Raw genomic sequence first — 119,946 nt, 5'->3', positions numbered from 1 at the left:
TAGATGCCTGGTACTGAGGTTGAAGGGACATTAGTGTAGCTGCCTGGTACTGAGGTTGAAGGAACATTAGTGTAGCTGCCTGGTACTGAGGTTGAAGGAACATTAGTGTAGCTGCCTGGTACTGAGGTTGAAGGAACGTTAGTGTAGCTGCCTGGTACTGAGGTTGAAGGAACGTTAGTGTAGCTGCCTGGTACTGATGTTGAAGGAACGTTAGTGTAGCTGCCTGGTACTGAGGTTGAAGGGACGTTAGTGTAGCTGCCTGGTACTGAGGTTGAAGGGGTTTAGTGTAGCTGCCTGGTACTGAGGTTGAAGGAACGTTAGTGTAGCTGCCTGGTACTGAGGTTGAAGGAACGTTAGTGTAGCTGCCTGGTACTGAGGTTGAAGGAACATTAGTGTAGCTGCCTGGTACTGAGGTTGAAGGAACATTAGTGTAGCTGCCTGGTACTGAGGTTGAAGGAACATTAGTGTAGCTGCCTGGTACTGAGGTTGAAGGAACATTAGTGTAGCTGCCTGGTACTGAGGTTGAAGGAACATTAGTGTAGCTGCCTGGTACTGAGGTTGAAGGGTTAGTGTAGCTGCCTGGTACTGAGGTTGAAGGTAGCTGCCTGGTACTGAGGTTGAAGGGACATTAGTGTAGATGCCTGGTACTGAGGTTGAAGGGACATTAGTGTAGCTGCCTGGTACTGAGGTTGAAGGGACATTAGTGTAGATGCCTGGTACTGAGGTTGAAGGGACATTAGTGTAGCTGCCTGGTACTGAGGTTGAAGGGACATTAGTGTAGATGCCTGGTACTGAGGTTGAAGGGACATTAGTGTAGCTGCCTGGTACTGAGGTTGAAGGGACATTAGTGTAGCTGCCTGGTACTGAGGTTGAAGGAACGTTAGTGTAGCTGCCTGGTACTGAGGTTGAAGGGACATTAGTGTAGCTGCCTGGTACTGAGGTTGAAGGAACGTTAGTGTAGCTGCCTGGTACTGAGGTTAGTGTAGCTGCCTGGTACTGAGGTTGAAGGAACGTTAGTGTAGCTGCCTGGTACTGAGGTTGAAGGAACATTAGTGTAGCTGCCTGGTACTGAGGTTGAAGGGACATTAGTGTAGCTGCCTGGTACTGAGGTTGAAGGACATTAGTGTAGCTGCCTGGTACTGAGGTTGAAGGGACATTAGTGGCTGCCTGGTACTGAGGTTGAAGGGACGTTAGTGTAGCTGCCTGGTACTGAGGTTGAAGGGACATTAGTGTAGCTGCCATTAGTGTAGCTGCCTGGTACTGAGGTTGAAGGGACATTAGTGTAGCTGCCTGGTACTGAGGTTGAAGGAACATTAGTGTAGCTGCCTGGTACTGAGGTTGAAGGGACTAGCTGCCTGGTACTGAGGTTGAAGGGAATTAGTGTAGCTGCCTGGTACTGAGGTTGAAGGAACGTTAGTGTAGCTGCCTGGTACTGAGGTTGAAGGGACATTAGTGTAGCTGCCTGGTACTGAGGTTGAAGGAACGTTAGTGTAGCTGCCTGGTACTGAGGTTGAAGGAACGTTAGTGTAGCTGCCTGGTACTGAGGTTGAAGGGACATTAGTGTAGCTGCCTGGTACTGAGGTTGAAGGAACGTTAGTGTAGCTGCCTGGTACTGAGGTTGAAGGAACATTAGTGTAGCTGCCTGGTACTGAGGTTGAAGGAACTGAGGTTGAAGTGTTAGCTGCCTGGTACTGAGGTTGAAGGAATGTTAGTGTAGCTGCCTGGTACTGAGGTTGAAGGAACATTAGTGTAGCTGCCTGGTACTGAGGTTGAAGGAACGTTAGTGTAGCTGCCTGGTACTGAGGTTGAAGGGACATTAGTGTAGCTGCCTGGTACTGAGGTTGAAGGGACATTAGTGTAGATGCCTGGTACTGAGGTTGAAGGGACATTAGTGTAGCTGCCTGGTACTGAGGTTGAAGGGACATTAGTGTAGCTGCCTGGTACTGAGGTTGAAGGGACATTAGTGTAGCTGCCTGGTACTGAGGTTGAAGGACATTAGTGTAGCTGCCTGGTACTGAGGTTGAAGGGACATTAGTGTAGCTGCCTGGTACTGAGGTTGAAGGAACGTTAGTGTAGCTGCCTGGTACTGAGGTTGAAGGACATTAGTGTAGCTGCCTGGTACTGAGGTTGAAGGAACATTAGTGTAGCTGCCTGGTACTGAGGTTGAAGGAACGTTAGTGCTAGTACTGAGGTTGCCTGGTACTGAGGTTGAAGGAACATTAGTGTAGCTGCCTGGTACTGAGGTTGAAGGAACATTAGTGTAGCTGCCTGGTACTGAGGTTGAAGGAACATTAGTGTAGCTGCCTGGTACTGAGGTTGAAGGGACTGGTACTGAGGTTAGTGTAGCTGCCTGGTACTGAGGTTGAAGGGACATTAGTGTAGCTGCCTGGTACTGAGGTTGAAGGGACATTAGTGTAGCTGCCTGGTACTGAGGTTGAAGGGACATTAGTGTAGCTGCCTGGTACTGAGGTTGAAGGGACATTAGTGTAGCTGCCTGGTACTGAGGTTGAAGGGACGTTAGTGTAGCTGCCTGGTACTGAGGTTGAAGGACATTAGTGAGCTGCCTGGTACTGAGGTTGAAGGAACATTAGTGTAGCTGCCTGGTACTGAGGTTGAAGGAACGTTAGTGTAGCTGCCTGGTACTGAGGTTGAAGGAACGTTAGTGTAGCTGCCTGGTACTGAGGTTGAAGGAACGTTAGTGTAGCTGCCTGGTACTGAGGTTGAAGGAACGTTAGTGTAGCTGCCTAGTACTGAGGTTGCATTAGTGTAGCTGCCTGGTACTGAGGTTGAAGGAACGTTAGTGTAGCTGCCTGGTACTGAGGTTGAAGGAACGTTAGTGTAGCTGCCTGGTACTGAGGTTGAAGGGACATTAGTGTAGCTGCCTGGTACTGAGGTTGAAGGAACATTAGTGTAGCTGCCTGGTACTGAGGTTGAAGGAACGTTAGTGTAGCTGCCTGGTACTGAGGTTGTTAAGCTGGTACATTAGTGTAGCTGCCTGGTACTGAGGTTGAAGGGACATTAGTGTAGCTGCCTGGTACTGAGGTTGAAGGGACATTAGTGTAGCTGCCTGGTACTGAGGTTGAAGGGACATTAGTGTAGCTGCCTGGTACTGAGGTTGAAGTGTAGCTGCCTGGACTGAGGTTGAAGGATTAGTGTAGCTGCCTGGTACTGAGGTTGAAGGGACATTAGTGTAGCTGCCTGGTACTGAGGTTGAAGGGACATTAGTGTAGCTGCCTGGTACTGAGGTTGAAGGGACATTAGTGTAGCTGCCTGGTACTGAGGTTGAAGGGACATTAGTGTAGCTGCCTGGTACTGAGGTTGAAGGGACATTAGTGTAGCTGCCTGGTACTGAGGTTGAAGGGACATTAGTGTAGCTGCCTGGTACTGAGGTTGAAGGAACATTAGTGTAGCTGCCTGGTACTGAGGTTGAAGGAACATTAGTGTAGCTGCCTGGTACTGAGGTTGAAGGGGTATTAATGTAGCTGCCTGGAACTGAGGATGATGAAGGTGGGGTGTTTGGGGTCTCATAGATGAAAATCACTGAGGAGGACCTGTGGATCCGCACCTATGGTCGACTCTACCAGAAACTGTGCTCCTCCACTGGTGACATCCCCATCGGCATCTACCGCACTGAAGCCCAAAAGTTACCAGTCTCTGAGGTACCTGTCTGGACAGAAAGGTCATCATTTACAGGAGTCAATGACACCAAGCTGTACATCATCATGATGTTTTAGTGATAAAACATCAACACCCAGAATAAAAACTCAACTCACAATAGAAACAGCTGCTGCTTGATATTGGTCTGAGCTGTGTGTGTGTGTGTGTCTCTCTCTCAGTCCCAGGTGTCCATCACAGTGGAGGACTACGAGGACACCAGAGAGCCCAGAGAGCCCCTGCTGTCCCGGAGGGGTCCCCACCGCAACTCCACCTCTTCCGAGCCCCCCTCCTCTTCCTCCCACTCCTCGGACCACCCCCTCCTCCGGCGGAAGAGCATGCAGTGGGCCAGAAGGCTGAGCAGGAAGGGGGGTCGGGGGCCCAGCGGGTCGAAGGGGGTCACAGGAAGCGCTGCAGAGAGGATCAGCCAGCAGAGACTGACCCTGTTCAGACGCTCTGAGAGACAGGAGCTCAACTCTCTGGTCCGCACACGCATGAAACACCTGGGCCTCTCAGCCACAGGATTCAGTGAGTACTGTTAGATATGTTCTGAGGGGTGGATGTGTGGTCATGTAGCACTGCACTGTGCCTGCCTAATGGAAAATAACTGTTTGTTCATAGCTTTGTGTTTTCCTCCGCTATTTTTTTGTCAACATTACTAAGGAACAACTTAATTGGTATCATTTGAGTTCCTGTGACATGTCATGTTTATTTCCTGTCTTGTGGTGTGTACTTCCTGTGTCAGATGGGATGACGGACCAGGGCAACAGGTTGTCTTACATCCTCATCAACCCCTCTCCTGACACCAGGCTGGAGCTGCACGATGTGGTGTGAGTACACAATATCCTGATGGCTCAGTCAAATCACACATCATCAGAAGGCAAATTCACACAATTTCACTCAATATACTGGTCCAACTTAAATTAAGTCTTGCACATTCACTCAGGAAGAAATCACTAAAGTTAAGTGGGTAACCCTTCATAACAAAAGCCTGCAGGCATAATGGTTTATAACTTGTTATAAGAACGTATAAGCATTTGTTAAATGTATTATTCATCTAAGTGTGTCTTGGTGTGTGTTTGTCCCATGTCCAGGTACTTGATCAGACCAGACCCTCTGTCTCTGTTGCCTAACCAGGGGGGCACTAGGAAGGTCAGCAACAGCCGCTCCGAGGGCCACAGGTTCGACACACAGAACAGCACCCATTTGTGAGCATAGACAACAGAACTCAGCAGCATAGGGGGAGTGGAGAGAGAAATGAGAGAGAGACAGAGAGAGAAACGAGAGAGAGAAAGAGAGACAGAGAGAGTACGCGAGAGAGACAGAGCGAGGGAGAGAAAGAGAGAGAGAAACAGAAAGAGAGCGGGGGGGATATACTATAGGGAAAGACACGTGTTCCACATCTACTCTGAACAGACAGTCACAGCTGTCACGTTGTTTTGTATTCTGAAACTCTCAAATGCATGGACCTTTTCTACAAGCTGGTTTGTTTCATTTATGCACCGTTTCATTTTTGAAGTGGAGAGCTGGGGACACAGAAGTGCATTCAATGACCTTGCTATTTGTATTTATGTATGTGCATGTACTGTATGTATGTTATGAGCCAGACACTGACATTTATATCTGGACAGCCAAAGGAACACATTTCCAAATGACTGTTATTTTTCTGTCTCTATGTGGTTGTGTGTGTCGAGGTGATTGCAGCCGAGCCAACAGTATGCTGATCTGGGGTTTCATGAATCTGTTCTGTACCTTTTTATCTGATCCTACTGGTACTTTAACTCTCCGTCAGTTCCCACATTCATCTTTTAGCTCACCAGCAGCAGAGGAAGCCAAAGAGCAGTGATCACCTGTCAATTTCCACAATTAGAGAGCTAGCAGGCAGACACTAATGCTGGATGATCTATAACACCATTTACTGTCTTCAGAAAGAAAGGGAAAAGCTTTGAAGGAGTGACCCAGTCGATGAGTATCTCTTGAACAAAGCCAGTATTCGTTTACTGATTCATGTAACTTTATGGATAGTTCTAAATGGCCAAGGCCAGCTTTTCTGTTTCTGTTAATTAGTTAGTTAGTTATTTAGTTAGTGTTTACCCTTCCCCACGTCTCCTCAACCAGCTCGCTATTCTATTATTGTCATGCATGTTGGAGAGTCATGCATGTGGAGACCAAGGTCTTGAAAGCCATGTGAATCTTTGTCTGAAACTCAGCAGAGGTTTATCAGAGATGGTGGCGCCACCGTGTGGTGAGAATGCTGCTCAGCATCCATGCACTACAGTGCCCTCATTCAGTGCTGTTTCAACAGATATGGAAATATGTATATATTAAAGTTGCTATACATCTACTCTTTCAATGGCTCAGTTTGATTTCCAATTCATTTTCAAAGCTGTCATTATACTCTCACACTGTAGCCAGGCTTGGCTGCCCTGCCATCTTGTTCCCCCAGTTATGGCTTGCTGTGATCATATGTTTGTATTGGTGCCAGTCTGCTCTGAAGGCTATGCATATCAATAGAGGTGTTTTCCTACCCTTATGAATCCCCTAATGGTCTGAATGCAGTCTCCGATAACGTGGGAACATTGCCTTTACATTTGAACCGTGCTGTAACGCTGAACTTCAGCGATACAGTTTTATAAACATACAGAACATATACATTGGGGAGAACAAGTATTTGATACACTGTCGATTTTGCAGGTTTTCCTACTTACAAAGTATGTAGAGGTCTGTAATTTTTATCATAGGTACACTTCAACTGTGAGAAACGGAATCTAAAACAAAAATCCAGAAAATCACATTGTATGATTTTTAAGTAATAATTTGCATTTTATTGCAGACCTCTACATGCTTTGTAAGAAGGAAAACCTGCAAAATCGGCAGTGTATCAAATACTTGTTCTCCCCACTGTATATAATTATAAACAGGGTGGCTCGGGCCCTGAATGCTGATTGGCTGACAGCCATGGTATATCAGACCGTATACCACGGATATGACAAAACATGTATTTTTACTGCTCTAATTACGTTGGTAACCAGTTTATAATAGCAATAAGGCACCTCGGAGGTTTGTGGTATATGGCCAATATGCTATGGCTAAGGACTGTGTCCAGGCACTCCGCTTTTCGTCGTGCTTAAGAACAGCCCTTAGCCGTGTTATATTGGCCATATACCACACCTCCTCGGGCCTTATTGCTTAAATAGACCACCATTATATGTATTAGGGTTCCTTCACTTTCCATTAATCACACTGGTTCACATTGTCCTACTCTCACAGAAACCCACTGCCTCTACTATTATACTCTAACCTACTCACACACAAATATACAGTTGTTATTAATGACTCAATAGATTAGATTACTCCTGCAAGGAAACACACACTACCCTCTAACACAATAAATCCCTGTCATTGTGTGTGTGGCAGTAGTAGGATGATTAAGGATGTCACTGAGAGGGAAATCAGCCATATCACCTCCCATGAGCAGCGTCATCATGAGTCGTTCACCTCCCTCTAAGAACCACACTGCTGGCCCAAGTGCTTTCCACTTCTTTTTATTTAACCTTTTCTCAACTAGGCAAGTCAGTTAAGAACACATTCTTATTTACAATGACAGCCTACCACGGCCAAACCCTCCCCTAACCCGGACGACGCTGGGCCAAACCCTCCCCTAACCCGGACGACGCTGGGCCAAACCCTCCCCTAACCCGGTACGCTGGGCCAAACCCTCCCCTAACCCGGACGGCGCTGGGCCAAACCCTCCCCTAACCTGGACGACGCTGGGCACGCACGCCCCTAACCCGGACGACGCTGGGCCAAACCCTCCCTAACCCGGACGACGCTGGGCCAAACCCTCCCTAACCCGGACGACGCTGGGCAAACCCTCCCTAACCCGGACGACGCTGGGCCAAACCCTCCCTAACCCGGACGACGCTGGGCCAAACCCTCCCTAACCCGGACGACGCTGGACCAAACCCTCCCCTAACCCGGACGACGCTGGGCCAAACCCTCCCCTAACCCGGACGACGCTGGGCCAAACCCTCCCCTAACCCGGACGACGCTGGGCCAAACCCTCCCTTAACCCGGACAACGCTGGGCCAATTGTGCGCTGCCCTTTGGGACTCCCGATCACTGCCGGTTGTGATACAGCCCTGGATCAAATCAGGGTCTGTAGTAACGCCTCTAGCACTGAGATGCAGTGCCTTAGACCGCTGTGCCACTCAGGTGACGGTTTGTCCAGGCCGTGGGAAGCATCCTCTCATCAGCTCCCTGAATCTGATCCACCTTCTGCTCCCAAAGCTGAGTTGTTTACATTACCTCATTCTATTGTTCGATGGACACACAGCTTTTAGCTGCAGTCCAGGCTGCGTCCCCATGCCTACTGTTGGCTTAGCCCTCATCACAGTTTATATGATGTAAATTCCCACTGGGCACAGACTCAATTCAACGTCTATTTCACGTTGGTTCAACGTCATTTCATTGAAATGACGTGGAAAGAATGTTGATTCAACCAGGGAGTGCCCAGTGGGTTCTATTTCATTTGCAACCATCAGGTATGGTATTAACGTCCTTAATTTCCCATACACAACCCCTTCTGCCCATGGGCACGCACACACAACTCAGCATACTACCTCATATACACAATCTAATGTGGACTGGGTGTGGTGAGGCTACCGAATAAACACTCAATGAAAATAATTGACGTTATAAATGGGGTGAGAAGGCCGAACAGTCACACACTCCAGGTCGAGGCAGAGACTGAAACGAGAAGAAATGGCAGCTGAAGCATGCAGCGTCCTGATCACGGGGGCCAACCGAGGCCTGGGTTTGGAGATGGTTAACAGATGGTGGAGTCTCCCTGGCCGGTCCGCCAGTTATTAGCCTGCTGCCGAGACCTAGACGGACTCAGAGCTGAGGTGAGAGCAGAGCTGCTGCTGCTGGAGCAGAGAGTGTTGGAGTGTTCCTTATTCCATATTGTTCTTGAGGGCAGAGCCATGTATTTAGAGAGTTGGGTCAACTTTTAGAATGTTGTATTTTGTTTTAATTCTAGACATTCAGTTACATAACATTTGATTTGATTGAAATAAGGCTATTGGTCACATACACACAGTATATTTAGCAGATGTTATTGCGGATGTAGCAAAATGCTCGTTTTTCTAGCTCCAACAGTGCAGTAATATCTAACAATTCACAACAATACACACAAATCTAAATGTAAAATAATCAAATTAAGAAATATATAAATATCAGGATGAGCAATGTTGTAGTGGCATTGACTAAAATACAGTAGAATAGAATACAGTATATATATGAGATAAGTAAAGCAGTATGTAAACATTATTAAAGTGACCAGTGATTCCATGTCTCTGTATATGGGGCAGCAGCCTCTAAGGTGCAGGGTTGAGTAACCGGGTGGTAGCCGGCTAGTGATGGCTATTTAACAGTCTGATGGCCTTGCGATAGAAGTCTCTCGGTCCCAGCTTTGATGCACCTGTACTGACCTCTCCTGCTGGATGATAGCGGGGTGAACAGACAGTGGCTCGGGTGGTTGTTGTCCTTGATGATCTTTTTGGCCTTCCTGTGACATGGGTGCCAAGATTAATTTCTTCAGCCTCCTTGAAGAGGTTCTGTTGCACTTTCTTCACCACACTGTCTGTGTGGGTGGACCATTTCAGATTGTCAGTGATGTGTATGGCGAGGATCTTGAAGCTTTTCACCTTCTCCACTGCGATCCCATCGATGTGGATAGGGGTGTGCTCCCTCTGCTGTTTCCTGAAGTCCACGATCAGCTCCTTCGTTTTGTTGACGTTGAGGGAGAGATTATTTTCCTGACACCACTCTGCCAGGGCCCTCACCTCCTCCATGTTGGTAATCAGACCTTCTAATGTTGTGTGGTCTGCAAACTTGAGTTGGAGGAGCTGACCACACACCCTTGTGGGGCCCCTGTGTTGAAGATCAGTTAAGTGAAGATTTCCTTACTTCCCCACCTGGGGGCGGCCCGTCAGGAAGTCCAGGACCCAGTTGCACAGGGTGGGGTTCAGACCAGGGCCCCAAGCTTAATGATGACCTTGGAGGGTATTATGGTATTGAAGGCTGAGCTATAGTCAATGAACAGCATTCTTAGGTAGGTATTCCTCTTGTCCAGATGGGATAGGGCAGTGTGCAGTGCATGGTGATTATTAAATATTCCCCATATTTTGTTAAAAGGGCGCTCACATGGCTGCCTTAGAATGTTGAAATAGTGTCATGTAAATGCATCATAATGCACAAACCTCAATGGCCCAACTCTCTAAATACATGGCTCTGCTTGAAGGCAAACTCCACTGAATAAGGAAAACTCTACTGAGCAAAGATAGAAAATAAAGCCTTCCTGGAGGTGTATTTTCTGTGTCTAACCAACAATGTGTCCTTTGTGTTTAAGGGTCTGCGAGACCTGGCAAAGAAGCACCCCAATGTCATCACTGTCGTCCGTCTTGGTGAGTACTCGCTCTGTTCCATTCTTCTGTTTCTTCACGCTCTAGCACTAGGATTATTGAGCCTATTAATGGCACTGTTGTCAATCTCACCAGTCACAGCATGCACTTGTATAGCCTGTACTGTATGAATCACATGGCAGAGTGCCAGGTTACTCTGAGCTGGCCAGCTGGGATGTTAGACTGGATACTGGGGTTGACTAGCCCCAGATCTGTTTGTGCTTTCAGGACAATTACAGTTAGGGGTGGCAAGACAACACAAACAGATCTGGGTTTAGTCTAGCGGTTGACTGACAGACTTTTTCTCCTCTGTGTCTGTCAGACGCCACAGACCCCTGCAGCATTAAGGAGTCAGCAGGTAGTCTGGTGGGGAAGGCTGGGCTCAACGTGCTAGTAAACAACACGTGGATGCTGACTCACAGCACCATGCAGACCACAAGTACCCAGGAAATACAGGCTGCATTCAACACCAACATCATGGGCCCTATGGACGTCCTTAAGTTAAGGGCAGAGAGCCAGAAAAACACATATACAAAGACGTTTTAGAGGACATTCAAAATGTATTTATTTTTCCTAATATCGGCAAACAAAAGGTGCAGAATACTGAAGAATGATTCATCATTTTTGTTTTCTCTGTCTCTCTCATAAGGAGTTTCTGCTCTATCTGCAGTCAGCAGCCAGTGGGAAACCAGGATTGTCCTGCAATAAGCCAGCTGTGGTCAGCATTTCCAGCATGGTGGCCTCCATGGCAACCGTCAAGGAGATGTGTTCTTTCTTCCCTTATGGCATCTCTCAAAGTGAACAGACCTCTGTTACCCTGCCTGTCATAACACAGCCTCTCACATCACATTATATTCCCTGTCGGGTTAGCCCAGCCATGTCAGTGGAGGTTGGTGTCAATTTCAATTGGCGGACGGGCTCTTTGTAATGGATGGAATGGAATACATGTCATGTGTCTAATGAGTTTGACCTTTTCATTCATTCCGTAGTCATGGCTCTACATCCAATCTATTGTCCTGTATCCTCTCCTCTTTAACAGCCTCCCTCCCTTCTCTCTTCCTGCTCCTCCTTTCCTCTCCTCTCAGGCTGGTCTGAACATGCTGACGCTCTGTGCTACAGAAGAGTTCAGGAAGGATTAGATCCTGTTTGCGGTCCTGCACCCGGGCTGGGTCCGCACTGACATGGGCGGAGAAGGGGTGAGTCTGACTGGCAGGGCGGAGAAGGGGTGAGTCTGACTGGCAGGGCGGAGAAGGGGTGAGTCTGACTGGCAGGGCGGACAAGGGGTGAGTCTGACTGGCAGGGCGGAGAAGGGGTGAGTCTGACTGGCAGGGCGGAGAAGGGGTGAGTCTGACTGGCAGGGCGGAGAAGGGTGGAGGGGTGAGTCTGACTGGCAGGGCGGAGAAGGGGTGAGTCTGACTGGCAGGGCGGAGAAGGGGTGAGTCTGACTGGCAGGGCGGAGAAGGGGTGAGTCTGACTGGCAGGGCGGAGAAGGGGTGAGTCTGACTGGCAGGGCGGAGAAGGGGTGAGTCTGACTGGCAGGGCGGAGAAGGGGTGAGTCTGACTGGCAGGGCGGAGAAGGGGTGATTCTGACTGGCAGGGCGGAGAAGGGGTGATTCTGACTGGCAGGGCGGAGAAGGGGTGAGTCTGACTGGCAGGGCGGAGAAGGGGTGATTCTGACTGGCAGGGTGCTTCTATTGAGTGCATTGACCTCAGGGTGGGAAAGGATGTAATGAACTATGTTTAAGCACCTTAGAGCAGCGTTGTCCCAGTAATCCATCAGGAGCAGGAGTCAGAACCCAATAGTGGGTCGTGGCATAAGCCTACAACTGGGCTTTGGTCTGATATTCTGTTTTGATTATCTGGTGGGGTCAAGACAAAATTTGAAAGGCTTTGATTAGTCATGGCCCACTAAAAGTCTAATACCACTACTGCCACAGAGGCTGACCATGTATGTGTTTACTATAACCACCAGGGGGCGATCGATGCTCCAGAGAGTGTGGAAGGACTCCCTTACTGAGAAACAGACTGGGGTCTTCCTGGACTATGAGGGAAAAGTCATGCCCTGGTAAACTCACTGGATTGCACTGAACACTGGAGAACTCTGAACACAATCTTTTATAATCGTTCTATAAATACGCATCAAATAAACATGAGTAAAATCAAGTGGTATCCCCCCCAAAGTTTATTCAATTGAGATGGGGGAAAAAAACAACCTTTTGGGGCTTTTATATACAGGAATTGTAATATTAATTGTGTCGTATTGAATATCTTCATTCATCTCACACTTTACTACACATTCCATAACATGGCAAAAAAGCCCTTGTCAAATGGAGTCTTTCGATAATAATCAGGATCTCATTTCTTCTATCGATAAAGTCAAAAGGCAATCAAAAAAATCTCTAAAAGATCTTACAAAATGTTTTCCACACACACCGTGCCAAACATTTCACTACGCCATTACTTATGTGTCTTGAGGCTGGATATGTGCCTTGGATGTACAGCTACTACTCTCTTTGAATGGTGCCGTCAGAACCCCTCCTCACCAGGTGGCGCTGTTCCACACAGCCACTTTGACCGGGCAGATCTTCAGCGGGCCGGGGTTGTTGCCGTTGATGTTGGCTCCAGGGCAGAAGAAGGGGAACATCCTCTCAGTGAAGAAATCATTGAAGGTGTAGATAGACGTCATATTAACAGGGTTGGAGAAGGTCACCTCCCCAGACTCGTAGTCCAGCTGCACCCTGACCCTCTTCAGCTCCCCTGTCAGTTTGAGAGGGGTGCGTGGCCGGGTCACGGCCATATACTCACCCTCGCAGTGGGAGATCATCCACAAGCCGCCCTCAGGGCAGCCTGAGATCCGGCCCTTCCTGTTAATGGACTCCTTGACCACACCCAGCATCCAGTCGTCCTTGTCCCCCACCTCTACCTCCCAGGCGTGGCAACCGGTGGTGAAGCCCTCAGAGCCCAGGACGAACACGAAGTGGTCAAAACGCTCTGGGTTGTCTGGGAGCACCTGCACATGACCACTGTTGGTCACACTGGTCAGGTCCTTGTTCAGAGAGAGCCAGGAGTAGGCCGTGTTAGGATCCAGAGTCACAGGAGCTGGGAGATGGAGAAAAGGGCTTTAGTGATGGAAACAGTTTTAGAAAATATTTACAAGTTATGGATCTAGTAATAAATTAATTAGCGTACATCTATACGTAGAAGTTCACTAGAACATTAGTTAATGCAGTTATAGCTATATCTAGACACCCAACAAGCCAAAGACTGGAGCATAAACAGACAACTGTAGTCTTGCTATACATACTGTACTCCACCAGCCCCACCATCTTCTCCCAGACCTTGTACTTGAGGGAGCTGACATGCTTCGCCACGTTGATCATAGCACCGGAGATCTCCTCTGGACCCTTCTGAGGTATCACAGCTCTACAACAATATAACAGCCACTTAGTTCTAGTTGGAGTTTGGTACATCACATTATAAGGGTATTAGGTACTCAAGTCAAAACACTTACCTCTTCTTTGTGTTTCTGTAGTTCTGAAAATGGAACAAGACACATGTTTTGTAATGGTTTGTACTGTTAATACTGCTGGTTTATAAAAGTTCCTATTCTTCTTACCTGGAGGAAAAGAGCATCACTGGAGGCTATGTCATTATCAATAGCGATGATGGCATGAGAGAGGGTGAGGATGTCTGCCGTGATGCCCTCTGTCTTCTTCCTCACCAGATGTCTCTTCTGCTCATCTTCCTCCTGTAGAATAGCAATCCTGGCTTCCTCCTCATTCTGAAGGAACTGCCTGAGCTGCTCAAACGCCTCTCTGATGTGATTCTCTGTCTGCTGGGTCTGGCTCTGGCCAAACGGGTCATAGGGTCATAGGAGAGATACAATCTTATATATAACTCTAGAACAGAGGCACACAAGTGCAGACATTTGTCAAAACACTGTTTTGGTAGGCAAGCCATTGACAACAAAGTCTCTTACAACCTAGACATGTCTGATTTCTGTGATAAATTCAATCAATTTAAAATAACTTTATTATCCCTCAAGGGGAAATTTCTTGGTCAAACACCAGGCACTTTTACTGCTTGCTCAAATACAAGGCACAAAGCATATGGACTGCTTTGAGGATATACTGTACACAAGTTATAAGACCATATTTTCAAGGGTTTGTTTTTTCAAAGGCATTCCTCCAACTGTTTACAGACTAACAGTGTGTGAGCTAAACATCAGTCAGTGTGTTGGGATCTGCTGATGTCCCACGGTTTCAGACACCCTGTTTGTTGATACCTTGATGTGCACAGTTGTGTCATCACACTCCTGCTTGGCTTCATAGAGGCCACGGAGGCTCTTCTTCAGAGGGATCAATTCTTTCTTCATTTCTTCCTGAGGGAGAGAGTGGGGGGGGGGGGGGGGGCGGGCGTGTGAAGTGTATAAGAGCGTCTGGAAGTTTAGCTCAAGCAAATCTAGCCATGTAAACACGAACGTCAACGGCAGAGCCAAAGCTCATCTGAGGTCATAGGCTGCTGTTTAACCGTAATCAGGATATTTGTGATATTTTTGTTGACACCATCTTCTATGGTTTTTGGAGTACCGTCTGCAACTGCACACAGACGTTTACAATAGAAAAGTTTATTCTGAATCGAGAATTAAAAGTATCACCACGTAAGGGTTAGGTGAAACATTGCTGCCAGTGCTTTGCACTAGCATACGGTGTAACTGTGTAAGGAAGCATTCACATATCACCTTACAACGTGTAGTTTTTAAAACGTTTTTTTTATCCAACTAGCAGAGACAGTATCAATGGCTCTGGCTCCCTTTCGAAATGTCACTGCTGTGAAATGTGGCACATCAATAACAATCATGTTTCACAATAGTTATGTTTGATTGCTGACTGTACTGCTTCAAGTTTTATACTGGTGCTAAAACAAGCTGGATTAAGAATACATTTTCAAGGTAGTATGGTCAATATAAAGTAGTAGATCTGAATAAAAACTGAAATTAAAAGATTGACAGAATACAATATTTGCAACACCATAAAAGAGAGGGTTACACAACCATCCAAAACTGAATGATACGAGACAAGCCAGTCTAACCTTGAGCTCCTGGGCCCCCTCCTCCAGTGGGATCACACAGTGGCCCTGGTGCCTCTTGGACGTGTGACACACACAGCAGAGAACCTCGGCATCGTCCTGGCAGAACAGCTTCAGCACCTCCCCGTGTGCGTGGCACTTTGCCTCAGACTTCACTGGGACGCCCCCTCTGTCTGGCCCCCCACCCGCCTCGCCCTGGCTCCTCTGCTCCCTGAAGAAGGTATCGGCCACGTTCTTCAGAGCCAGGCTCACTGTGGGCTCCGTCAGGGAACACTTCCTGCGGCACACTGGACACTCGCGCCTCGCCTTCTTCTGGTTCCAGAACTGCTGCAGGCAGGCCCGGCAGAAGCTGTGGGTGCACTTGAGCACCACAGGGTCCCTGAAGATCTCGCAGCACACAGAGCAGGTTAGCTCATCCTCCAGCATGGAGCCCGAGTGAGAGGACACGGCCCTGGGCCGCAGAGCCATGACCACCTTGGGGCTCTGTAAGAACGAAGGTTTCCCAGGCTGGGAGGAAGCCCGTGGGCGCAGCGCCATGACTGGCTCCTGCACTGTAGCTAGAGACTACTGTGGTGTATTCCCTTTTCAGTGGAGGAAATATCTTTCAGCAGTGCTGTAGCATCTACTCTTTCTTGAGGAAAACTCTGCCAGCTCTCTCACATCCAGGAACAGACACTGGACTGACAGCTAAGGACACACAACATAGTAAATGAGGGACATGAGATCACATCCTATGGGTGACCTGGACTTGTAGAACAGGTCCTGCTCCGCCCCCCAAGGGAAAAATGTCTTTAAAAGCCAAATCATGTCCCCTGGCCTCCTACATACTGTACCTGCCCACAACAGGATTCTAAGAAACTAGTCATTAGTTATTATGCCTAGCCCAACTGACCTCCCAGTCAGAGTCAGTCTGCCTGTTTCTGAGAAACGAGTGTCATGTGTGGGTAGAGCCTGGAGCAACAGGTGCTGCGGTGGGAGTAGGGTTAAGAGGCCTCCGGCTGGACACAAACTGGTTGAATCAACTTTGTTCCAACGTCATTTGTCAGTGTAATGTGACGTGGAATCTACATGGAAAATACATTGGATTTGAAAAAAAGTCAAAGTAAACTGTTGTTTTGAGGGTGAAATTTCAACCACAGGATTGTGTCAACATTGTAACAAATGTTTAACAGACAAATCTTCCCACTGGGCACAGATGTCAATTCAACATCTATTCCACGTTGGTTCACTGTAATTTCATTGAAATGACATTGAAACAACGTTGAGTCAACCAGTGTGTGCCCAGTGCGTTGTATAAAATATGTTGAATTTGTACCTTTGAAATGAAGTCAGATGCAGTGGCTGCCAATCCATTAGGGTGTTAGGGGTGGTGCCCCACTTGTGATAGTTCAACAACAAAAAACACACACACAGTACCAGTCAAAAGTTTGGACACACCTACTCATTCTAGGGTTTTTATTTATTTTACTATTTTCTACAACCTTTATTTAACTAGGCAAGTCAGTTAGGAACACATTCTTATTTACAATGACGACCTACCCCAGCCAAACCCAGAATATGCTGGGTCAATTGTGTGCCACCCTATGGGACTCCCAATCACAGCCGGATGAAATACAGCCTGGATTGAAACTAGGGACTATAGTGATGCCCTCTTGCACTGAGATGCACTCGGGAGCAGCAGTAATAATAGTGAGCAGAATAATAGTGAAGACATCAGAATTACAGTTGAAGTCGGAAGTTTACATACACTTAGGTTGGGGTCATTAAAACTAGTTTTTCAACCACTCCACAAATGTCTTGTTAACAAACTATAGTTTTGGCAAGTCCATTAGGACATCTACGTTGTACATGACACAAGTCATTTTTCCAACAATTGTTTACAGCCAGATTATTTCACTGTATCACAATTCCAGTGGGTCAGAAGTTTACATACACTAAAGTTGACTGTGCCTTTAAACAGCTTGGAAAATTCCAGAAAATGTCATGGCTTCAGAAGCTTCTGATTGACTCAAATGATGTCAATTAGCCTATTGGAGGTGTACCTGTGGATATATTTCAAGGCCTACCTTCAAACTCATTGCCTCTTTGCTTGACATCATGGGAAAAATCCAAATCAGCCAAGACCTCAGAAAACAAATTGTAGACCTGCACAAGTCCAGTTAATCCTTGGGAGAAATTTTCAAATGCTTGAAAGTACCACGTTCATCTGTACAAACAATAGTACGCAAGTATAAACACCATGGGACCACGCAGTCATCATACCGCTCAGGAAAGAGACGTGTTCTGTCTCTTAGAGATGAACGTACTTTGGTGCGAAAAGTACAAATCAATCCCAGAATAACAGCAAAGGACCTTGTGAAGATGCTGGAGGAAACAGGTACAAAGTATCTATATCCACAGTAAAACGAGTCCTATATCGACGTAACCTGAAAGGCCGCTCAGCAAGAAAGAAGCCACTGCTCCAAAACCGCCACAAAAAAGCCAGACTACTGCACATGGAGACAGAGATCATACTTTTGGAGAAATGTCCTCTGGTCTGATGAAACAAAAATAGAACTGTTTGGCCATAATGACCATCGTTATGTTTGGAGGAAAAGGGGAGGCTTGCAAGCCGAAGAACACCATCCCAACCGTGAAGCACGGGGGTGGCAGCATCATGTTGTGGGGGTGCTTTGCTGCAGGAGGACTGGTGCACTTCACAAAATAGTTGCATCATGAGGTAGGAAAATTATGTGGATATATTGAAGCAACATCTCAAGACATCAGCCATGAAGTTAAAGCTTGGTCGCAAATGGGTCTTCCAAATGGACAATGACCCCAAGCATACTTCCAAAGTTGTGGCAAAATGGCTTAAGGACAACAAAGTCAAGGTATTAGAATGGCCATCACAAAGCCCTGACCTCAATCCCATAGAAAATGTGTGGGCAGAACTGAAAAAAACGTGTGCGAGCAAGGAGGCCTACAAACCTGACTCAGTTACACCAGCTCTGTCAGAAGGAATGGGACAAAATTCACCCAACTTATGGGAAGTTTGCGGAAGGCTAATTGAAACGTTTGACCCTAGTTAAACAATTTAAAGGCAATGCTACCATAAACTAATTGAGTGTATGTAAACTTCTGACCCACTGGGAATGTGATGAAAGAAATAAAAGCTTAAATAAATCACTCTTCTATTATTCTGACATTTCACATTCTTACGGTAAAGTGGTGATCCCAACTGACCTAAGACAATTTCTACTAGGATTAAATGTCAGGAATTGTGAAAAACTGAGTTTAAATGTATTTGGCTAAGGTGTATGTAAACTATCAACTTCAGCTGTATGAAATAACACATATGGAATCATGAAGTAACCAAAAAAGTGTTCAATCAAAATGTTTTATATTTGGGACTCTTCAAAGTAGCCACCCTTTGCCTTGATGACAGCTTTGCAAGGTCTTGGCATTCGCTCTACCAGCTTCATGAGGTAGTCACCTGGAATGCATTTCAATTAACAGGTGTGTCTTTGTGGAATTTCTTTCCTTCTTAATGCATTTGAGCCAATCAGTTGTGTTGTGACAAGGTAGGGGTGGTATACAGAAGATTTGGTAAAAGACCAAGTCCATATTATGACAAGAACAGCTCAAAAAAGCTAAGAGAAATGACAGACCTTCATTACTTTAAGACATGAAGGTCAGTCAATCCTAAATAGTTCAAGATCTTTTAAAGTTTTTTTAAAGTGCAGTCACAAAAACCATAAAGCGCTGTGACGAAACTAGATCTCATGAGGACCGCCACAGGAAAGGAAGACCCAGAGTTAACTGCACCTCAGATTGCAGCCCAAATAAATGCTTCAGAGTTAAAGTAACAGTTACATCAACTGTTTTTTATTTCGCCTTTATTTAACAAGGCTAGTTGAGAACAAGTTCTCAATTACAACTGCGACAAACAGAGTTAGACATGGAATAAACAAACAGTCAATAATACAATAGAGAAAGTCTATATACAGTGTGTGCAAATGAGGTAGGATAAGGGGGTGAGGCAATAAATAGGCCAGAGTGGCGAAATTATTACAGTATGGCAAATTAAACACTGGGGTGATAGATGTGCAGAAGATGAGTGAGCAAGTAGCGGCACTGGGGTGCAAAGGAGGAATTGGCTTTGGGGGTGACCAGTGAAATATATCTGCTGGAGTGCGTGCTGCAGGTGGGTGCTGCTATGGTGACCAGTGAGCTGAGATAAGGTGGGGCTTTACCTAGCAAAGACTTAGATGACCTGGAGCCAGTGGGTTTGGCAACGGATATGAAGTGAGGGCCAGCCAAAGAGAGCATACAGGTCACAGTGGTGGGTAGTATATGGGGCCTTGGTGACAAAACAGATGGCACTGTGATAGCAAATTGGATGCAGTCTGAGTAGAGTGTTGGAGGCAATTTGGAAAATGACATCGCCGAAGTCAAGGATCGGTAGGATAGTCAGTTTTACTAGGGTATGTTTGGCAGCATGAGTGAAGGATACTTTTTTGCGAAATAGGAAGCCGATTCTAGATTTAATTTTGGATTGGAGATGCTTAATGTCTGGAAGGAGAATTTACAGTCTAAACAGACCCCTAGGTATTTGTAGTTGTCCACATATTATAAGTCAGAACCGTCCAGAGTAGCGATGCTGGACGGGTGAGTAGGTTTGGGCAGCGATCGGTTGAAGAGCATGCATTTAGTTTTGCTTGCATTTAAGAGCAGTTGGGGGCCACAGAAGGAGAGTTGTATGGCATTGAAGCTCGCCTGGAGGTTAGTTAACAGTGTCCAAAGGGCCAGAAGTATACAGAATGGTGTCGTCTGCGTAGAGGTGGATCAGAGAATCACCAGCCGCAAGAGCGGCATCATTGATGTATACAGAGAAAAGAGTCGGCCCGAGGGTTGAACCCTGTGGCACCCCATGGAGACTGCCGGAGGTCCGGACAACAGGCCCGCTGATTTGACACACTGAACTCTGTCAGAGAAGTAGTTGGTGAACCAGGCGAGGCAGTCATTGATGGCGGTTATGATATCGTTTAGGACCTTGAGCGTGGCTGAGGAGCACCCATGACCAGCTCGGAAACCAGATTGCATAGCGGAGAAGGTACGGTGGGATTCGACATGGTCGGTGATCTGTTTGTTAACTTGGCTTTGAAGACCTTAGAAAAGGCAGGGTAGGATAGATATATAGGTCTGTAGCAGTTTGGGTCTAGAGTGTCTTCCCCTTTGAAGAGGGGGATGACGCTGCAGCTTTCCAATCTTTGGGGATCTCAGACGATGCGAAAGAGAGGTTGAGCAAGCTAGTAATAGCTGTATGAATGGTCGAATTGCTGCAAAGAAACCACTATTAAAAGGACACTAATAAGAAGAGACTTGCTTGGGCCAAGAAACATGAGCAATGGTCATTACACCCTGGAAATCTGTGAGTCCAAATTTGAGATTTTTGGTTCCAACCTCTGTGTCTTTGTGAAACGCAGAGTACGTGAACGGGTGATCGCCGCATGTGTGGTTCCCACCATGAAGCATGGAGGAGGTGTGATGGTGCTTTGCTGTTGACACGGTCTGATTTATTTAGAATTCAAAGCACACTTAACCAGCATGGCTACCACAGCATTCTGCAGCAACACTCCATATCTGGTTTGCACTTAGTGGGATTATCATTTGTTTTTCAACAGGACAATGACCCAAAAAAACACACCTCCCAGCTGTATAAGGGCTATTTGACCAAGGAGAGTGATGGAGTGCTGCATCAGATGACCTGGCCTCCACAATCACCCGACTTCAAACCAATTGAGATGGTTTGGGATGAATTGGACCGCAGAGTGAAGAAAAAGCAGCCAACAAGTGCTCAGCATATGTGGGAACCCGTTCAAGACTATTGGAAAAGCATTCCTCGGGAAGCTGGTTGAGACAATACTAAGGCAAAGGGTGACTACTTTGAAGAATCTCAAATTAAAATATATTTTGATTTGTTTGACACTTTTTTGGTTACTACATGATTCTGTTTTATTTTGATGTCTCCACTATTATTCTACAATGTAGAAAATAAAGAAAACCCTTGAATGAGTAGGTATGTCCAAACTTTTGACTAGTACTGTAAATATATAAACTCAGATCAAAAAAAAAAAGAAACGTTCTCTCACTGTCAACTATGTTTATTTACAGCAAACTTAATGTGTGTAAATATTTGTATGAGAACATAACAAGATTCAACAACTGAGACATAAACTGAACCTGTTCCCCAGACATGTGACTAACAGAAATGGAATAATATGTCCCTGAACAAAGGGGATTCAAATCAAAAGTAACAGTCAGTATCGAATGTGGCCACCAGCTGCATTAAGTACTGCAGTGCATCTCCTCCTCATGGACTGCACCAGAATTGCCTGTTCTTGCTGTGAGATGTTACCCCACTTCTACCAAGGCACCTGCAAGTTCCCAGACATTTCTGGGGGGGCCCGAGCCTTCACCCTCCGATCCAACAGGTCCCAGACATGCTCAACGGGATTGAGATCCGGGCTCTTCGCTGGCCATGGCAGAACAGACATTCCGGTCTTGCAGGAAATCACACAGAACAAGCAATATGGCTGGTGTCATAGTCATGCTGGAGGGTCATATCAGCATGAGCCTGCAGGAAGGGTACCACATGAGGGAGGAGGATGTCTTCCCTGTAACGCACAGCGTTGATTGCCTGCAATGGCAAAAGCTCAGTCTGACGCCTCAGACCATGACGCCTCAGACCATGACAGACCCTCCACCTCCAAATCGATCCTGCGCCAGAGTACAGGCCTCGGTGTAACGCTCATTCCTTCGACATTAAACGGGAATCTGACCATCACCCCTGGTGAGACAAACCGCGACTCGTCAGTGAAGAGCACTTTTTTCCTGTCCTGTCTGGTCAAGCGACAGTGGGTTTGTGCCCATAGGCGACGTTGTTCCCGGTGATGTCTGGTGAGGACCTGCCTTACAACAGGCCTACAAGCCCTCAGTCCAGCCACTCTCAGCCTATTGCGGACAGTCTGAGCACTGATGGAGGGATTGTGCAACTCGAGCAGTTGTTCCCATCCTGTACCTGTCCCGCAGGTGTGATGTTTGGCTGTACCGGTCCTGTGCAGGTGTTGTTACACTATGAGGACGATCAGCTGTCTGTTCTGTCTCCCTGTAGCGCTGTGTTAGGCGTCTCACAGTACAGACATTGCAATTTATTGCCCTGGCCAAATCTGCAGTCCTCATGCCCCCTTGCAGCATGCCTAAGGCATGTTCACACAGATGAGCAGGGACCTTGGGCATCTTTCTTTTGGTGTTTTTCCCCAGAGTCAGTAGAAAGGCCTCTTTAGTGTCCTAAGTTTTCAAAACCGCGACCTTAATTGCCTACAGTCTGTAAGTTGTTAGTGTCTTAACGACCGTTCCAGAGGTGCATGTTCATTCATGGTTTATGGTTCATTGAACAAGCATGGGAAACAGTGTTCAAACACTTTACAATTAAGATCTGTGAAGTTCTTTGGCTTTTTACGAATTATCTCTGGGCTATTTGCCTGCCGCCCAGGGCTTGGATTGAATTGCCAGCTATTACATTGTTTGCTATTGTTGGGGGGTGGGGGGACTTCAGCAATGAGATAGCAAGATTTCATCACGATTTTCCCAGCACACAGTAAATGGACCTTCCTGGGGCTTTGAGGTATTGAACAGAGAGCAAATTGCAATTAAATAACCTGAACCGGACATGCATCATCAGTCGAAGGACAGATACACTTGCTATAACCTTGCAGATCTGGTAGGACAAAAAAAAACATGTCTCTGTGCCAGTGGCGATTTTAGAATGTACATCTTGGTGGGGCAAACAAAACAAAAATTGTAGATACAGTGGGACAAAAAAGTATTTAGTCAGCCACCAATTGTGCAAGTTCTCCCACTTAAAAAGATGAGGCCTGTAATTTTCATCATAGGTACACTTCAACTATGACAGACAAAATGAGAAAAAAATTCCAGAAAATCAAATTGTAGGATTTTTAATGTATTTATTTGCAAATTATGGTGGAAAATAAGTATTTGGTCACCTACAAACAAGCAAGACTTCTGGCTCTCACAGACCTGTAACTTCTTTAAGGGGCTCCTCTGTCCTCCACTCGTTACCTGTATTAATGGCTTAATGGCACCTGTTTGAACTTGTTATCAGTATAAAAGACACCTGTCCACAACCTCAAACAGTCTCACTCCAAACTACACTATGGCCAAGACCAAAGAGCTGTCAAAGGACACCAGAAACAAAATTGTAGACCTGCACCAGGCTGGGAAGACTGAATCTGCAATAGGTAAGCAGCTTGGTTTGAAGAAATCTACTGTGGGAGCAATTATTAGGAAATGGAAGACATACAAGACCACTGATAATCTCCCTCGATCTGGGGCTCCACGCAAGATCTCACCCCGTGGGGTCAAAATTATCACAAGAACGGTGAGCAAAAATCCCAGAACCACACGGGGGGACCTAGTGAATGACCTGCAGAGAGCTGGGACCAAAGTAATAAAGCCTACCATCAGTAACACAGTACGCCGCCAGGGACTCAAATCCTGCAGTGCCAGACGTGTCCCCCTGCTTAAGCCAGTACATGTCCAGGCCCGTCTGAAGTTTGCTAGAGAGCATTTGGATGATCCAGAAGATTGGGAGAATGTCATATGGTCAGATGAAACCAAAAATATAACTTTTTGGTAAAAACTCAACTCGTCGTGTTTGGAGGACAAACAATGCTGAGTTGCATCCAAAGAACACCATACCTATTGTGAAGCAAGGGGGTGGAAACATCATGCTTTGTGGCTGTTTTTCTGCAAAGGGACCAGGACCGTGTAAAGGAAAGAATGAATGGGGCCATGTATCGTGAGATTTTGAGTGAAAACCAAAATCATTGTTCCTGTTCCCAAGAAAGCTAAGGTAACTGAGCTAAACGACTACCGCCCCGTAGCACTCACTTCCGTCATCATGAAGTGCTTTGAGAGACTAGTCAAGGACCATATCACCTTCACCCTACCTGACACCCTAGACCCACTCCAATTTGCTTACCGCCCAAATAGGTCCACAGACGATGCAATCTCAACCACACTGCCCTAACCCATCTGGACAAGAGGAATACCTATGTGAGAATGCTGTTCATCGACTACAGCTCGGCATTTAACACCATAGTGCCCTCCAAGCTCGTCATCAAGCTCGAGACCATGGGTCTGCACAACGCATCACCGGGGGCAAACTACCTGCCCACCAGGACACCTACACCACCAGATGTCACAGGAAGGCCATAAAGATCATCAAGGACAACAACCACCGAGCCACTGCCTGTTCACCCCGCTATCATCCAGAAGGCGAGGTCAGTACAGGTGCATCAAAGCTGGGACCGAGAGACTGAAATACAGCTTCTATCTCAAGGCCATCAGACTGTTAAACAGCCACCACTAACATTGAGTGGCTGCTGCCAACACACTGACTCAACTCCAGCCACTTTAATAATGGGAATTGATGGGAAATTATGTCAAATAGATCACTAGCCACTTTAAACAATGCTACCTAATATAATGTTTACATACCCTACATTATTCATCTCATATGTATACGTATATACTGTACTCTATATCATCTACTGCATCCTTATGTAATACATGTATCACTAGCCACTAACTATGCCACTTTGTTTACATACTCATCTCATATGTATATACTGCACTCAATACCATCTACTGTATCTTGCCTATGCCGCTCTGTACCATCACTCATTCATATATCTTTATGTACATATTCTTTATCCCCTTACACTTGTGTCTATAAGGTAGTAGTTTTGGAATTGTTAGCTAGATTACTTGTTGGTTATTACTGCATTGTCGGAACTAGAAGCACAAGCATTTCGCTACACTCGCACTAACATCTGCTAACCATGTGTATGTGACAAATAAAATTTGATTTGACCTCCTTCCATCAGCAAGGGCATTGAATATGAAACGTGGCTGGGTCTTTCAGCATGACAATGATCCCAAACACACCGCCCGGACAACGAAGGAGTGGCTTCGTAAGAAGCATTTCAAGGTCCTGGAGTGGCCTAGCCAGTCTCCAGATATCAACCCCATAGAAAATCTTTGGAGGGATATGAAAGTCTGTGTTGCCCAGCAACAGCCCCAAAACATCACTGCTCTAGAGGAGATCTGTATGGAGGAATGGGCCAAAATACCAGTGTGTGAAAACCTTGTGAAGACTTACAGAAAACATTTGACCTCTGTCATTGCCAACAAAGGGTATATAACAAAGTATTGAGATAAACTTTTGTTATTGACCAAATACTTATTTTCCACCATAATTTGCAAATAAATTCATTAAAAATCCAATAATGTGGATTTTTTTTCCTCATTTTGTCTGTCATAGTTGAAGTGTACCTATGATGAAAATTACAGGCCTCTCTATTTTTAAGTGGGAGAACTTGCACAATTGGTGGCTGACTAACTACTTTTTTGCCCCACTGTACATGCCAGCAAAGCCACTCCACAACACTGAACAATACATGAATTGCACTGTAACGGTGACAAACAGTGCCCATAAACTGTTAGGGCCTACATAAAGCTGTCTCAACAGCAGAGCTTTCTTTTCAGCACCATGGAGTGAATCCTTACTACTGCTACACCTGGCTATCTGAGCTTTGTCTGGCAGTGAAACAGATAAATCAGCCTAATTTATTGCCTTTAAAAAAACATAGCGGTTATAGCGGACTTGCTTAAACAAATGTGGTTGCTACTGACAATTGAGATGTACAAACTATTGCATAAGGGGACGACAAGCGAATAAGAGGCAAGCCGTAATTTCAATTTAGACATTAATGAGCTAGGACGGACATAGTCCATATAACTATTTGTTCAGCACTTTTGAAATGTAAAGCGACAGAATTCAGGACATGGGCCATTTTTACAGTGTTCTCCCTGTACACCAAGTCAGAACCATAGGATAAATAAAGGGGGCATATAAACAGACAATGAAAGCTCTTACAATATTGGATGATACATTTCTCTAAAACAGGTTATATGCTACATGTGCACCACCAAGTCAGAACAGTAGGCTAAATCTTCAACATTATATCCACTATCAACAAAAAACACTATAGGCTGGGCAGCACCTCCTACTGGCGAGTTGATCTACAGCTATTAATTTGGTCTCCCATCCAGGGTTTTAACCAAACTCTGCTTTTCTATTTGCCACTGACTACTACCAATGTGCTATCATGAGAATGATTATTAAGAGACCTATTAATATCTACATATATGCACTGTTGCAACCTAAGTCATTCCAAAGGATAGGTTTAACAAAGCAAATTAAATGTAACCATACTTTATAAGTCATATATCATCAGTGATACTATTTAGACATGTATAGCATTTAAGTCAGCTATTGTTTCAATTCAACCCAGGGTTCAACTGAGCCCTGAATTCTGATTGACTGAAAGCCGTGGTATATCAGCCCGTATACCACGGGTTTGACAAAACATTTAGTTTTACTGCTCTAATTATGTTGGTAACCAGTTTATAATAGAAATAAGGATCCTCTGGGGTTTGTGATATATGGCCAATATACCACGGCTAAGGGCTGTGTCCAGGCACTTTGCGTTGCGTTGTGCATAAGAACAACCGTTAGCCGTGGTATAGTGGCCATATACGACACCCCCTCAGGCCTTATTTCTTAAATATAGTCCTCTACACCACACCTCCTCAGGGGTTATTGCTTAAATAGACAATACATTTTGGCCAAGGATTTTAAGCTGTGGTTGATTTCAAATGCAATCTTCAAAATAATCATTGATATTGGATTTAAGTCTCCATGTCAACCAAAAACCTAAGTTAAAAGATAGTATCAAATCAAACTGAATTCAAAATGCATTTAAAGTTTGATTAGATTTCCTCCTATTCTTTAACTTAGATTTGTGAATCCAACATATGCATTTTTTTTTTAAACAAACTGGAATTTGTTGACAACCAAACACAATTCAATATTCCTTTTGCAATAAAGTAAATAGCCTATTAACTTGTCAACAAGTTAAGAAAATGATTTGTTGATTCAAGTCTCTTGCATAGGCAAGATGCAAGAGATGGTATAAAATACAGTATATACACATATGAGATGAGTAATGTAAGATATGTAAACATTATTAAAGTGGCGCTATTTAAAGTGACTAGTGATCCATTTATTAAAGTGGCCAATGATTTTAGTCTGTATGTAGGCAGCAGCCTCTCTGTGTTAGTGATGGCTGTTTAACAGTCTGATGGCCTTGAGATTGAAAAACAGCTTATATCGGTCCCAGCTTTGATGCACCTGTACTGACCTCACCTTCTGGATGGTAATGGGGTAAACAGGCAGTGGCTCAGCTGGTTGTTGTCCTTGATGATCTTTTTGGCCTTCCTGTGACGTCGGGTGCTGTAGGTTTCCTGGAGGACAGGTAGTTTGCCCCCGGTGATGTGTTGTGTAGACCGCACCACCCTCTGGAGAGCCATGTGGTTGAGGGCGGTGTAGTTGCCGTACCAGGCTGTGATACAGTCCGACAAAATGCCCTTAATTGCGCATCTGTAAAAGTTTGTGAGGGTTTTAGGTGACAAGCCACATTTCTTCAGCCTCCTTCACCACGGTCTGTGTGGGTGGACCATTTCCGTGATGTGTACACTGACACCTTCTCCACTACTGTCCCGTCGATGTGGATAGGGGGGGGGGTGCTCCCTCTGCTGTTTCCTGAAGTCCACGATCATCTCCTTCGTTTTGTTGACGTTAAGTTGAATCTTGGTTTCATCAGACCAGATAATATTGTTTCTCATGGTCAGAGTCCATTAGGTGTCTTTTAGCAAACTCCAAGCTGGCTATCATGTGCCTTTTACTGAGGAGTAGCTTCTGTCTGGCCACTCTACCATAAAGACCTGATTGGTGTAGTGCTTCAGAGATGGTTGTCCTTCTGAAAGGTTCTCCCATCTCCACAGAAGAACACTGGAGCTCATTCATAGTGACCATCAGGTTCTTGGTCACCTCCCTGACCAAGGCTCTTCTCCCCCGATTGCTCAGTTTGGTTGGGTGGCCAGCTCTAGGAAGATTCTCGGTGGTTCCAAACTTAAGAATGATGGAGGCCACTGTATCTTACAGTGCACCTTCAATGCTGAAGAAATGTTTTGGTACCCTATCTGTGCCTCGACACAATCCTGTCTCAGCGTTCTACGGACAATTCCTTCAACCTCATATGGCTTGGTTTTTGCTCTGACATGCACTGTTAACTGTAGGACATTATATCAACAGGTGTGTGCCTTTCCAAATCATGTCCAATCAATTGAATTTACCACAGGTGGACTCCAATCAAGTTGTAGAAACTTCTAAAAGATGATCAATGGAAACAAGATGCACCTGACCTCAATTTCAGGTCTCATAGCAAGTGTATGAATACTTATGTAAATAGGGTATTTGTTTTGTATGTTTAATACATTTGCTAAAACCTGTGTTCGCTTTGTCATTATGGGGTATTGTGAGCAGATTGATGAGGAGAAAATATAATTTCATCCATTTTAGAAGATTTAGAGCATAGTGATAACACATTAGGAATTCAACAAACTTCTGGCTGTCTTTGAGTGGGTGAATAAAGGTTGAAATCACATTGATCAACATCTCAATAACATTTCAACATTGAAATGACGTGCTGTGTCCAGTGAACTGTATGCAGTAAACATGGTTGTTTTGGGGATTCAGACCGCTAAAGGTTGACCGTGGCAAAAACTTCCAGAACGTGGGATGCTGAGCCAAGCATTTAGAGGCTGTATATATTCCATCCCCGGACTAAGATTAGTATCAGTACAATTACAAATTAAATCATAGATGTGACTCTCAAACATTGATAAGCCATATCAAATTCCCATTGTGTATTGTATTCCCAAACTGTCCTACTATTGTGGGCTGAAGGGAGTGATTAGATGCATTGTCGGAACTAGAAGCACAAGCATTTTTGCATTAACATCTGGTGTACGTGAAAAATACATTTGATTTGAGATGCATGTATTTTTTGAGGTGAGAACAGGACCTGATTACACACCTATAAACACACAGCACTCCAGGGGGTGATTAGATGCATGTATTTTTTGAGGTGAGAACAGGACCTGATTACACACCTATAAACACACAGCACTCCAGGGGGTGATGTGTTTGTCTCTCTAAGAAGAACATGTTTCCATTCGCAGGTGAACACCAGCCTGTGCAAAATATCAGCTTGACTACGACCTGATGTTAGTTCATTTTCTTGCCCCACTAAGGAAAATTACAAAAAAAAAAAAAAGATTTGGCACTTTTTTCTGCTAAACAATCTGACATAATATAGTAATATGAATTACATCTAGGGAAATATTTCCTGTTGAAGAGTCCAAGGCAACATTTGTGTATTCAACTGAGGGAAAGACATGCAAGACATCTGATTTCATAATCTTCGTCATTATTATTGCCATTATAAATCAGACATTGTAAGAGAAAGACATACCAAAACAATGTATTCCAGTGCCTATTATCAGTATTTTATGACAGTAACCATCTAGATATACTTCAACAGCATTGATAGACAGAAAAACAACCAAACAATTTACTACAAAAATATGTTGTTCATTCAGAGATGGAATATGGAAAAGATCAAACCCTGAACAGTTATGAAAATAAATATTTTCTATGTTGAGTAATCTTTTCTATATCTTGGAACTTTGACCCATGTTGCATGTTTTTTATTCATCTATAAAGAAGTCACTAAAAGCCAGATGACTTAGCAGAAAGTAGTTTGGTTTATAATGACATCAGTCTGTTCCTGTGGTAGTGTCCAGTTTCTTTCCTAAAGTAACAGTGTTGGACATGGTCCTTCATTTCATTGCAGAATTGCATAATGGTGCATTTTCCTTTCATTACTTGACCGCTCCATGACTTATGTGCATAACTATTTGGCTCCTTCATATTGAGACTGTCTGGTCCCTAAAAAATGCAGTCTATTGGAAATGCCAATGCTTTTGGCATGGATATCAGTTTTCATTTTTACCACCAACTCAATTAAAACAAAGGAAATTCCTCATCAGTTACACAACTCTTTTTCATTTTAAAACACCACTCCTTTAAAAAAAATCCTGCAAAAACATTTCTTAAAAAATTAAAGGCTCACACAGTCTACCAATAAGTCAATAGCTTTTTTTTTAAACATGTATTTCAAATTCTTGAGTATTCTTGTAATACTGTAATATAACACTGTTTTTCTTAATACTGGAGTTTCCCTGGCAAAGGGGACCATTTAAATATTAACCAGACTATCTTTGTTAACAGACAGATGTGCTACAAGTAAAGTGCAGCTTGTTTCTATACCTTATTCACTTCAGAAAAACTGATAGTGATTGTAGTTTGAACCATAGAAAAAGCTGCAGCTAGTTTTGTAGTGACAGTCTACGCATTGTGAACCTTCAGCAGCCAAAACACTCCTTCAATAGTGACAATCAACAGCACATAAACCAAAAGAACTCACAACGAGGAGACAAACAATAATAGCACGGGCTAATAAGATGTTTTTTCTGACCATGCGATTTGACCAGGACATTCTGGGCCTGAGCATCTCAATACGCCTCTCTCTGAACAACACCGCACAGAACACAAATACTGTAGTCCAGTTCTATGCACCAGTGCAATGTAGTGAGTGACTGCTCCAGTGAAGTACAATGCACTTTTCTTATATTTTCTACAGCGCAAGACAGTGCAAAGTGGGGGGAAAATCACAGTTTGTTTGAACTCAAAACTTCAAAAAGGTAGGTGCATGTAAGCCGTGGTCCCTTCTCACACTTGTTGTTCTCGGGATTGTTCCTCAGAGGACTAGTGGAACAAAGACCTGGGCATTAACATGTGACGTGTTCAAGGTCAGGAGGTGTGTCCACAACCACAAGACCTGGAAGAAAATTGAAAAGCACTTGCAGTTTGAACACAATAACCTCCACGTATTGCATTCAATAGTCTGAGTCTGATGAGAGTATTTTCAGCCTGATCGAGTGATCAGAGCTAGTGATCAGAGTCCTCTATCCTCTCCCATACACTGTCTCTATCCTCCCAAAGAGTCTCCCCCAAAAGTATCCCAACAAGAGTAGTAAACTCCACGTAAAAAATAATAAGTACACAGAAAACAATAAGTAAATCACATGATGGTATTGTGGTGTTTCTTAGTAGTTCTGTTTGTTGCAGGTTGGTGCCTCAGCATTCAAAACCACAGGTTGTTCCCCTGCTCCCTCCGGTTACAGCCGGCCGACCTTGGCGTCCCCGATGGCACCCCAGACGTCAAAAACAAATTCATCCGGGAAGGCGAAGTCACCAAGAGTCTCGTCCAACGCCTCGGCAAACTCATCTGGGTTCTTTTTGTCCTTCCCCAGCTCCACCATTGTAGCAGCTGACAGTGAGGGGTCAACCACAGCACAACAAAGTAATAGGAAGTTAAATAGTTAACCAAATAGCTACCGAGACTATTTGCATTGACCCTTTTTGCCTCATCACATACGTTTATTATTTTGTCACTTTATTCCTAGTCAAATGTACACATCTACCTCGTACCCTGCACATCGACTCAGTACTGGTACCCTGTGTATGTTGCCAAGTTATCCTTACTCATTGTATCTATTATTACATGTTTTACTTTTCTATTATTTCTATCTCTGCATTGTTGGGAAGGGTCCGTGAGTAAGCATTTCACCATTAGTCTACACCTGTTGTTGGGAAGGGTCCGTGAGTAAGCATTTCACCATTAGTCTACACCTGTTGTTGGGAAGGGTCCGTGAGTAAGCATTTCACCATTAGTCTACACCTGTTGTTGGGAAGGGTCCGTGAGTAAGCATTTCACCATTAGTCTACACCTGTTGTTGGGAAGGGTCCGTGAGTAAGCATTTCACCATTAGTCTACACCTGTTGTTGGGAAGGGTCTGTGAGTAAGCATTTCACCATTAGTCTACACCTGTTGCTGGGAAGGGTCTGTGAGTAAGCATTTCACCATTAGTCTACACCTGTTGTTGGGAAGGGTCTGTGAGTAAGCATTTCACCATTAGTCTACACCTGTTGTTGGGAAGGGTCTGTGAGTAAGCATTTCACCATTAGTCTACACCTGTTGTTGGGAAGGGTCTGTGAGTAAGCATTTCACCATTAGTCTACACCTGTTGTTGGGAAGGGTCTGTGAGTAAGCATTTCACCATTAGTCTACACCTGTTGTTGGGAAGGGTCCGTGAGTAAGCATTTCACCATTAGTCTACACCTGTTGTTGGGAAGGGTCCGTGAGTAAGCATTTCACCATTAGTCTACACCTGTTGTTGGGAAGGGTCCGTGAGTAAGCATTTCACCATTAGTCTACACCTGTTGTTGGGAAGGGTCAGTGAGTAAGCATTTCACCATTAGTCTACACCTGTTGCTTACGAAGCATGGTAACAAATAACATTTGATTTGAAGTGGCAACACACAAGTCACCACTTTGCTAATAGGAGCTGCATGTGTGAATCACATTCACACGTATACACACACAGTCTCCCTTACCCAGCTCACTGTCTCTGATGCCCATGTAACTCTCCAGGAGGTCATCCACTTTCTCTATGGCCTTCTCCTCAAACGCAGAGGGCTGACAAACAAATACCACAAACATAGTCATGACCTGAAAGCATGTTAACCTTATTAATGGTAATAGAAGAGCCAACACACACTCACCAGCTCCTCCACCGTGGCTGGGCCTTTGGAGCGTAAACGCAGGGTGCCCTTCCCTGTCCCCAGCTGGGTCCCTGAGCCAGCCCGGGCCCCTCCTGACCTCTGGCTGATCATGTCTACAGGTAAGGGAGACAACATAACATGTCAAAGGAGCATCAGGTTTCCAACCTCCTAATTCTATATCTAGCCAGTCAATGATAATATAAGAGCAATTAGTAAAAGGCATTACAAAGTTTGATAACTGCTGACTCATTCCTAAATATAATCTGTCACACCATAATATGATTCATAATTACTGTGTCAGCACACAATCTCTCATACACACACAAACACAAACCCACCGAAGGCTTTCAAGGGCTCCACCATCTTGAGAACAAAGTCCTTCCCCTTGGGCAGCTCCTTGAGCATCTTGGCCACCTCGTAGTGTCGACAGCCAATGAGACTGTGGCCGTTGATGGACTCAATCATGTCTCCCACGTTGATGACCTGGATCTGATGGACCACGCTACCCTCCCTTATTCTCTGGAAGGGACAGGATGAGACAAAGGAAAAATCCACCATTTCACACAATCAGCCAATTTGGCAGTGGGCAACATAAAGAACTCTATAATGTGCATAGGCAACTAACTAACATCTTATATTCAGTCTACTGTACATTCCACACTGTCGCTGCAATTGAGGCTCTGCGTTTCAAACGCTCCCATTTTGTTCTATTTTTAGTCATCTGTGTGTGATGCTGATGCATTTCCTTCCACTGCCAGACCTATCAGAGGTGACAGACACAGACGACTGATTTCCTAGCCAGTAACCATGCCCACCTTGATGAAGGCGTATCCAGCTCCATTATCAGTGATGGTCAACCCCAGGGCGTCCTCCCCCTTGAACACCTCCACCTCCTTCCTCTGGCCTTTGATATGGGCGAAAATAAAGTCCTCCAGCCCAATCTGACCCCCCAGTAACTTGTCCATGTCCACCTTGTGAGTGTTCAGAGTGCAGAACATCACCTGAAAAGTTACAAAGTGAGTCAGTAAAGGGATAAACTGAAGCAGATCTCTCTCTCTCTCTCTCACACACACACACACGTCAGTCGTCATATTGTTCACCTCTGGTGGTGCGATCCCAAAGGCCTCTCCGATCTTGGTGTAGAGCTCTCGCACGTTGCTGAAGCCCTCGATGCGTCCCGTGGGGCTACCGTGTGCTAGCTGGGTGTGGAAGATCAGACGAGGTCTCAGGCTGGTGGGTGGGGGTGGCAGACCCTCCTGGGTAGTACCCTCCCCGAGCCCCACACCACCTCCATCCAGGCCGTCCATTCCTGGGACATTAAGACCCGCTCGGATTGGCTCGGCTTCCTCGTTCTCCACTAGTGGAGATGCTTTCTTCCTTCTACCCAATCCAAGAGGCATGTTTATCCTTCTGTCTGTCTGTGGAAGTGAACAGATGCTGCTTTGGTAGGTAGCCAAAAGGTCCTGTCCAGCATAGGACTCTCTCAAGTCTTCTTCCACCTGATGATTCACCAGTGAACCACAGCTATCTCTTGATGGTGGTCGTTGTAGCTAGCTACTGCTGTTGTTGGGACAACTTCAACTGTATGGCAACTAAACATTCAGAGTGCACCTGTGAACAGATTGTGACAGGTTAGTTAAACAGTACTACCAAACCCCATCGCTGGTGCATCACATCACAATACACTGGAAGATAGCTTTCAAAAACGAGTACCAAACCGCCCTAACTTGCCAGCTAGCTAGCTCACCCTTAAAACACTTCTTCTGCCTACTTGTCTTGCCATCAAGTTACATGGCATTAGATAAGATGATAAACATCTAGACTTGAATCAGAGATTTCACTTAATTTGACACACCTATTTTTTTAAACAGATTGTCAGCTAGGTATCTAACTTGTTCGCTAGTTAGCTTGTTGGCTAACACAATATTAGCTTCTAGCTAGCTGAGAATGAAGGAATATAGCAGTCAAGGTAAGCATCTTACAGAGCTTTGGCTAGCTAACTCGCTGTACGAGGTGATTGATTCAAGCCAGACGTGGAATGGAACATCAAAACACTAGGTTACTTCTTGATCCAAAGGTTGTGAAAGTAAAGTTACACCGCATTTGAATCGCTAGTCTTGTGAGATACGCTAACAAGAAAATGAGAGGAAAGGATGATCTGATGGGTATGTAATGTTGTTCAGCAGGGGTGTTTTCATTAGATAGCACAGCCACAAAGTCGAAATTGGCTATATCGAGAGAAATAAAAATGAAAACAAAAATGTGCTTTTTGGTTTTTATTTATGTTTGGGGTTAGGAATAAGGTTAGCAGTGACGTTAAGGTTAGGTTTAAAATCCGATTTTAAGAAGAGCAATAGTAGAAACAGGCGGGATTTATTACTTTGCAGCTGTGGTAACAATTGACGACTGCAGGGGTGGGACTTCAGCACTGTATAATGGCCTCCTCCACTATAGGATTCCTCTCCTCGTCTCTAGCTCTTCGATGCCCCCTACTGTAAGGCATGTTTTTTCAACCCTCTGTCCTAGGATTTCCATTAGTCATTTACATCATTACATTTAAGTCATTTAGCAGACGCTCTTATCCAGAGCGACTTACAAATTGGTCCTCCTGGCATGAATAATTCATCTACACTGCCTGTAATGCATTTTATTATCTATCTAGTATAGATGACAGACAGGCTTTTACTAAAAATCCTCAGCTTTTGATTCTAACTTGTAACAGATTCAGTTCCCATATGTCTCTCACTCCATTTAACCCCTGGATGTGGATGTGTGTTTTTCAGAAGATTGCTTGTTTGATCTGCTCCAGGTAGAACAAAATGCACTCTGTTACAGTGGTGCTTTGATCCCAATCCAGTTAGCTAGTCCCTAGTTGGCAAAATGTTTGCATGTGTAAAATAACTGCGTTGTTATATCAAATCAAACTTTGTTGCATGCGCCGAATAGCACAAGTGTGGACTTTACCGTGCTTACTTACAAACCCTTAACCAGCAGTGCAAATAAACTAAAGTAAAAAAAATAATAAAAAGTAACAATAACAAGGCTGAATACAGGGGGTGACCAATACAATTTGATACAGAGTCAGTGTGCAGGAAAGCAAAAGTAGCTGGCTCGCGCCCACGTGGGGCAGAACTAAATCCACTCAGTTACTTTAAAAGTTTGACATGGGGCTAAATAAGACAGAACATCATTTTGTACAATTTTATTTGATATTTACAAGTTTGCCTGTCTTTGCAACAATTAAAATACCACAAAATGCCAAGGGGACCTCATTTGTTCAAAGGATAGGACAAATAAAATAAAATGTTCAGTTTCATACAAATTAAAAGCAGATTGCTAACACCTATTTGTCAAATAAAATTCTGGGTGCCTAATAATAATAATAATAATAATAATACAGAATGTCTGCAAATTTTATAAAAACTATTTGAACTTTTCCATCAAAGGAAAACATTTGCAAATAAAGCAAATATTTTTTAACAAAAAAGTTAAACCGAGATTACACATCTCTACATTCATGTGAAACCACATTTATCTGTTAAAATTAAACAAGATTGGAACTCCACTTGGAGTGGAATGATAAATGGGTAAGTGTTGACTGATCATTACAACCTCAATGACAATAATCAAATTCATTACATCTCGCAACGGAAACCATTTAGCATTTGAGAACCAAACAGCAGGAAACGATGCAGGACCTACCTGAATTGTCCAATAAAAACAATTTGTTACAAAACATTTTCCATTTGGCGTAAAACTTTTGTGCAACAGAATCAGCGTAATGAATGCACCCCAGGTTAAAATATGTATTTCAAGTACTTGAAAATGTAACATTATTCAGTGGGTAAACTGCGGTTCAGGGGCAGAACGACAGATTTGTACCTTGGGCTCGGGGTTTAACTTTTCAAATAATTCAGACATATTTTAATAATACAACTGATGCACTACTTGGCTATTTTAGTTTATCAACTGTCATTTTTGGAATGATTTTCTTATTTACCACAGATGCTTAGGCTTGCTTTATCTCAAACAATTGCTTCAAAAATCAGTTCACTACATACTTTAGGCTGCGTTCACACAGGCAGCCCACCTCTGATCTTTTTTCACTCATTTGGTGTTTTGACCAATCACATCAATTTTTTCGCAGCAGATCTTTTTCAGAGCTGATCTGATTGGTCAAAATACAATTTAGTGGGGAAAAAAATCTCAGAATTGGGGCCCGACTAAACGCAGCCATATTAGACAAGTCATTGTTTGCTCTGCAGTGTGTAAGAAGTACAGGATATGACAAAATAAAAAGAATGAAGATTATCCTAACATAACTGGTTTGCATAGAGGTTCCGAAGTAGCAGTAGATATTAGTTTCACAGCTTTAACAGAGTTAAAGAGAGAATTTAAACAGCTAAAATGCACTGCTGTTTTGAATAGCTTCTAGACTCTAGAGTGTCACTGCAGAGTAAACACACCTACAAGTTTCACTGGAGAATGGGCATACAAGTTCATCATACTTACAACAATAGTGATCCTCAAGCTAAATGTAAGGGGTCCTACAGAGGTCAAAACACATCACACCATCTTCTTATAGTATTTCACAATAAGATGGTGCATGTTTGTCTATACACACACACACAAGGTCAATCTCGCATGCGTGACGTAACATTTGCACAAAATAGATAACGCGCCCTTGAATAACTAAAATCTATTCAACTGGAGAAGCTACACTGCATGGCCAAAAGTATATGGACAGCTGCTTGATAAACATCTTATTCCAAAATCATGGGCATTAAATATAGACTTGGTCCTCCCTTTGCTGCTATAACAGCCTCCACTCTTCTGGGAAGGCTTTCCACCAGATGTTGGAAGATTGGAAGCAAGTCCCCGCAGCATTCAGCCACAAGAGCATTAGTGAGGTCGGCCACCGGTGTTGGGCGATTAGACCTGGGTCGGCGTGCCAGTTCATACCAAAGGTGTTCAATAGAGTTGAGGACAGGGCTCTATGCAGGCCAGTCAAGTTCTTCCACACTGATCTCGACAAACCATTTCTGTATGGACCTTGCTTTATGCACGGTGGCATTGTCATGCTGGAACAGGAAAGGGCCTCCCCAAACTGTTGCCACAGAATAGGAAGCACAGAATCATCTAGAATGTCATGTTTGCTGTAGAGTTAAGATTTCCCTTCAATGGAACTAAGGGGCCTAGACTGAACCATGAAAAAAAGCCCAGACCATTATTCCTCCTCCACCAAACTTTACAGTTGGCACTATGCAGTCGGGCAGGTAGCGTTCTCTTGGCATTCTCCAAACCCAGATTGTCCATCGGACTGCCAGATGGTGAAGCATGTTTCATCACTCCAGAGAACGTGTTTCCACTGCTCCAGAGTCCAATGGCGGTGAGCTTTACACCACTCCAGCTGATGCTTGGCATTGCGCATAGTGATCTTGTGTGCAGCTGCTCGGCCATGGAAACCCATTTCATGAAGCTCTCGATGAACAGTTATTGTACTGACTTTGCTTCCAGAGGCCGTTTGAAACTCGGTAGTGAGTGAGTGCAAACCTGCTTCAGTGGCCCTGTTCTGTGAGCTTGTGTGGCCTACCACTTCGGGGATGAGCGGTTGTTGCTCCTAGATGTTTCCACTTTACAATAAAAGCACTTACAGTTGACTGGGGCAGCTCTAGCAGGGCAGAAATTTGATGAACTGACTTGTTGGAAAGTTGGAATACTATGACGATGCCACATTGAATATCACTGAGCTCTTCAGTATGGGCCATTCTACTGCCAATGTTTGTCTATTGAGACTGCATAGCTGTGTGCTTGAGTTTATACACCTGTCATCAATAAGTGTGCCTGAAATAGCCAAATCCACTCATTTGAAGGGTTGTCCACTCACTTTTGGCCATGTAGTGTATCAAGTATGTGGAATCTGTAGGGAGTTACCTGGAGTGAATTCCTAAAAACATTTATTCATACCTCATTCTCTGGGTTAGTTTGAACATGATTTGCAAGTTGTGCTCAAGAATCCCCAGTTTTGCCCCTCCCATTTCAGCTGAAAGAATTTTCTGAATTCTATTTGCTCTAGTTCCCCAACATAACTCAGTTTCAGAATCTCTCACATACTGCTATTATTTTGCACTGAGGTAACACCAAAGATATATTCAGAACCCTGGACATTTTCCAAATTTTGTTATGTTAGTCTTATTCTAAAATGGATTAAATAAAAAATCCTCAGCAATTTACACACAATACCCCATAATGACAATGCAAAAACAGTTATTTTATTTTTATGTTACCAAATGTTTTACCTAGAAAACAGAAATACCTTATTTACACAAGTATTCAGACCCTTTTATGAGACTCGAAATTGAGCTCAGGTGCATCTTGTTTCCATTTATCATCCTTGAGATATGTCTACAACTTGGGAGTCCACCTGTGGTAAATTCAATTGATTAGATTTGGAAAGGCACAACTGTCTATAAAAGGTTGCACAGTTTGCAGTGCATGTCACAGCAAAAACCAAGCCATGAGGTTGAAGAAATTGTCCATAGAGCTCCGAGACTGGATTGCGTCAAGGCACAGATCTGGGGAAGGGTACCAAAAAGGGTCCCCAAGAACACAGTGCCCTCCATCATTCTTAAATGGAAGAAGTTTGGAACCAGAGACTGTTCCTAGAGCTGGCCGCCCAGCCAAACTGAGCAATCGGGGGAAAGGGCCTTGGTCAGGGAGGTGACCAAGAACCCGATGGTCACCCTGACAGAGCTCTAGAGTTCCTAAGTGGAGATGGGAGAACCTTCCAGAAAGACAACCATCCCTGCAGCACTCCACCAAATCAGGCCTATATGGTAGAGTGGCCAGGCGGAAGCCACTCCTCAATAAAAGGCACATGACAGCCCGCTTGGAGTTTGCCAAAAGGCACCTAAAGACTGACCATGAAAAACAAGATTCTCTGGTCTGATGAAACCAAATTGAACTCTTCGGGCCTGAATGCCAAGAGTCACATCTGGAGGAAACCAGGCACCATCCCTTTGGTGAAGCATGGTGGTGACAGCATCATGCTGTGAGGATGTTTTTCAGTGGCAGGGACTGGGAGACTAGTCAGGATCGAGGCACAGATGAACAGAGCAAAGTACAGAGATCCTTGATGAAAACCTGCTCCAGAGCGCTCAGGACCTCAGACTGGGGCGAAGGGGTTGTCCTTCTTCCAACAGGACAACGACCCTAAGCACAAAGCCAAGACAACGTAGGAGTGGCTTTGGGACAAGTCTCTGAATGTCCTTGAGTGGCCCAGCCAGAGCCCAGATTTGAACCAGATCAAACATCTCTTGAGACCTGAAAATAGCTGTGCAGCAACGCTCCCCATCCAACCTGATAGAGCCTGAGAGGATCTGCAGAGAAGAATGGGAGAAACTGCCCAAATACAGGTGTGCCAAGCTTGTAGCATCATACCCAAGACTCGAGGCTGTAGTTGCTGCCAAATGTGCTTCAACAAAGTACTGAATCAAGGGTCACAACACTTATGTAACTGATGTTTTTTTAAATTCTAAAACATTTCTAAAACCCTGTTTTTGCTTTGTCATTATGGTGTATTGTGTGTAGATTGATAAGAGAAAAAAAAAAAACTTTAATCAATTTTAGAATTAGGCTGTAACGTAACAAAATGTGGAAAAAGTCAAGGGGTCTGAATATTTTCAGATGGCACTGTATGCATTGCATTTATAAGTATCTACATTCAGGTGTGTGTCACTGCTCCTGAGAGATATAGTTGATAAGTTGCCTGCAACAAATATTCTGGAAGCACTATCAAAACAACTGGATACCACACAAATTCCACATCAGTGCTCTGTTTGCCACAGGCATCTTCAACTCTACCTATCCCTCGGACCTTATAACAACCAGCACCAGTCATCTCTACAGGGCCAGACAAACCCCTGCCCTATGCTCAATCATTATTATCCAATATCTAGCACTGGGTCCCCCCAGAAATGTCTTTATTTTCCCTTCCAATGGGAAATGGAATACTGTCAATAGGACATGTTGGTAATAAAATCTAAATGTTTTAATAATAAACAGGAAAAAAATTATGAACCAAACAGAACAGCTAACATCAGAACAGAGACCAACATGTTTGTCTGTCAATATCTCATGGTGGTTAAATATATAACTGAATTATAATTTGGATCAAAGGTTGAATCAAAATAAACAAGTATAATTCCCAAACAACTTATGTTCTTTGGCCTAGGGTAAGGACAACTGTAATGGAGAAAGACGACTGTCTGTCTTCGTGTTTGTTAGGTGTCTTCAAAAGCCACTTTAGTTATTCAAGGAGGAAGAATCTGAGTCAGTGCATCGCGGACACTCTGCCCCAAATTCTCAGGGAATTTCACTACAAACTCAAGCACCATGTCCCCCCTCTTCTCTGGGCACTTGGACAGGGGTAGTCCCTCTCCCACGATACGCTTCTTCATCCCAGGTTTGACCACGTCTCTGGAGGTCACAGTCACAGTTCTGCCGTCCAGAGTGGGAGCGCTGACCGTGCATCCACACAGTGCCTGATGGGAGAGAGAAATACAGATTGTCACAATTAGGTGTGTTATATTTTTGTTAAAAAGAGTACAAGGCCTGGGAGTTATATCGAATTAATTTATTATGTTTTGCGATGTTCCAAATGCCTGTATCGTAATATTTGTTTTTATGAGCGTTTATGTCCGCTTGTTGTCATGACTTTGTCCAGCTTGTTCTCATGACTTTTGACAACAAGCAGTTTTCGATATTTGTATTTGAGGTTTGGTCTCAGAATGGGTGAGATGGACCTCATTGTGCTGTGATACCCTTTTTATGTCTCAACTCCCTAGCACAGAACAGACCCTTCTAAAACCTCAAAAGTTTGGGATCTCCTCTATTCAAACAGAAATGTAATATTGGAGATAACATAAACACAGGTTTTATATAGGAACCCCTCAGAACAACTAACCGATTTAACCTCAACAGGGGGAAAGATCACTTCATCCTCTGACAACAAGCAGTTTCTTCAGAAAATTTACCTACCTAGGAATTGTAGTTACCAAACAATACTCTCACTATTTAAAGATATTACACCCTACACTGATACAAAAAACTCAAAGCAAACATACTATTTTGAATTTCTCTCTGCTCGGAAGAATTACATAGAATGGTCTTCCTCCCACAACTGCTCTACCTATGGTATTCACTAAATCCCCACTGCTTTGCTTTCATCTGGGATTACTCGATATTTGCATTTGAGGTTTGGTCCATCAGAATGGGTGAGATGGACCCTGAAACACATTGGGACATTTTATTGAAAGAGAACTTAACCTTTCTAACGATACAAAAACTCAAAGCAAACATACTTTTATGTCTCAACTCCCAAAATTTAGAATGGCAGATCAGACCCTTCTAAAACCTTTCATAAACAACTTCAATTAAAAGTTTGGGGTCACTAAATCCAAGATGGAAAATGTCCTTGCATTTTTTGAAAGCATCCAAAAGCACATCTTATTGGCGCTGTGATTTTGTCGCCTGTCAATTATCCATTAAAATAACATCAAATTAAAATTGATCAGAAATCATTCAGTGTAGACATTGATAACACCTTTATGTTGTAAATGACTTTGATTGCTGAGGGAAACTTATAATCTTCCCAGAAGTAATTTTTTCAGATACCTACAAATTAGAGCGTTAGAAAACACCTCCCAACATTTGGGAATGCTAAACCTTCCATGTTTGACGGATGCATAAAGATATGCCCCACCTCAGATACTATATGATGCTTTTCAATCTGTTAGCACACCTTCTACTGATGCCATCAAGGCAAAATGGGAGAAGAACCCATCTCAGTGGCAGACTCAGTATATCCACACATGCTCCATTAATTCCAGACACTCCTGTGTTCCAATGGCATGTGATAAATTATGTTAGCTAATCCAAGTTCATAAGTTTTTTAAAAGGCTAAATTTAGCATTAGAAAAATTTTGCTGTGTGTACGCCTCTTACAAGTCCTCAACTGGCAGCAATAAATTTCATTAAATAGTATTATTTGTTCTGCACCCAGAACTCTCTTGTTGTTCCAATTAGATAATATTTTACCTGTCATGTATACCATTCTTGTACCATTAAATAGTACCAGATTTTTTTAAATGGAATATTAGGCGCACAGAGACCCATTATCAGCCACCATGAGTTCATAACTTTAAAACCAGAAACCCTTTTGCTGTGTGTACGCCACAACTGGCAGCTTCATTAAATAGTACCCACAACCAGTCTCAACGTCAACAGTGAAGAGGCGACTTGTGTGTGTTTAATAAAAATATTTGAAACAAAAGTTTGGGGATGCTGGCCTTCTAGGCAGAGTTTCTCTGTCCAGTGTGTGTTCTTTTGCCCATCTTAATATTTTAATTTTTTATTGGCCAGTCTGAAAATGGCCAAATCAGTGTGTGTTCTTTTCAAATTTATTTATAGGTCAGCATCCCAGAGTCGCCTCTTCACTGTTGATGTTGAAACTGGTGTTTTGTGGGTACTATTCAATGAAGCTGCCAGTTGAAGACTTGTGAGGCATCTGTTTCTCAAACTAAACACTAATTTACTTGCCCTCTTGCTCAGTTGTGCAACGGGGCCTCCCACTCCTATTCTGGTTAGAGCCAGTTTGACTGGTGTTCTGTGAAGGGAGTAGTACACACAGCGTTGTACAAGATATTCAATTTCTTGGCAATTTCTCACATGGAATAGCCTTCATTTCTCAGAACAAGAATAGACTAAAGAGTTTCAGAAGAAAGTTTGACCATGTTGAGCCTGTAATAGAACCCACAAATGCTGATGCTCTAGATATTCAACTAGGCTAAAGGACAGTTTTATTTCTTATTTAATCAGAACAACAGTTTTCAGCTGTGCTAACATAATTGCAAAAGGGTTTACTACTGATAAATTAGCCTTTTAAAATTATAAACTTGGGATTAGCTAACATGCCATTGGAACACAGGAGTGATGGTTGCTGATAATGGGCCTCTGTACATCTATGTCGATATTCCTTTTTTTATTTTAATCGGCCGTTTCCAGCTACAATAATCATTTACAACATTAACAATGTCTACACTATATTTCATCAATGATGTTATTTTAATGCACCAAATTATTTGCTTTTCTTTCAAAAACAAAGACATTTCTAAGTGACCCCAAACTTTTGAACGGTAGTGTATATTGTAAAAACAACTAGCTGGAGCCGTCGGCTATTAACGCCCTTACCCGCTAGTACGCGATGCTGATAATTGGTTCTGACTCGCTACAGGCTGTTCTGCAAGAACAGTACGAATGCTTCTTAGTCTAGGACTTATCTTCACCACCACACACTATAGTATTCACACAGAAATCTTCAGTTTACAGAGGATGGACTTGGATGCATTGTACCCACAATTTTACTAAAATAAACACACAACTTGGTCGGCAGCCAAACTTGCGTCTTCATCTGCGACAACGATAGCCACTCTGACCTGGAGTGGGTTGGGTCAGAGTCCAAATGTGCACTCTAATTGGTGTAAACCAAGAGGCTGTGACAGACAGCTGAGAAGGGGAGAAATCACCTTAATAGGACTGTGGAGAGTCAGACATGGCCTGTTTTTTTCTCACACACACACACACACACACCTTGTTTTCATAAATGTGATTATATAAGCTTGAAGCCCATTCAAAAACACAGTACGGGACTTGCAACAGGAGGTAGTAAATACTAGTACTTCCATACCGTATTGGCAACTTGTTCTCATTCTGAGAAATAAGCATCTTCTTATTCATGTAGGTAGGCCACAAAGTGGACATGCTAGCATTTTGTTCAAACAGTAGGCGACTGACAGGAGGGTGTGTTCATAACAGTTCAACTGTTCGAACTAGCAAGCAAATAGATCCAAGATGGCTAGACTTTAAATATAAAGATTAGCTAACTACTCATTATTAGTGGATGTGCAATGTGTATGGTTCTGGTTACATTTTTTTTTAAACAAAAGGGCATTTTCATACAGACAGACTTAAAAGCCAGATCAGTGATTATTGCAAAAAGCAAGTTAAACTGCTATAATATAATTATTAGTGAGTTGTGGAAGGCTTACATTTAGCCTAGGTATAATTTTACAAGCCATGAATTCGTTAGATTATTCCTGACTGTTTAAAATGTTTGAAATGCAGTGTACTGACATTTAAATGGCGCAACAAAGCTTATTTAGAGAAAAAATATATATATTTTTAAATATACATTGTGAATCGCCCATAAGTTACAAAACAAATTGACATATGAATATTAGGTCATTTCGCCCAACCCTGCCTGAGAGCAGCAGAGAAATATCATTACCATGATTACAGAGAATACAAGTGAAAGAGTTTAGTGGGTTACGTTTATGACTGACACAATGTTTAAGAAATCACAAAGACCAAGCACTCACATCTCTGAGGGACACTCTAGCAGGGTAGATGATATCGGAGCCATCCCGGCGGAACACAGGATGGGGTTTGTCTTTGACCACAAACACCACGTCAGCGGGAATGTTAGTGGGTGTCTCATCTCCCTCCCTGGGGAAGGTGATCTTGGTCCCTTCCTTCCAGCCTCGCTTGATGTCCACTGTCAGGATCTTGTCCTCGCTGCGCATGCTGCAGCCGTCCGGGTTCAGCCGCTTCCTGGAGATCTTCATCTTCTTGGTGCAGCCGGAGAACACCTCCTCCAGGCTCACCTTCAGCTCGTGTACCACCGGAGAATCTTTCTTCTTCTCACGGCTCCCGTGGGGACCCCCTGGTCGGGATTTGAAGGACCTCTGGTGTTGGTGGAACCCTCCCATTCCACCCGGCATACCCCCCATACCAAATGCAGCAAAGGGGTCATCAGTGTCCATGTCATCGTCCCCGTTGCGTGCGAAGAACTGGTCGAATGGGCTGCGGCCACCAAAAAACTCTGTAAACATGGCGTGAGGATCTCCATGAAAGGTGTAGTTGTAGTTGTTGGGGCCATTGGGACCACCACCCCCGCCGGCTGTGTGCCCCTTCAGGCCTGTAAGAGTGAACACAACATCAAAATTGCTATTTTAGAACACAAGAACAAACATCAAAATGTTTATTTTAAATCCCTTTGAATCACTTATTCATAACACACTTTCAACACTTCCAGACATACCAGCTCTCTGAATAAATAATGCTTTAGCATGTTACATTTCCACCTGTGTCTTCAGGGGTCACTGTGACAGAGCAGTGTTTCTGAAAAGGTGTTCTGCAAAGTGTCACAAACCATGAGCGGACGTGACAGAATGAAAGAATTAACGTTGTGATGTGAACAAACTAGCCCCACCGACAGTTTGAACTCAGAATAAGCAGGAAAGTTCCAGCAAGTTCTCGAGATAATTGTAGTGCCTCCGTTTCCGGCGCTCAGTTGCTTCCAATATAATAACACAATAGTTTCTAGGGCTACACTCAAAGAAAAACACAAACAGTAACATTTAAATAATAAGGTTAGCTAGAAGTTGTCAAAAACAACGGCCACGGCTGATACAGCTACCAACGTTACATAGTTGGCAAACCTGACAACGTCGATTGCGCAAGACAGTTTAGGTTACAATGGTGCACCACACTGTGTGGAACCAAAAGTTGATGCTTTACCTTCTTCTCCATATCGGTCATATATATCCTTTTTCTTTGCGTCGCTGAGGACATCATAGGCCTCGGCGATCTCTTTGAATTTATCCTCAGCTCCAGTGGACTTGTTTTTATCAGGGTGATATCGCAGGGCCTGCTTTCGATACGCCTTCTTTATCTCGTCCTCAGAGGCGCCTTTCTGTATACCCAACACTTTATAATAGTCTTTACCCATTACGAGTATCTGCCAAGTAACGCTTGATATTCAAAAAAACATCGTCAATTCACCAGTTAATCTCATATAAAAGTCCGTCAACCAAGCACACTGAAATTTAGTGTTTGAAGCTGGCTAGCTACTTAACCAGTTGACAGCTGCAAGCTAGCTAAAAATCCGACCCGCCACGATTTTTTTGACCTATTAAACTATGGAGTTAGATAAATATATCCCACTCTCTGCTGAATAAATCAATTTATGAGCCGAGATATCGTGGCTACTCAAAATACGCTTTTCACCATGTCGCTAGCTAGCCAACATGTAAGAAACTTCCAGAAGTACTGGTGCTGATACTGCTGTGACTATCGCATTTTCACATTGACTGACATCTCCGCCCCTTTCCACGTCATGCTTTCAAAATGGTCTGTGCTTTCAAGATCTCTGGGACGTCCCTACCCCATTGAAGTTGAACTGTATGAATGGTTAAAGTTCGGGTTATGGTAGCCTCGTCGAGAACCAGGCGTGACAATGGGTTATGCTTGGGTTTAGGGTAAGGACGTCCCAAGGAATCCGAATATCACTAACCTTGTCAAAATCAAGAACTACGATTTTCGCCCCACCACTCCCTGGCAGCAGTTGCTTACACATATAAGAAGGGATAAACTGCATGTTCAGGGATGGACAACTAGCGGCCCAACCAAATTGTGCTTAGTGCTCCCAAAAGGGTCACCCCATACAGAACCAATCAGTCGATATAATCGAGAACAATCATCAGAAATCACGCGATATGAATCGAACAGTAGGGCGCCGCCTGACCCACTGATTGCAATTGTGGAAGGGTAGGGCCGACTCTGACTGCATGTGTGGGTTACGATGTAGGTACACAGACCCGCGAGCCACTGCAGACCCTCATAATGAGTTAATATTTTTGTGGCCCCCATGCCAATTACAGTTGCCCATCACTGATGTAGATAATAATTTCATCACATTGTGGGTATCTGTGGCAAAGCTTATAAATTATTTAATTAGCTAAAATAATATGAATGCATATTGTGACAAGACTATTGATATGTTTCATATCAAATGGCCACACGGTAGAATAATATAATAGTGTTCCTCTTGCAATGCCTAATTACATATCTTACATATCCTACATATATTTCATGATATGGAAAGATATTGGCTTTAAAATGACTCCATGTCAGGGCTTCTGGAAAATAAAGAAGAGATAACTTGCAAAGTGAAGTGATAATAACGCTGACTACCACAGAGGGGCAGCATTGCAGCTTCTTAAATCACGGAAACTGTAACATTATTCTCAAGCTTCACTGGAGAGCCCCATAGCATGATAACCTGATATGCTCCAGTATCAGTTTGGATTCCAGGCTAATAATACGAGCCCACCGTACCATAACATCTGTTGCATATCACAACGTCCAAAAAAACAAACTTGAACATGATGTTAAATTGAGATTATGAGAGAGCCATTTGTTTAAATCAATTGAATTTGCTGGCTGCAACATGATAGGACAGCTTTTCCAACTCCTGTCCAGGTTTTCTAACTCCTGTCCAGGTTTTCCAACTCCTGTCCACTCCAACACAGAGACTGATTTTCTGCACATGATCAACAAATCCTTGTTAACATTACAGCATATTTTAAAATGTTTTTATTTAACCTTTATTTAACTAAGCAAGTCAGTTAAGAACAAATCTTATTTACAATGACAGCCTACCCCGGCCAAACCCTAACGACGCTGGGCCAATTGTGCGCAACCCTATGGGACTCCCAATCACAGCCGGTTGTGGTACAGCCTAGAATCGAACCAGGGTCTGTAGTGATGCCTCTAGCACTGAGATGCAGTGCCTTGACCGCTGAGCTACTCAGCTAATATGTCACAACATCTTAATCCATGCAGATCAGAAAAGCTTACTGTGTTCTTGTACCACTTTGTGCTCATGTCTGATGTATGTTGCTCAGTGGCCTAACCTGATTGTAAATATAGAATACAGATCTGCTGCCTGTGTGTGTTGAGATGCTTCTTTCTTGTCAAATCTGAAGGACCTGATCCCTGTCTGAAGGATATCTTGGGCAACATCTCCAAGCCCCCCAACTGACAGCCAGCACCCTCACAGCTCTGAGAGCACTACAGCTGACAGCTCTCACTCCATTGGAAAATGATAGGACAGTGTTAGGCCTTAATGTTTGTTCATGGTATTGGGAGAATACACACACTCTAAAATAAACATGTGTTTGTTTTGTTTTTTGTTCGTTCTCGAGGTCAGAGTGGTAGAAAAGAAATGGCACAGGTGGCCTGGGGGAGGGGTAAGTGTCAGTATGCAGAGGCCTGGCTGTCCACATGGATACGGCCTATAGGAGGGTCAGTGTGAGACAGTGTGACTGAGTGAGGAGCAGAGCTCAGCAGAGATGTGTCTAGGCTCTTCTGAGAGCAGAGAGGGATCTGTTTCTGAGTGGGGTTGTGTGTGGCTGACCAAGGTTGCTGAGCTACTGCAGAACAGTGCAGAGCAAATCGGGCTTCTTATATTTAGCCTTGCGACGTGCGCGCTACGGATTATGTCTTGGGCGTCTCGGGTTTCGCCTTCAGTACGTTTGTGGGTGTGGAGGGGGTCCGGTAACTAGTGGGAGGCCTCTCTTCAGGTGAGGAGGTGGTGGGTTACTGACGTTTAACCCCCTCTCATTCTATGAACATCTCACAGGCAACCTCTCTCTCTCTTTCTCACTTTCTCTCCCACCCTCTTGCTTTCTTTACCTCTTTCTCACACCCTCACACAGGAAAAGGCTGTTTACGGTGACATAGTCGTTTCCCATTCTGGAAGGCTATTTGGAGGGTACAGATAGTAAGAAAAACAGTCACAGAGGACATAGCAGTGTTAGACTATAGCTTCTAATCTGATACAAGTAGAGAACACTAACTAGGTTTTTGCAAGCCATTGGAGGGACCTCATTTTAGTGCGGAGGCACATTGAGGTCGTAGTTCAAAACGGGTCATGGATACACTGGCTTTAGAGGCGAAGGCAACTGGGCAAGAAAAGAAAAGTTCAGCCCCAAGACCAAGACCTAAACCACCCAAAAAGGCCAAAAGGATTGTTTACTTTGAGGTAGAAATCGTGGATGCAAAGACAAAGGAGAAGCTACTACTCTTGGACAAAGTGAGTGTGTGTGTGTGTGTGTGTGTGTGTGTGTGTGTGTGTGTGTGTGTGTGTGTGTGTGTGTGTGTGTGTGTGGCTGGCTGTGTCACTGTGTCTCATTAGTCACTGTGCACGTTCAATATTGTATTTGAATCTGTACACTGAGCAAAATTACATTTACAAGTTTGAAATCATCAGTTGAGGTCTAATTACAGTCCTAGTAAAAGCCATAATACTGTCTGAGGTCAGAAGACACTTGTTTGCTTTAGCTCAAGAAGTTACAGAGTCATCCCTTTGACCGTACAGCCGGCTAATTTACAGTTCACAGACTCTATGGCTGATTCTACAGAGGTTGTGTTGCAGTTAGGAGGTGAAAATTCCCCTGATCTTATAGGAATCTTCTGGGCGAGTTATGAGTTCTGTGTCAGCTCAGTGTCCTGAAGCCAGTGGGTGTCTTGAAGCCAACAGCAAGCACCATGTGTTGAGTGGCTTTTATGAATGTGAACATTTGTGTTGCAATGATAATTAATTACAGTTGAAATGCTGCATCATAGTCTCACAATTTCTTCAAGATATTTATTATGAAAACAGATAGAGTTTCCTGTAACTGTAGGCTTCTTTAATTTGCCTTGACTGTCTTCGCAGTGGGAATAAATATGTTTGTGTTATAACATATGTACAGTATGTGGTATGGTACTAATTTCACAACTTGAAAACAAATATCAAACTTTAGTCAATAAATCTATCTTGGATACATGTATTAGAGCCATGGCAGTAACACTAGCAGTATGTTTGCCTATGGATGATTGATTGTCTTTCTGAACAGGTTGAGCCAACTTCTACTATTTTGGATATTAAGGCTTTGTTCCACAAATCAAGTGAGTATGTGGCAAAGTCCAGTTAAAATATAGTCATTTAGCGGACGCTCTTATCCAGATCAACTTTCAGTCAGTGATGTAACAACATGAAATGTAAAACACTTTTGTAACGTGATCTACACACCAGGGATGGGCAACTTTGATGGGGGTGGGGCCCCAAAACATCTGAACTCATAAAGAGGGGCCACAGTTGCTCTTGACAGCGGAGAGAAAATATTTAAGTTTTAGAGTTCCTTTTTGCAATTCTACACATTTTGCCATGGGGCGTAACAGAAATGTTGCAGTTTTAAAGCAAGTTGCTGAAATTATACACATTTTGCCATGTGGCGGAGAGAAGATTTTGAAATTGTATAATTAATTTCATGCTCATTTTGTCATGGGGCGGAGAGGACAATTGTTCCGAGGGCCTTCAAAAGGCCAGTGGACAAAAAGTGCTTTCTGGAACCTTAAAGGTTCTTCGGCCGTACCCATAGGAGAACCCTTTGAAGAACCCCGGTTAGTTCCAGGTAGAACACTTTTGGTTCCAAGTAGAACCGTTTCGGTTCCATCTAGAACCCTTTCCACAGAGGGTTCTACATGGATGAAACCCAAAAGGTTTCTCCTATGAGGACAGCCGAAGAACCCTTCTGGAATGCTTTTTTCTAAGAGCATATACAATATGTCATGATAATTATGAGGTTAGTCTCGCAATGCCATCTTTCCAAGTCTAATTAATTAATTTCGGCTACTGGAAGGAAGCCTTGAAATGGAGGCTATTATAAGCTGAATTAACTTCTGTCTTCTTGTCAGATCCCCAGTGGTACCCAGCCAGACAGTCCTTACGCCTGGATCCTAGTAAGCCCCACACCTCCCATGCATGATGCCTCAACTACTTACACAGACTCAAATGAGTGCTAGACATTGCTATACCAAAACCGTATAAAGGTCTTATCTTCTGTGAAATGGTCCACAATGTCATGGCTGACTATAGCATTGTGCTCTGTCTTGCTCCACAGAGGGTAAGGGTCTGAAGGATGAGGACGTCTTGCAGACACTTCCTGTTGGAACCACAGCCAGCTTCTACTTCTTTGACCTGGGGGCCCAGATCGCCTGGGGCACTGTAAGCACATGCAACACACACACACACACGTGTTAATGCACGCACGCACGCACGCACATATGCCCACCCACAATCAATCACCCACAAGTGCACACACACACAAATGCACTCATGTGCACAATCAATCACACACAAACGCACACACACACACACACATTATACTGCATATCTTGACATGTCTATACTGCATTTAAATATACACAGCCACACTCCCTCAATTAATCAACTATAGCCTTGCATATAAATATACAGCCACACTGACAGATAGATTCACTGTCCTCTGGTTTGGTTTTCTATCACCTCCTAGCTCCTGTATCCTCTGTCCTAGGACACATAATCTCATGGCCCTATTTCCCCCACAGGTGTTTATCCCCCTGACCTCCTTTTCACCCTCCATTGCCACAGCCTCCTCAACCATTCTCCACAACCAACCACATGCTGAAACCATGCTCCATATCTTCAATCCTCTCACCCCTCATCCACCTGTGTCTGAACCCCCAGTGGAATAGGGTGATGCCAGTGTTGGGGGTACGGGGTCCAATGTACTTGCAGCCTGGCACCATAGCTGAGATCAACAGTAGCAATCAGTCACCCGTGCTGGGCCTGGACCCATGCCAGAGGTGTTGATTCAGAGATCTGTTTCATCACAAACTGACTGTCAGCTAAGCTGCCATATCTCAAGGGGAATGCTTGTGTTACATGCTCACTTGTTTTCTCTAATGCTCAATGACAAATCATCTACTTGCCCTCCTCCCTTGGCACTCCTGTAGATCTGAAATGATCGGATAGGTAAAAGCAATATAATAAAACTTCCATCCAGTCTATCAGAACGCAATAGGAAGCTAGTACCACCTACCGATCCAATCAGCACCTACTTATCTCACCTTTATGTCTTCCCCTGTCTCAGGTCTTCCTATCAGAGTGTTACGGACCACTGCTCATCTACTTGATGTTCTACTTCCGCCTGCCTTTCATCTATGCCCCAAAGTATGACTTTAGCAGCAGCAAGCATTGGGTTGTACAGTGAGTGTCAAATTACTGCATTTTCAAGGGTCTATTCTATCTCTGTCACTGTATCTCACACTCTCCAAGTGATGATTACAGTGGCATAATTAGGTCTGGTTGATCGGTGATGGTGTTGACAGTGAAGATAATGTGTGTGCTGCATCAGAGAAGCATGACAGCCATCTCGGACTGTCATAGAGACCAGTGAGTGAATGATGTAGTAATCAAAGCTAAATATGTGATGATAATAAGACGTAATCTATACTATGATCACTTTTCCCCTCCCGCTGCAGTTTGGCCTGCATGTGTCACTCCTTCCACTATGTGAAGAGAATCCTTGAGACGCTGTTCATCCACCGTATCTCCCATGGTACCATGCCACTGAGAAACATCTTCAAGGTGAGAAGATTGAATAAGGGAATCTCCAATCTGATTCTAAAGAGGATTTGTGATCCAGTTTGATCCAATGATATCTGATAATAGCAGTATTGTTTTTCCATTTATTTAATGGTTTACTTTCATGTGACATAGTTTCTAAACTTATTCTCAGGGGTAAACAGATTGTCTAATTAATGTATTATTATTCTGATGACTTGTACAAAAACTGGTCCTGCTTCTTTTCCAGAACTGCAGTTATTACTGGTGTTTTGCAGCATGGATGGCCTACTACATCAACCATCCCCTCTATACACCACCCTGTAAGTCCTGTCTACCCTGAGGTGATGTCACTCACATCTAACCCATCTAATGCACACTCATCTCTACTCTGTCTGCTGGTTGCCAGGATGTTACAGAATACAGATGGTCATCTCTACTCTGTCTGCTGGTTGCCAGGATGTTACAGAATACAGATGGTCATCTCTACTCTGTCTGCTGATGTTGTCATCCAGGATGTTACAGAATACAGATGGTCATCTCTACTCTGTCTGCTGGTTGCCAGGATGTTACAGAATACAGATGGTCATCTCTACTCTGTCTGCTGGTTGCCAGGATGTTACAGAATACAGATGGTCATCTCTACTCTGTCTGCTGGTTGCCAGGATGTTACAGAATACAGAATACTCTGTCTGCTGGATGGCCAGGATGTTACAGAATACAGATGGTCATCTCATCTCTACTCAGATGTCTGCTGGTTGCCAGGATGTCTACTCTGTCAGAATGTTACAGATGGTCATCTCTACTCTGTCTGCTGGTTGCCAGGATGTTACAGAATACAGATGGTCATCTCTACTCTGTCTGCTGGTTGCCAGGATGTTACAGAATACAGATGGTCATCTCTACTCTGTCTGCTGGTTGCCAGGATGTTACAGAATACAGATGGTCATCTCTACTCTGTCTGCTGGTTGCCAGGATGTTACAGAATACAGATGGTCATCTCTACTCTGTCTGCTGGTTGCCAGGATGTTACAGAATACAGATGGTCATCTCTACTCTGTCTGCTGGTTGCCAGGATGTTACAGAACACAGATGGTCATCTCTACTCTGTCTGCTGGTTGCCAGGATGTTACAGAATACAGATGGTCAGATGGTGGTTGCCAGGATGTTACAGAAAACAGATGGTCAACTCTGTCCAGATGGTTACAGAAAACAGATGGTCATCTCTACTCTGTCTGCTGGTTGCCAGGATGTTACAGAATACAGATGGTCATCTCTACTCTGTCTGATGGTTGCCAGAATGTTACAGACTACAGATGGATATTTCCATAATCCCTAATGACTTTCAATGTCCTTTCCCATGATACATCACACCTGCTTGTGTGTTTACAGACTATGGGCAACAGCAAGTGAAGACAGCACTCATTATATTCTTAGTAAGTATGCTTTAGTTAGTGTAATGAAGAATATATTTATTTTAATACCTAATGTAATATATTAATTTAGTTGTTTCTTTGTAGTGGAGTTGAGGCTACACAGTAGGCCCATTAGGCACAGATAATAGTCTCACCACCTGACACGTTCAGTCTGGGGACGAGGTTACACAATAATAACGTCATTAACATCAGTGCAATTTAGATCGTAATTCCCAGCAGAGTAACAGTAATATCTTAATGGCGTTACTAAAGTTATCACATTGTTATTAGGTAAGTATAAGAGCAACTTAATGTAAAGTTTCACCAGTAAATGTCACCAGGTTTTCTTTTGTTTTTGGTTAGAGTTGTGGCTGATTGAGCCCTTTGTCATGGGTTTGTGTTTTCCTCATCCTCACAGTTCTGTCAGGTCGGAAACTTCTCCATCAACATCACTCTACGCAACCTCAAATGTCCAGGTGAGCTCCCATAGGCTCTTGCTTATCTTATTCATGCAGTGCAGTCCATTAGATATGTACTTTGAAAGTTAGCACACAAGGTTCCTAGGTTCCTTCCTTTCTAGGGAGTTTTTCCTAGCCACTGTGCTTCTGCATTGCTTGCTCTTTGGGGTTTTAGGCTGGGTATTTGTATACTTTGTGACAACTGATGATGTGAAAAAGGACTTAATAAATACATTTGATTTACTGATTAATTGACGAGCACTGCTTTACAGGAGCCCCCATGTTACCCTCTTTTTCTCCATTCTTTCTCATATTATCCCAGGTTCGAAGGTCAAGAAGATCCCACATCCAACTAAGAATCCATTCACCTGGATCTTCGCATTGGTGTCTTGTCCCAACTATACATACGAGGTGAGGCTTTCTAGTAAAGAATGGTGAGTTGATTGAAATATTTGTATTTGCACGTTTTAGACTGGAAACACTTTGAAATCCCGTGTTTCACTTCCCCTCCTGGGGTTTGGAGATATAGTGATGCTGCCACCTTCTGGCCAATAGGTATCAAGCGATGTAACAGTACTACAGTGATGAGTTGGTGAGTACTGCACACAGGTGGCTGGTGCCACCTTAATTGGGGAGGACATGCTCATAGCAATGGCTGGAACGGAATAAATGGATTGTATCAAACACATGAACACATGGTTTCCTTGTGTTTGATACCATTGCAGCCATTATTGTAATCTGTCCTCCTCTCACCAGCCTCCTGTGGTCCTACATGTATAATATGTAGGAGTGTGTAACAGTGTATCTGGTCCTCTGCAGCTGGGGTCATGGATGGGTTTCACAGTGATGACCCAGTGCTTGCCGGTGGCTTTCTTCACCATCGTGGGCTTTGTCCTGATGACGGTGTGGGCCAGGGGAAAGCACCGAAACTACCACAAGGAGTTCCGTGACTACCCCACCCTGCGCTCCCCTATACTGCCCTTCATCCTTTAGTCAGAGAGGGGCTGGTCCCACACATAACTTCACCCCTTTCAGCCCCACTGCAGTATACAGCTGGTGCTTCTGACTGGGTAGGTTGGAAGGAGTTGTTGGAATAGTTTAACTACACTGTGACTGGTTTTGGGGAGTTGAAAACCCCCTTTTGATGACTTAAATGCAGATGAGTCTTAATCTGATGTAATGTGTACTACCGGTATCTACTGTACATGTCAATGTGTGGAGGCACAAATGAATGGAAAGAAATACACTTGTTTTACTAAAGTGGTGACGAAACTGTTCCGTTTGGTTTTGTATTATTTGTTGCTTGTCGTTTGAGGCCAGATTTAACATGTCATTGTTTCAAGTAAGTTGAATCTAGCAGCCTTACCGCTTATTATATACAAAGAGATAATAAATATCACACTACAAGAGTGGAAAAGACAATAACTTCATTCCCCCCCCCTGGAAACAGGGCCAACATAGCAATTAAAAGTGTAACATCAAACACATTAACAGATGGAAATATGGAATGTTGTTGTTTCAAAAGCAGAAGCAGGCAAAATTAAGAGACACTGTGTAATGGTTCAGGGTTTCAGCCAGTAACACTAACCCATTAACATATAGTAAGTTGAATCTAACAGCCTTCACACTGTGTAATGGTTGAGGTTTAAACAAAGAAAACCAGTAACACTAACCAGAATTCAGTTTAACATATAGTCAAGTTGAATCAGAAACATTGGGGCCTTGAGCACGTTGGTTCTGGTCTGCCAGCCCATTTCAACAGAATTCTGCTTCAAACTGTTTTAATTTTGAGATGAAATCTAGGTTCATCACAGTAGATTAAATTAATCTAAAATGTTTAGAGATAACACTAACAAATGAAGGGAAGAGTAATTAATATTATGTTGTAGTACCTGTAAACTATTTGGAAATGTTTCAAACAGATAACAACTAACCCATTAACATATAGTGAAGTTGAATCTAACAGCCTTCACACTGTATAATGGTTGTTTCAACATCACTGACCTTTAATGAATTAACATATAGTACATTCTCAAATCTAACAGTTCCATTTCACACTGTGAAAAATGGTTGAGTTTCAGCCATAAATAACCCATTAACATGTCTTTTACCGCTATTATATACAAAGAGATAATAAATATCACACTACAAGAGTGGAAAAGACAATAACATGTTTCATTTCCCCTGGAAACAGGGCCAGAAACCAGACTTTTAAAATTAACAGTGTGACATCAAACACGAACAGATGGAAATATTCATGTGACGTTGTTTCAAACTCAGAAGCCAAAGGCAAAATTAAGAGACCTCATTGTAATCCTCTCAGATAACAACAATGTTGATTTTGAGCAAGATGTCTACAGAATGTCTTGGGGAATTGTTTTGCTGTGTTGAGGCAGGTTGTAAGACAAAGAAAACAGACCTCCCCTTAGTGCAGGCAAGACACTTCCTAAAGTTAGGCAGAAGTTCATTTTTTGGTTGGATAATTTTCCTTACAGAAAAAGAAAGACCTCCCATTAAAGGCAGACAGACTCTCCCCTCAAACTGAAGCAGGCAGAAACATTGGGGCCTTAGAGAGCTACAGTTGGTTAGAGAACTGGTCTGCCAGCCCATTTCAACTAGAATTCTGCTTCAAACAGGCAGTTTTAACCTTTTGTAGATGAAAGGCAGGTTCATCCACAGTAGATTAAATTAGATTCAGAAAATGGCAGGCAGACCTGAACATAAATGAAGGACCTCCCCTTAGAGAAGAGGAATGCAGAAGGAAACCATACAAAGAACATTAGACCTCCCCTTTAGTTTAGAACAGGTACATATATTGCTATTTGAGAAATGTTAGTGAAACAGATAACAGTAATAAAACAGGCAGTACTGGAGAACAGACAACATCTGGAGACAGGCAGACCTCCCTTACAGAACAGGTATAAGAGCAGACCTTGACAACATCACTGACCTTTGATGAATCAACAAATTCATACTGTAGATTCTCAAATTAAAGGCAGTTCAGAACATTGTCATCATACAGAAAAGACAAACAGCGTTGATGTTGATAGATAAATGGAGGTACCATATGACATGTCTAAAAAAATACTGTCTGAGTAAACAATGAAGAAATGCTAGAACCATATTTGCTGGAACAGATATTCCTCCTCAGAGGACATGTTATTATTTTCTTGTCAGAACTGACTCCAGGGGACAGAAACTGCAGCATCTTTTTAAAGGAGGCTCCAGTGGTAGCCAAGTGTAGAGTCTGAGGAATCAGGTCTGCACTCACTGACCCGCCTCTTACAGAACAGGCAGACCTCCCCTTAGAGAACAGGCAGACCTCCCCTTAGAGAACAGGCAGACCTCCCCTTAGAGAACAGGCAGACCTCCCCTTAGAGAACAGGCAGACCTCCCTGTTAGAGAACAGGCAGACCTCCCATCTACAGAACAGGCAGACCAATTGTGCAAGTTCTCCCCTTAAAAACAGGCAGATAGGTACACTTCCTCCCCTATGACAGAAAAGGCAGATTTTTTCCCCTTACAGAAAACAGGCAGACCTTTATTTACAAATTATGGTGGAAAATAAGTATTTGGTCCCCTACAGAACAGGCAGACCTCCAGACCTGTAACTTCTTCAGAACAGGCTCCTCTGTCCTCCCCTTACCAGAACAGGCAGAACTTGTTATCAGAAAAAGACACCTCCACAACCTCAAACAGTCACACTCCAAACTCCCCTATGGCCAAGAACAGGCAGACCTCCCCAGAGAACAGGCAGACCTGCACCAGGTTAGGTAACAGCTTGGTTTGAAGAATCAACTGTGGGAGCAGGCAGACCTCCCCTTACAGAACAGGCAGACCTCCCCTAGTGAATGAGAACTGGGACCAAAGCAAAGCCTACCATCAGAACAGGCAGACCTCCCCAGGGACTCAAAACAGGCAGACGTGTCCCCCCTTAAGCCAGAACATGGCAGCCCTCTGAAGTTTAGAGAACATTTGGATGATCCAGAAGAACAGGCAGATGTCCTCCCCTTGGTCAGAGAACAAATATTACTTTTTGAGAACAGGCAGACCTCGTGTTTGGAGGAGAACAGGCAGACCTTGCATCCACAGAACAGGCAGACCTACTGTGAAGCAGAACAGGCAGATCATGCTTTGGGGCTGTTTTTCAGAACAGGCAGACCCACTTGACTGATCTATAGTGTAAAGGAAAGAATGAACATTCCTATGTGAGTTTAGAGAGGGGTCCTTCCATAAAAGCAATTGAAGATGGGTCAGGTGACAGCAGTCAAACAGAGAGGTGGAATGGAAGCCCAGTACACATGTTGATAATCACTGTCAAGGCCCAAGTCTCATGACCACTGTGTCCTTTTCCCCACACCTCCAAAATGAATGGTTACAGAAGGTTCATGGAGAATCCAGTGAACACAGTAGTGTGTGAAAACCCTGTATGAATACATCTGCTCCTCAGAAGTGCGTTTGACCTCTGTTCCCCCAACAAATGGTCAGAGATCATCAAACTATCCAGGACTTTTGTTATTGACCAGCATCTTATTTTCCACCATAATTTCAAATAAATTCATTAAAAGTCTACAATGGACAGGCCATTTTTTTTCTCATTTTGTCTGTCATCAGTTGAAGTGTACCTATTCCATCAATTTCCTATTTTTAAGTGGGAGAACAGATGGTGGCTGATAAAACTTTTTAACATCTAAATGTGGATTGGGGTGTGAACTAGTTACATCAAAGCAAATGCCTCCTAGTCTAGGGGGTACAGGATCTGTTGCTTTGGTTTATGGATGAGCACTTTCATATATTTTAATGAAAGCAATGCACATGTCATGTATATATTTCATGTATGCTTTCATATCATTTAACTTATTATTTGCCCAAGCCATTTACCCAGGTCAAGAAACAACCACCAGCCCAGGGATACTAAAATACATTTTACAAGATGGACACTTTTAGAAATCAACAGGAGGTCGGGGGCCACGAGTCTGTGTAGAATCCCGCAGGCTGCCATTAAAGTGTCACTGCACTAGCCCATAGGAACTTCACTTCAAACAGACCACAAAGAATTGGATAGGTGGTACTGTAATGCAATAAGGTCAAATCTTCACCTTGCCCACTGATAGGCTACGTGGAATGTTCACCATATTGATTATAATATACCCAAAACTTTCACATCTCCAGGAGTGCCTGGGGGCTGTCTCTGGCTAGGTAGAGGCTGTCTCTGGACAGGGACTCTGTGTGAGCGGTTTTCTGAGTGTACAGATACCACCCCCGTGTGGCAGTTTGAGGGACTGCACTGACCTGTGTTCTGAAAGCTACAGCCTGCTCTGGAAAGCCTGCAGCAGAGATGTAGGTGGCCACGTCCGCCACGCTCCACAGCAATAGGTTCTGCCTCAGCGTCTCCTTCTTCACAGAGCTATGGGGTAGAGGATGGGGAGATAGCGTGAGACACTGCAGACAAAATACAAGAAATGTGTCCTTTTGTTGACGCTGTTTCGTTTGAAGGTGCTATTTGAGGCAGTTTGTGTCCCTTGGAGATATGGATGCACATTGGTTATGTCTGTATGATGTCTACATTTTGAGTTGCGGAGGAGGGGAGGAAAATGTTGACTTAAGGTGTGGTGGTTGAGGGATAAGTATATGGGGCGGCAGCTAGCCTAGTGGTTAAGAGCATTGGGCCAGGAACCGAAAGGTTGCTAGATCGAATCTCCGAGCTGACAAGCTAAAAATCTGTCGTTCTGTCCCTGAACAAGGCATTTAACCCATTGTTCCTAGGCCGTCATTGTAAATAAGAATTTGTTCTTAACTGACTTGCCTAGTTAAACAAAAGTTACATTGAAAAGAAATGTATGTAGCTGGGTGGGAGGGTTAACAACAGTGGGTGGGAGGGTTAACAACCAACATGTAATAAGGTTAATAAGAGGCTCACATTTCTCTGTTTTTCACATCGTTCTTGACATCGTCTTGAGCCATCACGTAAGAGGCAACGTCCATCCCCTTCTTGTATTTAGCACCTGTAATAAGATACAGTGGCCGGTAATATCCTAACCATCCTCACTGGGAACACGATGAAAATAGAAATATGAGAAACTAATATGAGAGACGGACATAGAATAGAGGAGAAAACCCACAGTCGTCAGAGGGAAAAGACAACGTCTTGGGCTGTCTGTCAGAACCCTTCATGGTCTCATCCACACAGTCAGGAACCAGTTGGTCAGAAGTGAGGCCACTCTCCTCCATCCTCACCCCATCCTCTCTCTCTCTCTTCACCAAGCTCTTCTGAACCCAGGGACAGGTCCCCGATGGCTGTACTATCGTCTTTAAAGCCCCTGAAGGAGAGAAAGAGAGAGGGGGAGGGGAGAGAAAGAGGGGCCGAGAGAAAGAGGGGAGACAGAAAGAAAGAGGCGGGTGGAGAGGGGGGCGAGAGATGCCCAGTCATACATGGGCATAAACACACACATCAGCTTGAAACTGTCTCCTGGCATTGGATGCTTACTCACTCACTATACTGTAACTCATTGCTAGTCAATACAACGCAAACCTACTCCTAAAACACGGTCTCTACCCAACATTAAGATACTACGGCAAGCACAATTATATGTTAGTGTTTTCTCCAAAACATGTGTAACATGATAGTCTGTCCCTCACTGGGCTTGAACCAGCAATCTTCTGTTCCCAACACCACAACACACTCACAAAGCTGTTACCCATTGCTCCACAGACACCATGGCCAGTGCAGAGCAAGGGAAACAACTAGGCTACTTCTAGGTCTCAGAGCGGGTGATGTCACCACTGGGCTGTACAGCTAACTAACTAGCCATTCCACATCGGCTACACTTATACACATAGTATGATCTGTTAACACAGCATACTAACCAGTTCCTGTGTTTCTCTGCATCCCTGAGGGTCCATGATCAGCAGGGCAGAAGGCAGAGTCACACACACAGTCATTCTGCCTGAGGGCCAGGGGACTAGAGGGGGACAGAGGGCTGGACCTCTTACTGGTCGTGCAGGTAGAGGGGCGGTCAGACACAGGGCTGTGGCCAGGGCGAGAACCGCTGGGGGAGCAGGGGGCAGAGTAGGGGGGGGCAGCACCAGACCCCCCCTGCACAGCATCCTCACCCCCAGGAGAGGGAGAGGAGCCCTCATGGCCATCTTCATCAGCCCCCTCATGTTCTTCCTCCTCTTCCATGGTGCTGTCTGTCTCCATTGACACTGGCAGCTCATTCTGGAACACAACCATTGCAACATAACAATTTGAAAAGATTCACCATCCATTGAGCTTTTTTTTGAGTGTGAAAACATTCTAATCGTACTCCCCCAAAATGATCCACCCCACTTTATAGTGTGAAAAAGAAAGATCAGTTGGTTACTACATCAGTGACATTAATCAGGTGCCTAATTCACTAATGACATGCTTGAGAGTAACAGAAGGACAATTGATATTCTCAAAACCCACAGAGAATATTAATTCAGATTTTTCATAAATGAACAATACAGTGAGAGTGTCAATCTGATTGGCAGCACAATGGCTATAGGCTAGTCTACATCCTTAAGTATTGACCCGTTTAGATCAACTAGGACAACAACAGCTCTGCTGGTAGTGATAAGTACAGCAGGAGAAGCAACATAGCCTACTCAGGCAAGGGAGGGGGAAGGGACAGCAGGCTACTGGAGGGGGAGGGACTATTGGGGAGAGTGGCTCCCCTTTGTACTGTAAGTTAATGATTGGATAGAAGTGTATCAATGGCATTCTTTACATAACTTAAATAAACATTATTCAAATGATTTCATTTAAACTGAATATCAGGTAAAATGAGCCATCATACCTACACATTTTCTTCTGACCTTTCGCTAAAGCAGCAGTCAGACAAACATTCATTCATTGGCCGATTTTGAACACAACTAGGCCTACACCTGAAAGGAGAAACTCGCGAGCGTGCCATAAACTGTAATCAGCGGGTTGAAATGTGTTAGAGCGCACATAGTGTGCATTAGCGCGAGTCGACTCCTGATTATAGGAGACATGACATAAAGCCACGCTCATACAGATGTCGTAATAACCAGTCTTCATATGACCGCTGTCGACAATAATTGCCATTGGAGGCCTTGTCCCCGTAGAGCACACAGGATGTTCACTCTGTTCGGAACTACAGCTGCGCTATTCGCCACATTGTGTTCGGTATTCCAACCACAATTATTCATTCCAATATAGCTTAATATGGGCCACATATAAGTTTATAAGTGTTATTCACATATGCACACGGTTTATTGCACTCGCTTTGTCGTCGATGACTGTATATAAACGTAGAAATGAGCTTCTTCAGCCTGTGTGCGTGTCCAAAGCCACAACTAGCGGAGGCGCGAGTACGAGCGCTCAACTCAGCAGAGCCCGCCCCGCACCTCAGAGGCGCTTGAGTCAGACATTAAAGTTATTTTATTGAAGAATAGGCCAAACTACCATGCAAATATTTTGACAGTTAATCATGAGATCCATTATTGGGATATGCAGAATATGCTATTTGTATCTGTCAATAATAGTTTTAATTAGATATATTGGCACAAAGGATAATACTTGACGCAATCTGCTACTTTTTGTTGTGGATATATAATACGCTACAAGAACAGAGCGTGGACAACGTCACCATTTTCTCCAATTTTAATACAAAAGTGCGCAATGGAGGAGTCGCACGAAAGACTTCCCACTTCAGTCAGATAGAGCGCTCCCGAATCTGATGTGACCAATTGTAACCACGAAGCTCTCTCTATAGCAGCAATACCTTCAGTGGGTGCTACTTTGACTTTGGGTCATTTTTTCCTGCGACAGACGCTCGTGAAACCCATTAAATAACGTGGCTTCATATCTAGCGGCGTGTTACTTATGAATACATCGACCGTCACCCCCTTAGTGAAATAACCCGAGCACAATGTCCCCCAATCGGTCACGCACATCCGAGGTATGACTTTCGCTTCGGCCCCCCTCCCCTTCACTGAAAAGCTGAGTTTGGGCTTGAAAAGAGCCTTCGGCTTTAGGCTGTGGTTGTTGCCAATTCTGGCAATCGTGCGAGTTTTTTGTCGTTTAAAGCTGTAGAGCAAACAGCGCCCGGACAAACTCACTTCTACGCACAACCTCTTTTTTTTATATTATTGCAAGCGCAGCTTCCATTGTTATTGGTAGGCTATTTTTCACCTCGGTCGGTCGCTACAGCCGCTCCCCGTCTGCGGCAGTTTGTTTCGGTGCACTTGCATTCATCACGCCACCCCTCCCTGAATAGAGAATCCCGCTCTACAACACCATTTCCCCAGCTACACCATATGCCTGCCCACTCATTATAATAGTGAGGACCTGGGTCTGTTATCTTCTCTGGGGAAGATGGACGGTGTGTCACGGCACGGGGTCATTGAAACAGGCTGCCTTGCGTTACCTCCAAATGCTCCGTCTCATCCTGGTCAATGGGACCTAGCGCGCTGTCCCCGTTGCTCAAATCAGAGTGGTTAGCTTCTTCCACGGCAGTTCTTTTGGTCGTGTGGTCATCCTTTTTCCTGCTTCTTCTGACTACTTTGGCTGCATTTCGATAGGAAATCGAGCCCTTGTAGTTAACTTTCAAGACTGTTTGTTCTTGGATCAGTTTCTCGAGTTCCTCGCTGGTTTGTTCTGGCGCTGATCCATGTCGTCTCCGGACCATTCGACAAATTCTTTCAAGGTCTGGTCTGGCTTTTCGCGACCGCAGTGAGTCAATAGTGTCCAAAATCCAATCGCGGTACATGGGTTCAGACATTCTCCTGGTTGGGGTCGTTCGTTCGTTTTTGCCTCAGTGCGTCAACCTTGTTGCGATCCGCGGCCCGAGTCCGGCTTTAGAGAAAAAAATTGAAACCTCGCTGTACGCTTGCGTTGTTGTGCGCTTTTAAGGTGACCCACTGGAGATAGAATTGATTCTACAGGAGATATTTAAGGTGGTATTTCGAAGTTAGTCCTAACAAGGCGCCCAAGTGTTAATTTATCATCACTTTAAAAACAAAACATTTAATACATTTGGGTAAAAAATGTTTCATATAATATACAATGGGTGAGTCTAAGGATAAACTCACTTTTTCCCCAGGGTGTGATATTGTATGTGATAGCACTGTAGGCCTACACGATGCAGATGGATATGGGGGACCTGCTGTTATTACCATGGCGGTAGCTGGGCCAGTCCAGACACATAGCCAGGAGCCATCTTATCAGTGAAGCTATTCTCTTTCATCTTCATCCCATCTGGCATTTTCTGGATAGATGGCCAGAGGCTGAACACTCATCTGGAAAGCCCCTGAGGAATAGACAGATTGGCATACATATTTGTATAGGAGGTGTAGCCCCCCCCCACACACACAGGTTGAAATCAGCTCCTTGCATTATTTGTTCATCATAGCATCCCCTCCACCAAGATGTTCCTACAAACAACCAAATGTACTGTACAAACGGCAATACATTTTCTGCCAACACAAACACACATTCTGTTAACAAAACGGTCAGTATGATCTACAAAATGTACTCATACAATTTTAATTTTAACAAGTAAAACTTTATTGGAATGATACATGTTGCAAAATATGACTTTATTATTATTTTTAAACATATTCGTTGTGTCCTAAGGGTATCCGTCAAGTTCTCCAGAAGGTAAGATAAGACTGTCAAAGGCAGACATACAGTATTGTTTCCCAGGGGGTACAATAGACTACACCATCACCGTACCCAAATCGGGAAGGAAAAGGATTCAAATGTTTGTTGAAAATACACTTAGAAAATATGAAAGCAACGTTTTCTCCATGATGTTAAAAAAAAGAAAATGGAGAAGTTCAATATGAAGTATATGTAAAACTAGAATGCTAACAAAGGCAATCAAACAGAGTGAAAAGATGAACACAGAAAAGCTGATGATAGGGTTATAATGATGGGAGTGGGAGGCGGTCAGTAGAAACAGGAACAAACATTTCATAGACATGAGGTCATGGGTTAGGAAAGCCAAATTACATTTTTAAAAGCTGTCACATCAGTGGTTCATGGAGCTTATCCCGCCTCTAATCACTGAGTGACATTTCCAGCACAAAACCGTAAATGTTTGCAGGACCAAATGGTAAAAATATTTTTCTGAACACCAATTGACCAACTTTCTAGTCACAACTTAGGCTTACAGTATCACATTTCTTTAAAAAAAACATTTGAAATAGAGACATGATTGGAGAAGTGAGGTGTGCTTCAAAGGGTCCTAGCAAGGCAGTGGAGGTGACTGGATACCTGTAGCTGGTACTGATCCTCCCTACTACTAACGATGCTTAGAAAGACCAGAGGGATGCAAAACAATGAAACAAGCAAAAAAATCAGTTGGTTGTGGTATATGAATGTTTGCAAATCTGAAATAGTCATTCAAACATGTCATAGGTCTTGGACATCTTGCATTTGTTGTTTTTTGTCACATGCAAGAACTGTGATTTTTAAATACATAACATTTCTTCTTCAAAGAGCATAAGTTTGGAAGTCTGTATCTCCACTCGATACATTTATTTTCTTCTGTAAAGTAGCCTTCTTACCACACCGCTCCAGACATTCAGATGCAACCTCTACGACTGCCAAAGAATCATTTTCATCAATTTGATTGTGAACATTCGGTAGAAATAAGCCATACTACAATAGACTTAATGACAAAACTGATTGAAGGATAAATACTGTATATTATTAAACACAAGAAATGCATTTGCGAGAGGTGCACAAGGTGTGGTGCCTAATGAAGGCTGGTGGGGGTCCGAATCACTCAACATTTAGTGTTTACATAAGAAATTAATATAACCTTATTACCCCAAAATAAAAGCTTGTGGGAAAACAAAGCCTAGTTGAAAATCAACTAAACCATGTCAATGTGTTGCATCATCACACCTGTCTACAAACCAGCCATTGGTGAGATTTGGGATGCGATTGTCTTGCATCCAAAAATATGAAATAGCAAATAAAATAATCACAGGATAGCTTTTCAAAATCCATAAATCAGATTGTTATACATTTTATCTCATGAGGAAAAGTAATTTGACAAATTTACATCCTGACTTCCAACAGTCATACATTGTGAAAGTGTCCATTTGAAGATGAATTCAGGTGATGTATGAGTAAACAGGCCAGCAGCAGGTTGAACAGAGCTGGTGAATTAACATGATTAAATCAGCATTAACCGTTCACATCTAACTGAACACTGAATGAAATGACATGATTTCTGTCAGATAAAAAGCGGGGATCCATCATACAAAAGGGGCAGGTGAGAGTCAGTTTGAACATGTCAGATCCCTCACCACAACCACAGCTTTACTCCTTTCACATCTTCTTTTAAAAGTGATATTGTACAAAAATAACATGCATCATTTTGCTACTTTTTCCTGCGCATTAAAAACCACCACCTTCATAGTTAACTGACAAACATGTCTGCGTAAGCAATGTCATTACCTTTTGCGAATTTGGCAGAATTCATACTGGTTTGTTTATTTCTGAAATCTTCATTTCGGTTTCACAGCTAAGAGACAACTTTGAAAAAAAAAAAAGATGGATATTCACGTTTTTCTATAATATATCAACATGTATAAATGTGCTATGAATTAAATAAACACTAGTCAGAGAAGAGTGTGTGATCATTATGTTAGTCACTGCTTTTTAACCCACCCTTCAACACTAACACACAAGCACAGATTGACTTGAGGACACAATGATCCTCAAAGGGTTTTAAAATGCTCTAATAAATTCAGTTGAAGAGGAAAAGACAGACTTAATTAACATTAGAAATGCTCATGTACACAATTTCACAGGTCCCAAAAAAAGAAGGTAGTAAGACCTAAATGAAGAGATAAATCATTGTTTCTCTGATCAAAAAGTGGTCAGCACTGCTTGAACTGCAAGCGATGAGAGAATCCTCTGAAACCAATAATCATGCCACAACGAGCGGACAGAAGGCGTGTGCAGAGAGTGTCAAGCTTTCAACTAGAAAGGGCACAAGGGCTGATGCCACCAATAGCCAAAGCTCTGCACCAATGCTTTCGACACGGTTTTGCAACCAGTTGGCATTATGATAGGCACGTCTGTTGGACTTGGTATTGCTTGGACAGATTCAGGATGGAGAGACAGGGGGGGGGGGACAAGATAGGAGTGGGTGGACAATTACAAAACAAGAATGAGATGCCCTCATTCATTGAGAAGCTTGTAGAGAGGACCCACTCAGGAGGAGCCTCGATTCAGTACCAGAACATCAATGCCTCAACCTGCCTGCAATGACTCAAAATGTGTCGCTACACCTCTGCCAAGATACAAACCAACTGAAGAGAGAGGTGGTTAGCCCCTGCCTGACCCTTCTACCCTCGCCACAAACACAAGAGGGAAAACAGGACATGGATAAGTAACAAGGTGAGAAACAATCAGAAAAGGCAACACTGCTGGCTCTTTCAGGTCTTTTCTCTCGTTCTTTTTCACTCGCTCTTCATTTGGGGGGTGGGGTTGTTACATTGTTGATGTCGTAATTACAAAATGCAAGTTAGCAGTCCAGCTTATCACCTCTCCTCCCATTTCCTTCTGTTCCTGCCTTCTCTCTACATCCCTGGCTCTTTCCGCTACTCCTGGTTGGGCCTAGAACTCAGCAAACTCCTTGCCACATTTCTCTGTGAAGGAGACTCGGATTTCCTCTTCCTCATAGTCGTCAAAGTTGCTGGTGTCACCGGGGCCTTTGCACTTGGGAATAAACGGTGCCTCCACCTGAAACACAGAGAATACTCAGATTCTTGCTACTGTAGCTTTCACAGCATCATTCCTCCTCAGTTTCTGACATATGCGGTTTGACAGTCACTAGTCATTCACTGGTTACGGACAACATGTTATTAGTCAAGTGGACCCCATTCCAACTATGTAAGACTATGTGAGTAATGCATGTGTAACATGTCTCCAAACAAGACCAAGCCAAATGGCATTAGCTCTGAATCATACCCCTTAAATCATCTCTCCCTTTCCCCAACCCATTCTCTCTGCCCCAACCAAACCTGCCTCTCTCTCCAGTGGCTATACAGTGAACAATAGAAGAGCCATGGAAGCAGGCCTTCTCACCTTCCTCTGGTAAATGGCAATCCAGTCAGTGGTGGCGAACCACTTGTGTCCCTTGATGTCGTTGACTCCGTTGCGCAGGTTGCCGAAGCGCTTGGTCAGGTCCACCTGGAGCAGGTTCCTCAGCAGGTCCTTCAGGTCCGAGCTGAAGTGGGAGGGAAAGCGCACCTGGGGACAGAGACACGTCAAGGTTGTGTTCAGTAGAAAACCTTCCAAAACAGAAAAAAAGGAGGGAGGAACTGTCTAGTCATCCGTTACAGAAATGTAAATTTTCCCTAACAAATATGACTCAGTTACAGAAGACCAGAAATTACCCATAGACTCTGACAGGGTCTGTTTAGTCTTTCCCCCCTAATGATTAAGGTTAAGATTGGGGCTAGATAAGCTGTTCCTAGATCTGAGCCTATGATACATTTTTTAACAGGTATGTGGCTCACTGCTGAGAGGTCAGTGGGTCATGTGGACACCACAATACATTTACAGTGGGGCTGTGGAGTCATGATGATCTATGTAGAGGGGATTGGAAAACAGGTCAGGAGAAACTTCTTTAACAGGTATGTGGCTCACTGCTGAGAGGTCAGTGGGGCTGTGGAGTCATGATGATCTATGTAGAGGGGATTGGAAAACAGGTCAGGAGAAACTTCTTTAACAGGTATGTGGCTCACTGCTGAGAGGTCAGTGGGGCTGTGGAGTCATGATGATCTATGTAGAGGGGATTGGAAAACAGCTCAGGAGAAGTGAGCTACAACTCAGCCTAACAAAGTGCTGTGTATGTATGAAGACGCCAAGGTCAGGGGTCAGAAGAGAGTAATGCTAATGTGAATATAGCAACAAAAGCAGGAAAGGCACAGTAAGACAATAACAAGGTTTCCAACCATTTAATGCAGATTAATTACCAGACATGAAAAAAGTCACAACCGGGATGGAAACAGGAAATGCCAGTACAATTTTATAAATGCAAACAGACTATTTGTTTGTTAAACATGTTGGAATCTTTTCTTTTTTTTTACCCCTTTTTCTCCCCAATTTCGTGGTATCCAATTGTTTAGTAGCTACTATCTTGTCTCATCGCTACAACTCCCGTACGGGCTCGGGAGAGACGAAGGTTTAAAGTCATGTGTCCTCCGATACACAACCCAACCAGCCACACTGCTTCTTAACACAGCACCATCCAACCCGGAAGCCAGCCGCACCGTGCACCTGGCAACCTTGGTTAGCGCGCACTGCGCCCGGCCCGCCACAGGAGTCGCTAGTGCGCGATGAGACAAGGATTTCTCTACCGGCCAAACCCTCACGACCATAGGCCAACGCTAGACCAATTGACAGAGCCTGGATGCAAACCCAGAGTCTCTGGTGGCACAGCTGGTGCTGCAGTACAGCGCCCTTAACCACCGCGCCACCCGGGAGGCCCATGTTGGAATCTCTATTGTGTCTCTAAAATTAATGTGAGAAATGGCAGTGGAAACACCTTTATGAGTAAATATTGATATAATGACCATCATACCGAAGTAAACTTGGAGTCACGCAGTGTTATAAGTGTGATCCTCTCACTTCGACTCGGAAAAGCATGCAGTTTATAAGCTACAGATGAAATAAGTCCTGAACTTCACAGGGTGGTGAAAGTAGAAGTGATGAGCTTGATGCTCCTTTCCTATAAATATTGAGGGTCTTATTCTGGTGACATGATGATCGATGCTTGGCTGCCGTTTTACCCCCAAATAATATTGCTCTAATCCATATTAATCTCATAATGTAGGTAGCCTACCTGCACTGTATCTGCGAGATGTTGGCTAGAGCACACATGCCCAGACCAGAATGGACACATTCGCTATATAAACAACAGTTTGTGACGAAACCATCAGTAGAGTTGATCATTTCGATGGAAACCCATTTAACATGGATCTTTCCATTTCGGAACATGGAAATTGACCTCAAAAGTTACTATGTGCAGTACGTCATCACGCACAGCCTTTCATTCACCACAAGTCTATTTGATAGAACCATCTCTGGTGGGAAAATGTGCATATTGTTTTATGCATATATTAGAACACTCACATGAAAATCTGTTTCAAATTGGATGAAAACCTAGCTACAGACAGCTAATTAGTTTGGAGGTAAATGACAATGAACTGCCTTATCTGACTGGTACTGAAAGCAGGTCTTAAAGGAAGAGTGTAATCTGGGTTTCTGTCTGATGTACTCTGTACTCACCTTCCCTGATACAATCTTCTCATAGATCTGAATGGGCTGGTCAGCAAAGAAGGGAGGATAGCCAGCAGCCATCTCATAAATCAGCACGCCCAGAGCCCACCAGTCCACCGCCTTATTATAACCCTGTGGGGGGGGGTGTAGAGAGAAAGAGGAGTGTTACATTCCCAGGGAAAGAGGCAGAACTAAGCACAAAAAGAAAGAATGGAACGTGTCATACATAAGCTCTTCTCTAGTCAGCGGTTGTAATCATGAGCTGTTTGTGAGTGGCTGTAGTGACATGATCTTTGCTGTGTCATGGTAATGACCCCTATGTTATGGTAAAAACCCCAGTGTTGTTATGGATACGAGGTGTGACGGCAGGCCGGGGGTTTGGTGGTGACCGCTCACTTTGCTAAGGATGATTTCAGGGGCCAGGTACTCCGGAGTGCCACACAGCGTCCAGGTCCGGCCCTTCACGCGCTTTGCAAAACCAAAATCTGTTACCTGGGAGGAACACAGATGTCTCAATGACAATCAACAGTTCAGTTCTGACATTCGCTTAAAGTTATACTTCCAGGACTTTGGCAATGATGCCCTTTATCTACTTCCCCAGAGTCAGATGAACTTGTGGATACCATTTTTATGTTTCTGTGTCCAGTATGAAGGAAGTTAGAGGTAGTTTTGCGAGCCAATGTTTTTTATTTTAAATTTTACCCCTTTTTCGTGGTATCCAATTGTTGTAGTAGCTACTATCTTGTCTCATCGCTACAACTCCCGTACGGGCTCGGGAGAGAAAGTCATGCGTCCTCCGATACACAACCCAACCAGCCGTACTGCTTCTTAACACAGCGCGCATCCAACCCGGAAGCCAGCCGCACCAATGTGTCGGAGGGTACACTGTGCACCTGGCAACCTTGGTTAGCGTGCACTGTGCCCGGCCCGCCACAGGAGTCGCTGGTGCGCGATGAGACAAGGACATCCCCACCGACCAAGCCCTCCCTAACCCAGACGACGCTAGGCCAATTGTGCGTCGCCCCACGGACCTCCCGGTCGCGGCCGGTTACGACAGAGCCTGGGCGCAAACCCAGGGACTCTGATGGCACAGCTGGCGCTGCAGTACAGCGCCCTTAACCACTGCGCCACCCGGGAGGCCTGCGAGCCAATGTTAACTAGCTTTAGCATAATCACTGGAAGTCTATGGTATCAGCTAGCATGTGATCCCTCTAACACTTGAATCGCCTGGCCTTTCAGCCTACCAGCAGCCGATAGAGACAGTTGCCGTGCATTCCCCTCAGCATATGTATCAGACGCAGATCAACCCCCAAGGTGTAGCAAACATAAGCACAAAGTAAAACGTAAAAGAGAATTGTAGCAATCTGCAAGGCACTCAAATTATTAACATGGGGCGATGCTGATAAATAAGCATAAAACTCAATACACCATTGTTGTTCTAGATGAAATTAACTTCTTCCCCGTATCATTCAGTTAGGCCTAATTTCAATTAGATTGTGAAGTAACTTGCACAATTCTCACCCATTCCATCCATTTAGTGGATTGGCATCGTTTGCTTCCTTGGATAGAGTCAAGGATATGTTTGGCATTTTTCTAAAGACCTACTGCAACACATAGCATGTTTTCCTTTCCCTTACAATACATTGGTAATAGTTATAGTAAATAAATCAGTTCCATAACGGCATCTTTTACAAAGTAAAACATAAAAGAGAATGGTATCAACCAGCAAGGAGCGCAGTTAAATGACATAAAACTCATCATTACACTATTGTCTTTTTAAATTAAAATCAACCTCTTCACCCTCCTTATCATTCAGTTTGGACGAATTTTTAAATTGTGTACGAAGGTTTATTTATTTAAGAGCATCTACAAAATCAGGGCACGTATAATGCATTTCATGTGTCGTATGTACAGCACACCCATGCTTGTTCTCCATTAGTCCTACCTGTATAGCTAGCTAGCCATTTGACTATGTGTGTGTTCTCACCTGTATGTATCCCTGGTTGTCAATGAGCAGGTTCTCTGGTTTCAGATCTCGGTAGATGAGGTCCAGTGAGTGAAGGTATTCAAAGGTCAGAACAATTTGGGCGGCGTAGAAGCGGGCGTGGGGCTCACTGCAGGCAGAGAGAGAGAGAGAGGTCAGAGGGTAACGTGGACACCACAATATATTTACTAGGAGGATGTTGTGGAGTCATGGTCTATGGAAAATGGGGAGGGTTAACTACTGTAGGTAGTTGGTTATATTTCCAACAGTAGGAGACCAGTTAACAGACTCACCTGAACCTGCCAATTCTCCTTAAATGTGAGAACATCTCACCGCCAGGGACATACTCCATCACCATATACAGGTTAGTGTTGTCCTACAGAGAGAAATATTTCACACAGTTGAGTTGTGAACCCCACCTTCACACACAAACGTGGAAGTATGTTCCATTAGGAAAATGTGGCACCGGACATTTGACCACATTTAAAATTGACCAGACACATTCGCATTGGGAGCGTAACCTGATTAGGTGGTCCATCCACGGTGCTCAGAATGACAGGAATCATATTTAGATTATGGTAATTAATCATAACAGAGCATGCAAGCCCAGGATGCAATGACGTGTCCCCTTACTGCACACTTTGAAGATGTTAGAATAACTGTCCACATGTACTTTCCCTCAGCCAACAAGACCAGTAACAAGAAGTAAAACCACTAGCCTATGCACAGGCGGAGCGTGAGTTTAAACTTTGGGGAAGCACATATTCACCATAACAAATTGCACCTTTATAATAAAACATTCCATGCATCATCCCATTTGCAGACTTATGTAAGATAGTAGGCTATTTGTAATGTGATGAGCATATCGGATAGTCATAATTTAGACTAATAATACCACTCAATCAACTGTTTGTATAAAGAGTTGTATGAATGGCTGTGTGCATATAGCGTAGATGCCTGGGCTACAGCAGACACCCTTCTTTCCTTGCATGGGAAAAACACATCTCATTCAATTCTACTACACCTTGTGTGACTGGAGACATTAGCAGAATCTTTAACACCACAAATGACAGGGTAGCCTACTCTGCTGCCATTGACAAACAGATCAATAAAAACAACGTTGTCCATAGAATAGGCCTATGAGAAGGGGAGACAAATAGGAGGGCAATCTAAACTGGAGGAGGAAATGATTGTCCAAAAAAAAAAAAAACTTAAGTGGCACTGACCCAACAATGATCGAGTGAATATGAGCAGTGCACAGTCACCAGTGATCTGGCCGATGCTCTCCGCTGTTGCCAATAAGATAAACTGTAAACCTAAGTTGAATTTGGATAACTAAAAGACAGTTGAGTCTTTTCATTGTATTCTCTTTACAGAAATAGCCATATGCTTCCCAAACTGTGTTTTCCCCAACAATTGAGTTTGGAAATATTGTAATATGCCTAGATGTGCCTCTACTTTTCAATGACAGTGGCAACCCAAATTGCGCACGCTGCCTTTCCTTCCGACTGCAGGCAATGCAATTTAACACAATCCACAACTTAAAAAAATTTTTTTTTTAAGGCTAGGGGAAGCTAATGTTCCTCTGTGGCCAATTCATGCTTTAATAGCCTCATTTGAATGACTGTATTTATTTATTTCTGTATAGACAGGAGTAGGCCAATTAGGCTATAATCATTTTGGCAATTGAACTCAATTTACTTTGGGAGAGCTTAGCTTCCCCTAGCCTTTTGGACACACCCCTATGAGCCCATGTCAATCTACTATCCCCTATTGTAGAAACGTTGGCCTACTCTATTGGTCAGCTTGTCGAGAAAGAAAAAGCCCAAATAGACTCTGCGACAGTTGTGGGACGATAGAGCCCAAATTCATATAACCAGTAGGCCTGTCTACATAAAAACAGAAATGAATGTGACGCAACAGATCAGAACTTCAGCTTAAAATGTTGATCAACTATTAACATTATTAGCGCAGCAATGCACCAAGGCGACATGAGAACGGGCATTTGGCTACCGGACAATAAAAAACTAGTTGAAAACCAATAGATCATGAGAGAAATAGTATACTGGTTTCAATGCTATATGGAAGTCTTTATTAAATAACTGCCTCCACGGATATGGTTGGATTTTGCCTAGGCTACTTTGAAGCAAGGTAAAACATGCCTCATAATATGTACTAAAACATTTCAAATAATAAAGTAGCTATAGGTTCTCAAAATGCAAACTACAATTTAAACGCACTGCTGAAGCCTGCCTTTGTTGCCTATGTATTTGAATGGTGAACAGGAAGCACACTTCAATTACCAGTTAACAAAAATATGAGTTATTTCTAATCATGGCCCATTAACTATTTTTAACACACAATTTAGAATTATTGCACAATGATTGGGCTTATAAAAGCGCTGTTTGACAGGTTTTCCTCTCAAAGGTTCTGTATGCTGTGCACTTGTGATAAGAGACATAATGAATACACACACGTGCCAATTTAATTCCACAAAACGATGCAAATTAACACGTACCGATAATCGGTCAAACGTATTTACATCAACTGGCACGTCCATCAATGAATAGGCAAAAAATATATATATTTGCAAATGGTATTTTTTCCCCTTCTCCCGGACCATTGGCCAGTGCCAATTTTAGTTCGCACCTTAAAAAAGAAAATACAAAAGAAAATAACGCAGCCAAAAGTTGGCTATTACCAGCTAATGGTAACCATGACACACACGAACGCATGCACCCACACGCGTCCAGCAGTACCTTGAAAGAGTGCTCCAAACGCACCAGGAAGGGGAAGCTGACGGCCTGCAGGATGCGTTTCTCATTCAGCGTGTGTTCTATCTGCTTCAGCTTCACCACCTGAGGGGAACAAAGCAGGACACCTTGTTAAGCAAGGAGAGCCCCCTACATCTGACTAATGGGCTGAGAGACAGTAACAGTACCAGGGTTGAGGGGGTCAACTCCATTTCACATAAATCAACTCATGAGATTAATACAAATGTGTATTCATTAGTATAAAAATATCTACATGTACTGTAAAAGAGGACTTGGAGTCAATTCACTAACTGAATTTGAATGAAATCACATTACCATACCTTCTGTTTGTCAAGTATCTTCATGGCAAAATGCTGGCCCGACTCTTTGTGCTTGACCAGCATGACTCGACCAAACGAGCCCGTGCCCAGGGTCTTCAGACGGTCAAAGCCATCCAAGGCCGCGGTGTTCTGGAGAGGAGAGCATGTCAGTTAGAACAGGGAAACAAGCCCAACACCGGCCAGAGTGCCTATCAGGGTGCCAGAGTGCCTATCAGGGTGCCAGAGTGCCTATCAGGGTGCCAGAGTGCCTATCAGGGTGCCATAGTCAGGTTGAGTAGCAACACTGGACTCAAACTACCCATCAAACTTCACACTGTTCTGTAAAAAAAAAAAAACTGGCAAAAGCAGGATATGATACCCTTCTCCCTGAGACATTCAAAAAGTGCAATGCGTCAGGCAACTGTTAGTCCTGCCAGTGCACACATATTGCAGCAAAGGTATGAGTCATTCTTACATTACTACAATAGCAAATTAAATGTGTGAAGCTAAAAGAAAAAGGAGGGAAAGTGTTATGCTAAATGCTGCACATAATCACTAAAGATATCATTCTATGCCCCAAAGCATAAAAAATGAAGTTCCAACAAATGTGATTGTAGTTAGATCCAGCAGAGGGCCCACTTCCCTTCTCACCCAGGCGTGACTGACACTGGGCTGGGCTGGTATGCTGGGGTCTTTGAGCGTGTGCAGGCCTGTCATTCATTCCCACACTTCCCTCTTTCCTAACTCACCTGTGCTGGATTCTCCCATTTCTTGAGGAAATCCTCTTTGGCTTTGGCAAGAAACTCCTTCACTGTAACAGAGCAAACAGATGGTTTAGCACCTACCCTACTTCACGACACACTGATTCCATCAGACACATTTAGATGAGAACGAGGATGTTGTGATACAGTTCAGCAGAGGTTCATGTCTATAACCACTGACCAGAGCTATAATATAAAGACTTCTCCGTAAGGCTAAATAGTGATATTTTGGAGATGAACTTGAGCGTGTGTTAGAATGAGTCGTGTGTACCTTACCGGTGGCACATCCTATGTGTTGCCTAGCCCAAGGCTGTCCATCTCCCTCACTCTGGCCACACAGACAGGGCTCATTCCCACTGATGTTGAAGCCAAATCAACTGAGCTCATGTTATCTAATACTTACTCCTCCAGCCATGTCAGAACGAGAGCAGAGAGCCAATCGATACAGGCAGTCTATGTGAATGTATTGTGTGTGAACGCATTATGGTCTCTGTGCCAGTGAATGTGTGAGAGATTTTATCCACTCCAAAGTGACTTATCATAACCTTTATACAGTCACACACTCTAGCTCTAATGCACACAGACACGGCATCACATGCAGAAGTGCAGCACATCTCTTCCTCTTATCTTTATTGGGCTGATCACTATGCTTTGTGGGAACATGTAGATACCAGCCCTTCCTCATTAATCCCTGCTCATATCTATCTATGCCTCAACACTGAGGACAGTGGCTGGCTGCTACTTGTATGAGTACCAGTACCACTCAACACTGGCTGGCTGGCTGTCTGCTACTAGTAAGTTTACATCACTACCACTCAACACTGGGGACAGTGGCTGGCAGGCTGCTACTAGTAAGCAGTACTATTAATACTACTATAGGATACAGAGGGCTGAGGGGAGAATACGTACACTACAGTAAATCGATGGGTTTGTCAGAGGAAAGCTGAACATTTAAAATCGGTCACCCTCTTAAACCAGTATGCAATTCTCTTTAAATTAAGAGATTAAACAGACCTCGAAAATCTTGTGTGTAAATTTATGGCTCACACATGGATAGCCTAATACACCATCTGTAATCTGGAGAACGCCACGCAATCCTTACATTCCAGAAACATTTCTGTTCTGGCAAGCTGCGTGCTTGTCCCTTTCATAGTATAAACACTTCATTCGTAATATATTGTAAGAATTGGAATTCGTAACACATCATACAAAATGGATGACGTTGTACACAATTGTTGGGGAACCATTTTGGCTCGTGAAAACAACTGGATGAAATTATACAAAACCTCTGGAGCATCACTAACAGTCAAAACCTCAAAGCCATACAGACCCTTGTGATCAGCACTAATATCTCCTCAGTGGTTCTGCTTTTCTCCATTCACAAAGGGGCTATAAACACACACTTACCCACCCCTCTAGCAACTCTCTCTGGAGAACTCCAACAGAAGAGGAAGACCAGAGAGCAGCACTGACCAAAGTTCATATAAACATCACTACAACCATGTTGCTCCCATGCCAGAGCCATTGAGAAGAAAAGCAGACTAGTCTCCTGGGAGAGTACATTTCTCAGTCAGTTTGTTCCTTTATTCCCAGCTAAGTAAACCCCAACATAGTCTCCCTTAGAGGACACTCCTTCCATACTGTAGGCCTACAGCCACAACTAAGGAGGAAGTTACGTCTAGCTATCAAACAGCTCAACAGTTAAACCAACAATGGCCCAAGTGGAATTGACTTGATTTAGTGCAGACTTTGTTAGATTTGCGAGGCTTGGCTGCCACGAATACCATCTGACGGGTGGAAGATGATTCCTAGCCTTCCTCTCCACTGCCACCCTCCCTTACCGTCAGGGATCACCATGGGCATCTCTGGTGCTGCAACCGCAGCCTCTGCAGCCCCGGAGCCAGAGGTGGACCCAGACTCCCTCTTCCTGCTACCATGCCTCCTGGAGCTCTTCCTGTGGCTGTCTGAGCCTGACATCAGCTCTGCCCTTCTACGTTGCGACCTGCCTCTTCTTCCTCACAGTGGTTGGCTCATCGCCCCTTCTCCCATTACGTCCAGAAACACAGACAACCTTCAACTTCCTTGGTTTCTTCTCTCACCTTCTACATTCACTTGCCAGTTTCATCTGTCTGTCTTGTGTCCTGGCAAAGAGCAGAGCTCATTCAGCAGCCAGAGCCCCTGGTAGTCCAGAGCCAAATAAAGCCCACAGTGCTCTGCTCTCGTTACAACAACTCACATAGATCAATTGGACCTGTGCGCCGTTTGTATCTATATTTATTCTGCACACAGTTCTACCTCCTGCTCCCTATCCTTTAAACACACAACAGCAGGGGCCTGGTCACCAGGGGGAGGGGCGTCACCACAGCCAGGGGTTATATTTATGAAGCCCAGAGAGGATCTCTCCTATGGAAAAAGTCATGACAGTCCTCTGCTCTGTCAAACCAGGAAATCAACCTGAATTCCTGGCACCATCAATATTACTCTCATCAACACAACCAATCAGTAAACCAAGGGGTTTTTCTGCTCAGATCATGTGATCAGGAAAACCTCCTGGTCTATGTAAGTACCCATGTGAGATGCCACAGCAGGACGGTGTGAAACCATTTCAGATGTTTTCGAAAGAGCTTTTCTAAAGAAAAACCACAGCAGTCACAAACCAACCACAGCTAAAACACATCCCCTCTAGTGCCCAATGCAACACACCACTGTGCTCCTGCGTCCAGGATCGATGTCCGATCAATCCCATCTCTCCCCTGGGACCCTGTGACGCAGGCACAGGGGGTTAGATTGGGGCGCGCTGACCGAGATTTCACTCTGGAGCCCGCCAAACCACATCAGACCTAATTTATAGAGCACACAGCCCGCAGGCAACGCATTACACAGTGGACGAGTGGAGCTGGACATAGAGACGTGGGGGGATACAGAATGCCACACTGTTGTGGGGGGAATATATATAGTGAAGTGCGAGGGGGAGATGGTGAGAGAGGAAGCGAAAGAGAATGAGGATGCAGAGAGACATCCGTTGGGTGTGTGAGAGAGTCCAGAGGAAATGAGCGATAAGTCCACAACCCAGCCACTTCACAGACCTCAGTCCTTGTGGTTTGCTTCTCTGGCCACTGTACTGTCAGGTACTTAGGTTCAGTCAGCACTTGGAGTTACAAGAGGTAAGAGTGACTGGGCATTCTTACAAGAGTATCTGAGCATGCCCAGAAGAACAAAGTGCCTTTAAAAAGAGTCAAGAAGTGCTGTGCTATACAAATACCAGCCTGGCCCTGTTATGCAAGCCAGTGTAAACCACCCCGCCAGCCACCCACATATTTATAGCCACAGTGAAAGCTCCACCTTGACAGTGTAGCGTCACAGGGCCAAATGCATGTCATTTCATATAGAGGGACTGACTACTGAGCAGTACCCACACAGAGGGACTGTAGACAACACTGGAATGACATGTTCAGATATGCAAACCCAGATTGAAGGAAGCTAGGGTGAGTCAGACATCTTGTCCCCGAGACAGACACATGTGGCCTGGAGCACATAGAGGGAACCCCGCTGGACAGACACACCGACAGGTTTCCCGGGAGACAGAAAAACGGCTTCCCTGGAACTTTGTGACGCAGCCGACACCAGGCAACAGAACAAAACACGAGGTGTTGAATCAAAAAGAGCTGTGTGTGTGTGTGTTGGCCACACAACATCAGTACAAAAACAACCTAGCCAAAAACCAAAGCTAATCAAATAGAGTCTACTTCCGTAAAACCCGGACCAAAGCATAGTCATCCTGCCCAACACACACAGCTATGTCTTACTATACGTGATGACTTTTTGGGGACAATTTTTTATTCACATTCTAAATCCTATTTTCCCTAAACCTAACTAACCCCAACATTGCCTTTTTACAAGTGAGAATCAGCAAAATGTCCACACTTCAGAATTTTAGTTGGTTTAGCATTTGTGAGAACTTTTGGTACTCACAAGTATAGTAAAACGCACACAGAGCACAGAATCGACAAGAGAACTGGAAAACAGTGCGATTGTGTGTACGGACGGCTGACACACCCAGTCACATCCCCCTGCCCCCCTCAAGCCACTCCAACCAATCACTCCCCTCCCTCGTGAGTGTCGTGGGAACAGGCTCCGCCCCCTTGCTCCAGTCAAGTCAGTTCAGTCAGTCACTCACTCCAGCAGTGGGCTTCTGGCTCCTCCTGTGGCTGGCAGTGTCTGCCCTCCCCACCGCTGGTGTTTCCCAGACAGGGCCCAGCGTGCTGGAACAGCCTCCCCGCCAGCCTGTGCAGCATCGACATGGCACCAGCCTAGGACCTGTAGCAACTAGCAAGGAAAAAGTGTCCTTCAGAGAGGAGCCCTGAACTTCGAGACAAGTGGAGCACCACAGACCCTTAGAGGATTCTGTATAGGAGGTTGGATATCTGACTAGACTTGAAGCTGTCCTGCCATGTTATGTAGGTAGAGACAAAGCCTGACACTCTGCAGCAAGGAATCCAGAGGCTCCTCCACTTCCTGCCTGAGCTCATACACAGTCCACCCTACTCCTTCCTGTGGGCCCTGGCTCAGCTCTCCACAGCAACACCTCCGCTATGTCTGTCTGTATCAGGGAAGAGAAGGCAGGCCGGGCTGAGAGACAGGGTCCACCTGAACCGGACCTTAAGCCTCACCGTCCTATATAGTCTCGTCTCTCAGAGCGGGCTGCATGTTGTCCTTTTCCTCTGGTTGTCCAGTTGAAAATAGCTGCCCTGCCGTGGTGGGCGTAAGCATCTGAACCCCCGGTCTGCACCTGTCTCTGGGGATCAGGGCGGGCACATAGCGAGGCCATCCAGGCCGATAAGGATGTCAAGCATGGCATGTGGACAAACCTCTGACGGCCCTGGGACCTCCTCTGCCCCCGCCCAGGGGTCGGATCTTAGCAGTGTGCAGCTCTCCGCTAATCCCTCCATTAATACAACATCAATACCATTAAAAACAAAGCTGTGTGCTTAAGACAACTGAGAGGCGGTGGAGCAGTGATCTCTGGGCGGCCTCGTTTCAGTGGGACACAGACCCAAAGACAAGGGTTAATGCTACCAGGCTGGTCCGCTCTTGACATGTATGCTCTACAAGCAGCCGAGGCTCATTTCACAGACACCCGTTCCAACCAAGCGCACACCAATGTAACAGCTAGTGTTATGGATGCATAGCCTACACAACACTGTTTTTCCAAACCTGCTCCGGGACTGCCACTCCGGGACTTCAGTTACAGAGGGTTAAAAAGACCAGGATATCAATGAGGGAGAGACAGTCACCACTTATAGGGAAGCAGAGAGACAGTGGAGGAAAAGGGAAGCAGCAGGGAAACAAATGGATGGCACCGGCTAAAAGCTGTGCAGAGCAGCTTGAGAGGGAGCCGCGACCCAGAGATGGGCAGGAGGGCACACAGAGTGTTCTTGTTCTAAATGCTGTTCATCACATGATGTTCAAGACACTCCTCAGCATCACGGTTTAGCCTGGAGAGGATCACACCACCCGCATCATATGACCCCGCCCCTGTGCCTTCAGTGTCCCACCACACCCTCTTCTCTCCTTCAGTCAAGTACAGTGTGGGATTCAAGGCTGATGACCACTACTGTGTTTACATTGGGGTTCCCCCGAGTAACATCCATTGTATAAATAAACAGTCAGACATCTGGCAAAGTTCGGCTTCATAAAGTTGTATAGGCTGGGGCAGGGATAAACACTGAAGTCCCAAAAAAGAGGAACATAACAAGGACCAGTCTATCCTCTATTCCAAACTAGGCTGACTATTTCTCCTGAAATCCTTTTTGGATGCAGGTTATCTGCAGTGTGTTTAAGTCCTATACATAGCGATTTACACTGAAAGTAGAGGATCTTCCCCCTGCTACCGGACAGGTGTGCCTCTGTAGTGGCACCGATTGGCCTAGACCAGGGAAGGGCAACTGGCAGCCTGTGGCCACCCCCTGGATCAATTTCCACCAAACAATTTTTTTATAATATTTTGGGGAGGAGGGACTCAGAGAGAGTCTGAACTTACATTTGAGCATTATAACATTTGATTCTGTCACATGCTTCATAAACAAACGGTGTAGACTAAAGGGGTCTGCATGCTTCCCAGCCGAAACAGTTTGGAAGAGTTTGTCCATAATTGACGACGACATTGTGACGTTGTCTTTGGAGTTCAGAGCCCCGTCGGTGATTGGTCAACAGTAGGGACTCTTCAATAAAGTATTTTTCATTCAATGAACAATGCACATTTTTTTAATTACAAATCACTGCACCACATCTTAAATGTAAAATTGCGTGACTAAAAACTCTGCAAAAACGTCAACATTTGACAGAATTCTCGAGTTAGATTAATTATAATTGAGGAAGTGTATACTCAAAAAGGACAAATAGTACAATTGCCACATTTCTCATTATTCAAGCGAAGGTCTTAAGGGAATATGCAAGCATCCTCGTTCGGCTAGGCGCCAGCCGAACAGAAGCATGCTGGCGCCTTAACAGTGAAATGCTTACTTACAGGCCCTTTCCAACAATGCAGTGAGAAATAGACAAACATAGACAAAAATAACAAGGAATAAATACACAATGAGTTAGGATAACTTGGCTATATACACGGGGTACCAATACCGAGACAATGTGCTGGGGCACAAGGTAATTGAGATATATGTATACATATAGGCAGGGGTAAAGTAGCCAGGTAGCCTAGTGGTTAAGAGTGCTGGGCCAGTAACTGAAAGGTTGCTAGATCGAATCCCCGAGCTGACAAGGTAAAAATGTGTCATTCTGCCCCTGAACAAGGCATTTAACCCACTGTTCCTAGGCTGTCATAGTAAATGATATTTTTCTAAACGGACTTGCCTAGTTAAAAGGTAAAATAAAAAGTGACTAGGCAACAGGATAGATAAACAGTAGCAGCATGTGAGATGAGGCAAAAGAGTTAGTGCAAAGAGGGTCAATGCAGATAAGCAAATAGCTACCTGGACTAACTATTTAGTAGTGTTATGGCTTAGGGGGGGGGGGGGGTAGAAGCTGTTCAGGGTCCGGTTGGTTCCAGACTTTGTGCATCGGTACCGCTTGCCGTGCAGTAGCAGAGAGAACAGTCTGACTTGGGTGGCTGGAGTCTGACCATTTACGGCCTCCTTCTGACAGCAACTGGTATAGCGGGCCTTGATGTCAGAAGCTCGGCCCCAGTGATGTACTGGGCCATACGCACTACCCTCTGTAGCGCCTTGCGGTTGGATGCCAAGGGGTTAACATACTAAGCAGGGATGCAGTCAGTCAAGATGCTCTCAATGGTGCAGCTGTAGAACTTTTTTAGGATCTGAGGGCGCATGCCAAACCTTTTCTGCCTCCTGTAGGGGGAAGAGGCTTTGTTGTGATTCTCAACAACGTGTTGGTGTGTGTGGACTAGAGGTCGGCCGATTATTGGAGGACCAAAAAAGCCGATACCGGTTAAATCGACCGATTTTTAAAATTTGTAATAATGGCAATTACAACAATACTGAATGAACACTTATTTTAACTTAATATAATACATCAATAAAATCAATTTAGCCTCAAATAAATAAAAACATGTTCAATTTGGTTTAAATAACGCAAAAAAAAAAAAGTGTTGGAAAAGAAAGTAAAAGTGCAATATGTGCTATGTAAGAAAGCTAATGTTTCAGTTCCTTGCTCAGAACATGAGAACATATGAAAGCTGGTGGTTCCTTTTAACACGAGTCTTCAATATTCCCAGGTAAGAAGTTTTAGGTTGTAGTTATTATAGGAATTATAGGACCCTCTATACCATTTGTATTTCATATACCTTTGACTATTGGATGTTCTTATAGGCACTAGAGTATTGCCAGTGTAACAGTATAGCTTCCGTCCCTCTCCTCGCTCCTCCCTGGGCTCGAACCAGGGACACAATGACAACAGCCACCCTCGAAGCAGCGTTACCCATGCAGAGCAAGGTAAACAACCACTGCAAGGCTCAGAGCGAGTGACGTTCGAAACGCTATTAGCGCGTGCTAACTAGCCAGCCATTTCACTTCGGATACACCAGCCTCATCTCGGGAGTTGATAGGCTTGAAGTCATAAACAGCGCAATGCTTGACGCACAACGACGAGCTGCTGGCAAAACGCATGAAAGTGCTGTTTGAATGAATGTTTATGCGCCTGCTTCTGCCTACCACCGCTCAGTCAGATACTTGTATGCTTAGTCAGATTATATGCAACGCAGGACACGCTAGATAATATCTAGTAATATCATCAACAATGTGTAGTTAACTAGTGATTATGATTGATTGCTTTTTATAAGATAAGTTTAATGCTAGCTAGCAACTTACCTTGGCTTACTTGAATCGCCTAACAGGCAGTCTCCTTGTGGAGTGCAACAAGAGAGAGGCAGGTCGTTATTGCGTTGGACTAGTAAACTGTAAGGTGGCAAGATTAGATCCCCTGAGCTGACAAGGTGAAAAATCTGTCATTCTGCCCCTGAACGAGGCAGTTAACCCACTGGTCCTAGGCAGTCATTGAAAATAAGAATGTGTTCTTAACTGACTTGCCTAGTTAAATAAAAAGGTATAAAAATAAAAGCAAATAGGCGCCCAAAAATACAGATTTCCGATTGTTATGAAAACTTGAAATCAACCCTAATTAAATCGGCCATTCCGATTAATCGGTCTACCTCTAGTGTGGACCATGTTAATTCCTTAGTGATGTGGACACCAGGAACTTGAAGTGCTTGACCTGCTCCACTACAGATGTGGATGGGGGAGTGTTCGGCCCTTCGTTTCCTGTGGTCCACAATCAGCTCCTTTGTCTTTCTGGCGCTACGGGAGAAGTTGTTGTCCTGGAACCACACTGCCAGGCCACTGACCTCTCTAACGGCGGTCTCATCGTTGACTGCGATCAGGTCTACTACCACCATTATCTCATCAGAAAACGTAATGAAGATGTTGGGAGTCATGCACGGCCACGCAGTCGTGGGTCAACAGGGAGTACGGGATGGGAGTAAGCACGCAACACTGAGGGGCCCCCGTGTAGAGGGTTTGTGTGGTGGGTTTGTGTGGTGTTGTCTAACCTCACCATCTGGGGGGGGGGGTCTATCAGGAAGTCCAGGATCCAGTTGACGATGGAGTTGTTCAGTCCCAGGTTCCTGCGCTTAGTGATGAGCTTGGAGGGCACTCTGATGTTCAACAATGAGCTGTAGTCAATGAAAAGCATTCTCACATAGGTGTTCCTCTTGTCCAGGTGGGAAAGGGCAGTGTGAAGTGCAATAGAGATTGCGTTATCTGTGGATCTGTTGGGGAAGTATGCGAACTGAAGTGGGTCCAGGGTGTCTGGGATGGTGTTGCTGTGCGCCAAGCCATTCAAAGCATTGCATGGCTACAGATGTGAGTGCTGCGGGGCGATAGATTACCTTGGCGTTCTCGGGTACAGAGACTATGGTGGTCTGTTTGAAACGTCGGTATTACAGAGAGCGAGATCACACAGTCATCCAGAACTGCTGGTGCTCTCATGCATGCTTCAATGGTGTTTGCCTCAAAGCAAGCATAGAAGGCATTTAGCTGGTCTGGTAGACTCGTGACACTGGGCAACTTGTGGCTAAATTACCCTTTGTAATCTGTGATAGTTTGCAAGCTCTGCCACATCCGACGAGCATCAGAGCCGGCGTAGTACGATTTGATTTTAGTCCTGTATTGACGCTTTGCCTGTTTGATGCCTCGTCAGAGGTCATAGCGGAATATCTCATAAGCGGCCGGATTAGTGTCCCGCTCCTTGAAAGCCGCAACTGTAGCCTTTAGCACAATAGTAGAATACACAAGGTGCAATTGCAAAATGTGGTTGGTCATCAGCAGTTTCTCTTATGCAAGTTAACATTTTTTAGGTTGTAAGTTAGCCTAGCGGTAAACTATCTAAACTGGTTGTAATCATGGTTGAAATACCGACCCATCGATTTTGTTAGTCACTCTCAGTCATATATTAAAAACATTTCTCTCGACCGTAAACCTGCAACAGTTTCTGAACGTGCCATAACAAAATGTGTAGAACTACAGTAAATTAACTCTTATAACTTAAATTTAGGGCCCCCAAAAAGGCTTTAGCACTTAGGGCCCCCAAAAACTTTAGCACTTAGGGCCCCCAAAGGCTTTAGCACTTAGGGCCCCCAAAAGGTTTAGCATTTAGGGCCCCCAAAAGGCTCCACTTAGGGCCCCCAAAGGCTTTAGCCAGATAAAGGGCAGTACCCCAAACATACTTTAGCAAAAGGCTTTTGACTAGTAGTCAATTCAGTTGGAGTTTCACATCAAACTCAGTTTTGACAGTCCTGCAGAGAACTATTAACTGTTGTACATGACCCCTAGGTATGACAGGTGGTAGCCTAGACCTAGCATTTGTTGTGAAAATTGGATGCAGTAGGTAGATATGTGTAGTGGTAATTGGCTGACATGGGCTTGTGTCAAGTTGCCCGTCTGGTTTTGGGGGGTTTCCTGGCTACAACCAGACTAACCTTTTGGAAATTCAAGATAAAAGCTTTACCTTTGTCAATATTCAATAGCTATATAATAATATATAAGCGCACAATCTTATCAACAAGAGTCCAAAGTGAAAAGGGGGGTCTGGGGCGCGTACAATTGACCATACAAGCTTACAAGGCTGGAGATGGGAGAGAATACATACATGTAATGACTAGGCCACAAGAGGATATTGAATGCACATTGGATATTACTTTCATCCCTCCCGTGTAGCAATGCAGACATGTAACAAACCTTAGTTACTGTTAGTTGTCAAGCAGCTAGTACTACTAAGTTACTAGTAGGAAGCAAAGTAAACTCACCACTTTCCATCTCGTTGCCCTTCTTGGCGGTGGGCGCGTTGCCCATGATTGCAGGCCGATAGGGATCCCTTGGATCTGGGTTACTTTTGAGTTTTCAGGAGCCTTTTGAGTTCTTTATTTGAGGAAGCTGGTTACTAGCTGGCTGTTATCATGGCTAACTAGGCAACAGTCAATTGTACTCCGCTACTACTTTTCCTTTATCCGGGGTTGGGGGGGTAAACTAGCTAGCTGCACAGGCTAGCTAGCTGGCCAGCCAATGGCTAGCCAACAACCTAGCTAGCTAGCCGGTTTTCCCTCTAATTCTGTTGCGAATGTTGCTTAGCTCTCTACCTGGTACAATCAAGAACGTCGAACCGGTTCGGCGCGCCTGGCTGGCTCGCTAGCTAGCTATCGTCGCCTTCCTAGCTAGCTAGCTAACTATCAGTCAGTCACTTACAGACCCCACTAAAGGCCCTTTACTTTCCAATGTATTCCGACACAAAAACCTTATATATCCACTTTTCCAAGTAATTATTATTGCAAATCGATAGCAGCCCCTCCCTTTCCTGGAGCTCAGGTCCGATGATTTCTCAGGTTTCAGATCCGATCAGCTGTGGTTTACTTGCCAAAATCAACAGCCCTCCATTAATCCTCAGACTACAGAGAGACGAACTCTTGCTTCAGAGATCCACCCCTGAAAATACCTCATTGGCCAATACTTATGTGACAGACAGTACGAGACAACTGTTGATTGGATATGCATCAGTAAATCAATCGTTGTGATGTTGTGATTTGTCTATTGGTATCTGTCAAATTGTCTTTTTAGCCCGCCTTCTCAGACCAGCTAATAACGTCATCTATTATTTTCTTCTTGTTTGCCAAATGGTTGGTTTTTCCTTGCTGATTTTGGTAAACTCAATGGTCTAGAAATTCAGGTGTGACTCACCGCTTCCAAAAGTTCGTCTTATTCGTGCATAATAAAGTATTATCGAAATGCAAGGCCTGTAGCAAACTGGCCCTATACCGACCCCTCCCGCCCGACTAATCCGTGATTGGTTGTGTGACGTCAAAACGGGCTATTTTTAGAAAGTTGGTTAGAATTTAACGCACGCGGAGACTACATTTTCAGAATATCTAAAATAAATATGGATTATCTCGGAGTAAACCACTTGATACATTCCAAGTTATATCGGTAAATGTACATTTATATCGAGTAATTTAGCAGTTCGACGCTTTTATCCAGAGCGAATTACATGCATCTTAAAACAGCTCAATTGGACAAAATGTAAATGTTAGTATGACTGGTAAGGAAACCAGTGTCATTTAGTTATATTTCATATTGCATGAATCGTCCTAGATATCAGATTTTACCGCCAGACAGCCCACATTCACATACCACTTTTGCCATTTTCTCCTATGCAGAAAATGACAGCCATACATTTCATAGCTGATCATAATTGCAAACGTCCATACATGCATGTTTTTTCAGCCAACCGTTCACTAAAGGATTACAATTACATTCAATGAACTCTGAAGTCAATGACAAGAAAACATGATTCAGTGAAAAGGGGAGATTTGAATGTTAACATTTTCACAATTTTGTCTTGAACACAGCTGTAATTCAAATTGTATGGCAACAAGCAAGCCAGGCTACCAATTTCAACATGTGCACTACAGATATTTATGAATGTAACAAAAAGTCGAGGAAGACCCACTCATTATTTTCAAAGTTGAAAAAAGGTGATTCTCCTAGAGTTCCAACATCTGTCATTTTCATTAAGTCTCAAAGCTTGTCAGGGACAATCACACATCACATAACAAAAAGATATTTATTTCAAAAACAAAATGGCACACAGGAAAATAAACATATGTACATACCATTATTAGCACCACCCCCCCCCCCCCCACCCATCCAAAAGTCTCCCAAAACACCAACAAGGAAAGTGTAACTCAAATGCTATAAGGACCATTACCACTGAAACAATGGCTCAGAAAGTACAAAACAAATACCACCATTATTTTCCTTCCTGCAACTTGAGTCATTTCTTCCTCCATTTTGCTTCACTAGTGTCATAATCCTCTGTTGGTATTTACATCACATAATTAACAGCTGACTAGTTGGTGTGAATCAGTATTTCTGCCAATTAGCTGCTAACCATCTATGGAAACTTGGGATACTTCAGCTGTTGCCCTGTTGATAGTATTAAAAATGAAGGGATGAATTAGTTTTACAACTTTTTTCACCATGTTATAGACATGAAAGTGAAAAACTTCCAATAGATAATAAAGATTACTCCAGAAAGATTGTCTTGGTTGCAAGACACTGTAGTCCAAGGTGGGAGTGTGTTGTTGACAGTTTCTGGGAAATAAGGGCAGCTGTAAGGCAAAGCTGGCTGTACATCCAAGTCAGAATGTCCATGTCCATTCTTCTGCTTATAGTGCTTGGGTTGATCGAAGATTATGTGTATATGTATTTTTCCCTCTACAAGCAGTCCATAGAGTTGTCAGGTAGCAACCCTATGGGTGGGGCCTTGCCCGGGAGGCAAGATGGGGGCAGCATAGAGTTGGGGGCAGGATCCACATTCTCTGAGTCTTCCATCCTTTCTGCACACCCTTCCCAGTTGATATGGAATCTTGTTACACGTGGGTTTGAAGCCAAAATATTTCTCTGGAGCTGGAAAACAAACAGCATCAAGAGGGAAATTATTCAGTAGATGTACTTATATTTGCCAGAAGACATGTTCCATTTTTACATTATACTAAAGCCTGAGCAGTACTGTGGCACACGTGCCCCTGATGAGTGAGTGGAGTTTGCACTTTAAGACCAATGTATTAATGGATATTTCGCCCTTCCACAACGCAAAGGTTTAATTTTGTTCCAAAAAGTTGTCCCCTCTCCTCTGCCATCATTCATTGCCTTCATAGATCTGATAGAAATTGGTAGGTGTAAGCAATAGCTCCACCTAGTTTACTCAATATTAATGTAATAGTCCTGTCAGATCTGTGAATGGTAGTGAACAAGGGCAGACGGGAGAGAACAAGTAAAGTGCAAGTAAGCATTTCGTTGGACAGTGTATACCTTATGTATCCTATACATACGACTAATAAAACTTGAACATCTTCCTGGAAGGAAACACAGTTAAGCACACCCATTGCGTTTCCTCCTTTACCTGTCCATAGTCAGGTTTTATGGGTGGGTTTTCCCGCAGCTCTGGGTCGGTGTACTCGTTGTTGACGTAGTACCCGATACGAATGAACTCCTGTCCGCGGTATGTACAGGTGATTAGCGCCACAGTTACGCCAACAGCATCACTTTCTGGAATCAGACCCGTGTTTGGGGCATCCGCCTGTTGAAGAATAACATACAGTAGATGAGGTGCAAGGAGGATGGCAGGAGAAGAGAGGGGTAAAGGGGGAGGGTGTAGTTTCTATATCTGATTTCTCCAATACAGCACCAGTGTGTCGCTAGTGATTATGTTATAAGCTCAGTGTTATTGTTTGGGAAAGGTTTCCATCGCTAGCGCTGTCACTAAGGACAGAATCAACAACCTCTGCATCATCAAATCCATTGCTTTGTGAAGGTGTTAACCCATGTTCACAGTTGGCCATTGTTATGTAAATGTATCTTAAAAGTACCAGTGGCCTGGCTTTGGCCCCAAGTCAGAGCAGGCCCACTGGGAGAGAGAGAAATAAAGAGGGGCAAGGAAAGCTGCAGCCAGACTACTGCTGTAATAACATTGTTAGTTACTGCCATCTATAAAAAAAATTAACTCACCTGGAACACAAACATGTGCCTCCCGGCTGGTACTGGGCCAACCAAAACAGAGTCAAGGGTCTGGTCATACTCTTCACTCTCTGCTGAACCCACATATATGATCTTCCACTCAAGATCTGAAACACAAAAAAGTATCAAATCACTGTCTTCCGGACCCACAAACTCGGTTCGAAATTTGGAGAAAGCAAGGAAATTGCTGGACTGTGAAGACTGCTCTGGTCAGAATGATGTTATCAATGACACCTGTGAATTTATTTGATTGTTTGAGTAGATAACGCGAAAGGCAAGTGGACATGTCAATGCATGTTCTAAAAGTTAACGTTAGTTACCTCCGTCAGAATTCCCCGCCGCAGCCAACAAAATACAAACAAAAGTTGGACACCATTCTGGCTAAACTAGCCAGCTATAGGCAAAGTAGCCAACTAACTAACGCCATCGTGTAGTTAAGCAATATCACAAGGTACAATGCGATTTACATATATATAAATCGCATTGTACTTTGTGATATTATATACACTTTTTTTTAAAACGAGACACCTCTTTGTTCAGTAGACATAAGTGATTAATTAACCATTGTTTGCCACATGTCGAATAATTACTTTGTTAATTCTCATCTGACGATTTATGGCAAGTTTGCTAACGTTAGCTCGCTAACTAAATTGCCAGTTTGAACATGAAGTAGCTAGCCTAGTTGATAATCTCAGAGCTAACTAACTAGCGAGATTGTCAACTAGGCTAGCTACTTAATGTTCAAACGGACAATTTAGCTAGCGAGGTAACGTTAGCAAACTAGCCCCAAATCGTCAGATTTAGCAAACTAGACCCGCGTCGTCTTGAGATTTAGCTAGCGAGCTAACGTTAGCAAGCTAGCCATAAATCGTTAGATGAGAATAAACAAAGTAATTATTCGACAGGTGAGCACAACACTTACCTTCTGGCAGGTCTTCCATGCACTCAAATGTTATTTCGAATTGAAATGGGTTTCCGAATCGACTCGGGTTATCGAGGACAGCGACATTTAGTACTTGAACCTTCGCCATTATTGCGGCTCCTGCTGCGAGTGACAGACACTCTGGCTGAGAGTGGCTAGCAAATTTTCCCGGGGAAGGTTTCAGGCCTCAACAATGTAGCAAATAGCAAGCAATGTTCTCACGCAGCGTACACAAAGATATATATTTCACTGAAGAAATTCGTTTTTTGCATTTAAAAATGCATCTGATTTTGCAGGTTGACAGCTACGCTTTAGTGTGATTTTGAAATGACTAGGTAGATATCTTATTGTTATGATAGCCTGCTATATGAGCCAATCATTTCAACAGAAATTGTATTTTTTAAAGAAAGTGCCATTAATTTTTTAGTATTTACTGTTATCTGGAATATTCCTCTGACTAGTTTTGTTCAAAACAACTATTTCAAAAACCACCCGCCAGTAAATTTCACAAAGCCACCAAAATGTCGGAAGGAAATGGGGCGGGTGGTTTTTCTGTTCTAAACGATGATTCGCTGGGTAGAACAACAGTAAAGCTAGGATTGGCAAGCAACAAGTACGTAGTGCTCGAACAACGCTACAAGACGCGTGCACTTACAAAACGTTTCAGGTAGAAATTCAATTGACACGACCCTACTCCCCCATGTACCCAAAATCAAATGTATTTATATAGCCCTTCTTACATCAGCTGATATCTCAAAGTGCTGTATGGTGGCTAGGAAAAACTCCCCAGAAAGGCCAAAACCTAGGAAGAAACCTAGAGAGGAACCAGGCTATACGGGGTGGCCAGTCCTCTTCTGGCTGTGCCGGGTGGAGATTATAATAGAACATGGCCAAGATGTTCAAATGTTCATAAATGACCAGCATGGTCAAATTATAATAATCACAGTAGTTGTCGATGGTGCAGCAAGTCAGCACCTCAGGAGTAAATGTCAGTTGGCTTTTCATAGCCGATCATTAAGAGTATCTCTACCGCTCCTGCTGTCTCTAGAGAGTTGAAAAAAGCAGGTCTGGGACAGGTAGTACGTCCGGTGAACAGGTCAGGGTTCCATAGCAGCATGGCCAGGTGGACTGGGGACATTCAAGGAGTCATCATGCCAGGTCCTAGGGCTCAGGTCCTCCGAGAAAGAGAAAGAGAGAATTAGAGAGAGCATACTTAAATTCACACAGGACACCGGATAAGACAGGAGAAGTACTCCAGAGATAACAAACTGACCCTAGCCCCCCGACACCAAAGCAGTGCTACCCCACTGCTTTGGCCAAAGCAAACAAACACAACCAGTGTACCAAATTCAGCCACTCTTTTAGATGGAAACATGTCTACATTCCAGTCTGGAGTGAAGAGGAAAGTCCCAAGACTATTTCATTTTTGGTCCCGTAATGTCTACACCACATTTGTGTGTGTTTCAGTGGATTTGTGTATATGTGTAGGGCTCTAGCAATTGATGATGCATACTTCAAGTTTATGTTGTGTGTGTCGATACATGGGAGACCATTAACCGAAGGACCTATGTGGCAGGGATACTTTCTGCACACATAATGATGTGACTAATCAGTGCTTTTTGCAGACTGCAGAATGTAGGCCTACATAACATACAATATTGGGGTGGTTATGGGTTGACAATCAACCACACCAAATACAAACATGGAAATAGAATCATACATTGATCAGATTGTGTTTTCCATGCCAGTCTTCAGTCACATTATGGCATAGGCCTAGATGAAACTGCGATTAGGCAAGAATTAAGGGACCATGATTAGCTGTGCTTGTGGTATTTCATGGTTTCTTTTTATCTTGCTTTGAGGATAGGGTCAGCTAGAAAAATATAATTGCTCTCCACTAGAGGTCCTAAACGGAAAACAAATTCTCACCATGCACTCACATGAAACATGTGTCCCTTAAAATATAGGACTTTAAAAATGCAGCCCAAAGTTTCTCAAAATGTTCAGTGTTTAGTCATTGGGCCTGAACATATTCCACAGCCTTTTATCTTTCTTTTGCAGATGGAAAAAAAGGTAGATGAACACTTTCAAGGCTTCAGACATACATCAATAGAACAGTGTGAACTTGAGAAAGGGTCCCATAGAACTCTAATAGTAAAGGATCCATAATGAGTGAGAGAGCAGAGCAATGGGAGGAAGTAGGCTCCATTGAGCAGGTGGATTTTGTCCACTAGTCAGTCTGGTGCCTCATCATACAAAGGGTATCTGTCTCCTGTGCCACAGGTTGATACTAGGCTCAGGTACTGTAACATGAGACTGAAGTGAACCATGTGACCATAGGGGCGACGTGAAGAGGGAATTTAAAAAACTGTTTTACATAGTTAAATCTATACAGGTAGTCTAATATGATATATATCAAAATAAACCCATTCAGCCAGTAAAACGGCTTTGCGATCTGATTTAGTTTACAGATTATTTTTCAGACGTTGTTGGGAGAGGTTTAATCATAAACACGTCCTGACATATGATCCAGTTTCGGTTCACCAACTCACTCGTTTAGGTGAGGCGGCGGAAGCGAGACGTTTTTTTCGCAAGGAGTTGGATTGATCCCGGTTGCCTAAAACAGATATCAACATTTTTCGGTGAAAAGGTGTGTATAATGATATGTACAGGTCTGTCTATAAAAAATTATATACTTCTTGTATTATTAGATCGACTAATTTGTTGTGGAGCAGGAGTGCAGTTTCTCTTTACATAAAATGGCTTGGAAGTATTGGAAATGAATTATGGGGCACTATAAATCCTATACTTTACAATACTTTAATAAGGCTTTACTTTTATTTCGATAGGATGCTACTTTCACAACATTTACTAAGAATATGATTTATGAATTGTCATTTGTTATCTCAATGCCCTCCCTCACTCCCTCCCCACCTCCCTGAACAGGTGCAATTGTTCACGTTTTGACATGGTGCTGAATTAATCACAATTGTAATTTTGCCTCTATGGTCAAATGTACATTTGAGTCATTTAGCAGATGCTCTTATCCAGAGCGACTTCCAGGAGCCATTAGGGTTAAGTGCCTTGCTCAATGGAACATCGTCATATTTTTTTATCTAGTCGGCTCAGAGATTCTAACCAGCGACCTTTCAGTTACTGGCACAACACTCTTAACCCCTAGACTACCTGCAGCCCTATCAATTTCCGGTTGGACAGTTTCTGACAGTCTGAAATGTTTATAATAACTTGATTCATTATGTTCATTGTATTGTCATGGTATGGGATAAATGTTTTCCTGGGACTTACAATGATTCTATGCAGAATGAAATATAGAAATCTGTTATGATTTCATCTTTTCTTACATTTTATGTCACATTATGAACCAGACTCAATAACATTGGGGTTTCAATAGAGACTCGGGCTCAGTGTGGCTCCTATGAACGGTTCTTTTGTTCTTTAACACCATCACCTTCATCTCTCTAGAGCGGCCCTGGAGACTGACACCGGTGTGCTTGTCTGCTGAGCACTACTCCTGATAAAATGGCCCCTTGCTGATGTCAGGCAGGCGTGCCCTTGCTGATGGTCTACCCTCTTTAGAACCCATTGGTTTGAATGGAGATGGCACTGCTCCCAGACATCGCGGCCTGGCCTGGTCTCCTGGCTGGGAGTGTCCTACTCCTGGTTTGGGAGTAATCCTTCCTGGGTTGTGGGTGAGTCATGCCACCACCTCTACAACCCCCCCCATCCTTCTTGTGAAATAACCCCATCACCACCACACTGGATTGTCTCTGACCACAGACAAACAATCTACTGTACGACTGCTTGGAAAAATATGCACAAAAACACAAAAGCAAGTTGCACACAATTCTAGCCATTTCTCAATTAAAACTAAAGCATGTAGTAACTTGCCAACAGGTTGTACAAATATTTCGTAATGCGTGAGAGCTTTGGGTAGGAACCATTGGTATGAAAAGCTCTGGTACATCCACTTTTCTTAATGCGGACATGTGATTTCTCTGCTTGTATTTGTAATGATTTATTACTTGTTATAAAGTACGTATAAGCCCTTCTATGTTATATTTTACACTGCTATTTGTCAGTCCACTGAACTGTTAGTCAGGATCATTATCAGATGATAGCAAGACGTTATAAGAGGGTTGTATGTGCTTATAGAACGTTTTCACAATGCATTATAGCTGTATATTACCCAGCAAGAAACAATAGATAAAGCAGCCCTTAGTGGCCGTTCTGAGTGCTCTTCTGATTTTCTGGTAATGGGACAACACTGAACAATGGCTGCACTCCAATGCAGACACCTCCAAGCTGTAATGTTAACTGTAGTTAGTTTGCTACAATAAACGTATCAGGCTGTCACTGCTACAGGAAGTTTTCCTGTGTCTCATTTTGAGCAAAAGTTGTGCCCCTCCCCCAAACAACCTACACTTGTTTTTAGTTATCAAGGTGTACTTTTGCCCCTGGGGGAGTTTACTATTTCACTATTTGCATTAGCCAATCATTAACTTAGTTTGACATCCCTAAATGGGCGTTGAAGTTTTCTAAGCAAGACATCTACTGTGAATTAATAGTCAATAATCACTTTGACACCGCACTGACATGGTAACCAAAATATAATAGTGCTTTTCCGGATACTTCAACTAGTAAAACTGTTCAGGGGCTGAGCTTCACTGACCACGGGCAAAGGCCGCATTCCAAGTCCTCTCCTCCCCCTCTCCTACATTCAAGTAGTTACTGTGCGGGATGTCACAGAGTAATCACATGGCTTGTCATGGAGAAAGTGTCACGGCTGACTAGGAGGGGAAGGTAGGAATCAGGTGCAGAGAGCAGACGGTTCACGGAAAATTGCACTTTAATCCGGCACAAAATGATCATGCTCAAAACACAGGGCGGAAACCACAGACCAACCCAAAACACAGGTTAGCAACGGTCCGGAGCACAATAACGCCTCCGAACCGAGACGTGAATGTAATACAATCCCGCACAAACAACGGCGGGCTACACAAGCTTAAATAGGAAAGCAAATCAAGAAAACACAAATAGGAACAGGTGCAACTCATAAGACTAAACTAATAGAAAAGGGAATAAGGGATCGGTGGCGGCTAGTAGGCCGGTGACGAAGACCTCCGAGCACCGCCCGAACAGGCAGGGGAGCCAATTTCGGCGGGAGTCGCGACAGAAAGTGCCTGAAAAAAGCACTGGACTTGAGGAACTCAGTGATCCCATCGCATTGCAATAGGCTATTATGTTGTCAATCTATCAATCTAATAATGACATCAACTTCCACCTTTCTGTTTTGTTTCCCTCTCCCCCTAGGCTGTAATTAAATTACTCTTAACTGTATTTAAGTAACTTGATGTGTTAAAACGTTTGCTCATTTGTTTATTATGATCCCCATTAGCTTTTGCAGAAGCTGCAGCTACTCTTCCTGGGGTCCACAAAAAACACAAAACATGAAATGTAACAAAACACAGAAACAGTCACAAATTTAAAATACAACGATATACAAACAATACAACTAAAAAATAATACAAACAATACTCATATACATGCTTTTACATTTGCATGTTGTTCTGGTATGTGGTCATGTGTGGACATGTAGGTTGTTGCCTCAGAGCACCACATGTGTCATTTCTATTACCTGCACTTGGTATACAGTGTGTCATTTTAAAATGACCTGTTTTTCCACATTTTCAATCCTAGTATGTTATGCTACATTGATCAAAGAGAGGGTCTATTTGTATTCTTGTAGCAAACTATTACAATGACCTGAGTGGTAATCTTGAATGTTTTCTACAGGGGACAACACAACTAATAGTCTACCCTCTAACACAACTGCCCCAGTGAGTAAACAGCTGCTATCTTAATCTCTGTTTTTGTTAGAGGAACTTAAACCAGAAGTATCCAGAGCTTTATTTCTGAGAATGACTACTACCCCTGTGTTGTTCTGCATCTAGGGACCCAACATTGCAGCTATTGTGGCCCCGACTGTTATACTGGGGCTGCTGGCCATAGCATCTGCTGTGCTAGTGTGGCTTTTCTGCGTGGTGAGGAAGAAGAGGCAGATGGAGGGGACGTACCGGCCCAGTGCTGAGGAGCAGACGGGGGCCAGCAGTGTTGAGACACCAGACGCACTCAAACTGCCCAAGGAGGAGAGACTCATCTGAGCCTAGTCTCTCAGAAGTCTCTCAACACCTGTCCTGTACATCCAAGCAACATCTAAATCCTGATGACTGTAGAAGCTCCACCTAAAGAGCTGATAATTACCTAGATATTAGAGGGTCATGACACAATGTTGACAGACACAGGATGAGATGAGAGGTACACAGCACCTAGCCCTGGAAGAGGAGGGCCCAGGCACTGTGTACTGTATGTACTGCAAGCACATGGACTAGTGCTAGTACAGGACCTGGACACAGACGTTGGGATAGCTACAGCAAATACCACAGCCTGTAACTAGAACAACTAGAACTAAGGTTCATGGGGCTCTGACTGCTTTCTCTATGGTGTGTTATTTAATAGCACTGGCATATTTGAATGGGATACACATGTACAAAATCATTCAAATGGTCATACTGGAAGAGGAAACAAACCATCACCTGCACTAGATGGAAGAGGACCAGTATTCAGTCCCTGCTCATACTCGTCTTTGGTAAATACATTTCAGTCTGAGTATTTCAGTCCTCTGTCTAGGCAATTTGGCTCTCTCAACAGCTACAAAAAGACTGGATACAGTCTTAACTGCTATAATCGTAAGCAGACTGCTGTTACCTGTGCTACCATGATACATGTAAAAATTATATTGGAATGTAATGTAAATGTTTGTATAAATTCCTTATAGATTACTTAAATGTATAGTGTGCAATAATATTTGTTTAACCACTATTGATTGTCAGAAAAGCATTTCATTGTCTAGATTTTTACACTGATTACTTACCTCAATACATGTCTCACTACTGAATCAGTCCTGTATCAGTCCTGTATACAGCTTTACAGATAATGACACTGAAAGATAATATTATCTGGAAAACATTTCTCCCAGTGGGATATTCTGTTTGCGGATACTGTGTGCAGAACAAATAATTATGTCATTATTAATCATATTTAAGCACAAAATGAATGATTGTTTACATTTGAATAATTGTATTGTAGTATTTTAGAATTGTTACATTAATTTAACATTGGCTGAAATGTGATACTACATTAGATCATATCTTCTATGTGTGTTCTTACCAGTACGCTGTTTGTATTTTGAAAAGCCTATGATGGGATTCAATTCTCATCATGTAGAGTTGTTACACAATGTCATGACATATTTATCTTTTGTAGCCTACATTTTAAATAAAACCAATAGTCATTTTTAGAATTGCCCACCTCAGTAGATTTTCTTTGCATAATCAGTGCTGGACTTTGATCAGATGATGTGAAGACTTGCTTCTCTCTCTCTCTTGTGAAAACACAACCAGACTTCTATGAGGAATTAACGAGAGGGCAAAAGCAGAAGACAGAGCATCGTATAAGCTGACATCATGTATCAGACATCCCTAAAATGGTGAGTGTGAAGTATATGAGAAATAACGCACTTGCTCAGCATGCAGACCTTACTAGTCAGCTTTCGGTGAAGCTGTGATTGACAAAATAGCTTCAGTCAGAATTATTAGCCAGCGGCAACTGACTGCAGGAGCTGGGAAGTGATGACTGCTGAAAACAATGAATCCAAGTCTTTCTGTCTTTAACAGTCACTATACGTCAGTCTCATTTCACCTGTTGTTACATTATAGGAATGCATTCCAATGCAGTTTATTGCTACTAACTCATTGGCATGCACCCATAGTGGGCAGTGCAGTTTGTCTTCAGCCTATAGTTAATGTTCCCTTACAAACCCAGTTTCCAACTCTGGTTGGCCTTTTCTAGTTTGTAAATCTGCTTTTACCTTTGACATTTTGGGCTCATAGCTTCAAAATCATATAATTTACAGTATGTGAACATACTGTGATTGTACATGCTAACTTTAACCTAGTGTGTCATTTCAATTTCATGTTGTACAGTAATCAAGTCTATATAAGACCATATTCATTATTTATAACACCCATCAAATAAAAACAATAAAACATAGAGTAAGTACCAATTTAATTTGAACTTTAAAATCACTTGCTTTTAATTCCGCAAAGCAATGATGAGATGAATGTAGGAAAATGGAAACAATTCAGTGGATTTCCAACATACAACAACAAAATAACAACAACAAAAGTTTACTACGATCTGGTAAGATCACTGTTTAATGTGGAAAAACATTCAATTCATTTAGGAACATCTGCCTTCTTGAGAGAAAGCAGATGGTAAGGATGAAGGGATGGAGTTGGGGTCAGGACGGAGGGGAGTGATAGACTGTTTGGCAGTTGAGTGACGGGATGGTTTAGGCGGCTTCCTCTTCTCCCTCCTCTTCAAACTCGCCCTCCTCAGCGGTGGCATCTTGGTACTGCTGGTACTCAGACACCAGGTCATTCATGTTGCTCTCAGCCTCAGTGAACTCCATCTCGTCCATACCTTCTCCGGTGTACCAGTGAAGGAAGGCCTTACGGCGGAACATGGCAGTGAACTGCTCAGAGATACGCTTGAACAGCTCCTGGATGGCTGTGCTGTTGCCGATGAAGGTGGCAGACATCTTGAGGCCGCGGGGTGGGATGTCGCAGACAGCGGTCTTCACGTTGTTGGGGATCCATTCCACAAAGTAGCTGCTGTTCTTGTTCTGGACGTTGAGCATCTGCTCGTCCACCTCCTTCATGGACATGCGGCCACGGAAGATGGCGGCCACAGTGAGGTAACGGCCGTGACGAGGGTCGCAGGCCGCCATCATGTTCTTGGAGTCGAACATCTGCTGGGTGAGCTCAGGCACGGACAGGGCGCGGTACTGCTGGCTCCCCCTGCTGGTGAGGGGGGCGAAGCCGGGCATGAAGAAGTGCAGGCGGGGGAAGGGCACCATGTTGACAGCCAGTTTGCGGAGGTCGGCGTTGAGCTGGCCAGGGAAACGAAGGCAGGTGGTCACTCCACTCATGGTGGCTGACACCAGGTGGTTGAGGTCTCCATAGGTGGGTGTGGTGAGCTTGAGAGTGCGGAAGCAGATGTCGTAGAGGGCTTCGTTGTCGATGCAGAAGGTCTCATCTGTGTTCTCCACCAGCTGATGCACAGAGAGGGTGGCGTTGTAGGGCTCCACCACTGTGTCGGACACTTTGGGAGAGGGCACCACGCTGAAGGTGTTCATGATGCGGTCAGGGTACTCCTCACGGATCTTGCTAATGAGCAGGGTGCCCATGCCAGAGCCAGTACCCCCACCCAGGGAGTGGGTGAGCTGGAAGCCCTGGAGACAGTCACAGCTCTCTGCCTCCTTCCTCACTACATCCATGACAGAGTCTACCAGCTCTGCTCCCTCGGTGTAGTGGCCCTTGGCCCAGTTGTTTCCAGCTCCACTCTGACCTGCATACAAGTGTCATTAACCACAACTTCACTGAAGGAACAAGATTACATTAGTAGTCTACCACCAAATATCATATTTCCACTGACTACCAAACCAATCACTCACCGAAGACAAAGTTGTCTGGCCTGAAGATCTGTCCGAAGGGGCCAGACCTGACAGAGTCCATGGTGCCCGGCTCCAGATCCACCAGGATGGCACGGGGGACATACTTCCCACCTGAAAAAGACAATAAATATTGGGCGTACTGAACCAATTATTACTGTGCATATTTGCACTGTATTTGTGATAATAGGGTACCTCTGAATGCCAGTCTTTTTTTTGATTGTTAATACAAGATTCTATTTAATCAATTGTGTATGTTTCTGTTTGTTTCAATAATTGGAGACATTGTGGTTTATGTATGAAATGCTATATAATGTGCATACTGTACCTGAGGCCTCATTGTAGTACACATTGATCCTGTCTAGCTGCAGGTCGCTGTCTCCATGGTAGGTTCCAGTCGGGTCGATGCCATGCTCATCACTGATCACCTCCCAGAACTGAGACAGTGAGAGAGAGAGGAGTTGAGATGCAAGTCAATAGCAATACAGAGAATCATCCATTTAAAATGCAAGTTAGAATATAAAATATAAATAAATAGATATAATGCAATGTCTTTTCTGTTACATGGACATTTACCTTTTTGTGAGAAACACAAATAGCATAAATTGCCCTAAATATTCCCTTTACGTAATTATGTAAGCCTCTAAATGATTTAAATTATGTATTAAAATTCCATATTGATCTAAATATTTATCAGGTTAAATATGTTGTGTCATAAAAGAGAGAAGAGGATGGTATTCTAGTACCGTTATCTCTCCCTTCCACCGCACGTCCATTTGGGGACCCAAATAACTATTGGGAATGAGTCAGCAGCAACAATAACAAATCTGCCTATTTCATATGCAACAGTGATTCAAACTGATAGTAATCGGATATAGCTATTGTTTAGCCTATTTCTCTTATACACATATTTATTTTGTGCACGGAATGACCATGCATTTTCCATGCATGTTATATTATAGCCGATCGATAATGCAGTTCTGCACCAGCTTCCTCTACAAGTCTTATGGGTGGATTAACAGCAGTCTTTCTTCATTTTTCTACGCAGAGGTTAAAAAAAAAAAAAGTGGCTTATCTAGCTCGCCTGCTATAATTCACATGAAGCAATTTATTTTCTTAGTAAAATACAAAGGAGTCAACAATGATACCTTGGCTCCGATCTGGTTACCGCACTGGCCGGCTTGCAGATGCACTATTTCTCGCATTATGGCTGGATGGACGGGCGTTGGCAGTGAGGAGACTGCAGTCGAGATTTGGCCCGGAGAACGCTTCTTCTCTTCTTCCCCAGCTGACTGTCTGATGGGCCCGCCTCTCCTTCAACTACTGGGCCGAATCGGTGGGCGTCATCCTCATGGTAACCAAAGACCAGAGGAGAGAAGGGATCCTAAACTCGTGGAGAGAGTGGATAGGATGCTGTTATTTGGAAGTCTTCATCAATGAGTGTTCCAGAGATGGGCAGTCACCCGAACCTACTGACTGAGTGGTGTAGTGATGCGCAGTGACCCGAACCTACTGACTGAGTGGTGTAGTGATGCGCAGTGACCCGACCCTACTGACTGAGTGGTGTAGTGATGCGCAGTGACCCGACCCTACTGACTGAGTGGTGTAGTGATGCGCAGTCACCCGACCCTACTGACTGAGTGGTGTAGTGATGCGCAGTCACCCGACCCTACTGACTGAGTGGTGTAGTGATGCGCAGTGACCCGACCCTACTGACTGAGTGGTGTAGTGATGCGCAGTGACCCGACCCTACTGACTGAGTGGTGTAGTGATGCGCAGTCACCCGACCCTACTGACTGAGTGGTGTAGTGATGCGCAGTCACCCGACCCTACTGACTGAGTGGTGTAGTGATGCGCAGTCACCCGACCCTACTGACTGAGTGGTGTAGTGATGCGCAGTCACCCGACCCTACTGACTGAGTGATGAAGTGATAACTGCATGCATCTTACAATAAAATAGACTATCGTAAGTGAGCTGAAGGTATCATTGTCATCAACCCACTAATGATGTTCATGAGAGATTTTCCCCAGTAACACAAAGTAGTCACAATCACGAGTGGTGAAGCACAAGATACAAACCACACACTGTGGACTGATGATATATTGGCACCAACCAAAAAAATACATATTTAAAATACCATACTGTAGATTGAGGCGGATGGTAGTAGGCTATTATTAAATCAATATTCTGAAACCGACTGTGGTCAAGATAAAAACCCTGCAAGTGTGATCAAACAGGTAGTCCCTCCTGTGAAGCCCCCTCCCATTATGTAAATCCAACAATTTACACAGGCTTCACAGGAAGAAACTTGGTTTGGCATTGATGTTGTGTACACTGTAAAGGTGTTGCTGTGACATTAACAGTCATTTACAGGCAGCTAGGGGTAAGTAAGTCAATGTATTTCATATTGCAGTAGAACTACTGCAATTTAAATACAGTGTCAAAATAAGTACTGTGTAATGACACATGGTACAATACCATAGAATTTAGGTATATTTCACTGGTCACCCCCACGCATATCTCCTTCACCAACTTTAAGCATCAGCTGTCAGAGCAGCTTACAGATCATTGCACCTGTACATAGCCCATCTGTAAATAGCCCATCCAACTACCTCATCCCCATATATATATTTTTCTTCTCCTTTGCACCCGTATTTCTACTTGCACATTCATCTTCTGCACATCTATCACTCCAGTGTATATTTGCTAAATTGTCATTATTTCACCACTAAGGCCTATTTATTGCCTTATCTCCTTAATCTTACCTCATTTTCACACACTGTATTTAGACTTTTTCTATTGTATTATTGACTGTACGTTTGTTTATTCCGTGTGTAACTGTGTTGTTCGTGTCACACAGCTTTGATTTATCTTGGCCAGGTCGCAGTTGTAAATGAGAACTTGTTCTCAACTGGCCAACCTGGTTAAATAAAGGTACAAATACATATAATATAAAAATACATTACAGCATATCAATGAATATTTGGTGTTTTGTATCACTTGCACTTGTAGAGGCCTTAACAAAGGCTTCCAAACCGGCAGCGACTACAGGGCAAAACAGGCCAAAGGAACATGGCAAAATGCTCAAACAAAGACTTGCTACCACTCTTATCCATCCCCTATACATTTTAAATTGATGGGGCACTGTAACCACATAGGAGTTAGATTGGTACAGCATTCTCACTAACAGGTGAAAAGAATAGTCTCTTACAAGGTACGCCTCAAAATATATTAATGAGCCATAAACAAAAAGGTTCTGGCGCACCAAAAATACAGTACGGTACTGTATTCTGTGGAAAGGAATTACACTACCATTCGAAATACAGCAGCTCTTTGCCGGCACACATTTTCCCAATGCACCATAATTTACCTACCATGGTCCAAAGTGTGTAAAGTATTCTATCTGACCTGCTGGTTGTACGTCAGTGCCACTTACTGGCATACAACCAGCAGGTCAAATGATGGACTGATGTTTTTACAGGTATCGAAAAGGTTATTTAAGTAAAGCAACACACCAAGCATTGGAACACATTGTTAATTTATTCACATAATTCAATTTAGACATCGAGTTACAGCTTGCTGCTTTCATAAGAAACCTCATGTTAGAATACCCTCTGACTTCTAGGATGAGACCTGAAAACCTTACAGGATACTAATTAGACTGAAGGGAACCTCTGAAGAGATGCTTGAGCACATTCATTTAATTATCACAAATCGGAGTTTCCTTTTCTTTAACATTAACTTAACAAGTTGTGCTTTGGGGTCAGGACGGAGGGGAGTGATAGACTGTTTGGCAGTTGAGTGACGGGATGGTTTAGGCGGCTTCCTCTTCTCCCTCCTCTTCAAACTCGCCCTCCTCAGCGGTGGCATCTTGGTACTGCTGGTACTCAGACACCAGGTCATTCATGTTGCTCTCAGCCTCAGTGAACTCCATCTCGTCCATACCTTCTCCGGTGTACCAGTGAAGGAAGGCCTTACGGCGGAACATGGCAGTGAACTGCTCAGAGATACGCTTGAACAGCTCCTGGATAGCTGTGCTGTTGCCGATGAAGGTGGCAGACATCTTGAGGCCGCGGGGTGGGATGTCGCAGACAGCGGTCTTCACGTTGTTGGGGATCCATTCCACAAAGTAGCTGCTGTTCTTGTTCTGGACGTTGAGCATCTGCTCGTCCACCTCTTTCATGGACATGCGACCACGGAAGATGGCGGCCACAGTGAGGTAACGGCCGTGACGAGGGTCACAGGCCGCCATCATGTTCTTGGAGTCGAACATCTGCTGGGTGAGCTCAGGCACGGACAGGGCGCGGTACTGCTGACTCCCCCTGCTGGTGAGGGGGGCGAAGCCGGGCATGAAGAAGTGCAGGCGGGGGAAGGGCACCATGTTGACAGCCAGTTTGCGGAGGTCGGCGTTGAGCTGGCCAGGGAAACGAAGGCAGGTGGTCACTCCACTCATGGTGGCTGACACCAGGTGGTTGAGGTCTCCATAGGTGGGTGTGGTGAGCTTGAGAGTGCGGAAGCAGATGTCGTAGAGTGCTTCGTTGTCGATGCAGAAGGTCTCATCTGTGTTCTCCACCAGCTGATGCACAGAGAGGGTGGCGTTGTAGGGCTCCACCACTGTGTCGGACACTTTGGGAGAGGGCACCACGCTGAAGGTGTTCATGATGCGGTCAGGGTACTCCTCACGGATCTTGCTAATGAGCAGGGTGCCCATGCCAGAGCCAGTACCCCCACCCAGGGAGTGGGTGAGCTGGAAACCCTGGAGGCAGTCACAGCTCTCTGCCTCCTTCCTCACTACATCCATGACAGAGTCTACCAGCTCTGCTCCCTCTGTGTAGTGGCCCTTGGCCCAGTTGTTTCCAGCTCCACTCTGGCCTGCAGACAGAAGTGTCATAAACCATTATTTCCTGGACAAGATTTTAGAAGTAGCCTACCAACAAATCTCATGTCTGCACTGAACATACCAACCACTCACCGAAGACAAAGTTGTCTGGCCTGAAGATCTGTCCGAAGGGGCCAGACCTGACAGAGTCCATGGTGCCCGGCTCCAGATCCACCAGGATGGCACGGGGACATACTTCCCACCTGAAAAATCAAATCAAAATCAAATACATTTTTATTTGTCACATACACATGGTTAGCAGATGTTAATGTGAGTGTAGCGAAATGCTTGTGCTTCTAGTTCCGACCATACAGTAATATCTAACAAGTAATCTAACAATTTCACAACAACTACCTTATACACAAGTGTAAAGGAATGAATAAGAATATGTACATAAAATAAGAAGAGGGAAATGTTGGGTATACTGAAACTATTGTTGCTGTACATGTTTTATATATGTATTATTTGTTTGTATAAGTGTAATCAGTTAATTTTTCCTAATTAAAACAGCAGTTGATTTAATTGCGCATGTTTCAATAATTGGAGACATTGTGGTTTATGTATGAAATGCTATATAATGTGCATACTGTACCTGAGGCCTCATTGTAGTACACATTGATCCTGTCTAGCTGCAGGTCGCTGTCTCCATGGTAGGTTCCAGTCGGGTCGATGCCATGCTCATCACTGATCACCTCCCAGAACTGAGACGAGAGAGAATGAGTGAGAGAGAGTGAGGAGAGTACAGGGGGAGGAGATGCAAGTCAATAGCAATACACAGAAGCATCCATTTAAAACGCAAATTAGAATATAAATAAATAGATAATGCAATGTGTATTTTCTGTTGCATGGACATTTACCTTTTCAGAAGCAACACAAATAGCATGACTTGCATTAAATAATCCCTTTACATAATTTTGGAATCGTCTAAATGCTTCAAATTAAGCATTAAAATGCCATTTAGACCGAAATATTAATCGGATTGAATATGTAATGACCTAAGAGGGAAGACCGAGGTATTCTAGTAGGCTACCATATCTTTCCCTTCAACGCCCATATTACATGGACCCCAAATAACCACTGGGAATGAATCAGCGGAAACAATAAAAATTTTAAAAAATTTTTAAATCAGGGCATGCCATATCGTATGCAACATCGATTAAAAATTAGTTTATCTTGTTCACGGAATGATCATGCATTTTTCGTCCATGGTAGCCTATAGGCCTATTATAGCCCATCGAGGATGCAGTCTTATGGGTGGATTACAAGCGGCCATTCTTAATTTAGCTACGCACTACGCAGAGAGAACGAGGTTTATCTAGGTCGCATGCAATCCCCAAATGAAGCAATCTATTTTATTGATATACAAACAAGAGAAGAGTAATACCTTGGCTCCAATCTGGTTTCCGCACTGTCCGGCTTGCAGATGCACTATTTCGCGCATTTTGGATGGAAGGAAGGGCGTTAGCTGTGAAGATTCGACGGTGGAACGAGAAGGTACTGGGCTTGGAGGACTCTCTTTGTCTTCTTACCCAGCTGACTATCTGATGGACCCGCCTCTCCTGCTACTACTGGGCCGAATCGGTGGTGCAACCTGACGTCATCCCCATGGTAACGAAAGACTGGAGGAAAAGTGGGATACGTCGTCCTAGGCTCGTGGAGAGAGCGGATAGGATGCTGTGATTTGGAACTCGCCATTTTATTTATTTTATTTTATTTAACATTTATTTAACTAGGCAAGTCAGTTAAGAACACATTCTTATTTACAATGACGGTCTACCAAAAGGCAAAAGGTCTCCTGCGAGAATGATAAATAAATAATAATAGTAATAATAATAAATACAATATAAATACAGTGCAAAAACACATCACAACAAGAGAGTCAACACAACACTACATAAAGTGAGACCTAAGACAACAACAGAGCAAGGCAGCAACTCATGACAAAATAGCATGGTAGCAACATAACATAACAACAACATGGTACAAACATTGGGCACAGACAACAGCACAAAGAGTCATGAAGGTAGAGACAACAATACATCACACAAAGCAGCCACAACTGTCAGTATGAGTGTCCATGATTGAGTCTTTGAATGAAGAGATTGTTCCAGAGATGCGTAGTTACACGACTATAGTCACTGAGTGGTGTAGTGATAGCTGCATGCATCCTACAATAACATCTCTTGTGAGTAGCCTGAAATTATCATCGTCATCAAGCCACTAATGAATGTTCATAGATTTTCCCCAATAATATAAAGTGGTCACAATCACATGTAGTGATTGCTACAAACCACACACTGTGGACTAATGTTGAGAGTTTCAATTTCCTTGGTGTCCACATCACCAACAAACTATCATGGTCCAAACATACCAAGACGGTCGTGAAGAGGGCACAACAAAACCTTTCCCCCCTCAGGAGACTGAAAAGATTTGGCACGTGTCCCCATATCCTCAAAAGGTTCTACAGCTGCACCATCAAGAGCATCCTGACCGGTTGCATCACCGCCTGGTATGTCAACTGCTCGGCATCTGACCGTAAGGCGCTACAGAGGGTAGTGCGAACGGCCCAGTACATCAATGGGGCCAAACTTCCTGCCATCCAGGACCTATTTAATAGGCAGTGTCAGAGGAAAGCCCATAAAATTGTCAGAGACTCCAGTCACCCAAGTTATAGACTGTTTTCTCTGATACTGCACAGAAAATGTTCCTGGAGTGCCAAGTATAGGACCAAAAGGCTCCGCAACAGCTTCTACCCCCAAGCCATAAGACTGCTGAACAATTAATAAAATTGCCACCGGACAATTTACATTGACTCCCTCCCTTTTTTACACTGCTGCTACTCGCTGTTTATTATCTATGCATAGTCACTTGTGTTACTTTTTATTATTACTTTTTATTTTAGTCTACTTGGTAAACATTTTCTTAACTCTTCTTGAACTGCAATGTTGGAGGGCTTGTAAGTAAGCATTTCACAGTTGTATTCGGTGCATCTGACAAATCAAGTTGGATTTGATCTGATATTGACACCAAGCAACAATAACAAATATTTAAAATACCACACTGGAGCTGGAGGCAGATGGTTGATTTGTTTTTAACCAATATCCTGAAACGTTGAGTTTTCAAGGGAAACACAGGCTAGCCCCTCCAAACCCCTTTCTCCCCCTGTGAACCCCTCTTCATCCCCTTTCCTAATGTAAATGCAATGAAACTGCACAGGCTTTTGGGGAAGAAACTTGGTTTGCCATTGAGGTTGTGGAAGGGGAAGATTAGGCCTACAGAATACCTTTTGAAGCTTTGCTCTATATGAGCATTCATTGGTGTCAAAAGCACTGGCATATAATTATTGCTTTAGATTACACAGTTATCCCCATTGTAAGTTTTATTTGCAAATAATGAATTTAGTGCAAGGTACAAACAGGTATAACAGTTGTATACAATAGGTAATGATGTGTATGGTGTTTACGTTAGGCCTACATTGTACCTGCCTTTGTTATAAACATGTAAATTCATATGTTTTAGGAACACAATGTAATGTGAGGCCAATTTTATTTATGATGATTTTACCAATAATTTTGGTTGATCATATTTTCATCCTGCTTCATGAGATATATCTTGACAGTCGTCTTTCACTTTTCAGTCTTTTAAAGGCTTTTAAAGTTATTGATTGTGTATCTCTATCCACAACCTTTAACAATGTTGCAATTTAAAACATGTAACAGGTTCTAGGCTAAACCAGTTTGCAGCTATTCCACATGTGACCAATAGGGCTCGACTTCCTGTTTCACGTTGCTGTCTGTCACGCAGTACTGTGTGTCTCTGGAGTCACACACAAACACAACTCAACAGACAGGAAAACAGCCTGCACTTTTAAGGTCTGGCATTACAACAAGAACAATGGAAGAATAGGCACTTTGAGTATCTGTTTTGAAAATCAAAAGGGAGGTGATTTCTGAAAGACAACGTAAATAATCTCCACGTTTATATGCTTGACATGGGAATGTAGTATTGTTTAAGCCAGAGGATATCTTCTTCACAGACTCCTGGTACCTGATCAGGTGAAGACATACATGTCATCCAGTGTGTGTCTCCCAGAGGAGGATCTCTCCTGTCCTGTGTGCTGTGACATCTTCAGAGACCCTGTCCTCCTACCATGTAGCCACAGCTTTTGTAAGACCTGCCTACAATGCTACTGGAACACCTCAGCCCTCAGACAGTGCCCTGTCTGCAGGAGAAGAGCTTCCAAGCGCACCCCTCCCTCCAACCTGGCTCTGAAGAACCTCTGTGAAGCTTTGCAACAGAGGAGGATTCAGAGCTCAGTCGAGGGGAACCGTGTACTTTGTAGTCTACATGGAGAGAGACTCAGATTCTTCTGTCTGGTGGACAAGCAGCCTGTCTGTGTAGTGTGCCAAGCCTCGAAAATACACAAGAACCATGACTGCATACCCACAGAGAAGGCAGCACAGGATTGCAAGGTGAGAGACTGAATAATAATTGAAATGATAATTGAAATGACTCTAGTATGTATATGCATGAAATAATTTGGCAATGTCTGTTTTCATAGTTAACGTTGCCATTTTCTCATGTAAGGAGCCTGTGGCCCCTGGCAGTAGAATGCTGTTAATCAGGTCTATCCTGACAGTATATGTGAGTGTACAGTATTAGCAGAGAAATATAGCAGAGAAATGTAAAAGTGTGTAAAGTATTATATCTGATCTGATCTGGTTGTACGTCAGTGAGTGGTGTTGATGGACATACAGTGTGTTTGCAGAGTAAAACATCTTTAAACATAATAAATTATCTCAGGTATTGAAAGGGTTATTTTAGTCAAGCGACACACCTGGCATTGAACCTATTGTTAATTTATTTCACATAATTAAATCTAGACGTTTAATCGAGTTACAGCTTGCTGCTTTCATAAGAAGCCTCATGTTAGAATACCCTCTGACTTCTAGGATGAGCTCAACGTAGCACTGAAAACCTTACAGCATACTCTGGACTCCCTCATTAGACTGAAGGGAACCTCTGAAGAGATGCTCGAGTCCATTAAGGTAATCTCCACAGATGTCATCTCAGTTTCCTTTTCATTAAAATATAACTCAAATCCATCAAGTTGTGCTCTAACTGCCCCTCAGAATCAGGCCCTGGAGACAGAGAGGCAGATAAAGGATCTGTTTGTGGAACTCCACCAGTTCCTGTATGAGGAAGAGGCAGCGAGGCTAGCTGCTCTGAAGGAGGAGGAAGAGGAGAAGATAGGGCTGATGAAGAGTATGGTGACAAAGGCTGCAGCAGGGATGTTAAACCTCAAAGAGACTATAACAGTCTTAACACAGGAGATGACTGATGCTGAAGACATGGCAATGCTCCAGGTTTGTACTGGCACAATTTACACTTTACACACAAATTTTAAAAAGCCAGAATAATTGTTTTTGAGGAGGATGGGATTTATTTTTTTTATTCAGCCACAATATTACACTTTCTTTTTTTCAGAATTGTAAAGCCACTATAGAGAGGTATGTTGAAATCCCCCACCTCTCTCTGTCAATCATTCTATTTTTCCTCCCTCTCTCTGCTTTGGAATATTGAACAGGACAATTGTATTATTTTGTCATTTCAGAGCCCAGTGCACAGGGCAGGGCCCGGAGAGGATTTCAGGGGCGCTGATTGATGTGGCCAAGCACCTCTGTAACCTCAAGTACAGAGTCTGTAAGAAAATGCTTCTGCATGTTGAATATAGTAAGTCAATTTCAATGGTTAACAGAGATGAGGAGATAAGGAGGTTAACTCCCACAGCATTTTAACCTGGCGGAGAGAAGCTAAAACAGTGGTGAGTGACCCAAACCCTTTTCCTGTCTCTAACCCAGTCTCTGGCCCATTTCCTCCTCTTCAGCTCCTGTGACCTTGGACCCAAACACAGCCACCCCTGCCTCTTCCTGTCACATGACCTCACGTCCCTTCAGTACACCAGCCAGCCCCACCGTCTCCCTGACAACCCTGAGCGCTTCCACATGAGTGCAGAGGTCCTGGGCATGACCGGGCTTTGCTCAGGAAGCCACTGCTGGGTTGTGGATACAGGATGTAACAACGACTGGATTCTGGGCGTGGCCTGTACGTCTGTCACCAGGAATGCGGAGGTCCAGGCCCGGCCGGAGAACGGGTTTTGGACCATGTGTCTGCGAGACAGGGAGTACAGAGCGATGACCTCACCCCCAACAGCCATGACAGTCACAGAGAAACTCAAGAGGGTCAGAGTGCAGCTGGACTGGGACAAGGGCCAAGTGTCTTTCTTTGACCCTGCTGATGACGATACACCCCTTTACTCTTTCTCACACACGTTCACAGAGAAAGTGTTTCCGTATTTTTATACGCAAAGCAAACACCCTCTGAGAATCCTACCTGAGAGGATGTGTGTTACAGTGCAACAGAGTGGGACAGGACATCCCTGTACAGTTCCCGACTGATCATTTTTTACAATATATTAATTTGTCAACCCACAAATAGTTTGACTTTTATTTACAGTTAGTGCATGTCTACTATATATTTGATACAAGCACAAGTTTACAGAAATATGTTTCCTTTTTCATCTACTGCAGGTGACCTTTCTTACAAGTATCTGTTCTGGTTAAGAATTTCAATAAGGGAACAAACAATCTGTAAAATTATATAAATCATTAAAATGTGTTGTTCAGAACTTGACACAAATTGTAGATCAGACAACCAAAATCAGTGAACCATTGAAAGTGTCAGATATTTTGTATTTGTAAATACAATTACCTTCGCTGAGAACACAAAATCTTACGATTTTCCCATCCTAGATAAAACAAATACATTTTCTTTCCATAGTTGAGTTAAATGAACTTATTCACTATTAACCAGTTATAACATGTTAACTGCTATAACATAGAACAATTATTATAAAATGAATAGCTCTAGCCACGCATTGTACACTTTGTGTTCATCTTTTAATCTTGATGGGGTGGTGATTTTGGCGTACCTTGGATGATAGGGGTTCATTTTAAACTGGGTGGTAAGATCATTTTATTCCATTTGATGTGTTATGAAGGCGCTCAGGGTTGTGGAATAGTTCATTTTTCAGGGGGTTGTGGATGAGTCCATGTTAAATACAGGGGTGTCAGAAGGGTCTCTGTAGGAAGGAGATGGGCGGCGAGCCCACACTGCTGGGGCTGTGGAGGTGTGACTCATACGAGCCAGGGGTCATACCCATCACCCCCTTTGTCTCCGGCGTCTCCCCTCGCAGGAAGTCATCCTCATCTGCATCCGAACACTGAGACAGAGAGAAAACAGCCAATCAAACCACAAAAACAACCAATAGGGAGACACACAGCATCCAATCATGTGTGTCCCTGAGAGAATACAAGACTGTCTGTGTTTTACCGGTCTGACTCTCTTGGTGGTGACTGTGTCCACCTCAGTGTCTGCTGGCTCCTCCCACACCTGGTAAAGGGGCTCGATGAGTTTACTTGACCTGGAGAGGAGAGAAGAAAAACATGATCAGAAATGGAAAATTAACTCTCTTCTTAGAGTTCAGGTTGTACTACTGCCATTTCCAATTTCTCCTGTTTTGTGCCTACTGATATGTGGTCCCTGAGAAGGGTTCATGGGTTACCTCTTGAGCACGTAGGGGTCAAAGGGGAAGAAACTGTCCAGGGGGTTGGTGTTGGTGGACACACAGTCACCCCCACGGAGCTGCGGACCACGGGGAGAACATGGCGGTTGTTCCTCTCGATGATGGTGTAACAGAACACCAACTGGTACTTTCTGTGGATGGATGGATACACGTCTGGGTCAAACAACCACTTCACATTTTTAGAAGCAGACAGAAACTAACACAGTGCTGTGGCAGAGTGTAATTGATGTGCGACTGGCTTAAAGGGTGGTTGGTCGGTGTACCACTGTACCTGGTGATGGCAGCAAACATGTTGGTGACGGCAGGCAGGCAGACCTTCAGAGGGTTGAGCTGACACATCACTATCCTCTCTAGGTTCAGACTCTGCAGGTACGCCAGCCCTGGGAGGGAAACAGACATACAGTTATATAATACTGGAAACTGGTAGAAAGCCCCCCCTTACAGACACACAGTTATATAATACTGGAAACTGGTAGAGAGCCCCCCCTTACAGACACACAGTTATATAATACTGGAAACTGGTAGAGAGCCCCCCCTTACAGACACACAGTTATATAATACTGGAAACTGGTAGAGAGCACCCCCTTACAGACACACAGTTATATAATACTGGAAACTGGTAGAGAGCCCCCCCTTACAGACACAGTTATATAATACTGGAAACTGGTAGAGAGCCCCCCCTTACAGACACACAGTTATATAATACTGGAAACTGGTAGAGAGCCCCCCCTTACAGACACACAGTTATATAATACTGGAAACTGGTAGAGAGCCCCCCCTTACAGACACACAGTTATATAATACTGGAAACTGGTAGAGAGCCCCCCTTACAGACACACAGTTATATAATACTGGAAACTGGTTGAGAGCCCCCTTACAGACACACAGTTATATAATACTGGAAACTGGTAGAGAGCCCCCTTACAGACACACAGTTATATAATACTGGAAACTGGTAGAGAGCCCCCCCTTACAGACACACAGTTATATAATACTGGAAACTGGTAGAGAGCCCCCCCTTACAGACACACAGTTATATAATACTGGAAACTGGTAGAGAGCCCTCCCACAGAGATTGACAGGCCAGTGAGATATATCAACTGATACAATAAAAAACTAAATTATTGTATCTGTGCAAGTATGTGTTTTACACGCATGTGTAATCCCCTACCTTTCTTCATGTTGCCCTCCAGGATGCTCCTGTGTCTGAAGATGAGTGTGTAGAAGACAGCCTGGCAGGCGTTGTAGAAGGGCCCGTGTAGCGTGATGTCACAGTAGGCCCGGGAGCCAGAGTCCTGGCTGTCTATGTATAGGTGGAGCCAGGGACCAGCAGGTCCAGACACGCATGTACCGTACTGCAGGACAGGCAGAGAATCTTAGTTAGGGAGTTAGGAGGGACCAGAGAGTATGCTGCATAGAACCAACCACACCCCAACATGCTCTAAGGAGCCCTTTCTGATCAGCAAAAGTAGGGTGTGACTCACGCAACGGGCAAGGAAGTTGGCACGGGCCAGGAAGCTACCCATGTAGCCAGCGGCAGATTGGCGCAGTACTGCCGGGTGAGACGTGCTCTGCAGTAACCTCCACAGGTGTTCCAGAAACGCCTCTGCCAGAGCCTGAGAGAGCGGTCAAACACACAGCCAATCAATCGAGTTACCCACTCAACCGTTCTATAAAATGCCACTACTATAAAGCCGCACGGATGCACACTGTTGCGAGTACTGACCAGTCTGAAGCTGCAGAGGTAGAAGAGGGCGTATTGGACGTGACAGGAGGCGTGTGTAGGTAGGATAAGTTTATCAAACACACACACCAGGTCCTTGTACAGATCCTTAGTCCGCTCCACATCCAGACAACCTGCCAGAGAGAGTAGAGGGGGAGAGAGATGGAAGGGGGGAGAGAGAAAGGAAGCAGAGTAAGCACTGTCTTGTCATATGTCTAGTGAGTGTGTGTGAAGACCCTGTGCTCACTGTTGACATGGCACATGTCCTTGATGAAGGCCAGCAGCACAACCATGAGAGTGTCCAGTCTCTCAGCGACAGGGTGGACCATCACATTGGTCCCTGCTGGACTGGACTTCACTGAACAGACATCCTCATCCTGTGTGAGAGAGAGAGAGGAGGGAAACGTCACACCACATCAGTCGCAAAATGGAGAACTAATCACACCAGTGACTGTTGTATGTAAAACATAGCAGATATAGTCAATCACCATGTCAAAGAGGCCCTCCTCCTCCTGCTCTCCTTTCAACTCCTGCTGCACAGCATTCTCCTCCACCTCCTCTATCTCTCCCCGGGGAGCACTCACCTGGAACACAACACACCATGTTAGCACACAAAAAACACCTATTTCTCAGTGAAGAACTGGAAAGCCAAAACACTAACACACACTTACGTCCAGTTTGAGCATCCTACTGATGATGAGTTCCAGGATGTCTCGTCGTAGAGAGGGGATGTAAACCGCCACCCGCAGAAGGTTATGGACATAACACTCCTGGGGAGAGTGAAAGACAACCATACTGTACAACAATCTGACAATAAAAAAAAAACATGAGGCTACCAACCGCAGCCACTGCTTACCAGGGTTCTGGAAGATTTCTGCACAAAAGGAAAGTTGTCAATCAGAATGGGCATCAGGAAACAGCTGGTGCTGAAATGAGAAGGACAAAAACATATGTTTGTTACCAGTTTGCATTGGGGGTCAACAATTCCCAAGGTCAGACCTGGGTTTGAAAATGATCCAGCAACATGTTGTAGGATTGTCTTATGGCTACTTACGATGGGACATATCTGCCAATCAGCTGCAGGGCCTGGTGACACTGGTCAAAACTTCTTGGAAGGTCTTCAAATCAAGAAAGAAGAGAAAGGGTTAAAACTGTGCAGAAATGAAAAGTATTTGCCGTTTTGAACGAACATCCAACGTTGAACAAGTTGGATCTGTGAACTGGGTGTCATTATAACCTTTATATTGGAATGGAACCTTTATATTGGAATGGAACGTTGATTCTGTAACGTTTGAAGTAAAAACAAAATTGTAACATTGAAGTAAAACTAAGATTTATGAGGAAGTCTGTCAGCCTGACAAAATCATAAGTGGTGGGACTCCTGCAGTGAAAGTCCCCAGTGCTAGAGCCTCCGTGCATTATCTTATCTACACCTCACCTCCCCTCTTATCATCCTCACTCTTCAAGGACTTTAGAGGTGTGCCTAGTTTCCCTAAAAGGACGAGTGGAGTAGCCTTTTACCAACTGCAGTCTCAGGTCACTATGAATTTACTGCAGTGTGTATTTCAATGAAACATTTCAGGGACTGTCTGTTGAACAACCTTGGTTTCCCATCACAAACAGTAATGAAACAGTAACACCTACTTTCATCGTCATCATCCGAGTCAGAGATGTCCACTCCTCCCTCACAGATCTTCACTCTCTCTGGAAAGGAAGGAAAAACAACACGTCTTCAAAGTAGCCATGTTGAGTTATCAGAATGTCCACGCAGACAGACAGGAACTCACTGGGTTTGAAGTTGGAGACCACCATCTTGAGGCAGGCCCGGAGGTAGACCGTCTGGGCAGATACCAGGTTACCGAGGAAAGACAGATACTCCTCCACTACGGCAGGGCTTCGGCCCAGCCACGGCAGCCTCTGGTTCACAGAGACACAAGGGGTAGATACAGCATTAGAAAACTGTTCCTGGACTGGGCAGTACTGTCCATCTCTTGATTCAAGTGTTCCATCCTCACCAGAGCCACATAGATCAGCTGCTCATGGTCTTTGCTGAGTTGTGTCACACAATTCCGGAACTCCTGCAGCCAGTTGATGATTTGGGCATCCTGTCAAAAAAGGAAGACATTCTATTATCATTAAGACCTCTGGAAACATCCTTGTTACACTGTACATGTAGCAGAACTGCTAGTCGTGCTCATTTACCTTGATATCTGGATCTGCCAGCTGATGTTTCAACAACTCATAGTCACTGGTGTCTCCCTTGAAAAACAACCAACCAGCAGCAAATACTGTCATATGTATACCAGGTTATAACTACATTCCAGAGTGAATCACATCAGTGTATAAGGCATCCAAGTTTGGTGTCACTGGATTGGAAATCTCACCTGTTTGAATTTCGCTAACGTGGCAACAACATTTCCCCCAAACCGCACCGTCTTCAAGGGGGGAGTGTTCATGAAATCTCTCCCCTCAATCTCCATACTTTACACACACGCGCTGGGGAGGGAATGAAGGCAACAATAGCGCGCGAGTAAATTGACTGAGCTACAGAGTGGTAAGCAAGTATTGTGAAACATAAAGCATGACACAATTCAGTTAGCACAGCTTGCTATAAATGTGCTAGTTACTATTAGTTTGATGGTAATTCGTTTACAGAAACGTATTTGAAAGGCTTCAGTCTTACAAATGAAATTAAATAGTGTTCAGATAGCTACAATTCTATTTGCAACACAAAATGCTGTTTCGATCCTGATACAATTAAACGTGCCTTCTCCATGCCGCTAACTTCACAACAGGAAGAGAGAATGGTGACCGATTTTATTTACGGAAATGAATGGTAGATTCTTCTTTCTGTACTAGCGCCGTGGTCTTCTATGGTGCATTACTGCTACCTACCGTGGCGGAGCAATAGGCATATTTGATTGAACAGTTCCGTCAGAAAATGTCACCTTTGCCATCGCGGCCTATCTGGATTGAGCGTTATCAATCCGAATCTAATATTGCACTCTAAAGTTTTGGGGAGGGATTAGAACATTGGACACGGCATTTGGGCTCCCGAGTGGCGCAGCTGTCTAAGGAGTCACTACAGTCCCTGGTTCGAATCCAGGCTGAATCACATCCGGTCGTGATTGGGAGTCCCATAGGGCGGCGCACAATTGGCCCAGCATAGTCTGGGGTAGGCCGTCATTGTAAATAAGAATTTGTTTAAACTGACTTGCCTAGTTAAATAAATGTTACATAAAATTGTAGGGAATGTTTTTTCAAACAGTAGTGAATAATTGACAGCGCGTACCTCAATTCAAGACGTGGTGAAATCATGAACATTCATGATGTACTTGTCCTGCT

General features: G+C 43.9%; 12 protein-coding genes and 2 pseudogenes across 14 annotated transcripts; 5 read left to right on the top strand and 9 right to left on the bottom strand.

The window, feature by feature from the left end:
- Positions 1-3,530: 3,530 nt before the first annotated feature.
- On the top strand, positions 3,531-6,220 carry LOC135564865 (potassium channel subfamily T member 2-like). The gene is made up of 4 exons (XM_065010941.1): positions 3,531-3,659; positions 3,837-4,182; positions 4,400-4,484; positions 4,749-6,220. The coding sequence occupies exons 1-4, from the start codon at positions 3,531-3,533 to the stop codon at positions 4,864-4,866; spliced, it is 678 nt and encodes a 225-aa protein (XP_064867013.1). The 3' UTR covers positions 4,867-6,220.
- A 1,956-nt stretch (positions 6,221-8,176) lies between these two features.
- LOC115124664 (uncharacterized) lies at positions 8,177-12,416 on the top strand (annotated as a pseudogene).
- Positions 12,278-15,947, bottom strand: trim35-12 (tripartite motif containing 35-12). The gene is made up of 6 exons (XM_029654099.2): positions 15,210-15,947; positions 14,404-14,499; positions 13,735-13,965; positions 13,630-13,652; positions 13,423-13,541; positions 12,278-13,217 (listed from the first exon to the last, which is right to left on the bottom strand). Exons 1-6 carry the CDS (start codon positions 15,741-15,743, stop codon positions 12,658-12,660), a joined length of 1,563 nt encoding a protein of 520 aa, XP_029509959.1. The 5' UTR covers positions 15,744-15,947; the 3' UTR covers positions 12,278-12,657.
- A 13,701-nt stretch (positions 15,948-29,648) lies between these two features.
- gipc1 (GIPC PDZ domain containing family, member 1) lies at positions 29,649-34,556 on the bottom strand. Its single transcript, XM_065010277.1, has 6 exons — positions 34,026-34,556; positions 33,741-33,926; positions 33,264-33,444; positions 32,926-33,038; positions 32,758-32,839; positions 29,649-31,630 (listed from the first exon to the last, which is right to left on the bottom strand). Exons 1-6 carry the CDS (start codon positions 34,323-34,325, stop codon positions 31,479-31,481), a joined length of 1,014 nt encoding a protein of 337 aa, XP_064866349.1. The 5' UTR covers positions 34,326-34,556; the 3' UTR covers positions 29,649-31,478.
- A 6,322-nt stretch (positions 34,557-40,878) lies between these two features.
- Positions 40,879-47,241, bottom strand: dnajb1a (DnaJ heat shock protein family (Hsp40) member B1a). The gene is made up of 3 exons (XM_029625767.2): positions 46,564-47,241; positions 45,363-45,961; positions 40,879-41,468 (listed from the first exon to the last, which is right to left on the bottom strand). Exons 1-3 carry the CDS (start codon positions 46,772-46,774, stop codon positions 41,238-41,240), a joined length of 1,041 nt encoding a protein of 346 aa, XP_029481627.2. The 5' UTR covers positions 46,775-47,241; the 3' UTR covers positions 40,879-41,237.
- Positions 47,242-49,170: 1,929 nt separating this feature from the next.
- Positions 49,171-56,407, top strand: tecra (trans-2,3-enoyl-CoA reductase a). The gene is made up of 11 exons (XM_029625766.2): positions 49,171-49,921; positions 50,727-50,778; positions 51,568-51,612; positions 51,774-51,877; positions 52,785-52,900; positions 53,176-53,281; positions 53,508-53,580; positions 54,650-54,693; positions 55,091-55,148; positions 55,453-55,541; positions 55,950-56,407. Exons 1-11 carry the CDS (start codon positions 49,760-49,762, stop codon positions 56,121-56,123), a joined length of 1,023 nt encoding a protein of 340 aa, XP_029481626.2. The 5' UTR covers positions 49,171-49,759; the 3' UTR covers positions 56,124-56,407.
- Positions 56,408-59,988: 3,581 nt separating this feature from the next.
- On the bottom strand, positions 59,989-65,002 carry samd1a (sterile alpha motif domain containing 1a). Its single transcript, XM_065011018.1, has 5 exons — positions 64,547-65,002; positions 61,998-62,349; positions 61,253-61,450; positions 61,051-61,135; positions 59,989-60,537 (listed from the first exon to the last, which is right to left on the bottom strand). The coding sequence occupies exons 1-5, from the start codon at positions 64,898-64,900 to the stop codon at positions 60,291-60,293; spliced, it is 1,236 nt and encodes a 411-aa protein (XP_064867090.1). The 5' UTR covers positions 64,901-65,002; the 3' UTR covers positions 59,989-60,290.
- Positions 65,003-65,661: 659 nt separating this feature from the next.
- On the bottom strand, positions 65,662-88,729 carry prkacaa (protein kinase, cAMP-dependent, catalytic, alpha, genome duplicate a). 3 transcript variants are annotated; one of them, XM_029625765.2, is made up of 10 exons: positions 88,077-88,729; positions 77,234-77,295; positions 76,506-76,634; positions 76,171-76,269; positions 73,705-73,787; positions 73,415-73,541; positions 71,824-71,919; positions 71,437-71,559; positions 69,229-69,393; positions 65,662-68,883 (listed from the first exon to the last, which is right to left on the bottom strand). In XM_029625765.2, exons 1-10 carry the CDS (start codon positions 88,120-88,122, stop codon positions 68,758-68,760), a joined length of 1,056 nt encoding a protein of 351 aa, XP_029481625.1. In that variant the 5' UTR covers positions 88,123-88,729; the 3' UTR covers positions 65,662-68,757. The 3 variants fall into 3 exon arrangements, with proteins under 3 accessions (XP_029481625.1, XP_029481624.1, XP_029481623.1); XM_029625764.2 differs by lacking the exon at positions 88,077-88,729 and adding an exon at positions 81,423-81,561; XM_029625763.2 differs by lacking the exon at positions 88,077-88,729 and adding an exon at positions 79,087-79,480.
- A 1,141-nt stretch (positions 88,730-89,870) lies between these two features.
- Positions 89,871-93,289, bottom strand: LOC115104340 (histone chaperone asf1b-B). The gene is made up of 4 exons (XM_029625762.2): positions 92,762-93,289; positions 91,831-91,946; positions 91,226-91,402; positions 89,871-90,729 (listed from the first exon to the last, which is right to left on the bottom strand). Exons 1-4 carry the CDS (start codon positions 92,868-92,870, stop codon positions 90,538-90,540), a joined length of 594 nt encoding a protein of 197 aa, XP_029481622.1. The 5' UTR covers positions 92,871-93,289; the 3' UTR covers positions 89,871-90,537.
- A 1,740-nt stretch (positions 93,290-95,029) lies between these two features.
- On the top strand, positions 95,030-100,142 carry crb3a (crumbs homolog 3a). Its single transcript, XM_029625759.2, is given in 5 exon segments — positions 95,030-95,411; positions 96,245-96,444; positions 96,446-96,471; positions 98,576-98,619; positions 98,734-100,142. Coding segments are annotated over 4 exon segments (351 nt in total). The 5' UTR covers positions 95,030-95,411; positions 96,245-96,373; the 3' UTR covers positions 98,944-100,142.
- Positions 100,143-100,889: 747 nt separating this feature from the next.
- LOC115104338 (tubulin beta-4B chain-like) lies at positions 100,890-103,605 on the bottom strand. Its single transcript, XM_029625758.2, has 4 exons — positions 103,502-103,605; positions 102,682-102,790; positions 102,357-102,467; positions 100,890-102,250 (listed from the first exon to the last, which is right to left on the bottom strand). The coding sequence occupies exons 1-4, from the start codon at positions 103,556-103,558 to the stop codon at positions 101,193-101,195; spliced, it is 1,335 nt and encodes a 444-aa protein (XP_029481618.1). The 5' UTR covers positions 103,559-103,605; the 3' UTR covers positions 100,890-101,192.
- Positions 103,606-105,875: 2,270 nt separating this feature from the next.
- Positions 105,876-108,780, bottom strand: LOC115104337 (tubulin beta-4B chain-like; annotated as a pseudogene).
- Positions 108,781-111,013: 2,233 nt separating this feature from the next.
- Positions 111,014-114,162, top strand: LOC115110821 (zinc-binding protein A33). The gene is given in 7 exon segments (XM_029636742.2): positions 111,014-111,705; positions 112,186-112,281; positions 112,366-112,599; positions 112,721-112,743; positions 112,848-112,966; positions 113,121-113,153; positions 113,156-114,162. Coding segments are annotated over 7 exon segments (1,446 nt in total). The 5' UTR covers positions 111,014-111,300; the 3' UTR covers positions 113,692-114,162.
- Positions 114,163-114,292: 130 nt separating this feature from the next.
- On the bottom strand, positions 114,293-119,362 carry rrn3 (RRN3 homolog, RNA polymerase I transcription factor). Its single transcript, XM_065010276.1, is given in 19 exon segments — positions 114,293-114,515; positions 114,626-114,716; positions 114,858-114,933; positions 114,936-115,009; positions 115,150-115,258; positions 116,050-116,205; positions 116,208-116,253; positions 116,363-116,494; positions 116,605-116,735; positions 116,849-116,978; positions 117,090-117,185; positions 117,273-117,371; positions 117,458-117,527; positions 117,656-117,719; positions 118,246-118,305; positions 118,389-118,518; positions 118,617-118,706; positions 118,804-118,860; positions 118,986-119,362. Coding segments are annotated over 19 exon segments (1,860 nt in total). The 5' UTR covers positions 119,082-119,362; the 3' UTR covers positions 114,293-114,362.
- Between the last annotated feature and the right edge of the window lie 584 nt (positions 119,363-119,946).

The sequence above is a fragment of the Oncorhynchus nerka genome, linkage group LG26 (assembly GCF_034236695.1).
Source record: "Oncorhynchus nerka isolate Pitt River linkage group LG26, Oner_Uvic_2.0, whole genome shotgun sequence".
Taxonomy (NCBI): domain Eukaryota; kingdom Metazoa; phylum Chordata; class Actinopteri; order Salmoniformes; family Salmonidae; genus Oncorhynchus; species Oncorhynchus nerka.
This window is presented reverse-complemented; position numbering and strand designations above follow the sequence as displayed.

Bases quoted from the DNA above. Each gene is read 5' to 3' on its own strand.
- LOC135564865 (XM_065010941.1), top strand. From the start codon at position 3,531: ATGAAAATCACTGAGGAGGACCTGTGGATCCGCACCTATGGTCGACTC. The intron at 3,660-3,836 runs GTACCTGTCTGG...TCTCTCTCTCAG, and splicing joins AAAAGTTACCAGTCTCTGAG to TCCCAGGTGTCCATCACAGT. The intron at 4,485-4,748 runs GTGAGTACACAA...TCCCATGTCCAG, and splicing joins CTGGAGCTGCACGATGTGGT to GTACTTGATCAGACCAGACC.
- trim35-12 (XM_029654099.2), bottom strand. From the start codon at position 15,743: ATGGCGCTGCGCCCACGGGCTTCCTCCCAGCCTGGGAAACCTTCGTTC. The intron at 13,966-14,403 runs GTATCAACAAAC...CCGTTTGGCCAG, and splicing joins ACACAACTGTGCACATCAAG to AGCCAGACCCAGCAGACAGA. The intron at 13,542-13,629 runs GTAAGTGTTTTG...ATATTGTTGTAG, and splicing joins TACAGAAACACAAAGAAGAG to AGCTGTGATACCTCAGAAGG.
- gipc1 (XM_065010277.1), bottom strand. From the start codon at position 34,325: ATGCCTCTTGGATTGGGTAGAAGGAAGAAAGCATCTCCACTAGTGGAG. The intron at 33,445-33,740 runs GTGGGCATGGTT...TGTCCCTTCCAG, and splicing joins CTGGATACGCCTTCATCAAG to AGAATAAGGGAGGGTAGCGT. The intron at 33,039-33,263 runs GTGGGTTTGTGT...CCTTACCTGTAG, and splicing joins GGAGCCCTTGAAAGCCTTCG to ACATGATCAGCCAGAGGTCA.
- dnajb1a (XM_029625767.2), bottom strand. From the start codon at position 46,774: ATGGGTAAAGACTATTATAAAGTGTTGGGTATACAGAAAGGCGCCTCT. The intron at 45,962-46,563 runs GTAAAGCATCAA...TCACTCTTACAG, and splicing joins TGACCGATATGGAGAAGAAG to GCCTGAAGGGGCACACAGCC. The intron at 41,469-45,362 runs GTGAGTGCTTGG...CTCTCCCATCAG, and splicing joins CTAGAGTGTCCCTCAGAGAT to GCACTGTGTGGATGCACGGT.
- tecra (XM_029625766.2), top strand. From the start codon at position 49,760: ATGGATACACTGGCTTTAGAGGCGAAGGCAACTGGGCAAGAAAAGAAA. The intron at 50,779-51,567 runs GTGAGTATGTGG...TCTTCTTGTCAG, and splicing joins GGCTTTGTTCCACAAATCAA to ATCCCCAGTGGTACCCAGCC. The intron at 52,901-53,175 runs GTGAGTGTCAAA...CTCCCGCTGCAG, and splicing joins AGCAAGCATTGGGTTGTACA to TTTGGCCTGCATGTGTCACT.
- samd1a (XM_065011018.1), bottom strand. From the start codon at position 64,900: ATGTCTGAACCCATGTACCGCGATTGGATTTTGGACACTATTGACTCA. The intron at 61,136-61,252 runs GTGGGTTTTCTC...ATCTTATTACAG, and splicing joins GTCTTTTCCCTCTGACGACT to GTGCTAAATACAAGAAGGGG. The intron at 60,538-61,050 runs GTGAGCCTCTTA...TCTACCCCATAG, and splicing joins GATGTGAAAAACAGAGAAAT to CTCTGTGAAGAAGGAGACGC.
- prkacaa (XM_029625763.2), bottom strand. From the start codon at position 79,222: ATGTCAGGCTCAGACAGCCACAGGAAGAGCTCCAGGAGGCATGGTAGC. The intron at 76,635-77,233 runs GTGAGTTAGGAA...TCTCCTCTCCAG, and splicing joins AATGGGAGAATCCAGCACAG to AACACCGCGGCCTTGGATGG. The intron at 73,788-76,170 runs GTACTGCTGGAC...TTCTCTCTGTAG, and splicing joins GTTTGGAGCACTCTTTCAAG to GACAACACTAACCTGTATAT.
- LOC115104340 (XM_029625762.2), bottom strand. From the start codon at position 92,870: ATGGCGAAGGTTCAAGTACTAAATGTCGCTGTCCTCGATAACCCGAGT. The intron at 91,947-92,761 runs GTAAGTGTTGTG...TTTGTGTTTCAG, and splicing joins CATGGAAGACCTGCCAGAAG to ATCTTGAGTGGAAGATCATA. The intron at 91,403-91,830 runs GTGAGTTAATTT...ATTCTTCAACAG, and splicing joins GGCACATGTTTGTGTTCCAG to GCGGATGCCCCAAACACGGG.
- LOC115104338 (XM_029625758.2), bottom strand. From the start codon at position 103,558: ATGCGAGAAATAGTGCATCTGCAAGCCGGCCAGTGCGGTAACCAGATC. The intron at 102,791-103,501 runs GTATCATTGTTG...TCACTGTCTCAG, and splicing joins GTAACCAGATCGGAGCCAAG to TTCTGGGAGGTGATCAGTGA. The intron at 102,468-102,681 runs GTACAGTATGCA...TGTCTTTTTCAG, and splicing joins GTACTACAATGAGGCCTCAG to GTGGGAAGTATGTCCCCCGT.